The sequence below is a fragment of the Triplophysa dalaica genome, chromosome 25, assembly GCF_015846415.1.
Source record: "Triplophysa dalaica isolate WHDGS20190420 chromosome 25, ASM1584641v1, whole genome shotgun sequence".
Lineage (NCBI taxonomy): Eukaryota > Metazoa > Chordata > Actinopteri > Cypriniformes > Nemacheilidae > Triplophysa > Triplophysa dalaica.
The window spans coordinates 7,789,329-7,933,507 of NC_079566.1; the positions used below are offsets into that span (position 1 = coordinate 7,789,329).

General features: G+C 39.9%; 1 protein-coding gene across 6 annotated transcripts; it reads right to left on the bottom strand.

The window, feature by feature from the left end:
* Positions 1-8,584: 8,584 nt before the first annotated feature.
* Positions 8,585-105,687, bottom strand: trps1 (trichorhinophalangeal syndrome I). Of its 6 annotated transcripts, none has more exons than XM_056741271.1 (7): positions 105,271-105,687; positions 100,334-100,648; positions 79,085-79,938; positions 75,277-76,370; positions 67,939-68,560; positions 19,590-19,712; positions 8,585-12,171 (listed from the first exon to the last, which is right to left on the bottom strand). In XM_056741271.1, exons 2-7 carry the CDS (start codon positions 100,344-100,346, stop codon positions 11,032-11,034), a joined length of 3,846 nt encoding a protein of 1,281 aa, XP_056597249.1. In that variant the 5' UTR covers positions 100,347-100,648; positions 105,271-105,687; the 3' UTR covers positions 8,585-11,031. The 6 variants fall into 6 exon arrangements, with proteins under 6 accessions (XP_056597249.1, XP_056597253.1, XP_056597250.1 ...); XM_056741275.1 differs by lacking the exon at positions 105,271-105,687 and adding an exon at positions 104,431-105,260; XM_056741272.1 differs by lacking the exon at positions 105,271-105,687 and adding an exon at positions 104,160-105,260.
* Positions 105,688-144,179: the final 38,492 nt, after the last annotated feature.

Sequence of the window (144,179 nt, forward strand, 5' to 3'; positions counted from 1 at the left end):
TTGATTTTATTAGTTTACTAATAAATTGGACGGGGGAATTTTAACAAGCTTTATCCACGCCCACGTCAACCTGATTTTAATCGTCGGCATATTTGGTGTGGCAGACCAGTTACGCTTAACAGAAAACAATTAGGGGAAGAGACCGTCATGACAAAACCTGCTACACTATATTAACTCCTTATTTCCGTGCAGCCCCATGACTGCAAATACAATATGTCGTTTAATTACTTAATTACATAACAAATTGCCATTTACTCCAGAAATGGTTTCGTTGTGAAAAGACGTCCTGTGAAGGGACGAAGCATTGCAAGCAGATACATGTATTTGGGACAGTGTCTGCTCTTTTACAACCAGACCCCAGAATTGTCAGCATACTATTTATTAGCTGAGCTCACAAATGTCAAATCTATATACTGTGCACTGTCACTAGTGCTTACAAGTCGTTTTTCACTGGCGTGCTTATGGCCTCTGGAATCCCAGATAAACAGGTCATCATCGCATCCGGGCCGCTTCTTTCATCTCTGAGGTCAAAGAGCTTATTACCTCTCCGAGAGGTTAATAAATAACAGTACTCGGAACGAAGCAATAAATAAATAAATAAAAAGAAAAATACTGCCGCAGAATGTCTAGCCCCCACTCTCACAAAAAAAGTATGAATTGCTTTTTCTGCGCGTGACCTTCCGCAAAATTATTGCTGTCAGGGGCTAAGCGATAAACTCCAAATAGTTTTGTTTTGAAGAAAATCAAACCGTACATAAATTCTAAGCTGGCTACCTTTCAACAATGCATCGCCAGCTAGTGTTCCACCTCCAGCCTGGCTGTCTGACGCCTGTCATTCAGTGTCAGGGTGTCTGGGAGTTCAGGAGCCACACTCATAAATCATTAATGTCGGAGCCATGTGTCTGTTGTGTCGCGCTGAGTTGTCCCTGCCTCTGGGGGAAATATGGTCGCCGGTGACTCGTGATATTAGAGGAATCGGCATTCTTCATCACAAGACCCATAAAGATGTGACCGTCAGACCCCGCTCAACTTCATATGGGCAGTTATCTCCAAAATAATGAGGTGCTAATTAGAAAAAAGCAGACTGAACGGCAGGGTGGAGAAATGAGAGATCCACAGTGGAGAAATGAACTCAGGTTAATGGGACTCTTTTTGAAATACAGTACTTGTATGCACATCATACAGTAGATAATAACCTTAGGGAATGAAATGAAAATGTTTCAGAACAGGCTAATTTAATATATACAAAAACATCGCTGAACTTGTTGCTCTGCTTATGCTCATACTGTAGGTGATATTATTTCTGCTACTGATTTTATGAATTTGGTTAATATATATAAACCTCAGGCACTCCTGTCAAGCTGTCTGGATTCTGACAATGCAGTTTCAACGGAGTATGTATTTCAGAGTACATTAGTAAATCTCAGGCACCTATTTCTTTTGCTATGAAAAACAATACTAATCCCACATAAAATTTATAGTAATGAATTGAAATGTTACAGTTTGATATCTTCAATCAAACATTATGTTTGTTCCACTTAAGGTCACAAGCAAATACATTCACTATATCAAGCTTCTAAATCGAGTGATATTTACTAAAATTAGTTTTTTGAAGAACTTATTCTTGATGTGGCATTGCCAGATAAAGATAAAACATCTATGCAGTCTTTTACACAGACTTTTATTAAAGAAACTGTATCTTTCATCTCGATTTAGTGGTTGGGTACTATGGAGTGGTTCTGATAGCTGTATTTTAACATTCACAAACAATCATTTGACTATTTGATTGATGGAACCAGATATCTTATTACATTTAGACATTTCTTTACTGGAAATACAGACAGTCTCAGAAAAATAGCCATTTGTGACCCTGGACAACAAAACCAGTCTTATGGGTCAATTTATCGAAATTAAGATTTTTACATAATCTGAAAGATGAATAAATAAGATTAATATTGATGCATGAGTATTGTTAGAATAGGACAATATCTGGCTGAGATCCAACCGTTTAGAAATCTGAGAGTGCAAAAAATCAGAGTTGTTAATCACAGGCACTGTAGCAGGCCATCCACTCATAAAAATAAAGTTTTGATATATTTAAAGTAGGATTAAAAAATATATCCATGGAACATGATCTTTACTAAATATCCTTATGATTTTTGGCATAAAAGAAAAATCTATAGTTTTGACCAATACAATGTACTTTTGTCTTTTTCTATAAACGTTCCCCCTCTACTTAAGACTGGTTTTGTGATCCAGGGTTACATTTATAGTGAAGCGTATATATCGCTGCTGTCCTTCCGATACCAAAACTTGAACTCAGTACATTCAAGACTTGATAATAATAAAGCAAATTTGGCTGAATGCCCTTTGCCTTAAAACTGTGAAGTATTTTATGGTTTATTCCACTTTTATCTAACAGATCTGGTGTCATCTTATTCCAGCCCCAAATAGCTCACGTTTTGATAGTGCCAATAAAACTTAAACTATCTGAATAAAAAACATTGTTTATCTGGCGCCCAGGCTTTGAAATAACCTAGCAACGTTCAAAGTCTAGATTACAAAGTCATCTGTTTAGTTAAGCTTCAGGCATCAAATACAGCTGAACTAAGTTGTTTGTTTTTTTCCATTCCTCTTTTCACATATTTGGACACCCATCCCTGAGGTACACTACTCTAGCTTCTGTCATGCCCACCATCAATCTCAACACCGTGCCCCATCTGCCATCCCAGAGTTTCATTTAATGTCAGCAAGAGCTTGTGTCTGTCATAAACTCTCTACGTTGTTCCTATTGCGTTTCATAAAGTATTGTAATAATCATTTGTACAGTAACTCAGACTCATAGTGGATAACATATTTAATCCGCACGCATTTTTAAATACATTTTTTAGAATATGTCACAAATGAGGTGGGCTTCGGAAGGTTTGGGTCCTTCCTAGGTTTGGCTTTGCATCATTATTCTCAGTGTTTCATGTGACACACAGTAATGGGAACCGTTTAACCTGCAACAATCAATATGGGACCCCCTGTTGTTGCAGTTTTGACTGCTATGCACTTAGCTTGTTAAATATCATAAATAAAACATGTGGACAGCATTTCAAAACAAAAACAGCATTTTCCGACTCATCTAATGGGGATGTGAGCTTAAGAAAGGTTTTCTTGTCAATGTCACCGCTGGTGCTCTCTGGGGGGTTTAAAAAACTCTGTTCTTTGTACTGTATACGTATTGTGAAAAGTGCTACACAAATGTAATTCTAAAAGTAGTTTGTAAAGAGAATAAAATCTGTGACTTTACCTTATTTACCACCTTTAAGAAGTGAATAATGGTGTTTTACTGCAGGTCGAGGCAGCAGCTCTTGCTAATTTTTAAATTTTACAATTACGCAGTGACAGATTTACATTCATAAGACGTTTGACTAATTCCTGTTCATATTTATAGCATTCTGAACTACCTCTCAAAACTTGATGACATTAGCTAGCTAATCCTTTGTGAAGTATGTTGACGTAATGAGTACAAGCTGAACTAAATGAAGGGCACTGAATAAGGTGTAGGCCTACTGTGTATCAATGAACGCTGGCGGTTTGGAACGCCTGCGCAGCCATACAAAGTTCAGTCGAGTAGCCGTGTTTGGCCAAGATAAAAGCCTGTGAGCAGAGTACATAATCATCCAGTTATGATAAAGCCCATTGTGTACAATTGTCCATTGTGACTTAATTATAAAACGGCAGCAGATACAATATCTTTTCTTCACTTGAGGCACAACAGTGAAGCATCACAAAGTTATTTCTGCTTATCGGTGAATGGGACAGTGTCCTCACTGCTCTTTTGAAAGGTATGTTTTGACCGCATACAAACTCAGAAGAGCGCCAGAGCGGCATTACACTCTGTTGCGTAAGTGCACTTCAGTGATGTTGCTGGTTTAAGACAAGATTCATTTATTAATTGGGGTTCTGCATAAACTTTATGCTAGATAATTGCCCACTATCCAAACGTACTGCGAGTTAAGTGTCAAAATGTGCCGCATGGCTTAAACATTTTGCTCAGAACAATGAAATGCTCCAGAACACAGGGCAGAAATATTCATCTTTATACAAAGTCAAAGGAATAGCAAACGTTTCTGTCATCATCATCCTCATTCAAATGGGTTTGACTTAAATTTCTCTGTGAAACACAAAATAAGTCATTTATTGATGTACAATTTTCAGCCGGTTCCATGCAATAGCTTCAAAAGGATTCAAAAGATTCCATAACTTGTGTGCTCCGATCTCCATTCATTAAAACTGGAAAAAAACACCAGTACATTGAGGACGAGTAAATGCTTACAGATAATTCTAAAGGGGTCATTTGACGCAGCTAAATGATTATTATTTTTTGTTTTAGATGTAATACAATGTGTAAACACGATTTAAGGTTAAAAAACGCTGTATTTGCCGTGCATGTTTGTATCTCCTCTTTGCTCCGCCTCTCTGAAACGCACTGATATTTCACAAAGCTAATCTTTCTGAAAAGCGAGGTGTGCTATGATTGGCCAGTTCACTAGTGCGTAGTGATTGGACGAATACTGCACGGAAATGTAACACCTCATACCATATTTAGAAAATCAGGTTCTGAAGCAATTGTACTGACAGGTACGCCGACGTATACATTTTGGCGGTCTTAGTGAAATCGTGTTAAGAACTCAGGTAGGTCTGGGAGAGCATTCGCTTCTAGATAAAATATATCTTTTGTTCCGACACTTAAATTTTCGCAATTTACATGTATGGGCAACTTATAACACACCAAAGAAAAACACGTATTTCCAGCGAATCACCCCTTTAATATGTGCTATTCCTTTAACTTTGAAACTGTCTGGAAAACCAAACAAACACTAACTTTACAAATATGTCAATATAAAGATTTGATTCTGCTTAAATCACCCGAATCACTCGGGTCATATTTCTCCACCACAGATGACCCGAGTGCCATGTTGGACGACGATGTTTGATATTCAAGGAGTTTCCTCCATCTTTGACAGAATATTGTTTACATGCAAAGCCATCTCTTTTGGCTGATAGATAATCGAACTGTTCGCCAAGGGCATGGCACTGATGAAAACTAAGCAAGGGAAGGAAAATGCCTTAGCCTCAAATCAGCTCATGACTGCCATACACCAATCTAGATTTTTCTATCCAGTGCAGCAGTCATTAAATGAAGGCAAGTATAAAGGTGTCAACTAGTGGCAAGAAATGTGTATTAACAGAAACATGGGTACAGATATTCACCTTATTTGAGCGTTGTGTGCATGCCCAGGTGCCTTATGGCTGGTGTTCTCCTGAAAATCATTAGCTTTCGGCACATAAATCCTTTCATTTGAAAACAAATGATTTGTTACTGTAGGTCCATCTCACATACTGAGAATAACAGCAAAAGCATGATTCTATTTAACTTTAAGACCATGAATTTGCTGTAGTGTCCTTAAACTCATTTCTCATAGAGGAATAAAGGATTATATATGAAGATGAGTGTCTGAAATTTCTTTGCAGGCCTTTTCACCAGAGACTCATTCTTACAGTAGTATTGCTCCATGAGCACTGAGGTCATTCAAACCCACCAGCATCAAAGCCGCCCTGCCATCAAACCCCTGACTATGAAGCCACTTCAGTCTGAGTGGCAGTTACTCTGCCAGTATCCCATAGCTTGGAAAACGGACTAGCGGTGTGCAGAAAGGAGTCTTAAGAGGGTTGTCTTCAAAGACACTGTCCTATGTCGTGTCTCTTCAACATCTAGCTACTGTTCAAGAACACTGAGGTCAGAGACCTTTCCTCAAGGTTTGGATGGCCTCTGACATTCAGGTTGAGTAAAGAAGTACTGGGACCAAAACTAGGATGAGCATTAGGGAAACAGTGAGCACAAACAGTACAACATGGAACACACACTAACACACTCACGGTTTGATTCCAAGGAATAATTTGAAGTCACCGTCCAAGTCTGATGGCCTTTTGGACTAGCAAAACTCTGAATAAACCTGCCTCATGATGAAAAGTCAAGGCATTGGTAATTCATTTAAAAGAATATTTGGTAAAAGTGACAATCTAATTGCCAAACACATAACCTGGGTCCAAACTTAACAGCAAATGCAAATATTTTTTGGGCCAAATAACAAAGCACAAGACCTAACGTTGGTAACTTTACCTGGAGCCGCAATATAACAGCGATAGTCTGAAACTGTGAATTTTGATTAGCAAGAAACCCTGTTGCGGCTAAAATGAGAGGACAATATCAGTCAGCACATCGCTCAATACTAAACATATTGACAATACGATGTTTTGGTATGAACAATTAAAATACAGACAGTACTCTTTGAAGCAAGTGTACACATTTTACCTGAGAGGAAAAACAACCACGAACAGCTTAAATGTCGTTATAACAACAAATACATCCATCAGCTATTTTTAAATAAGGTTGTTTCGTACATGTTGGCTCATTCTGGGGTAATATCCCCACAGATAAGTCCAGTTTGGTGTTTGACTGGTTGGACCAATGTGCCTCGCGCTGCACAGATCACTAAATCACCTAGAGGCCTTGAATCGCTCTCCCGGGACATTTTTATGCAATAAGACAAATACATTCAAACAACATAGAAAAATACATAAATATACTAAAATACATAAATATACTAAAATACATAAAATTTAGAAAAATAAAACAAGATTAAATATATGTTCACATGCATTTATACGAATATACACACACAAACATACATACTATACAATCAAATAAGTACTACACCACAAAAGAGTCTTACAAGCGATTACAATTTAAGAGTTTCTTGTTCTCGCGGTATTGATTAGCATGAGCTGCGTGACGTCGAACACATATGGTGTCTAGGTAGGCTACAAACTTGACTTGAAAATGCATCTTCTAAAACTATATCATTATATTTCTTTACCCATATTTACGGGAAATAGAATTGGTGATTTGCATGAAATCATAATGTTGATATTAGGTGCTTTGTAAATCGTTTTTTCTTGAACTTGGGCGAGCTTCTGTAAATCGCACCTCAGGAATATCAAATGGTTGACCAGACGCATTCTGCTCGCCAAAGCTTCATTGAGTGAACCTGGGTGTTAAATATATAAATAACAAACAAATAGCCGCTAATTGTTACACTGTGAGAACTTTATAACATTTCATGAATAACATCATTTTAGTGTCTTTTACTGACAAAACAAATTCAAAAAGTAGATTAGCTTGACGAACATTCATACTTTTATTAGTAGATGTAGTGTTTAAAATATGACGTAACATTTTGACGCATTCGGTTCAGACTTAAATCAAACATTATTTGAGACTCTTCTGTTCAGCAAACTGTCCCTCACATATATCCAGTGACATTCTATTTATTTTCAGATAAGAAGTTAAATTGGGAATGTGAAACACGAACTTTACCTCACCTTAGCGTTTAGACTTGTAATAGCAAAGCTCCCCTTCACCACAGGTGATGCTTTCAAGAGTTTCAAGAGTCAAATTTACCCAGATTCTAACACTCTCAGCTGAAAGCTTCAGTTTTTATGTGCGAGTGATAAAAATGCTAGTCCGGTTTTACTCCAAATATCTGTCACACTCTAACTCCAAATGACCCCTTAACAAAGCACATGAATCTTTAAAAAAATCTGATATTCTTTCACCTACTTTGCGTCAGACCTCCATCTCACTTCTAAAAGTTGAACTTTTAACTTTCTGTACCATCCGATATGTAGTAAATGATGAATAGTGGCTGGCATGCTCTCCTTTGGCCCGGCCAAAGATCCGATGATGTAAGTGTTGATGCGTGCTGTGGGCTGATGCATTTATCCATGTGAAGTCCCAAATGCAATGTAGAGAAAGGGTCCTTCTTGCTGCTTGGTTTCAATCAATTATTTTCCTTGCACGAAGAAGAAAGTTTTGAGTTCTGCAACTTACTGTGTGATGTTATAGTACATTGAAATATGGCATTTTTCATCTAATGATCCCTTAAATGGAACACAAGACTAGACTTTTAGAGAAGATGCATATGCAAACTACGCATTGTAGCCACATCGAATCTTTGTTTTTATAAGTGCTAAAGACTGGCATCCTGCCTCTTACAGTCAACCTATCTTTACTGGCTGAATATAATGAGCCCTTAACCAACAGCTTTGTAGGACAAGAGAAAAACAACTGGACAGCGATCAATAGTAGTTTCACACAGCAATGTGAGAGGTCAGGGGTTTCATTTGGATTGTATGTCATGTGACTCTGTGAACGTACAATCATCCGACTTAAGTTCATCAAGCTTCAAAAGGTTAGATCTAGCTTTCCACATTGAACAGGATAATCGATAGACCCGGGTATGTTTAGAGTAGTGGTCACTCAAAGCATTCGAATTAGTGGATTGAAACAAATGAAATAAATTAACTTTGTTCAATAAAATTAAGCTACGGTGCAGTTGTGAACACGCAGGTTAATAGCAGGTTTCTGATTCAGTCATATACTTAAATAAATAGATAAAAATACAACTTTATTTGTTTTATGCTTTATAAGAAACATTCTGAAGACACAATAAGGGAAGATGCACACGGCAAATTGCTAAAATGTTTTATTTTATTAATTATCATTATTATTATCATTGTCATTATTATTATTCAAGTTTAGATGTAACAGACATCTTTGCCATCTTTGTTGAATCTTTTTTGCATGTAAAAACCTACCACACACGAAAACAAAGGAAACAAAAAATAGTTAAGGTGGCAGCTGAAAAAATCCTAAATCGTCATCTATGCACTTTAAATGCAGCAAGTGTAAAAACAATAACATTCTAAGAATAATGGTTAAAACATTTACATATTTATGCCCTTCGCAGTGACCTTGGCCAAACGAGCTTCCAGGCTCCATCAAATACTCCTTGTGTTTCAATATTGCTAAGACCTTCACAAAATAGGCAAGATCTCTTTCATTTATTAAAATGCAGTACCTGTACTTAGCATGCTAATAACACATTTCATCTTCCTTCCTTTGCAATAAACAGAGTAACTGAAGTGCAAGCATTAACATTTTCAAATTAAAATGAAAATTGCCATTAAGAGAAAGAAAATAATACAAAATTAAGAATTCCTTATGTTATTTAATACCTGACTGGATAAATGGTCTGGTGAAAAGCGACGATTTAAACAATATCAGTTATTTTTCAAGAGGCATTTGCAGTTAAGCAGCGTTGTAAGGCTAGTTTCAGAGAAACATACAGAAAGCAAATTGGAGACATTGAGCCTGAATCTCTCCCCGGTTTATATAAATAATGTCTGTATTAAATCAGGCCAGGTCCAACATATTGAACCTATGAAAGAAGCGTTTAGGACAAGTACAACAAAAATGCAGGCAAGGTTGCAAACGAAACCAGAATCTGCAAAGGGAGTCCAAATGATTTCTGTAAAAACATGTTTTTCTTTCCCAAACTGTTGACTTGATAAATAATGTCTGGAATTAGAGATTATTTCTGAGCTCATTATTATTTAAAAATAGACGTTTTTAAATTGTTTGGGTGGACGGTCGTCCACTCTAGATAATAATTCGCAAAAGAAGCATAAAGCAAAACACAGCTGGGTGAAACTAGACTATAAATAATAACGTTATGTCTCTTTGAGACAACTGCCATTGAAAGGCACCAGAAACACCTGAAATTATTTGATCAACACTACACTTTGAACACAAATTCAAAGGTGTTTCCAATTCCACTTCTGCCGAGCACAGAGAATGTTTTGGGAATTAGAGGTGTCATAAAATACATTTTGACTCACTGGATGCTATTTGTGTTTGTATTGTTGAGCTCTGGCTCTTAAAAATATCTAAATAAAGCACAGCCTGATTGGCTTCTCTTGAAGCATCAGAAGAGCAGAGAAACATACAGGAAGACGTCAGTCCAATACAACAAGCTACTTCATCAACTACGAAGCACAAATACATGAAACAGAAAGAGACAATGCTTGGAATGAATAGTGCCCTTTGGTGGCCAAAGATTAAAAAAAAACTTAGTTCTTTTGTTTAATGTCCCACCTTTGGAGGAAAGGAAATGTAACAGGAAATGTAATTTGATGTCTTACTGTTTTCGTGGAAAAAAAAAGAGTTTACTATAACATGTGTTGCTTCATTACGTTGTTTGCTACATTTGCGAATGTAAACGTTTTTCAGAGCCGAGCTCAGGGCCCTTATTCAGATGCAATGTTGCATATCAACATTTCATGTAGAAAATACTTTGTACAATATCAGGCACTGATAATATGATTACTATTAACAACCTAGAAAAACATATTTTTATTCCTTCCCAAACTTCTAGAGTAATAACAATTGCATCCCAGCAACTAAGGCAGCAGCTTAAAAGTTTTGATGACTCGAGTTACGAAATCCTACCTCTGAACCCAAACAAACAGGAAACCATAAGACATTTAGTATAATGTTAACTAGACAGAAAGACTTAACTAATGTTGTCTATTTCAGCCATACACATTCCCTGAGGATGCTGGATGTTTGTTTGAGGACGACGATCATTTATCCTGATGCCACAGTGACAGACGGCTGCCACGATTTTCCTACGTTGAGCCACACATGCAGAAACATCCTCATTGTTTTTCATCAGGTAAGAGAACTTTCCATGAATGTGTGAATACACACAACGAAAATGAAACAATCAAACAATAATTAAATTTGAGTAGATGTACCTTGCTTGCTGAACTGCCTTGTCGAAATTACTTATCTGGATTAAAGAAAATATATCTAGAGAGTAGCTACTTGTACCGATTTCTTCAAAAGCAGTTCAAAAGTTCTTAAATGAAACAGATTCTTGTTTGTGTGAGAGAGAGAGCTTCCACAGAAATGCTATGCTGATTGAAGTTCCTTACGTTGGTTGCTTAGGCACCATGATCCATCTTGGCACATTTTGAGCAAAAAGTTCAATGCATCCATGTCGTACATTGGTTTCTTATTGGGTTTCCTCACTGCTCTAGTTGTGCTAGGACTGCAAGTAAACTAGGCCATAAAGCTCATTGGTTGGAGGGGTTGCCGTTTGCCTCGGGTGCTGCCCGATGGAGGCCTCGCTGGATGTGTGTGGTGAAATCGTACTTATCAGTGCAAGGATGCAGGCAGATACTGCACTGGAATGGCCCACCATCGCCATGGCAACTCATGTGCAGAGCGTAGAGTACCTCGTCCATAAAGACGATGCCACAGTGGGCACATTTGCTGGAGAGATCATCCTGTGTGGCCTGATCCACCTTTTCCGGTTTGGCAACTTGCGAAGAAGAACTGTCCTCGTCGATGTCTTCTGGCTGTTCCATCTCCTGTTCTGAGACGGGCGAGGCACGTTTCTCACCCGTGGCTTTTTCCTTGGCAACGAGGGGCCCGTTGGGTGTCGGACTGGGTTTGGAATGTTTGATGGCCAAGTCGAGTGGAGTGTCGCTCTCGGGTCCAGCAGGGGGCGGTGGTGGAAAATGAGGCGGCAAAGTGAAGGCGGGGTAAGGCACAAAACTTTGGCACGGATTGGGTAGGCCGGCCACGTGGCCCAAGTAGTGGCCCGGGTTGCCTGGCACGGACATCTTGTATTTAGTCCAGAAACGCAACCAGTCCGCTTCGTTTTGCAGGTCGCTGTGGAGGAACGGAAGGCCAAAGAAAGGGTATTGATACTTTTCGATAGGGCTCCCGGGGGGCGAGTAACTGGCCTGCTTGGACGGACGCATGTACTTCTCGATCGGGCTGCCCCGCTCTGAGCCACCCTTACCGTCCCCGCTCTGGGGTACCGCACTTAGGCCGTTCCCCTCTGCCCCTCCATCTGCAGGGCTTTTGTGCATATGCAGGGGAGGCATACGCTTGTGGATCTCCAGCGTCTGGTTGACGAGGAAGGCGTGTGTGGATCGGGGACTAGGGTGACTTTTGGGGACAGAGGGACCGTAAGCTTCGTACTTGCCCAGCTGAACTTGAGCCTCGGCACGTGACCCATCAGATCCTGGCTCCTCAGTCCTTCTCTCTAAGGGGCTGCCATTGAGACGTTCCTCGCTGTTCACGCGCTGCTGCTTGGACCCCACCTGCTCAGACGGTACGGGGTCAGGGTTGAGGCGCTTGCGTGTCCGTCGACGGATGATCTGCTCACCGTTGTTTTGCTTGATAATGTTCAGCGGTCTGGGGGTCTGAAACAGAGACATGCAAATGTTCATTTCGTGCTAAATTAAAGTTGATACAATTCAACAATATAATAAAACTTTGAACCATGGTACAAATTGTGCTTTTACTTTTTAATTGTCAATGACCGTGATATAAAAAAGCCACGATCAGCAAAACTGTGTTAATTCTACATGTATGATAATATCGTAAATAATTCTTCACCCATTTTGCCACATGAAGTAAACATCTGATACTGTGACAGCCCTATAAGCAACACAAATGTTAAAACCATCAACACAAAAAAATAAGATTAAAAAACAGGCTTGCGCATTACCTACAGTAATACAATTTATGAAAGAGTAATCGTTCGTGGAGTCAAATGTGTTTTGTCATTTTCCTTTATGTTAAATATACTTCCTCCGTTCCCAGATTAATATGCAGAGGAAAGCAAGCCATTCGTAGCACGTCTTTCTGAAAAGTGTAAACAGCGGCGCTAACAAAACATTGCCCTGTTTGTTTGATCATCCTAACCAGCCAAACAGAGCAACACTGGCTCAACCAACAGTGTGAGTTTGACAGACCATATGAGATGAAGCATGTTTAAAAAACATTAAAACCATCAACGATTAAACGGTCAAGAAATGTTTTTGCATTTCTGAAATTCTGTATTGTGATGCTAGAAACGGAGTTCTTAAATGGATAGTTCACTCAACAATAAATGCAGAACACAAAATACGGTATTATAAGGTATAATAAGAATATAGGTAACCAAACAAGGGCGGTACCCATGGGTAGCGCCTTTGTTCGGTTACCAATGTAATATATAATAAAGTTGTATAAATAAAATAATAAGGTTGTTCCAGACCTGAATAAATTCAATGTTCTGCAAGAACACAAAGAAAGATATTTGGAAGAATGTTTGTAACCAACCAGTTTGTAGCCCCCACGATGGTAGCCAATGCTGCCTCACAAATGTTTGCTTTCCCACATTCTTCAAAATATCTTCTCTTGCATTCAGAAAAGCAAAGAAATGTATACTTTTGAAACAACTTGCAGACGAATACATGATTGCAGAATTGTATCGCTTTACAGAGAGGCTATGTCAAAAATATCAGATATGTGATGATTCTGCGCGAGAAGGACTGGTGGACTGTATATTTTTACTGGCTCATTAAAAGGTCTCTGATCTAATATTGTGATTCGAGTGTAATTATTCATCGCTTCTGGGACGGTGAGGACACACTCCTGTAATTATTCCAGTTATCATCATAATGTGCCATCAAAGACTATTAATTACAGCTTTATTTTCACTGCAGCAATGTAGCTTAGCTCAAATTCAGTGCTTGCACAAATATAAATCGGTGTTAACCACTACTTTTGATCCCTTTGTAGCTGTGATTTCCATAGACTACGTGTTAGAAGAAACACCAGTAAAAGGGGCTCTCAGACAAGATGTCAGAATGTGACAGAAATCAATGTCTGAAACTGTTATCAACAGTGCGACTTTATGAGAATAAGCCTGAGGTAACAATACTTTCCTTCTCGTTTCCATCACTGGCGTCCACGCTAAAATGGAAACTACTGTGGTTGGAGACATGTCAGATATGCATTTTCCTTTGGTGGCAGATCAGTTACAGAAGGGAAAGAAGTGCGTCTTTGCATTACATCACTACCCATTTATCAAGACTTGTCTGTAATCTATTTTTCTAGAATGCCTCTGGTCGACCTGCACGAGGGGGAAAGGCTTCAGTGAGGTGATGTATCTCATCTTGTCATCTGCTGTCCTGCCAGACACGATCTTCTCCGTACTCGCTGCACAGATCCCCACGATTGACCCAGAGATAATTGGGAGATGTTAAGCCACGCCCACCTCACCCCTGACCCCCCATACTCTAACAGCTCTGTTATGTGCATCTAACACCATTCTGTTTGTTGACTTTGAGCTGAAGACACATCAGGGGAATCGTCACGTGCGGTTGCCTTTGTAGCGCTCAAATCCACCGAGGTGTTCCCGGTGTAATGCAATCCCTCTCAGAGAAGACAGTACCGAATAAAAGGGGCTGCGTTTGAGGAAAATATTCTCTTGGACCCGTTTTTCCCTTTAAAGATGGAAAAATAATATATGCAAAAGTGAAGCGCCGACAAAGCTGCTCTATCCCAGCGTTTGGCTCTGTACCATATGTTTAAGTGGAAGAAATAAGAGCTGCATATTTTGAAGAATGTTTGGCCACTGGGGGACAGATTTAAATCTGAAACAAATCTTACGGTGCTGCCCGAGTTCAGTTAATGCCCTGTGATGGATGGTGTTAAAATGCAAGCTTTGGCTCTTTGGAACATGTCGGGCTTTCTGTCTGGAGAGAGCGAGTGGATCAAAATCAGACAAAAAGAAAGACTGCCCTCTACTGCCGGACTGTGACAGGCCTCACTGAACACTCCACGGAGTGAAGACTTCCTGCTTATCTGCCTTTATTTTAGAGGTGTTATGATGGGAAAGAAATGGTGCTTGATTTTCTAACACAGATATGAGCAATATAATTTCTGTTTTAAGGCTCAAACCAAAACACAGCATCAGTGTTAGGAAGCTGCTTTGAAACTACATAAAGTATTCACTATTAAACTGTATAGAATTTGCTCAATTCAAAGTCAGGATAATCTTGATATCTGATACACTACAAACTACTTCTCAAATATTTATGGATTTACTTACAGTAGATGGTTATTTATACATAATATAAATTATAAAGATTATTCCAATATGATGATCCTTACAGTAGAAATGTTAAAAAAAGTGATATTTGTTTTGCAGGCCAGCAAAGCAAACGCGTTTCACTCACACAAAATGTCACGTTTTTCTATGATCATGGGAACACTGTACAAGTAATTCTCTAATCTCAAATAATGTTTTACATTTAACCTTGAACGGAGGTTAAACAAATTAGAATGTATGCTCATTTATATGTCAGACTTGTATTAACAGCAGATCGTAAGATGCAAAATACTGTTTTGAAATATCCTAATGAAACGAGAGTGATGTGAAGACGGTTTCAGCGGCAACAACAAACTAGTTTGTTTTCCAAACTTAACTTCCGGTAGACCTCTGCAAAGAATCAATAACTGCAGAGTAGTTTTAATTCAATTTAACACAATAAATACACAATAAAATATGAATATAAATTTAATAGATAATGTATAGTATTATAAACCAACACAGAGCGGAAATGAAGTTTCGGGCCGATGCTCATTTGATTATGGCTTTGTTGTTGGAAAAAGTGGTGTGTTACTATAAAAACTAAATCAGTTTGTCATATACTATCACACTGTTGAAAATGTAGTTAGTTAGCAGCATTCATACTTGTAGTTTGTTAGTTCTTGGTTTTCTTGTTACAAAGAAAACTAGAACATAATTCTGTAGTGCATTTTGAACTAAACATTTTTTTTACAGCACATGAACTACAAACATTATTCTACAGGAAGTCTTTTTGTAAATCGCTACAATAGCCTTGAGGTGCCATAAAGTTACGGTCAAAAGTACTTAACTCTCAGTACTGCTGATCATTTACAAAACAACTGTCTCTTTACTTTTTTCCTCGCTCCGCAACCTTGAGCATCTCTGTTCATTTCACCTAATCTAGCTTTGATAGTCTATGCACCTTTGAGTAAAAGACATGCGGGTTGACTTCGTCTCGACGTTGCGGTCCTCGAATAAAAATCTCGCTGCCATTACGAGTTTCAAGCCTTTCTACCTATTCATCTTTTTTATTCAGCAAAGTGGTCAGAGTTCACGAGCTGACAGACGCTTTTGCAGAATGGTCCAAATACTCCGTCTGGAACCCAAATAAAAGATTCCATTGGCGAATGTGAAGGCGGCCGCCAGAGTTTTATGTCGGGCATTGATGCGCAGCTACGCGGATGTCGTGTCCTATTATTAGAAGATAAAATCCTAGCGACATTTATTATTGCAATGTGTTCTACCATGAGGGACCCAGACCTCCGTTTAGAGCGGTTTTATGAGGTGCTATTATGAAGTGATTTCTGTACGGCATATAAAAGTTTTTATTTAAAGTATAAAAATACTTTTGAAAGCTAACGGCCAGTCCGAGATTAAGGACAAAATCTTCAGCGCTACGTTAGCATGACATCACTTCTAAGGGTCATCCTGATATTTTATTAAACCAATGAACAAAACAACCATTAAGTCCGCACACATACACCACCCGCCTCCTCATTCTTCCCTCTCTCTCTCTCTGGAATTCAAGAATCAAACTGGCGGAGATGACTCAGCATTCAATAGCGAAAACCAAAAACAGAAACAACAGATGAACAAACGAATCCAGCAGCCAGTGTTTGGAAGGACCCTGAAGGCTAAAGTTTCTCAGCGTCGTGTTTATTAGCTTCTAGTGAAGTGTGACGTGTACACAACCTGATGGTCCACTGCAGAAGCTACTTTATGGAAAAAGAACACAGGGAAGAGCCAAACAATGCAAACACGCATGCCCAAAACATCATTTAGTGCTGGAATGTATGGGCAGAGTAATGTCAAAGAAGAGCGTTGAGCTTGAACTAACGAAATATGGAGATATGCTATTGCTGTTTTCTAGCAAAGCTGAAAAAATTTGTGTTGCAATTTAGTTTTTTCTTGTGCTGTATGTATTCCTTACTTGTACAAAAAACTAAAAATATATAGTAAATAACGTGCTTTAGCTTTTTGGTAATACCAACTGTACCCAGCAAGAATAAACTGTTCCTATGGTAACAGTCCTCATTAAACACCTAGCAAAAACAAACTCTTGAAATTTTAAAGCGGTAATACAAAAATGATCAAACCACTCTTGTGCTTAAATGAAACACTGATCAATTTGAGGCTTTTACATACTTGACAATCAACATGATTGAATGAGCCCTAAAGCTGATCTAACAACATCACACGTCTGTCGACAACGTCTACGCATGAATTATAATAGGACGTGAAGACAACGAAGCGAAATCTACCCAATAAACTGAGCAATTTAATAACCCAAGTATGCTTTATATATAATCAAATCAACTTTCACAAAATCCTTATTGTGTTCTCTATAAATAAGTGTGATTGGAACAAATCAGCTGCGGGATTAAAGAAGTACCAACAAACACCAATGGCTGCACAAAATAGGTTAAAATAAGTTTATGAGGTTTATAAGTGAGTTTATTTCTAAATTAGACAAACTATAATAACCATAAACCAGAAAAACCATAAAGCACATATTTAAAACAATAAAAACCTAGTTAAAAATATCTTCACCAAAAAGTTATTTAAGATCACAGCAATGCTGCTGAAATTGATATCGGCAGAAAAATCAGGTCAAACATCGTAACTATACAGCCAAGCCCTAGAAATAACAGAAGCCACTAGATGACACAGCATCCCGTTCCAAATCAAATTTCTCATCCCTGCGCCTTTAAATATCATCGTGATCTCTGTTGTAAAGCTGTCAAAAATGTGTCCTGTTTCCCTCAAAGTCACAGCCACCCCCCGCTGTTTCTCTGTCCCGGCAACACATGATAAAACTCCAACATAAATGTCAAAGTCAAAACAACTTACACCGCAAGGGAACTTATTTACTCCAGACAGTGTTTAATGTGGGGCAGTAAATGGAGCATAGAGTATTTCACAGGGCTGGGCTGTGAAGCGTCCATTGATTGCGGGCTCTCTGATGAAGCGGTGCGGACAGACATGCAGATGTGAGTGCCAGTACTGGGTACAGTCAGCACGACTCAGGACCACTTAAACCACCAGGTGGCATGGGCCCTGAAAGGACCTCTTGTGGTCCGAACGCTGTGTTGTCTGACTGCCTAACTCCAATCGACCACACTGATTCAGTTAGCTCCCTGTATTCTAGTCCGTGCCACCCAGGTACTGATAGCCTGGGGCCACTGAAGCGGATCCAACATCGCATATCAGAGCGAGGAAAAATAAAACTCTCCAGTCTGAGACTTGAACCAGATCTGAAGAAGTTTCATTAGAATGCAAAGATGGTAAAAGCATGGTTCATCCAAAAATTAAATTGGTCACCATTAAACCAGTATGTTTTTCTTTCTTGCAAACACAAAATGTTACGCATGATGTTCAGTTTGTTGATTTCCATATAATGAAAGTCAATGAAAGTGAATGGTGACTTGTCATATAGTGTTCATGTTGTAACTTTTATAATGCTTTTTGACTTTTTTTAGCTTGACGGCACCTAGTTACCATTCACATTCATTGTTTGGAAAAGAAAAGCATGATGGTGAGTAAACTGTTCCTTAAAGTCCAATAAGAGACTGCGTGCTCACACAATGCTCATCTTGTGTCTGGGGCATAATTCCTCACGTTGTTGAATCTGTTTACCCGCCATATTTATCCCGACATCGTTTCAAAATAAATAGTGGATCACGTTCAAGGTCACAAAGCAAGCTTTAGGTATAGCTACAGATGGCCGTAGAAGGAATTAAATTCAATTGGGAGAGCCAAGAACTGTGAAGCTATAAAGCAAATCAAATTAGGTCCAGAAATGATTTATATTTCTGCGTGGCTCATTGAAGTTCACGAGTTCTCCCAACAGACTAACATAACCCCAAAAATTATTTAAATAGGCACTGATCCCTGTATTTATAAATTTGATCCAGTGCTAACACTTGATTTAATATGTCTTTATAATTGTCAAACTGTTGAATAACTGTGTAAAAGTATGATCATTATTTTCTCACTTTCGTATCGTTCCACATGTGAGGGGTATTTGTGAACTACAAATTTTGAAAAACAAAATAATTTTTCCTGTTTTCCATAAAAAAACACAACATACATGGTGACTCCAAGGTGAGTAAATTATGAATTGTTCATTTTTTGGGTGAATTAGTGGGTTTTTTAGTGGGTTCACCCAAAAATGAAAACTATTTCATCATTTACTGGTCCCTAAACACCTGTGGCTTTCTTTCTTTCACAGAACACAAAAGAAGATATTTAAAAAAAAATGTTGATTACCAAAAAATATTGGCCCCCTTTGAGTTTCAATGTATGGCCACAAAACCCCTGAGACATTAGAATGACATGAGGGTGAATAAATGATGAGTTGTTTAATGAGTTGTTTATTTTTTGTGAAATATCCCTTCAAGGTTTGCCTGTGGCTGTTGTGCCCGTTTTAAGGTCAGGTGTTTGTGAGGACTGTGGGAAGTGGGGCACCCAGCTGGTGCGAAATGACTTCCATAGGGCCATAAGCTGGCTGCAGGGCTGACGAAGGCCAAAAGGGCTCTTCCCCTGGGGAACCTCCAGCATCCTCGCTTGACAGCATGGAAATGAAGCGGTCAAAGCGGAGCTGCTACACTGTCACCTCTACATTCATTTCAACTCTCAGATTCTGCGATTTCTGGGTGGGCTGGCGAGGCGTTCTCGCCGTCCCTCGCGATGTTGTTTTCATAGCTCCCTCCTTACCGAGTGCAGCTTCTGATACAGGCCACACGCGTTGCACACGTAGCCGCCGTTGGCATTCTTCCGCCACAGTGAGGTCTTGGTGGTCAGACAGTTGGCGCAGAAGACCCCCGAACCACGTCGTCTCTGAAATCATAAAAAACAGAGAAAGGAAGCCAAAGTTAGTAAAAAAATTTAAACGGGGATTCATGCTCAGCATTTAGTTTGAAGGCAACGTTCCTTCAATCATATTTCCGTGGATAAAAATTTCGAAGACCAAAAAATTTTTTAAAGGTATATTTCAGGCGAGAAACAAAATTTCCACGGAGCCGCGTCGAGCAGTTCTTTGATAGATGGATGTACTTTTTGGAGAATCAAAAAGTAGACGCCCGTTCACTCCCATTCTACGGCTTGAAAGCAAAATTATACGTGCTATTATAACTTCGACTGCATTATTATTCTAGAAGAAAGTCACATTCAGTTAGGATGCCTTGAGGTTGAGTAAAACCTGGGGAAATTTTGTTTTGCCTGTGAAATATCCGTTAAAGTGCACTTTTTAAAAAAGTTACAATGATGAAAAACTTCCATTTCCGTGCATTCGACTGGTGTATCTCTGCAAATAAAATCTGAAATAAATAAATAATCCAGATGAATAATTCAACCACCCGACCATTGCCCCTATTCCAAATGACAAGAACACTTAAATATACGACTGGATCTCAAAATATCTGGTAGCTTGAAATATGGCACTCTACTGTGAGAGGAGAGAAAATAAACCGAACCACGAAGAAAAAGAAGAGAGATATAGCTACATGAATCATCCACTGGGACAGACAGAACTACAAGTGTATCCCAAGAGTCACTCGGGGCACACTGGGACCGATTTAGATTACGGCCCCTGTAAAACTCATTTAGCCTTATAGAACGTATGCGATTCATTTAGCCCCAACTTCAGACGGCTTGTGTAGGGTCCCCATTTCTCCTGCCAGAAAAGTACAATGCTCCTAATTGTGCTCTAATACATTTAGAATGGAAAGCTTTCCGCCGACATAATTTTGGCTCGGCGTCCGGCGATCTTTTTTGGCAGGGGATCGGGCACTTGATTCATCGGGTGTTTCACAACGTATCAGTAAAAAAATTTGGGCCGCGGCCAGCTTCATATAGGGTACATTTTCCGTCCAGATGCGCCATTGGAGGGCCCTGCATCAGCTAAACTAATTATGATCTCACCTTCGTTGATGCCTGCTCACTCTACGATTCGACGTCGGCCATTAATCATAGATACCGAGAAAATGAATGTGTAAAGAGAATGGGGGAACGGTAGCCCGCACGGTCGTAAAGATAAAAAATGATGGCAATAATTTAATGAGATGGAGCAATGTTTTCCATGAGCCATCGGCAAATGCAAAGTCACTGTGACAACTGCCCTTTGTAGCCGGAGAGCATCGTTCTGATGTGTTCAGCATTTCAGTCCAGAAGCATTGCTGTGAGTAGGGGTTGGTGCATGTCCTTACAGTACAAATAAAATGGAAGATCACCTATCCTACACTGCAATCCCACAATACCTTGAGGCAAGATTATCTCAAAATCGAATTACGGATCATTTACGTCAGGGTCTGCGCTTTCCTAAAACACTAAATCGAGAACGTATATATTTTCTGATCTCAATGGGGTTTTAGAGGACCACATGCTAGTCCTGACAGTTCAGACGTGATTGATTGATTTATTCTTTCCTATCCCGTTCTAGCGTTACAAGCCAAACAGAGTGTCCGTCATCAGCTATGCGGTTTTCTCTCGCTGGCCTTCTGGGCTTCGGAGCCAAATCACTCACACGTGTTCACCGTGACTGGTCCACAGCCCCTCCAGCTCAGAACAGATGCGGGGAGTTAACACGTAAGACACAGAACCTACACAAAGTCTGGACACAACTGATCATTTGTCTTCTTGGTCACATCATTCATTTGTGCTGGGCCCCCAAAAATGTTTAGCTAACCTGAAAACATATATGTGGTTTTGTATACAGTGGGCTAAAAGTGGTCTTTGAAACCAAATCAATCAAAAACTAGAAGTAGAGGAGTTTGGACTCATGTCCACTGTCAACAGAGGCACTTATCAATGTTAGTCAGTTAATCTCTTACATTTTGTACGAGAGAAAAGAAATAAAGCATGAAAATCGAGTATTAAAGCTACTATGAAAAAAAATCTGACTTTTAAACATGTGGTGCTTACCACTAGGGGTTGAACGAACTAGTCGACTAGCCAACAATAAAGCTCTGACGTGACCTTTAAAGCTTGATGTCGACTAGTCGCGGGTCATGTAATTTTGACACTGTACCTTTAAGAAGAGGCTTTTTCAAGAGAGCTGCGCGCGGGATGTCATTCCCAACCGCTTCCGTGGGATTCTGTCAAACTCCTGGCAATAATATATGTTATCTTGTCCTGCTTCCGCACGCATCATTAACAGTGTGTCCTGTTTTCATCTGTAACATTCACGATTTGATCTGAAGCCGCAAAATCTCGCAGGTAAAGCCTAACGTTACATACATTTCAGTGCGCTGTGCCTCTGCATGCAGATCTTCATGCAGAAGATCGTCTACCACTACCCACTACCACCGTCGTCGTGCTTTAAAATGTGTTAGTTTGGTTTAGTTACTGCTGCTCTGGTGCAATAGATGAACAACAGTTCATTTGTATTTGGATACAATATTTTGAAAAGCTATTTTGCAGGAGTTCCGGCATTCTCCCGCAGCCCGCACGCAAACACGAGTGCCCACACATTAATTTCTTAGCTCTTAATTGATTTATTATTGACATCATCGACTAGTCGACATCAACGCGACTTTTATCACACAATCGTTCAACGCCTACTGTCCACTACTCCTAATGTGAATAAAAATCTACTTTGGTGTGCAAATGTAATGTTGGAATTACTTGGCAGTTTAACTGCAACATTACATGGTTTTAATCGATTGTATGAATAATAGTTTGACCTCCGCAGAAGTGATTCAAAAACCTCCTACTAAAGAAAACATCTGCTGTATGTCTTCTGACAGCGTTCCCTCACTGGAAACTTTAACATCAGATGTTTTCTCTAAAGTCTTCATTTTCCCAGAACTTGGACATATGTGGAATATTCCTCACATTAGGCAACCACGCTTTTGTCATAGTTTGAAAAATATTCTGATCAAACGCTCAAAAAACCTATTGTGTTCTCTGGTGTACTACATCATAGCGGGAGCATAATTCCGTAACACTATAAAACCAGCAACAACATTTACAACTCAGCAGGTAACTGTCAAAACTGATATGTCAGACACAAACTAGACACAGTTATTACAACAATCGCTTACAATGACATCCGTTCAGAAGGACTGAAACAAACCAAAACAAGCAAACCATGATGGGCACAAGCCATATTGTTTACATTTTAAGAGTAGGGCGGGGTCAAATGAGGTGGGAGTGGCAATAAGTCAGGTCTGGGAAGGGGGTGGGGTCATGGGTCTAGCGAGTTCAAATGTCAATTACACAGGAAAGCGAAGAAATAGCCTTCCTGTGTTCAACGGTGCACAATCCCAGACTTCCTTTTCAATTATCAACTGGGCTGTTCTGCCATCTGTAAAAACCAACGCTTACCTTGCCCTGCCACGTTGTGCTTTTTTATATCTTTCTCCCTTCGTTACATCTCATAAAAAGGACGAAAAAGAAAATACACTGCAGCTGCTCGCAGAAGGAAAAGGAGGGGAGAAGAACCAGAGAAAGCCTTGATTGTCTTTGTTTTCCCCAAGTGTGGGGCGATTTTTCTCGCCTGCCACGTCTGGCAGTGCTGTGAGGTGATGCATTGTTTTTTTTTCGTGAGCTGGAGGGGCCGCAGAGAGCCCGGGCCCTGTCTGTTTCCTGGCCTGCTCCAGTTTATCACTGTATCTGTTGCTATCTGGTATCCGTCACGGCCTAGGCTGGGTGCTATGCATTATCACGCAAACCGCTGTGATGGCGCTATCATTCCTTAAAACAACACTAATCATAATCATAAGAGAAAAGATGGCTACCTTTCAGGATGAAAAAATCCATTTCAGGATCACTTTTCTCCATACACAAAGCAGGGGGCTGTGACACAGGTATGCACACAGGTAGCAGGGTGGGTTAGGTGCTTGCAGTAAACAACAAAATGGTTTTGCTTGTTTGCATTATGGGCCGTGATGAATGACCTTGCCGAGTTCTGCCGGTGTAGCCTGTGCATGCTGTTTGCGTGTGATTGATTACGAATGCCCCGCGCCGGGTGCTCTGGGGAGTCGGGCTAATTCTGGTCTGGTGCGAGGAATCTGAAGTAATTAGAGGCAGGAACTAATTACATCTATTTATTTAACAAGCATGTTCCCACAATCCCATAAAGCTCTCCATTAAGAGCTTTTAATCCCAGGTGAAAGAGGCGGGGTTCAAGAGGCACGCCCTTCTGCTTCAAAAGGAAAATTCTGCCATCATTTACTCACCTTCTTGTCATTTCGAACCTGTTTGACTTTCTTTCTTCTGCAGGACACAAAATAAGATATTTTGAAAAATGTTGGTAAGAGAAATTGGTGGAGATGGTGGTCTAGTGGGCTAAACCACTGAACTGGTAAATCAAAGGTTGCTGGTTCGATCCCAGCAGCCACCACCAGTGTGTCCTTGAGCAAGACACTTTACTCCATGTTGCTCCAGGGGGATTGTCCCTGTAATAATTGCACTGAAAGTCGCTTTGGATAAAAGCATCTGCCAAATGACTAAATGTAAATGTAAATGTAAATGTAGAAAAGCACATCCCCCGTTCACTTATAATGTAACCAATGCAAGTGGATGGGGGGCTGTTATCAACTTTCTTCAAAATATCTTCTTTTGTGTTCTGCGGAAGAAATAAAGTCAAACAGGTTTGAAATGACGATAGAGCGAATAAACAATGGTAGAATTTTCCTTTTTAAGGTGAACTACTCCTTTAAACGCATTCCTGTAATCTACAGCTGCTCTTGAAGGTTGTACCATTTACAGGATCCACCTATTGTCAACTTTGGCCAATAAACAATGTGCTGTCTATAAGAAATGTCGGTTTAAGCTGTGAAAATAATTGCTTTCAGCACTGGGAGATTTTTTAGAGCCGGTCTGGAACGTCATTCTTGTTTTGGTGAGTTGGACAGCAAAATGACGTGTCTAAACGCAGACACGTTAGAATTTGACTCACTTGAAGACTGACATACATCATAGACACAATATGTGAAAATAAGGGCTAAATTAGGTGTTTGGCAAACCGTCTTGATGGGACTAAGAGAAAGAATTTCTAGCTTAAAGCGGCGATTTAGACGCAAAGCCACTGAAATGAAAATACATGTAATTCACTTAGGCAATCCGAAGGGTCTCTTATATTAAATAAACAATTATTTAATCAGCTGTGGGGAAATTAGGTGAACCCCTGCTGACAATTTCAATTTCACAAATCCTGCATCAACAATTCAAGGCTCGGGCGGTATCATCGCCATGCCGGAGGCACACATCTGGATGCAATTGCGGACATATCGAACCATCAAGTCTGATCTTAGGTTGAGGTTATACCGGGCTTACGCAAATCCAGCGTCTCTCGCTAAATTGAGGCCCTAATTGCATAATTCAGTTTGATAAATCAGGTCTAATATTTTCCTTGAAAGCTTCATTACTCCTACAACCTTAAGAGGAGAGCCTGGGAGGTCACAGTTCGGTGTAATATTCCAATATCACGTTCCTGACTCTTTACTTTGCTTTGCTTTTCGTGTCAGGATTGATGTTAAAGAAAACAGAAAGATATCATATTATCTAAAGCTCATCATAGAGATATATGGACACTTAATCAACCTTAAAAAGGCATATGGTACACGATATGTGTATGTGTAAAACTGCTTATAAACAACCCCCGTGTGATCTATTACACAACTAACCGTCAACCTTACATTCAACATTCTGAAATCTGGAACCTGCATGGGCATCTATCTACAATGTTAGATTCGACATGAGGGAAGAAACCGAGACAAACATCTTTCTGCGTCAACATGCCCCAGCTGACCGCTTCCCTCTGCCCAATTTTTCGGCAAAACCCTCATAGGAGCTGGGCTCCAGATTCTCCATTCAACGAGAGCCCTTCTGTTATCTCCATCCAAATCCCCTTCCTCTCTTTGTCCTGCCCTGCGTCGAGCCGCGGCACATCCCGCTGTTACACAAGACTATCTGAGCTCTTGGCATTCTCTCTGAATCAGATCGAATCAGAAGACATGATCAAAGACACGCAGGCCTCTGTGTGGAAGTGTGAAGCCATGATATCCATTTGCACTTGGAGGGCTTACGGTTGTAGTTGTGAGCGTAGCCTATTGTACTGAGGAAAAAAAAAATCAAAGGTCTCTGCTTTTTGTGCAAATAGAGGAAGGCTTTATGCGTTCTAGAATAATCTATTCCAAGGACCAAACAATGCTCGAGTCTCTCCTTACCGCTACAAAGCCATTAGGCCTTTTGACAGTATCGCTACACCCGTATCCCCTTATCTAGGTCTTCCTCAGATACGCGGTATCCTCTTCTGAGAAGCCGTTCCTGTCTTGGTGACAGGAGAGGAAGTCCGGATCCTCCGCGGCCGGCCTCTAAACATGTCATCCGTCACCTCTGTAAGGTCCTCTTCAATGCTGTTTGTGTCAGCTTGTCCTGGATGTCATAACACGGGGCCGGCTGACCCGAGACAATAGTAAAAGTGAGTGACAATGATGAGCAGGAAAGAGAGCTAAGAGTTCAGGCATGACTTCCCCGGCACACCTGCTCATGTGTCACAGAGGCCAGTGGGGTTATTGTCAGTCACACAACAGGCTCTGGGCAACCGGTGCCGTCTGATTTAGGAGCGGTTTCTTGCATTTAAATTAAACAACGATACAGAGTATTCAGATAAAGCTTTTCGAAGGTACAGTTCACCCCAAAATTAAAATGATTTCTTTAATGTAATTTCAAACCTGTTTAAATGCATTTCTACTTCAGAACACAAAAGAAGATATTATGAAGAATGTTGACAACCAAACATCACAGAACACCATTGACTTTCATTGTATAGACACAATACCACGGAGACATTTCTCAAAATAACTTCTTTTGTGTTTCACAGATGATAGGAACACATAAAGTAAGAAAAGAATGAGGGATGATAAATGGCATCATTTTTTTATGGTGAACCATCCCTTTACTGTGTATGTTAAATTTGACCGTCCATCGGGTCTCATGCCATTTAATAATCTGTACAATAATCCTATCTGACCGTTTTAAAAAAACAATAAAAAAACAATACGTACATGTCAAACTAGGTCATAAGCTTTAATGAGCACCAGACTTTTTGCCACCAGTTACAAGTTACAAGCCAATTAAATCGAGTTGAAAAACATACCGCAAGATAAATGGCGGATGATAAAAATGTGACAGTCGGATTCTTACACAATAGGATTTTAATTGTAAGGTCTTTCCAAATATTTTCGATCTTCAAGCCTAAGGCAAACAATCTGATTTAAAGATGAAAAAACGTAGCTTCCTCGAACTATATCAAATATAAACTGTGGGAACTGCCACCAGCGAAATTCTGGCACACTTTGCTTTAATAGTGTGTGCTTTAATATTAGGACACAAAAAGCTCCATTCACCTTGCCCTGGAGGGGAAACAAGGGCTAGGGCACAAAGACATCTAAGTGTGGGAGAGAGACAGCATATACTACATATCACTCGGCCATGAATGCAAGCCGCTCTATATACTAACAATGACAGTCTTTTTTCCACTCAGCTAGTGTTTCCCTGTTGTAAATTCCACAGGAGCCTGTTGAGGTAAGCTGTGGGCTGCTGTTCGTCTGTGGCTTCGCAATAAACAACAAGTTACGAGAATGTGAATGTAGCGAATCACCTCGGCTGAATACGAAAAGGTAAACCACACCGCGTGCGCCCACACAGAAGCATTCGCACCTAGCGAATAACATATAAACAAAACCTGAAGCTTTCCTGCCTTCCATTTACTGGCAATTAGGAAATCTAGAAAACACAACAAGAGCTTCAATTTCCTCTATCAAACGCTGAGCTTCAGAATAATTGTCCCAGTAACTGTGAAACCAATATTTTACTGTGCTCACAGAAAGTATCAGATTCACATAAACAACACTCATATGCTTTACCTCAGAGAAAAAACCTGGCTACTGAAACACAGAGAGATTTCGTTTGGTGTAGGCAGCCACTGAGTGGGATCAGATAAAACCGTGACATCGTTTTGCCTGATAAACACAGTCAGATCTGGTTGTGAAGGTTTGCTGGACCTAGATCAGAATTCAGGATGGGCGGCAGACATTAAGATAAATATAAAAGCGAGTTTTGGAAAACGATTATTTGGTTTTCTCTTAATGGAAGATGACTCTTTGGATGATGGAAAGTATTTTAATCAGATTTGACACATAATTTGTGCCTGTTCTCCAGATGTTCCCAGCTTTGTATTTAAATGGTCTTTTGATAGATTTCTATCATCGACCAGCCTATGTTATACAACAATGTTTAATAGGAAACATGTTAAATAAAAGAAAAATAAGACGTTTGCATAAGGAACCACATTTCTCTAATCGCATTATAATTACTGAAAACACTTTTATTCTCTCTTGGAAATCTTCACCTGAGTTTCAAAACTCTAAAGATGAAGCCCAAAAATACATACAGTGCATTTCATAACGGAAAGGTGGTTCATTAAATAAGGCCTATATTCACTTTCACAGTTTTGCAATTGTAAATAACTTATTTACAAAGTATAAACCAATGCAGTTATTGTGTAGGAGGGATATATATACTTATGCACATACAGACTACATCAAAAACGTTAGCATCGTTGTTTCAGTTTTTAACGTTACACAAGTTTATAACGTATGTAAGATTAAAAAATAAAAGAAGTTAAAATAAACACATTTGCGACCCTAATATATAAAGTTCTCTGAATGATCTCTGACAATGTATGCTGTGCCACCATCGCACCGAACCGTTCTAAGCACAGTCTGAAAGGGTTACGGTTATGTTTTCACGTGACACGACACGGAACGATCACAAACTGATCTCGGCCCGGAATTTTCAATACGGTTGTCTAACCGAGCTGAATCATGCTAATGTCTCTTGTGTTACATATAAAACATCTCGGCGGTGGAAAATTAAACCCTTTATGTACCGGCTGGCATGGATCTGCGCGGAGTGGAACGATTAAGCAACGAGAACGATTCGGCGGACGTTGGACAAGTGCTCTTCGTCTCCATCTGTCAATATCTCTTTCTGTGCCACTTAATGACTTTGACTCCAACAATGAGAATGAATGTCCAACCAACACAAAAGACATATACAGTAAAATTATCAAACTTAAATTTACTTGTAGCTGAAACATCAATTTTCGTATAGTTAAATGTTATATTGGCTACATAAACGGTGCAGATAAACGTTCTTAACTTCTCAAACCTGACAGGAAGTATTTTGCATCAAATAGACATCCGAGCGAAATGTGTTTCTCTCTCTGGTCATGAGAAATTTAGAAACCATAACACTGCACTGTAAAACTGCTAACAAAGTAAACGACTGAACAGCAGATATTTTTCACTATGCACAGAGTGACAGAAAAACAGAAGACAAACTCAAAGAGAAAGGGGTTACATATGAAAAAATGCTGTGGGAAGGCAACATCCCACACACCTAAAATTAGCAGGAACGTGACAAAATCCATGGGGCTCAAAACCCAGGCGAGATCCTCCATCATGTGGCCAGAAATCATTCAACCCCTCGGAGTACACAGGAAGGGACCATCAGCCAGATACTAACACTAATGAACCCTCCATGGAGCTTCCAGTGCCCATCAGCTCAAAGACTAAACATTGACACTAGACTCAGATAAAATGCTCCGGACTTGTTTCTTGACTGATACGATAAATGTGAACGTACGTTTCAGAAAAACTGAATAAACAAATATGTAAGAAATTTTACTTTTTTAATAATAAGAAGCAAAAGTGATTGACTACACACTGTGCATTTTTAATCATGGTCATTTTTGATCAAAATGAAATGATGGCACGCTGTTGCCTGCACATGGCGGCTGTGCAATGTACTTTCATAAAGCGTGCTTCAAAGTACAGACTGAGCAGATTCATGGGCTGTAATTGCCTAGCAACTCTGGACATGTGAGCTCTCCAAATTACCTCCTAAAGAGTGGACGACTTCTGAGCTAGTTGAGCAAATTTCATTGTGCTAAATTTGGATAATTGCTGGAATTTTCAGGGAGTTTGCACGCTAATGAATGGCACTTTGTTGTATTAAATCCAGGGCTAAACGAATGGAATATGGAAAAGACATATTGAGGGGCCAACACCTCCATCAGTCTGCAGGGAATGACTGGGGCTCACAAACCCAATCAGTCGTAATAAAGCTCTGATTGAGAGGGAGGTTCCCGGGAGTTTGATTGCACGGAGAAACAGAAGGACGCCAAACCGCCCTCAAAGACAGTTTCAACAGAGATGACGAAAAACAGCAATGTAATCAGATTCTTTATGCAATGAGATTAATACAACGCACTCACACATACTGTGTTACACAAAAACAACTTCAGACTACTGTCTAAATAAGAGATGAAAGAAGGAACAAGAAGTTTTTCTTAGACGGTCATGTTCACCTTGACCCTGATGGTCTGATGAGCTCTGCTCATTTCCCAACACTGGACTCCTTCCCCATCAATGAGCTAATCAGAGCGGGCAGGTCACACAGACCAGCGTCCGCCTTAAAGGCCAGCAAAGAAAAGAATCTATTTTAGGACACAATTCTGAGCCTCCATAGTGAAAAAAAGATTTTCTTTTCCTTTCAACCATTATGCTTTTACCGCAAAGCAATATTTAATTAAAAAGCTATAAATGGCATCAAATCGACAGTCTTTGAACAGGAAATAACTTGCAACAGAAAAATGTTTTTCAAGGCTGTCAACCAAATTTACAGAATAAATGTGAAATGCTGATTAATCACATACTGTATCAATATTTGCGAGAAAAAGCATCAAAGATTTTATGTTAATGTGGCAGATAAATAAAGCACTGAACAGTGGCTTTAGAAGTTAAACTGTTTATCTTACTTCAACAAAAGACTTTAAAAACAGACGCATTTTAAAATTGAGTTTTACTGGTATTTAATTGTATTAATATGTTTGAGAGGTGACCAAAAACAAGGCACAAGCTACATACAGGGAATTTCAAAGTTATACACTTTCAAAAGTTATGAAATATAAATTGTTAAAGAATGCATTTATAACCAGTATTGAACCATTTGTTTATATTTTAGTCAACCCTTGATGAGAGAGACAAGACATCGGAAAAATATCAGTCTATGCACAATTTTAAAGGAGAGAAAAATTCTTGCATTACGGATGTGACAAAAAATACACATTTTTTTGAGAGGCAACATACATTGTAGGATTTCTGTGAACTAAAATGTCCCAACCAGAAAAAATAATAATGAAGAAGGGATGGCTCTTTAAAGATCACAAAATAGTCATTTTCAGGTGCCTTTTTAAGAGAAATATGGAGCGTTATGGATTTGACAGTTCAATTTCCTGACAATAGAAAGACATCAAAAGGGTATTTAAACTAAACTGCTACAAATTGACATCTGACCTATCACTATCAGTTCAACATCAGTTTCTGCTTAAAACTCGACTTTTTCATCTTAAAGTGATAGCTCACCCAAAAATGAAAAGTCTGTCAACGTTTACTCACTCTCATGTCATTTTAAACCAGTATGAATTGCTTTCTTTTGGAGAACACAAAAAAAGACATTTGACGAATGTTTATCACTTTTTTGGTGATTTTTGTCGCTGTTGTTCGATTACCAACATTCATTAAAACATCTTATTTTGTGTACTGCAGAAGAAAGTCCAGGATTGAAAAGTACATTTTCATTTTTGGGTGAACTATCCCTTTAAGGTTGACATTTGCATGGCATTGCCCATATTTGAAATACTGTACCAAATGCAATGCCCTGCAAACTGTGCAGAAACCCCCTCAACACGCCATTCAAACCTACGGACATGATGAAACTCGCCGATTTATACAATTTTTCATCTCATAAACTGCATGCGTCTGACTGTTCCTCAAGATCCAGAGAGCTCTGTGTTTTTTAATGGGTGCAAGCAGTGCTGAGGTCCATTACCAATTCCATCTGGAAAAGTGTTGAAGTACAGGGCCCCCATCTGCCCTCGGGCAAATTGAATGACTAGCCTGTTTCCAATTTTCCCAAACTCTAATATCTAAAAGACACTAACATCCAACCTCTCTCTCGTATGGTGCAACCGGCCCTCATAATGACGAAACGACTCAGCAGTTTTTTCCGTGTGCCTATACCATTTTTCTCTTGACCTTTGCCGCTAGGCCATTGTTAATTACCCCTCCATCCGCTTAAATGTGCTGGTTTGTGGACATTTAATTAACACAGCTACTGTAAGTCCAATCTAAGGGCGTGGGCGCGTTTCGCCACAGGTCGATTTTAATGAAGTGTCGAAAGTCAAGCACATATATTCGAGAAAGGCGCATGTGTATGAGATCGGGCAGTATTACCATAGATGAGAGTCCTGACCCTCGTGAATTGCGTAAATGAGATCCAATATCTATTACACAAAATATTTTTTATGTTTTTAACTTTTAAAATTGGTGTCATAAACCTGGCGCTGAATAAACAAGATATTGACCTTTTGCCAAGTTAAAAAGCATAGATAAATCTTGCTCTTCCAATATTGCTGAGTGAACAAAGAGCCGGTGTGTAAATGATTGTCAAGTCTTGTGTAGCGTGATACAGAGTAACTCATTTCACTCAATCACTTAAACAGATTCATAAGATGTGACTTCTGCAGTCAGAGGAAGCCAGTGTGTATCATTAAGTGCCTCTTAGTGACAGAAACACTGGGGGCTGGGGGAACAGTCATTGTACGGTTGAACCAGTAGTGTGCACTCAAGGAAGCATTCAAGGGATACTCCATCCAAAAAATTACATTTTGTCATCACCCTTAAGTTGTTCCAAATCTGCATACATTTCTTTGTTCTGATGAACACAAAGAAAGATATTTGGAAAAATGTTAGCAACTGACATATCTGGTACATCTTTGATTTGGAAAGATTATTGTGTTTGATATTTTGAAGAATTTAGGAAAGCAAAAAGTTCTGGGGCACCTCCCAGAAATGAGTGTTGCTAACATTTTTCCAAATATCTTTCTTTGCAGACAGACCATGATTATCAATATTATTAAGAATATTTCCCACCATGAGATTTCAAAGTCATTGTTTGTTGTAAAGGAGACGAATCCTGACCAAACCATGTTTTTCTGCACTTACTCAGTATTGCAGCCATCCAAGGCAGAGGGGCATTACAGGAGATGGCCGTTCTGAAAGTATCACTCAGACCAAAACCCAGAGATGAGACAGCATCTGTGATCGATACACAAATTACAATTTGGTTCTTTTTCTCCCCTCTTGAACACACTCCTCGGGGACGGCGCGCTTATTGCATACATGGGCTGCGCTGGCGGGTTCACAACAAACAAGCACAGGCTTGATCGTGACCCGCCGTATGCCAGTGTCAGAGTGGATCGAAGTCTATCTAACGTGAGCAGGGATGAAAACAGCCATGTAGGGAAGCAGAGTACACAACTGTTCTCACTGAAGTGCTGAATCAAAAGAATTACAGGACTGTATTCCTGCTGTAATTACTGAATTGCATCGGGTGACTCTTGATTTGAGACTAGAAGAGTTGGGTTACTGATCTATTTCCGTAGGGTGTGTGAGGTGCTAGCGTGTGCCCCCCTCCCCCCGGGACCCCTGGGAACGCTAAATGTCATCTAAACCTGTAGTGTGATTCCTCTGATTGGTTTATCTAGAAAAAAGAATAGATTGTATATGAGGAATCTGCTGTTATAATAGAAATATGGTTCAATATGGTACTCATGTGTATTACTTTATAAAGCAGGTAAATTAATTTGGATTGATTCGCTTACACGTTGTATGATTTCTAATTCTAGACCTCTCAGGAATGAAACTATTGAATATAAAACTCACTGCTATCTTTAAGTGAAAACTGTTCTTTCATACAAGGGTACTATAGTTTCCAAAATGAGAAATATTAAATATTCCTGTTCATTAAAAGAAAAGAAAATATTGATTTAAAAATAATATAAAAAAATATTAATATTATGACATTTTCCCTTGGCAAGACGTTTGTCTTTTTATTAAAAATAGATAAAAAATAAACTAAAATATAAATAAAACATAATTAAACTAAAATTAACTTAAATTAACAAATTACAAAAGTACATAAAAATAACAAAAAATATTATTAAATTAACATGACAAATAATAGTTAATAACAATAAAAATACTTATATTTTTATAATTTAAAATGAATAAAACTATAATAAACAAATATATATAACTCTGCTTTGATGTAAATAAAAACTCATCATTGTTAACAACTATTTTAATATTAATGTGAAATAACAAAATAAATTTTCAAATATCTATTTAAATTTTTCTTGGGAAAAACTATAATATGAACATTTCCCCTGGCAATAAACTGAAAAGGTTAAAAAAGTTAAAGTTCAGGCAATAAAATGAAAACTAAAACATAAATAAAGAAAAACTTAACTTAAAATAAATTAAACGTAAATAGATAAGTGACAAAAGCACATAAAATAGCTAAGAATGTAACAAAAAAAAAGTATTTATCATTAATAAAAATGTTATAAATCAGCAACAACAACAAAACTTGAAAACATAAGTTTTAATAATAATTTAAAATAAAAAAAATGTTTGGAAGTGTTTCAATGTGGTTTAAATAGCCAGTAAAAGCACATCTGTGACCACAAATTCTTTGTGAATACTTTGAGTGATACGCCTTTATTTACCCTCATACTTAATTTTGTCTCATTCCTCTAGAGCCCCCCTTACTCATGCTAAAATCAATGTGTCACACAACTTCAGTGGATTATAACTTCATTTTGTGGACTCAATAGGCCCACCAAACTATCCTAAAAGCAAAAGTGACAAAATAGACTTGTACTATGCCCACTGAGATGTCCCAGGAAACGTTCCACTGAGCAATCTCTTGTTAGAGCCATCAACCTAAGTGGCTTACGTATATGAAGATCACTGGATTCTCTTCTCACAGATCGATACGACTGCTAAGTGTTGTTCCTTTACACGCTTTCTTAACCTAACACCTCTTTATTCCCTTTACGAAGTAAGCTCCATTTCAGAGATAATAAACCTGGCTGACACGTTGCGAGAATGCGTACTACGCAAAAGGTGTCGATCACAGAGTCAAAGGATCCAATCGGGACGCATGTCTCAGGTGCATTTCAGGTGTCATTGCGGCCGCTGTCACTGGTTAGACGTCGCGTGACATCAAGGTACTCGCGGGACCCAGTTCACCTTTGTAACAAGAGCCTGTCAAAATGCCAAACTCAATCGATAAAAGAGTGAAAGGTCAGCGTGGCTCCTCTGAGCTGTATTCAATACTTAATTACAAGTGCTGACCTGCTGGACGAATTTGAATGGGTTTTTAAAGCTAAGCTAGAGTAATGTCTCACACCTGAATAAGAATGACGCAGAACAAGCTGGTTTAAAGGGATATTTCACCCGAAAATGAAAGTTCTGTCATTATTTACTATCCAAATCATTATAAATGTCTTTGATCTGATGAACACAGAGAAAAATATTTGGAATAATGCTTATATCCAGACAGATTTTGTCCCCCATTGACTTCCATAGTTGGAAAAAGTACAATTGTAGTCAAAAGTGCCCCAGAACTGCTTGCTGTCCAACATTCTTCAAAATGTCTTCTTTGTGTTCAACACAAGGAAGTCATTTTTCCTACTATACAGGTCAATTGGGGCAAAATCTGTCTGGGTATAAGTATGCTTCCAAATCTTTCTCTGTGTTCATCAGAACAAAGAAATGTATACAGATTTGAAACAACTCAAAGGTGAGTAAATGATGACAGAATTTGAACTTTTGGGTGAAGTATCCCTTAAACAGTCCAAAGGATTTTCTAATTTTTTCGCCATTTATTAGTTGGATTCCTGTTATTTTGCTTGGCGTAAATGTGACTCTGGTGCATTTTAAATGGGCCTGCTGGACATTCTACTGTGAGCAATTACAAGCAGAAAGTTTGCCAGACTGGGTAACATAAGTAATCACTTTTTGGCTATCTGTTGACGCTTGGCATGTGTAAGAAGTACATAGAGGAAAATCTTGTCCTACAACATCGAGAAGTGAAAAGTGCCCCTTGGCTATCGGACTATCTTATAGATTTCTAATCACCATTCAGAATGCACATTTGTTACAGAGAGAAAAACAACCGCACATTGGTAAAACCTGAAATCTTCAGTACTGATGTCAGATCCGACAAAAGGCACGCCCCAGATTCAACAACAGACCACTCCAGAACATGGTTATGATGCACGAGCGCAAGCAAAAAACCTTAAAATCAATTTAGGAGTTCAAGAGGCTACTGACCATGCAAGAGAAGGGAATAGAAATGGATTTTCTCAAAGGTGGCCAACCTGACATTTGCCAGCAATGCGAAACTGTGAGTGAAAGAGTTGTGCTCTTAAAAGTGCCTCAGGAATACAAACACCTCTGAAAATGATGTCATCACTCACGTACCCTTATGTTCTTACAAGTTTGGCTTTCGTCTTTAACTTCTCATAAAAGACAGAAACACATCAACATTTTTTTACTGAATATTAACTGATAATCTTTCAAGATCTTTTCAATCAACTGGTTGATCCAGTTCACACAACCAGTCTGAATGATTCGATCCGGTTCTCAGGTTCAATTAACTGACTCAATGATCTGTCACAGAGGTTAACAGCTCACTGGAGAGGAGGATTTTGAGTATATATAACAATTGAAATTTTAGTCGGTTCCCCATTTAAAGCATTCATATGGCATCTAAAGACTGGAACTATAGTGTGTATAGACCACCTCAAAATTTCTCCCTTGGTGTTCCACGAAATAAAAAAGTTTCGAACAACTTAAATACAAATGCATGCTCTCTTTTAGACGAACTAACTTTTAGGTGTATTTATTGACAAAAATGCTATATAATAAACATAACCATGTCTTCATAGGTGTATAAAGACCTAACATAATGAAGCGTTATGATTTATTACCTTAGAATGAGCTATTTCTATGTACATACGCTGCAGGTCCCCTTACACAGAGTTCGTCATGTTATTTCTACAGTAGCCCCAAACGGACAAACCGATCAACAGAACATGTTCCGTAAATACATTTTCTCCTTCGGCAAAGAAGCGAAAACGTGACGAGATCTTAGTTCTGTGTCAGGGAGAGGGAAGAGGTGGAGTGAGCCGTTGGTTGGAAAAAAACTCACTGCTAGACGCTGCTAAATTTTATACACTGGACCTTAAATAGAGGGAAAAACTTTTACTTAACAACATCCTGAGTAAGATGTAAAAACGAATAGCAAATTAATAAATGAACAAACAAAAGAGTGAGGCAGTCTGGCAACGAACAACAGTCAATCCACTGTTTTATCCCCTCTGATATATTCAATATTCTTCATGAGAATGAAGAAGGTGCACAGGATGAGAAACCTCTCAAAAATGAGAGCTGAGGGTTGCAGTTGCACCAGTGCTATTTAAAAAGCATGGCATCACTGCGAGGGGGGCTTACCGGTCTCAGACATGGTAAAACCAGCCGATATTAATGTCCTATTCCTACACTCCCTACTCTGGGAAAACAACAGCGCTCATACAGCATACAAATGCACAGGAATGATGACAAATGATCTGCGAGCTGTGAGCTACGAGGGCATGGGCACATACGCGCTCAGTGTGGAGGTGAGAGAGTGCTGACGCAATAGGATCGGAGGTGATGCGCTTTTGTAAAAGGAAAGCTTTTATTTAACTAAAAATACAAATAGTTGAAGCAGTGTGTGGGCACACAGTCAGGCGCTCCAGACATTAGGGAGATGCTTTCTTCAGCGAGACGCAAGTTCCGGCTTTTCACTCCCCGTCTATCTATTTCCTGTGAGTCAGGCAAAAAACTGAACAAATAAAGTGAAATGAAGGCCATAGTTTAGTACAAGACGCTTTTTCCTGCTAAACTGAGACTTTACATTCAAAGCATACATACCTGCGGAACAAATTAAGAGACCATTCAACATATCTATTTTAAATCAGCATTTCTACATGTATTGTGTCCATTCCATTACAGTCCAGTGACTGTTGTATTTCAACAAAATCAAACCTCAGGAGTGACATAAAGCCATCCAACAGCAATGTAATAGACTGACAACATGACAAGACAAATGTAAAATGTGATCAAAATCGAGGTTTACATAAAGTATGTTAGAACTTTTCCTAAATACATTTAGAAATATTACTGTTGTATGCTTAAGTGAATATATTCTTTGCAATAATAGAGCATATTTTCTTTTATTTTGACCCGTTTCTCCTAACAATACAGAAACAACCAGACAGAAACAATTTGGAGAAATATTGTTCGCAGTTTACAGAATGTAACAAAAATGATTACTTTACCCCAACACATACCTATAAATAGTACAAAAAAAAAGATTTTGAAAAGGTCTCTTAAATTTTCCGAGGCTGTATCTTGCTTATTTATGCAATTATGACGTTCGGAATAGCAAAACACTGGCACATTGGTTAAAACAAAGACTTTAGAATAAACACAACCGTCTATAAATGTCTGGGGCAGCACACCTCACCTCCTCCATAATGACTCAGCGTTTCTGAGGCGGGGGAATCCCACACACAGCTTTCAATTACCTGTTTATTCTCATTTCCATTTTCCAATTCTGTAAAACTGCTAAACTACAATGATTCATTGCACATGTGCACGGAACAATTCACCCATACACACGTGCAATGAAACCTGTGAAACCATCTCTCCCTGGGTGGTTAAACAACACATGGCACTTTCCCCACGAGTGGGTCCAGCATTTGGTCGAGTACGAAGCATTAACGGATTAGCAGGTGTGTGTTTTCAAAAGCTTTAAACCCGCTAATTCCATGAAGCAATTCAAACACAGAATACTGAAGAGATGTGAAACCTTCAGAGAACATCAGAATGGAGATTGGTTTAAGCGGTACACCTCGCTTGAAAGAGTTGCAAATGCAGCTTGCTCGCATGAAAGATGATTGACAGCCAGACAGATACTTTCGCAAGCGGCACGCTAGTTAAATGCATCGTTTGGGACGATCATGAATCTGCATGGAAATCGCAGATTACCATGCTGATCACTCAAAGAAGCTGAAGCACATGTTGTGGAAAAATGCCAGTCGCGAGATCTGCCAGAGCGGGGAGCCGAGTTCCGCGGACCTCCAGGCGATGGATGGAGGGGGGTAGAGAGCTGAACAGTGGAGGGAATACAAGTGTGTTAAGAATCTTTTTTTATCAGTGGCTCCCAGCCAAATGGCAAAATAAAAGAGAAGGGTGGAGTTTTGAGCACATTTATGCAATCAAAAAAATGTGTCTGTGTAAGTGTGTAAGAGAGAGAGAGTTATGAACAGGCTTCAGTAAGGAAGAAAGGCTCTTTTCTCTCCTTGTCTGGAGACGGCATCTGAGACAGGAAATGAACACAAACCCTGAGTGAATCAGCCGGTTGCTCATGCCCACTCTCTGCTCTTCTGTTCCCACTAAAGAAGACAAGAACTCCGGTCCAAAATCGGGTGAGCTGTCTTATGGTCTTCTGCCTGAAAAATCAACTGTCTTCTATGACAGAAGACTATCTATCATAAAACCTCATGAAACGGGTTTGAAATCTGCAAAAGCCATGGGCCCTATTGACTACTAAGGAAACTACTAGGGTGTAGTCTATGATGCCCCAGAAAGATTCTGTTCCCCACATTCAAAACCAATGCCCAGATCCAGTTTGGTTAAAAACATTCTTCCAAATCTCTTTCTTTCTTTTTGGCAGAATAACAACATTTGGTTTGAAACACCATGGAGGTGAGTTAATTGACAGAAATTTCATTGTTTGGGTGAACTTCTCCTATAACTTAAGTTTAACTTAACTTAAGAACTATGTAGTTCATGTTAGTAAATGCAGTTACTGATGTTAGAGGGGGCCATTGCATGCATTCGGACATAATTACAATGTTAAATGTGCTGTCTTCTCTCAAATAACAAGTTGGACGTATGACGTAGTATTTCTGTGCTCGTAACATAAAAATCGGTTTTGTAACAACTTTTCATAGTCTCTTATTAGGCGATTCTCCCGGAAAAGCACGCCCTCTGCAAGGCGAAAGAAATAGCCCAGCCACTCATCAACTGACGATTAGCTGCGCTGCGTCAAGAAGATTGGCTGCGCTGTGGACCTTGCAGCTGAGGGGTGTGTGTTTATTTGCGTTGGCATTTCAGTGATCAATGTTATATGACCTGTGGATATAACGCTGGATTTGGAGATCTTTTGAAACTAATAGATGGTGTGTCCCAACGCTAAAAGATGCTGGACATGAACCGCACGTGGTAAGTCAAACTGAGTCATATATCTGTGTTTTGTTGCCAATGGGTCCACGTGCTTTGGTCTCACCCCCTCATCCCCCCCCCCCCGCAATCGTTGTATGTTGTCGGAAATAATCGTACAGCTGTATCTCTCTTTTATAAATGTGATCAAACTAAAGACTCTACAGATATTTGAAGGGTGCGATACTATTCTGTAAGTACTCAAGATTAACATGAGATATGCGGAAACAATCTGAGTTACAGCCACGTTAACAAATACAACGTTATTGTAAAACATTTCAGTCAATTTTTCACCATAACTCTGTCAGTCTGTGTGCTCCTCATTGTTTTATTCCCTGTCTCTTTCTCTCAACCAAGAACTCTCTCTCACAAATCTCTCTCGCTTACTCTCCTCAAGCGTTCCTGAACTGGACATGGTCCAGGATTGGTAATAAAGTACTAAGCAGAAGACAGGAAATACTGGAGAAGTCGAACAATGTTATGACAATGCTTATAACTTTTACAGTTGGGGCCCAGCTGCACATCTGCATAGCATCAGGCTCTCACCGGCCCAGACAAGAGGAAACCATTTTTACTCCTGGCATACAGCGCCTCCAAACAGATGTTATCACTTTTCCAATAGCCTTGTTTTGTTGTCTTTTTTCTTTAACAGAGAAATGAAGACAAACACGACACAAAACGTCCATTTTTCAAAAGAGGAAATGGGAGTTGTTGGCGTTTAGGAGGCTAGGTAGGGAGGGCGGCATGGGGAAACAGCAGGATAGATTAATAATAGTTACCGTAATTGATTTAGCATGAAGGAATCCGCTGCATTCTCCAGAGGGGAGTCAAGTCGCCTTACAGCACGGCCTCACAGGAAGACAGACTGTCGGAGGAGCGCAACATGCTAAGCGCATATAGAACATTGACGTGTCTCCATGCTCGAGAGCTACTCAAAAGCCTGTGAAATTACACTACTTGCCTCACAGGTAGCCACACGTGTGCTATGATATCAATGTTTTTGGACGTCTTTGACCACAAAGTGAACTAAGTAACAGTTTAATTAACTGAAGGCAAGACCTTCTGTTAAGCTGTCAATACTTGTTTCGACAACACATCCAAACGTACATTCTAATGCTTTCATTTTCACAATGTAGATTTGAAGTAATCAGGAAATAGCGAAGGCAAAAGTCCCAATGCAACAGGGAAATAAAAAACAGACCTCCAGGCTAACGCAGGTGTAACCTCCGGTTTTCTTAGGTCCCATGTGAACAACGCAGGCTTCCAACTTTCTGCAACTATTTGGAAACAAAGTTAATTGTTCACAATTGGACGGCAAAATACGGAAGTCTGCCTCAACTGGGGTATAGTTGTGCGTGTCTGCCCAAAAGTAAAGAAAAACAGCCTGGCTGTTGCCGTTATGCGATAATGAGCTTTTATTAACATAGCATGCCTAATCACAACCGACACCACGGGCCCGTTTAAGAATTCTGTTGATTGTTTTAGAATAGCACTTTTTCACTCCCCACGCAATGGTGGATTTGCTCCGAATTCCAATTTAATCACAACAGACCGACACTGCATTCCTATCGCTTTCCCCTCGTGTTTTATTTATCATTAAAAACAGATCAAGCTTAGAGTCACTGGGGATTGGAGTTAATTCTCTGTGTGCTGGCCCTTGCTCCGGTCTCGGCTGAACCTTCCAATGGACCAACGTGGGGAACGAGATCTAATTTATTCATTTATACAATAAACAATATTTATTTCCAAAACGCCACAGGGCATGCTGGGAAAGATGCTAGTCAAGCTTAGCCCAACTCAACTATCTGACCTCAATTTACAACAACTCAACAAAACAGTGCTAGCAGTGATGCCCACCTGCTTTTATCCTTGTTTTCCTCATTAAAATGTCACATAAATTCAGATATTTGGAAAACAACACATTCTGAAATTAGCAAAAACATTAACTATTCAATATAACATTGTTAAATTATTCATATAGAAAATTTTGTTTATGAATAAAATTTAATTTATATTATATTTTGTTTTATATATATTATATTACAAAAATGCTGTTGAAAACTTGAAAACTCAAAATGTCAGACCCAACTCAAAATTGGCGAATCAAATAAATTAAATGTATCTGAATACTGATGTACAGCAACTACTGTGCTTTTGTTAACTATGTTTCATCATTGGGAATTTTTAAAAAGCTCGACTTTTCCACAAATCCCACTGGGGTGGGGCCAAAAATAGGCTGATTTCACACACGGCGCCTTACACACACATGAACCACACAACAGTTTTATTCGGACGACAATTTTACAGCTCAATTTGTGAACAAGTGTTTCATTAGTAGAAAACAAAAAGCAGGCAGCCTCACTCAGTTTGCAAGGAACTGCAGCCAAATCAAAAATCGGGGTTAAGTTCTGCATTGCTGTCCAAAAAAAGAACAAAAAAAACCCCCAACAGAGATAAAATAGGAAGAGAAAGGAGGAGAGATACAGCTATAAAAGTAACAGTTTTAACAAAGAAAAATAGTTAAGACTTTAACTATTTTAACTTCTGAATGTATGTGTTACTTGCCCATGTCAATGTGATGCTTACTGTAGGTGTAGCTGTGCAGTTGATAAGGTATTCTAAGTGATCATTAGTGAATTGCTATGTGGTTGCTAGGCGATTATTTCCTTGACCAAATCAAAAGATCCTACCGTGAAGTCAATGATGAATCACAAAACAAATCCTGGTCTTCTCTGTTTTTATAGCCTTAAATCAAATGCAGATTTACAAACAAACCGAAACAATTCAGGCCGTGATCACAACCCGTCTCTGCGGTGATGCACATTAAAGTGGTTAGATTGGGACGCTCGAGCGCGAGTTCTGTCAGTTCACATGGATCTGGATGTGACGGCGTCCTGGTGGAACCCCTGTAAACTACACAGAACATGAAAGGGTGTCTAGGTGACAATGCGCAACTGTGTTATGTGCGCACAAACCTTCTTAGAAACCCCAGGAAGCATTCGCGCACTTATCAGTCTACGTTACCAGACTACTGCAAGAACTGCTTAAAACATCTGGTGACGAGTGAGCGGCATCTGTTTAACAAGAACCTCAGGAAATAAAAGCGAGTGTTAGTAAATGAAAGAGTGAAAGATCTGTAACCGAATCGGTGTGCGATAATTTCTGTTATGCGAGTTAGAACACAGAGAGAGAGCGCTAGCTAGCGAGTGAATGAGCGAGCGAGTCATTTTGTGGCCCCTGGTTTCTTAATAGAACAGTTCTTTTTCCCTGTCAGATTTCAAATTGGATAATGCTTCCCAACGTTTACTTCGACAGACTGGAAAAAGAAAAGGAAAATGGGACAAAAAGAGAAAAATGAAGAGGAAAAAGGAGGAAGAAAAGAAGTAGTATGTAAGCCTATTAGCTTCCACCCATCTGTGGGCCGTACATTACCCTCAGCTGCCCCGCAGGCACCACATCTACACACGGGAGCTCAAAGAGAAAAAAATGAGCCAGGCGGAACGGCAGAGCGCCAGCGTACAGTCTTTCCATTCAGCTTGGGCCTTCCGAATTTTCAGTCGGGGCTCGTACACACATGTATCATTTCTCTGCTGATTAGGAAAGAGGGATGGTTTCACATTGAAGAGTTTAAGTGCAACAGACTTCCAGCTGGAGAGCCGATAAGGGATGATATAAAAAATGCTGAAGCATGTATTTCCCTGCGTTTTAATCTTCTACTTCTTGTAATGTAACACTGGCTGTGGGGCTTTGCCTTGAAGCTTTTATTTAAAACACATGTTCCCGGTTTCCCTCTTAAATAAGCCTCCCTTATCTCCATCAATCTACAGACACTGGCTGATTCATGCAGAGCGTGGCAGGGGCCAGGTTTCACATTCATGCGTGAGTGTGTGGGTGAGCATTTGCGCTCACGTATTTATGCGTGTTTGTGTGCATATATGTACTCTATCTATCTGTCCATCCACCAATCTGTATCTATGTATACATTTATCTTTACTGTAAAAATTATTTGTCGAATGACGTTACCCAGCTAGTTAATTCAACTTAGAAATATTGGTTAATATAACAATTTTGCGTCAAATTCACTTAATAACTAATATTTTACTGTGAATTAACTGAAAATTTTAAGGCAGCCAGGTAACTTACTTTTTTAAGTTGATACAACAAATCCATTTTTACAGTGTACATGCATCTATATGTCCATCTATCTGTCCATCAGAATGTATCAAAAAATGAATAAATATATTTTTATACATTATAAAAAAGGACTGGGAGAATATGTGATCATATCTGGGACTCACAGCAAAGAATCTAAAATATAACAAGGCAACCTGAAAGTCTTCAGGAAAGAGAAGGAAAAAGAAAGAATCAAGCTCTAGGCAAGGAGTATAATTTCTGCTCTCTTCGTCAATTATTCATTTCTTCATTTTCCCTTCTGAACGTGTGAAGATGTTGCTGGAAAATGAAGGACAGAAAGAAAGCAAGAAAGAAAGAAACGAAGATTGTTATCTCACTCAGTTTAAGACCACCTTTGCTGAACAATGACTCACATCTAATACAATGCATTGTTCTGGTCATGAGTCACCAAAACTACATATCCACTGTACAGTCATAACGGAATCTTCCGGCACGGATGTTGTGTATTGCCTTAATAGTCAATCGTCATTCTGTAAATCAGAACATCATTCATAGGCTTTCACAATAAAATCTACTCAAGGGGCCCAATAATTTAAGATTTAAATAACATGTCAAATGCCTCCTCCGAAGAGACTGACAAGAGAGCATTCAAATCGGAAAATACAATTTTATATATTCTGCTCACGAGGCTCGACAAAAGCAGCATTTCACTTAAATACCTCACTTTAATGCCGCTGGGTTCACGAGAAAGAAAACTCATTGAGTATCGAATAAAAGGGATCAACCAGTCAAGATGCTTCATTCCGTAGCTTCCCACACCTAACAAAAGCATTGAGTTTGACAAAAATAAACACATCGATACATCGATTTGAACGTACGACTCCAGAACGTGAAGCGCTACAGTGGGCATTCTCATTTTGACAATGTTATGAGTGAATTTAAACACCTCCAGATCAGAGCGAGCGAAGAGAACAACCTCATCTGATTTCTGAGGGGAATGTAAACAGCGTTTTCAACAGCCTGCTCGGTCTGGTATCAATCAAGTTCAGGCTTTTCTGCGCTGATAAAATATGGCTGTAAGTTAATGTTGTGTGTGACAGTTGCGGTCAGAGTCTTCAGGGGGGAAAGATGGATAAGAAAAGAGAGACGGTAAAGAAGAGAGCAAGAAAGCAAGAAATAAACAGACAAGCCAAGTAAGATGTTTGCCAGTTAATTGGACACAGATAACAGAGAGAGCAAGAGCGAGCGAGAGAGAAAGAAAGAAGAGAGAGTGAGTAATGAAAGCAGGCTTAGTTTTGGCGATGCTCTTTGTGTCCACTTTGTGCCCAACACCACTGGCCTGATAATCCGCCCGTTGCCATGGCGCTGGCCTTGAGGACCGCCTTTATTTCCCTCCTGCAGAATTTACCGCTTCTCATAGACAAAGACGCACTTCTCTGTCCCTCACCATAATGATTCCTCGCTAGCAAGCATCGACGGCCGGTGATGTCGCTCGACCACGTGACGGAACACATCTTTACACTAAAAGCTCAGTGGTAAAACCAGTATTGAGAGTGTGGAATGAGGGAGGATACTGGGAAGGAAGGAAGTTGGTGTCAAGACAAAAGAGTGTTCATGAGTTTTATTTTGCTAATTTATCTTTTACTCGGTTTTCAATCCTGCATTTATTTTATATTTTCTCAATAGAGAGCTTGGAGAAAAATGCATTTCACTGCCACAAATTACTGCGGCACGCTCCTATTGATGTGCATTTGATAAGGAAAACCTTGAATCTTTAATGACCTTGTGAAAAGGTTTGACGAGTCAAGAGTTTTTCTATCTTGGGGTGAAAAATTGCCTATTTAAAATGGGCAAAAGCTTTTAGCTTTTACATCAGTCATCACCATGATTTGCTACTTGCTATTGCTGGTTACGTTGTAAATGTGTAAGATTTGTAGAAAAAGGTCAATCCAACATTCTTACCAACCACACTAGGAACACCACACAAAAGATCTGCAATACATCCATACAAGGTGGCTTCGCAAGGCATGATTCGGTAGTTTATCTTCTGATGCGGCACAAGTCTGTCCCCGAGGAGCAGAAAAGGCTCATGTTTGGTCTCTAAGGTGACCTGTGTTGCCCTACTCTCAAACAAGATCATAGATGAGCTGTTGGACTATGCCACGCTGGTCCTGGGTCTCATGGGGCAAAGTGGGCACATGCTAAACCAAGCACGAAACAGAAACTGAAGAGAAATATAAAACTAAGACTGTTTAATAACTTAAAGGGACAGTTCACCCTAAAATAAAAATTCTGTCATAATTTACTCACCTTCAAGTTGTTCCAAACCTGTATTAATTTCTTTGTTCTGTTGAACTCAAAAGAGGATATTCAGAAGAAACAGTTGTGGGCACTATTGACTACAAAGTAGTTTTTTCCCTACCTAGTTTTATCGGTTACAAACACCATGTTCAGCAGAACAACAGACGTTCAATTGTTGAGGGCGAGAAAATTATGACACAATTGCCATTTTTTTACAATTAGTACTCGTTGTCATTGAAAAACAGCAAAGTGAGTTTCTCTGTGTAAATGCCCTGAACCCTTTAAACGCCGCTTTAAAGTCCAGAAGGAGAATGAAACAATACGGTTATAAATAATAATAAACAGATCAATAAATAATGAACAAACATAACTCAGCAGATTCCCAACAGAGAACCAATTAATGATTTAGAAGTGTTGCTGTAGGAGCTAAATTTACTTGATATCTTAGTGGGGTTCAAAAATCTCAGACTTGAAAATCTAGGACTTCAAATCTAATTCAACCCTTTAAGTTGTGACCAATTTTAACATTTTGCTTAAAAAAAAAAAAACTATACTTCTCCATTAAGGTTGCTAATCCAATAAGCAAATGTATGAGAATCTGTGACCATGTCAACTCATTTTAAGGTCAGAAGACGCACACATGATGCTCTTTCGAAAATTCTCCAACAATGCTGGGATCGCATGGATCATCAGGTTTTGCACTAAATTGTGGAGTCCGAGTCCAAGTGCATGAGACATAGCACATATAATAAATACAATTATGCCTGCTTTTTCCATTGAACATTTTAATTGTTATGCAGATAATACAATTAAAGAGTATTGTATTTCTGCAGACTGACTCACTATAGAAAACCACACTGTACAATACTATATTAGGACACAAACACGATTCTGTTTTGTATGCCAGACACGAATGAATAATAAATTGCCGGCATCGTACCATGCCGGTCGAAAAATCTTTCATTAATGATGTACACCTTTCTTTCTTACCTATTTCTTTCTCCGTAGGCAGTAAATAACCTATGCTTTTCAAACACAAGCCGTCCAGGGAGGACATCTGGTTTACTCGAGTACCTAGAAATAGCAGAAATGGCCCCTGTGGTGTTGTGTGAGGATCCACAGGGCAGTGACACGGCTGCTAATCAATAGCAGTCACGAGGTTTAAAAAGGCTACGATTCACTTTGACCACAGAGTTCAGATAAAATGGAACCTTTTGTTTGCGATTTATCAGTGGAAGGCATGCGTCTGTGACCTGCAGTCACTGTTCTGGGCAGGAGGGGAGACGAGAGAGGGACATCTGTGGGGAGTTAGCACTGAGAGAAAAGGAGACGAGGATTAAGCCAAATTTCATTCAGGATGTGGTACTTTCTAGGCGATCTTTCTCCCTCTTGTGGAGGGCGAAGAACTTGAGGACTACACTTTATGTGATGAGAGACAGACAGGAAGTCATTTTAATTCAGAGTAACAACACGCTTTATTAGTGTCTGTAAAATGGCAGTTGTTTTGGAAAGCTTCTGGAGGTATTTTTCATTCGCGAAAGACAAAAGAGACAAAAGAGATAAAAACGCAGCTGGCAGGACGCCTGCCCGCACCGAGCCTTCTTTACTACAACAATGAAGTTAAAAATAAAAAAAAACAATGACCAGGAGGGGCCCAGCAAAACCGGACTTATTTTTTCCTGCCGGGTATGCCAGGGGTCCCATTAACTGCGAGCATCTTCGTAACACACAACTATTTAACACAAACAATCCCACATGAATGTAATAAATTACCTTGTATCGTAAAAATGTAACGTTCAGAAAAGAACCAGACAAGCAAGCTAAAAGAGCAAGCCGAAGTTCTCCTTGTGCAAAAAGTCTGCGGTAGTCCAGATCTATGGGCCAAGCTCAGCAAACACAGAGGAAGCTTAACATCTGTAGCCATGAACAACCTGTTTGTGAAAACACACAAATCCCTAATAAGGCCTCCATAAAAGTGAATATGAACACCATGTTTTCAAACTTTCAGTTTCCAAAGGGAGCCTGATCCAACAGTGAAGGAATGCTGAGAATTGTGCGCACATTTGTTCAGGAATGGCTTTTACAAGCTCTCGGAGAACTTCTGTTGGAGGGCATGAGTTCGTCTGCTGAACGTGTGGGACTCCCAAAGCTCTCTGCGACAAATGCGGTTCAGTGCCGCTAAAACCATTTGATATGCTTACCTGCGTGCATACAAAAGTAAATATGACAGATATTTTTTAAAAGCTAGTATTAATAAAAGTGCGCAACTTTACACAACTTTCACAACTAAAACCACCGTCTACCCTTCTCTTGTACAATAAAGGCAGGCTGACATTCTCTACCTCCGACGTTCCTTCAGTCCTCTAAGGTGAGGGCACATGTTCTGCTTGGTCAGCCATGGGTGTTGCCACGTCACCGATCGGACTGCCAGTGTCATGGATTTGAGGGTTTCTATGGCAGCGGTGGTTAATTCCCCAGGCTCTGCATGGTCTCTTTCCCATCAGCCTGACACACACTGTCTCCCTCTCTTTGGAAAAAAGCTTTGGCCAGGCCCTTAGCCAAAAGCCTTGGAGATAAGCTGCTAATAGGAAACAATCTACAGCTAATGCACACATTCCTCGGTGAAAGCATCTTTTAATAACAAAACATAGTGCTTCCCCTTTTCTGTCTCTTTCCTCTCTTCTCCTGTCTCCATGGCCCCTTTCTAAACAAAGCTGTGGAGCGAGATAGTGAAAGCATAGAGCTTGGCGATAATAAATGGATGATAAAAAATATTGCTCGAGAAGTTTCAGCTGTTTGACAATATTTGACATATATCTCCATATTTATGTTTTTGTACTGATATGGCTTAGAATATTTGGTTCTTACTCTTTTTTTTATCTTTACCATTATTTAAATGAAAGTCAATGCATATTTTCTAGTGTTTTACAGTAATTAACAACATAAATGACATTTAAACATAATATCACATTTTAAAGCACCATTACAATAATCAATAATAATAAAATTAGTGCTGTCAAATCGATTAATCGCAATTAATCAATTCCAAAATAAATCTTTATGTTTATATAATATAGTGTGTGTGGCGTGTATATATATATCTATATATATATATATATAATATAAATAAATAAACAAACATGCATGTATATATTTAAGAAAATTAGCAATTTATATTTTATTTGTACTAAATATAAATGTAATTTATATATAAATTCATATTTATGTTAGGGCTGTTTAATGTTAAATTTTGATTAATCGCATCTAGAATAAAAGTTTGTTTCCATAATAAATACTGTGGTTATTCATTTTGTGTTTATAAACACATACATGCTTATCTTTAAGAAAAAATTAAAATCAATAAATATTTATATATAATTTCAATTATACATAAATATAAATAAAAACATGTAAATATTTCCTGAACTTTTTTGCATGTATGTGTATGTGTTTATAACTACAAATTAATATCCACAGTACACAGACACTTGTATTATGTGTAAACAAACTATAAAATTCAGAATGCGATTAATCGTTTAACAGACCCGATTTATAAAAAAAAAATTTTTTAATATAAATTCACATGTATGTGTGTGCATTTAAACACAACACATGCACACATCTTTTATGGATTAGTAAATTTGAGAGGAATAAGTAAATCCATGTCATATTCATCCCATAAAATACACATTTTAATAAACTATCTATTCGGCGATTTTTGAATGATGACGCAAAAAAGCTATTCAGATTGAGTAGGGTAAGTGTGTGACGCTCACTTTCAAATGTCATTCACCCAACAGTAAGGCATATGGAGAGACGGCTGAGAGAAAAGGCACAGAGAAAGACAATCAGAGCATGCCGCTACCTGAAGAGAAATCAGAGTGTAAAAGCGTAGGTGTGGCCCTCTGGCCCAGAGGCTCCGAGTGATTAAATGATTAGAGAGGGAAATGAGTGAAGAACAAGCTGCCATCTGCAACAAAATGGGCAGAAAGTTAGGCCCCCGGCACGCACACACACACTTCACGCTGATTTGTTTGTTTGATGCCCTGCTACCGCTTTTTTCCTGCAGATACTGGGTGGTATCCCAGGAGCTCCGCCGCGCAGCGTGAGAACGAGCGGAAATAACACGCCTCGTGGAGTCCGAGCTAGAATGGCGAGATTTCCCTTATCTCCATCGCGATCAGTGATTCGGCTAACAGATGTGCCGACAAATATGAGTGAGAACGAGAAGAAAAGGTCCCGTAAGTCAGAGCCGGCCCGCTGTGGCTCCATCTTGCTGTGATTATAGCTGCAGTCATGTCTGACGTTGTAATTGCGACTGGCTGCGAGCTGTTTACGGGTATGGAATGGCACATATGGACTTGCCCCTTTCATTTTAGGGCTGCTGTACATTCTCCTGATTGTGTCTCCACCTCTCCGGCGCTCATTCCATCACTGACACCATTCGTGTAGCCGAGCCCTTGACGGACGACTGTGCTGTGGGAGAGCTGTTGCCTTGCAACACCTGTAAACAATCGGAATGTTTTCGTTTTGTTTATTCAAATCACTTGGAAAACGATTTGTAATCGAGGTCAAATCAGATCGTGTTTGCTGTGAACGTTTTGGGTGTGCTGTCAAATCGCTACACCTAAAATTGTATTAATTTGTATTAATAAATCACATATTTCTAGGTATTAGAGATAAAAAGCTGCATGAAAACTCAAAGAAAAAAATCAAGGAGAATAGTGAAAGAATGGTGAGGTAACTTAAAGCTCCGATCTCGACTTCTGTTAACAAACAAAATCGCAGGATCCTTCACATTTTTGCTTGATGGTACATTTCCCACTTAAGGCTGAAGTATAGTTCGCGAGGGACGCAAATTTCGTCATCAGAATAGTATACCACAGGCTTAAAGCGTACAAACTGCTTAAAATATAAATGAATAATCTTACTGTCGTGATTTCTTAGTGATAGTTTTGTTTGTAACCCCAAAAGTGTTTGCAGCTTTAAAATTGCACGATTATTATAGCCAAAACTATTTATGCTGACGATATCATACTGATATCCAATCATATCATATCACAAAACAATGAAATTTGAAATATATCAAACACCTGGAAAAGCCGTCACTGTTTTCACCTTTCAAAACAAATACCAAAGTAACAAAGTAAAAATAAACGATTTCCCTCCCTCACAATGGCTGCATTTATGTCTCTAAATGATGTAGAACAGCTAGCGTTAACGCTTATGCTAACATTATGTCACGCTCACCTCAAACGTCACCTGTGCTGAGTAACATGACAAACGAGACGGAATCATACAAACATTCCTCCAACCCTTTTCCAGCAAAGCGCACACCCTACCGAAAAGTTTACGTGCATTATAAATAAATGAGGCTCGTGTTCCGCTCTCGATTGTTTTTAATCAGAATTCCATCAAGCTAAATGCTTTGGGGTTTCTTTCGACCCTCCAATGGCCCAGAAGTCTATGCAGTATAAAGTGCCTATTCCCAGCCTGGAACAGTGCTTTCGCTGTCTGTCTCTCTGTGGATAAATCTCTTTGGTAAATAGCTCCAAGGCTCCACTAAGAAATATAGTATGGATCAAAGAAGCCATGTCTTCCTGTATAAAAAGCCCAGGCCACAAGCTTGCTTGTTTGTCTAAAACAATTAAGGTCGTTATGAGGGGGTTCCTGACAAATAGCTACCAGCTGATAGTGCTTTGCAAACTCTGGAGGAGGTCGGTGGGGTGTGCGTGGGGGGGACCGGGGGAAAAGACCCAGAGACAGGTTTCCAAATAAATGATTGGTCAGGGTCCAAAGCCCGTCTAATCTTGGACAATTGCTCCTTAATTATGGAAGGTGCTGCCAATTTGAACTGTCGAGAAAATCAGGATCACCGCGCATTCATCTCTCCCCTAAGTTCTGACTGGGTCTGGTCATTATTCGGGCGGATCTCGTTTTCACACATGGAACCAATATGCAAGCCAGATGTTGATTTGCAGTTGGGTACAGAGCACAACAACTCATCTACACGCAACGGCAGCCTCGCACCCTAGACAAGTGGCACAGGACAAGAGAAAGGAATAAAGGAGTGGGTAATTGATGAAAAAAGAAAATTCTGGTAAATCCACTGTCAGGTCAACGACTTTTGTCATGCATATTTAAAACAGATGTCTTATTGCAGTCGGCTGGCTCTGAATTTAGACCTCAGTGTTCAAACAAGCCAACCAACAGAGCTTTGGTCACCAAATCAAAAGCGCTTTTCACATAAACATTCAAATTATGCACTACGTTTTTTCAGCTCGCTCTGTTCTTCTCTTGGTCATAAATAGCTCAGATTCTGGTTTCAGGCCCCGCCTGCATTATTAGGGCCACCTGGCTGTTTTTGGCAAAGCTTAATGAGTAAACCGGGTCTTTTGAATGACACACCGCATATGCAATTGCTTCCTCATTATATGCAGATATGATCTTTGGTGACCTACTGCCAATCCAAATTTAGAGCTGTTCTTATTCTGAATGAGCTCAAGGTTTGAATAATGATCCGTGCACAATAGGCTGGTGGTGGAAAGGTTTTTCTTTTTCCAGTGATGACCACAGGCTGTGACACAAAATTAAAAGGGATACTTCACCCCAATCCTGTCATCATTTACTCACCTTCGAGTTGTTACAAATCTGTATAAATTCTTTGTTCTGATGAACACAGAGAAAGATATTTGGAAGAATTCTTATAACCAGACAGAATGTGACTCTCATGGTAGGAAAATTTTCTTTTTTTGTTCAGTTAAACACAAAAGAAGACATTTTGAAGAATGTAGGACAGCAAACCGTTTGGGTGTACTGTTTATTCCATTGTATTTTTTCCTACTATGGTAGTCAATGGGAGGCAATGAGCATTCTTCCAAATATCTTTCTCTGTGTTCATCAGAACACAGACATTTATAAAGATTTGGAACATCTGGTGAGCAAATGATGACCGAATTTTCATATTTGGGGAAGAAGACGGATGCCTTGCTGCCCATACAGTCAATAAACTTACAGCCCGCTTTTGTAAAATACAGTAAAAAGACTTATAAGGAAACTATTTATCTATTTATCGAAAAGACGTTTGAGCAATTTAAGTGATATCAATGCAGTTAGTAACCACAATGCCTATTTTTCCATTTCATCATTTTTAAGAGCTAGTGTTTAAAAACAATAAATGATACATTATTCATTAACTTCTATCAATGCATTTAAATACATTTTTTCTTTTCCCAAACTGCAAAACCAGTCCACCCTGTGATCGTTTTAGGACACAGCCATTATATCTGCACACCCCATCAGTAATCCATGTGGTTTTTCTTAGCACAACTGAGCCTACGTTAGACCAAAAACCATAGTCTGTGAGACGGCTCGCAGCATAAAAACCGGGTTTCTTATACAACATCTGATAAAACGTACTTGCGGTTGTCTTTCTGCACTCCCCTAAAATGGAATAAGAGAAAGTTGTTCAGAAACGCCCGTTATTGCTGCATTATTCAAGGTGGGAGATGATGAAACGTGATGGTGGGTTGGTTTACGGGGGTTCCTGCCATGGGAAACGAGTGGAATCAAGAGAGACGAGACGCAGATCCCCCACCCCACACACAACCCCACCCCTTCTGCCCGAAACCAGATGTTTGAACGCAGAGGGATATTCACATTTGACCATTTCATCCCCCTCCTCCTCAACCATCTTTACACATGATTTGAGTGTGCCCACAAGAAGGGCATAAAACAGAACAACAAACCCTTTGGAACACATCACGGGCACGTCATGAGCCCATTGAATTTAATGAGCGATTCATAATAAAAACAACAAATTACACAATTAAAGCATAAAAATAACTGCAGCTGAAATTCTGTCCCGAACAAATTACTCTTGTCAACGACATACTAGGCGTGCTTGTGTTTTGTATGGCGTCTACCAACCCGGATACCGTTACACCCTTTCATTTAAAATTTCACTTGGCCTCAAATGTAAATAACGTAATGGGGGTAGGGTCAGATTTGGGGAGGGGTGCCTGGCAAAGTTTTATTATCGCTGACATTTATTGTCAAGGTTTGGTGAATGAAAGCAGACGTGGGTGGTAAGAATGCAGGTTTCCGGCACGCCACTATTTAACAAGGTGATTCGGTGCAGCTGTGGATGGAACGTGCTGTCACATATGACAAACTTAAGACAAAGCATGTTTGGATGTGATTTTTCACTTAAATGACTCACCTAACATCAAAAGGTCTGTAAAACAATGTATGCATGAAAGCTTTACACATGTCTTCAATGGAATCCACGGATAATGTGTGTCACCTCAGAGTTTGTGTTGTCTCCAAATTGAGCTGTTATACACTTTGAATTGATATAATTTATACTTTTCATTGTAGACTTTATAATAAATATAAGTATGACTAATCTTGTATGCATACATTAGAGGATAATGTAAAGTAGACCACATGCTCGCTTTTGCCTTGATGCAAATGTTCCTTATTTAAATAAACAAAAAAACTAATTCACAAAATTCACACTTATGACACTTTTGAGTAAACTCAATTTAAATTTTTAGACAAAGAGGCAAATAAGTAGCATCATTGACTATAACGGAGGACATCTTTACACTATATAGTAAAGTCCCGCCAACAATTTTGACAACATTTACACAAACTAAGATTTTAAAAAGTATTCATTTGGAAAATATATTTTAAAGATTTTTGGTAACCGAACCACGGGAGTATCCATTGACTTCCATTGTATAGACGCAAAACCAATGCAAGAAGATGGAAACCGCTGTTGATCAAAATATCTTTTGTGTTCTGCTGAAGAAAGTCATACAGGTTTAAAATGACAAAATAATGAGTAAATGATGACAGAATTTTCATTTTTGGGTGAACTATCCCTTAAGGTCATTAAAGTTGGGCATGCGGTGTGTCTGTTACAGTTACTGTGTAAAAAAATAAGCCAAGAGACTGATCGTAACAAAAAGTTCAGTGTACTTGAATAAGTGCCATTCAGACTCGAGGTCGATAAATTAATCGGTCGTTGAAAAAGGTTAAAAACGCTGTGGAAATTCACATGCCGCATTGGAACGAACGCCTCTGAACAAATATGTTGAACGCAGCTGGCCGTGAGTGAAAGGACTTGCTTTAGGATGCTGGAGAGGGATGTAATCACGGCAGACAGACACATGAGTGAATTACCTCCGATTATGTCTTGCCTCCCCTTTAAACACAATCTGACCATTATGGGCCCATGGAACAGCAAACTTTGCTCACAACCTCGCCATCCTTTCCATTCTACCTCCTACCCAGGCCTGCCAAAACCCCAGGAACAGGGTGAACACATATACACACACACACTCTGCTCGCCCCTGCCTGGTCTGGTCTGGCGTGGCCGGCTGACTGCACAAGGGTGTCAGTTTGTTTCTGCAGCAGTCAAATTTCCCATCATTCCATAGACAAAAATAAACAGGGGCGTCCTGGAAGGCTCTTGAAACGGCTCAGTGTGTTCCGCCCCCTCAGACGGTGAGGTCATCTGAAGACTGTAGACAGCAGCAGGTAGTTACAACCCCCCTGCTCCCTTCCTCTTCTTGCCCATAAAATGTGGCACTCTGTTACAAAACTTGCCTGCAAGTTGCGGAGGAAGGTTTTCCACTTCCTGTCCAAACGCTAATACTACTAGCGAGGGCGTTCGAGAACACAAATCGACGGTGTCGAGGCAGAAACGCAGACGTGCGTCTTTTAAGGAAAAACAAACACGTTCACTGAGAACTGATATAAACAGAAAACAGAAATAATGGGACAGGAGTTTCAATATGTTCTGTGTTAGCAGACCATTCAACCAATTCAGTGGAACACACAAACATGCAGCCAGGGCCAACTGGAGGTGTGGAATGGTGTTATAACAGATTGTTGTTTGCTGGGTTGGAGGTCTTGTGACATTTCCAGAGAGCAGGTGAGAAGTGCATTATCGTCAGATCATTCATACACAAGCCTTCAATCCTAACCTTACTGCAACACTCTCTACAAAGGCAACATGAGCGATAAAAGCCCACCGCAACTATTACAAAAAATGAGAGCGCTGAAAATATGTTCACTGCAAAGTATAAAAAAAAAACTATATATATAAAAACATAGAACAAGCCACCGTTCAAAACTTTAGGACATTATTCATTCCGTTTTCATTCTTTTTTTTTTAAGAATAAAAAAATAGAATTATAGAAAAACTATTCTAATCAATAATGTTACGATGAGGTTTATGTTGTGACTGGAGAAAACTGAAACGAATCAAAGTTATGTCATTTTGGTGTCTTTAAAGGGGATTTGCAACCGTGTTTCAAGCATTCTGACCTCTTTACAATGTAAAACATGCCGTCTTCTCATGTTTGACTTGGTCAACTTGTCAATTAACGAGTTGGATGTATGACGTAGTATTCCTGTGCTGGATACATTCCCCCAGCGTTCATATAGGTTTCGCAAAGTTTTTTTCAAACACGAAAATCCGTTTCATTACAACTTTTCTTAGTCTCTTATTGGACAATTTTCCAAGAAAAGCATGCCCACACGTCAACCCGCGAGAGCCAGATGAAGGAGCACACCCTCGCATTAACCGATGAGAGCGGGAGAAGGACCATGCGCACACGTCAACCAGCTGGAGCAAGAGAGAGAGAGCACTGCGTTCGGGAAATTCAAGCCGGACAAGTGAAACTGAGTCATATGTCTGTGTTTTGTTTGCAATGGGTGCTCAAATGCTTTATTTCCGAGATTCGAGATGAAAAAATACATTTCAGTCAAATTATCCTAAACATTTGAAAGGTTGTCTTCAACTCTAGCATACATGTGTCTTATGCTGCGACATAGCTAAAATTCAGAAAACAAACTGTTGTTAAATATATATATATATTTTTTTTAAAGCTGCCATAACACACTGCCAATCTCACTTTAATCTTGAGTACCTATAGAGAAGAATTTAATTCTTCATATCTTCGAAGAATATTTGGTTTGATCACATTTATAAAAGATAGATTCAGCTGTGCGATTATTTCTGGAAAAATACGACGACCTGGGGGTGTGCGCGGGGAGGAACTAAATCACAAGCACACAATAGCCTGCCCTACAACATTGCATTATCCCTGCATAACTATTGATTCACTATAAGTTTGTGTTGTTTATGCACATATGCGCTGATTGCCAACCAAACACAGACATATGACTTAGTTTGACTTACTGAGTCAACTGCTGTTACTGCTGTTCAAGTATGGCACCTCTTAAATCTGGGACCGCTCCATCTATCAGTTCATACTATCTGCAAATTCAGCGTTATATCCACCATTTATACAACATTCATCACTGAAATGCAGTGAACAAAAAAAAACACACCTATACTTTACTATGGCAAGAGTAACAAGCTGCACCTGCAGGCCCACCGCGCAGCCAATCTTGATGGTTAGCGGGTCTCGCTCGTCAGTTGGCAGAATCTTTTTGTTGTTTTTCCATGCTTGTCCGGGAGAATTGCCCAATAAAAGGAATAGGATCCCTGTAACGAAAACCTTCTGAAACAAGTTGGAGCGCTGGGGGGAGTGAATCAAGCACAGAAATACTACGTCAAATGTCCAACTCATATTTTTGACAAGTTGACCATGTAAAGCATAAGATGCCTGCATGTTTAACATTGTAAAGAAGTCAGAATGCATTAAACACTGTTGCATCCCCCCTTTAATATTTATAATAAAAAAATGTATTTATTTTTGCCCTCTCACAATAAGACACATATGCAGTTTACTGGCCACACAACCAATATAAATAATAAAAATATTAATCCATTCCCCCAAAAAACAAAGAATCAGACAGAAGACCAATGCCATTTAACTCATCTTAGAAAAATATTATCTTTGTTTCTTGTGCCACTGAGGTCTGTAGGCACAGCTTGTTCCCGGTCTGTGATTATTCTCCTCTGGCCAGTATATTTCCAATGGGGACTGTCAATCCATTGCAGCTCTGATCTACTCAGCACTGTCCAATGAGGAAATTATCTTTTAACCGGCAGTGCCGCTGATGCAGCTAAAAGAATGTTCAAATAATGAGATGCCAGGAAGAATCTGTGATTAGCACTCACTGATCTATATAAGCCATTACTTATTATCACCAAAGGAAAATAACCTCGGCCTACTTTCGGACACTCGAGTAGACATCCTGAAAGGGCAACCTACCCATAATCCTGCCAAGCTTCCATTCCGCATTAACAACTGGGCAACAGAGCTCCGCCATGAAGTCAGGACACTGTGCTGTATTGGAAATTGCATTGTGTATTTCAAGAATATGTATGAGCGGTAAGAAAGAAAGAATCTAAATTAATTTCAACTGGACAGACTAGAGACAGAAACACAAACAACACAAGTGTGCTGGAAACGTATTCTCTGAGGCAACATTAAATTGCAACCTCTCATGTGCCCTCTAGCTGCTACCTAACAATTCTGTGGTATTAAATACTGCGATCTGTGTGCCAGGCTGGTCTGGAGATTCTCCTGTATCTTGTGGTATGTTCTCTAAATGGACAAATGAAAAAAACACATGTTCTGGCTACCCACGCTGAAGCCCAGATGTACACTGCCAAGAGTGCAAGAGGTCATCGGGGAGGGTAGGTACTGCCGGACATTTCCTGGGTGAAGGGGTGAGATTACAACCCATATAAATGTCATCAGAAATTACAGACATATGATTCTGGTGATCAGCAAAAACGCAAAGTCATCTTCTCCTATTTTCTTCCTTCAACAGGAAACACAGTCGCTGCTCTGGTGGAATCACATCTGTGTAATATTCCGCCTCAGCTTTGGCTACACAGTCTTACAAAAGGAGATGGAAAAGAGAAAAAGAAAAGGCTATAAAAAATTGAAACGCATTAAGAAAAAATACCAATGGTAATTCAATACATAGGATTCCCGGGAACATACAGTGCGGCTTATCAAAGCAGCTGTCACTGAATATAATTTGAGGCAGCGGGTGGAAATGTAAACGATGGCAAACCTAATGAATTTCATTTCAGGCCTGCCCAAAGTAGACGTACTGTTTATCACAACTCTGTCTCCTCGTAATGACTCATTTACGCTGTTTGCGCTCACTCACACTTTTCAAGCCGGAGAACCATGCGTAGTAAATTGAGTGGCGTGGTATAATAAGTTGAGGTATGTTTGTAACATAATAAAAGCACAAATGGGGAACATAATACTCTGTAGAGCTAAACAAAACATACAAAAAATACAGGTGCTTATTATTATATATTATATATACTTATATATTATTTACTCACCCTCAAGTTGTTTCAAATCTGAATTTCTTTGTTGTTATGTACACAGAGAAAGATATTGAAGGAATGCTTGTTACCAAACTGTTTTTGGTAACCACTGACTAAAACTAAACTAAACTAAAAAGTAAACTAAAAGTGCCCCGGGAACTGTCTGCTTTCCTACATTCTTCAAAATATCTTATTTTGTGTTCAACACAACAAAGAAAGTTGGTAATGCTTTCCTTAAAGCCTTTAGGTTTAATGCATTATTAAGGTTCATTAAATGGTATGATGCATTATTATTGTTCAAAATGTGTGTTGAATTAAATTAATTGTTGTTATAAAGAATATTAAACGAAAATTATAATGCGTGAAAATGTAACAATGAATTGATAAGTGCTATAATGTATAAACTGTAGTTACAATTATTCATGAGACATTATGAAGGGCATAACATAGCTTTCCTGTAGCTCAGTGGTAAGAGCATTGCGTTAACAATGCAAGGTTGTGGGTTCGATCCCAGGGGGTTCGAATCTTTCCTCTCCCCCAAAGGTTGAGGAAAGGTTGTAAAAAAACCTGTTAGTGTAATTGTTAAAGAAAACCTTTTGTGCACAATACAGATGTATTGGTCCTGACCTCCCTCTCCCCACATGTCTCTTTACACATTCTGAACTGCATTACATTAACTGTAAAGTTCAAATACAACTTTCACAACTGAACTACACATAACCTGACACACTCAATCATTTATTTGACACCCTTAGTATCATTATATATGTATATACAGAGAGAGCGTGAGAGAGGTACAGTACAGATCCAGGAGAACCAAACAAAATGATCCATACTAAAACTAAGACATCAAGTTCATTACAATCCTCTGCCCTCTACACAATGTAAAGTGCTCCTCTGCTTAACTACAATCCCGCTTTGACACTTAGCAGGTCATCGAGTATTCAGAGGCATGTGGATGCACCCTGCTTGGGGAAATGAATTGCTGGTTCTTTTGGTTTGTGCACATGTTTATATCTGAGCTCTCAGCAGTGCAGGTGCTGAAAGACCTGTCTTGGAGAATGAATTGTATTTTTGGGGATCGGCGAGGGAGGATCATCTCACGTGGTGGGGTTGTTAAACCTCGGGGGCTGAAGACAGTATGTCTGGCAAGGGGGCTGAGATAGGCGACACTTCTGAATGTTCACTACTGCTTTTGCACGAAACAGCCATCATAGAAAGTCCTTACCTCACAGAAATACGGTAAGGGAGAGGAACCATCTGTCTGACAATTGGTACATCTAACCATGGGCGCTGTAAAGGGGTGGAAGGTTAGGACGATTCTAAGAGCCCAGGCTGATTAAGGGCCCAGAAGAGCAGACTCCCTTTTTATTTTCCTATTATCCCTGCATCTAACTCTCCTGACTCGTGCCACTTTGACTTCAAAGCTCTCCAGACCCAACACTGCCACCTAACTTTATGTGACTCGATGAACCGATCTTAACTCCAGCATATTTATTTATTTTGCCCAATTTTGTCAATGCATTTTATACTTAGTCTGTCTTTGCAACTGGCCTGAATGAGAGTCTGCAGGTGTGCTGTGTACCCGTGCCGTCTCAGAACTCTTAAAGCCCGGCACCCGACACTCCCCGATTCAGCACACTAATAAGTAAGCAAGCCGTCTCTAAATCAAAGCTAATCAGTAGTTAGCCAGACTTTCCCTTTTCTTTGCACCGTTCCCTCTCCCGCGGACAATCCGTCAGGAATATTAAACATGCACCAAGTGCCTGCCTGAACTTATTTGAACTGCAGCCCAAGGGAGACTGTGGGACGGGTTCAAAACATGTAAAAAAAAAAAAAGTGAAAGGGAGGGAGTCAAATCTGAATGTCACCTTCCTCAAAGGCTCGGCTAATCCGACACTGCGTACAAATTAAACGGCAGATTGTATTAGTTAAGGAACAAAAAGGGTCTCCTGTCTCTTTGATGTGGGCCAGGCGGCGCTGGACGCTGGAATCCACAGCCGGGCCTGGTGTCAGATTGGGATCAAACGCAGCCAGACTCACATCTAAATAGAAATCTGGAATGGAAAGCGCATAGAGGAGGGAAAGTGTTGCAGGGAAGGTGACCACACATGAAGACCAAAAGTTTGCTTCACACATACGCCCATACTCTCTCTATCTCTCTCACACACACACAAGCAGATTACAAGCCATGCACAAGACTTTTAGGGTTCCTGCAAAAAACAAGAACTACATTTTTTAGTATTAAAATGCTAGTACAATTTTTCATTTGATGATTATTAGCAATGTGGCTTCTAGCACAACTTTCTAGCTCTGTAAAGCTAGTGTGTGTATATTTTTCATTTAATGTCAAAACACTTTTATCCCAGCAGAGACAATCATAAGTAAGAATTCTGGGAAATAGTTATTATTATTAAAATATTAGAAATGTATTCATTAGTAATTATGATTTAGCTTTCTTTCAAATTATATATATATATATATATATATATATATATAGAGAAATATGAAAACATGTATAAAAACATAATATATATAAACCTCTCTGCCACATGGGATAGCAAAATAACATTTTGTAATAAATACATGAATAATTCGTATTAAATACAAAATGATATGTATAGATATTAAACACATAATTTAAAACGGGTTATTTCATTTTATTTAAAGTAGCTCCTTATTTCCAATGCCTTTTGGCATAATGCCATAATAGTTTATTTTGATAAAAAAAGTTTTTCAAATCAATTTATTTTGGTTTTAGTTTTTCAATATCTAGTATTCTTAATCTGCTGGCTCCTTTGCAAAAACAATAAATGAAAGTAAAGGAAAGTTAGCCCAAGGCAGACCAAATCAAAAACTGTTTTTGAGATCTTCACGCAACATTAGCATCCAGTGCAATTCAATGCTTTTCTCACTACAAAGTCGGCGGGTTAAATTTGGAAGTGTAACCAGGAACGAATCCCACTTGGAAACCACCGCAAAAAAATACAATTGTGGGAGTAAGTTCAGTGTGATCTACACGTTTGTGTCTCAAGGCTTAATAACATAATAACAACAGGACTATCTTTACCGATACTAATGTGCAACAAGAAGCAACATAAAAGCATAACCACATGATTAAACTTCACACACAAAACACACATCCCTTTACTCCAGGGGTTGTGTAACCCAGTGCAAAACACGCAGCGGGAATATCAAACTGGTGCAATTAACGTGACCCTCAACTGGCATGAGGTCAACTGCAAAAAAACGGCGTCCCTTTTGAACATAACCCCAAACAATGATCGTAAGGCTAGGGTGCAGCCACAGTGCCCCGGGAGGGGGGTTAATTGCTGACCGCTGGAAAGGCTGGGGACGGCGCCAGTGGGCAGTGCAGGAGAACTTTGGACCGGTGGTAATGAGCTCTGACATTAGGCGACGCTGGAGACGCCAGCGGTTCAAACCCTGCCGCAGCAAAAGAACGCCTCTCTATAGACACGCTGCATCTTTAAGAATGGTAGCTGATTGTAAACGCTATGCTGGCCTCTTAAAGGCATAGTTCACCCATAAATACATTTCTGAAAAACATTTATTCACCCTCATGTGGAACACAAAAGAAGATATTTCGAGAAATATCTCGTTTTGTGCCCATATAATGGAAGTCAATGGAATCCCAAATTGTTTGCTCACCAACATTCATCAAAATATCTTCCTTTGCTTTGATATACCTTGAAGACAATGCTTTGTGCATTTCATAACATGCACAAGTCTGTAATCAGTCCAATGACACATACAGCTACGATCCAAAAGTAAAGCCGGCATTATTGCTTAGTGTTTATTCCTCAGTGATTCATCTATGAGGGAAAATGATGCTCTGGAATCACAGTCGATATTATAATCATTGGAGTAACTGAGCACCTCAATGATTCATAATTGGCTAAAAGCAAAAAACCTTCGTCTTCCTCTGATACATCTCTAGCTTCTCATTTTAAAGACGATTTAAATTATGACACAAGTCTCATTTCACTGGGCAGTCTAAGGTGAGGTCAAAAGTACATGTGGTAAATTCAAAATAATTTGAGCCCCGGTTGTGTTAACTGAGTCACATAGTGGCAGGCTACAAAAAGATGATATCATTTCAAGAGTTGGAACAACAATCAGAACTGTATTTTACAAACTGTAGAGTTTATAAGATTTCAAATGTTTAGATTTGTATTTCTACTTTGTAGCGGTGCGAATATAAAACAGGAACTGTACGAAATGGGAATGTCAGTCCTTTCTCTTCAGCATTTCTAAATGTGTTTCACATAAGACAGCAGGCCACATTTTACGTCACTAAATAGGTATCTAATATCAAATGTCCAACAAAAAGGAAGAGTGCCATAAAAGACGTTGAAAGTAACCCAAAACAAACAGCTCTCAGGTTTCCAAGGCACCTCCAAAGCCAAGCCCCTCCTTCTCAGTTAATCAGTTGTTCATGCCACGGCTGCAGCAAATCCCTAATTCACTCGAATCGAATCGAATCAATCTCGAAGTCGGAGTGCTGAAACAGGTTTGTGTGTTTGGCTCCAGACAGGGTTCTTCAGGTTCTTTAGTAAAGGACCCCTCCCTGACTGAGCCTGGTTTCATAATAAGACAGATGACTCACACGCCAAGTCATGGTAACTCAAAAAATATTGTGACGGACTTCAGAGCCCTTCAGAGTCCTATTAAGCCTAAGCAGTCCCAAAAAATGTTCTGATTCAACATTTCCTGAAGGGTAAAGCGAGGCCTCCACCTCCACACCCCGAAGCTTTCACACACTCGCCGACACGCCCAGCCTAATGACTTAACCACCGACCGTGCCACGCCCGACCTTCTCTCCTGCCAACCATTTTCCAGAGTGGAGCAAGCGAGCGCCAGGGACGTACTGCTTTTCAGACCGATTCCCGTCGCCTTTCCTCAAAACAAAAAACAAAAACCTTTTCTTTTGAGCCAAGGAGTTACATCAGACAGTGATTCTTTTTGGACGGGAGACGCACAGGAAGCAACGATTCCCAGCAGGGGCGCCTGCTGCTCAGAACTCGTTGTTGAAGGGCCCGACTTTAAACGTAGTCAAACACGGAGGCTAGAAGGCGGAAATTATGTCAGAGTTGCAGGAGAGTAGCTCCTTCCCCCCGCTGTCAGCCAGCGTGGAGATCAAAGAGGAATGGCGAGCTTTCACGCACGCATAAATATACAGAACATGTCGCCGAGCTGTTGAATCCACATTAATGTATATACAATGGTTCGACCTTGGGTTTTCACAAAGTCATTTAAACGCAGTCCAATTCTGCTCGAAATGTCAGGCGGTGAATATATTACATAAAAGAACCTTTACTGAACACGTGTTTTTAGTAGCTGTGAATCTTTAAGCAGTCCCTGCCTGTCATATTTCTCCTGCTCACCTTTAAAAAAAAGCCTAAAATAGCCCTGATCGGTAGTCATATAACGCGCAGTTAATACATAATATATCCTGGTTTTTATACAAACAAAACACATGCTTTCGTGCAGTTTAAGCTACTGTATCGGATTCACCATGTTATTGGATTGATGTGCCTGACGGAGACAGTGGCATATGGCAAAAGCCGAGGGCAGGAAACTCAGATGTATTGCTACACAGATAAGAGGCATACACACATTCATTACGCACAGGTCTTTGTGTTATGCTCAACATAAACATGCATATCAAGGCATGTCTTCATCTTCTGACATTTACGCAAAAGGAAATAGACAAGACGGGATTTGCGTATCCTGAAGGAAAAATCGATGCTCGCAAGACAGCCAAAATAGTGGGGACCAATCACAATTCAGTATGCACATAGCTGTATTAACGCAGACCAATTAGTACGATGACATTATATTAGCAGGTTGCATTTTTGAAAACGAGAGCTGCAATACATTAGTTTTTAGTTAATAATAAACAAAAATCAGTTATAGGATAAGTATATAAAATATGTAAGTATATAAAATTGTGTGTAAACGGTTAGCATATACACCACTTTGAAGGATGTTAATAACACTTGTCCAACGCTGGCCCAGAAAAGCATCCTGTTTCTGTTTTTAACACTTAACAAACGTATGAACAAATCACAACCAAGCGAACATGTTTTAACCGATTAAAAATGTTTAACTAATATCTTTAAAATGTAATTACAAATAGAAGCAATACAAAATTTACCCGCAAGTGCTTCTGGACCAGTGTTTATTACTAATGAAGTGGTCTATAATAATGATTTAAATGGTGTTGTGTACGATGTAACAGAAAATGTCAGTTTACATCATATAACTTCCCAAAGAAAGAGACCTGCAATTTCAAACAGTGATTGCCGTATGAAGCAAAAAGTTTCAGATGGCAGCTTTATCCTTACATTAAAGAGCATTTTTACATACAAAAGTTACAATTCCTTTCAAAATAAATCTAAAGCTGCATTAAGGTACATGATTTTAGCTCTGACTTTGGCCCCAATTTGCAGTGGGTACAAGTCGGTGTTAGTTTTAATCATTCTGCAGATTTTGGGCATGTGGACTTGACAGATTTCACAGAAAACCACGTAGTGTGTGATGGCTACAGATTTTGATTTTTACCCTCAGGCTGTTCAGAACGGCACTGGTAGTGTGCAATCCTCAGTCATTTACTGTGTGATGCCCAGTTTTTCTGAAGCCAAATTCGACAAGTGGGTGCCTTCGGATTTTAAATCTAATCCAGCCTTTGGACTGAACAGATCTTAGAACAAGATTGATGGAGTCTATGTAAGCGGTTGAATTAACTGCAAGTGTTCAATATGATCCTTAACACAAAATAAAGTATATCAATACAGTTCTCCCTTGCAAGGACATTAATGGCTAATTCACTCTGCACCAAAAACACCAAAAAAAGCAGAATCTTTTAAACATTCCCAAATTGATTTAGAATGCTGAGAAACATTACCGCCATTGTTAAACTGTCCGAACAAACACCAAGAGGCTTTACCACTCTGATCCATCCATGAAGTTGGAATTTGTTGAAACGGTGAACTGGCTTTCATAAATAAAGTAACAAGATCTCTTATGTAAGCTATTTACATGAAACATCACACCAGGTCAGATAAGGTAGAGAGAAGATGGCCGAACTCATGGAAACACGGTCAAACATTGATGTGTTCACTGTGCTGTGAACTCTTTGTGAACAGCACACACAGTATGGATCCAACTCCATGTCACAGTAAATAGGTTCGGGTCTGGTTTGAGGTCTTGTTACATTATTTATTGATGCGCCCTCGTAGTTCCTATAACATCTTCCCTTCAGTCTGCTACCCTAAAGCTCAGAGCAGGTATACGTTCCAGTTTCGCTTTGTTTGTCTCTCTGTGTTGAGGACCGAGATGGCTCTGTTGTTGTGTCTGCAGCTCTCTGGGTAACTACCTCAATTCGTTTGGCAGGGCTTCCAGTGTTACACGGAGCCGCTGTGGGTCCCTGCACATACTGACTTCATTAAAACTCAAGTAAGGATGATCACACACAGACAGACACTCGCACAAACAACCTAAGCTCGGGGGATGAACAAAGATACCATACGAGCAGACGGCTCAGGATGACGGGCAGGGAGAGGCAACTGATAACTCTTGGCAGTCGTGAACAGCACTTCTCCGTCTTAAAGGTGCTGTAAATGATGCTTTTATGGAACCCGCTTCAGGAAATATCCTTATTACCTGCCACATCTCACCGAATTCGGTTGGAGGCAGGAGATTTTGAGGCTGTCTGCCTGTCTGTTATTTTGCACGTTTTCAAAATGACACATTTTTGGGAAGAAATAACTCTTAAAAAAATATTTTTTCAATTCAAGCATCGTATTCAGCTTCAGTGCTGGTTGGCAGCCGAGTAAAAATTGGCTAGCCTCACTATTTACAACCTCTCCGTCTCTGACGACAATGCTCTTAAGGATAAAGCGTTATTAGGGCGGGCCTTGGAAGACGGGGGAGTGGCCAATTTCGTTAAAGTTACGAATTCACTTTCAGCACCTTTAAACTCCAGCTATTGTGTTCCTGTTTGTAAAACTTCATTATCTGAAAAATAAAACATGTGCAACGCTTACAATTAAAAGTACCAAAGCCCATTTCTTACCCGTAAAAGCGACTGGGACTCTTCCTTGGCACTCTTGCCCTCTGTAGAGGATGGGTACTGCCCAGTTTTCTCTCCGCCGCTTGGTGGCGTACCAGGAAGGTAACTTTTCGCATTCGCACTTAGGCTGTACAGCAGCCCCGATGAGTCCCTAAGCATGGCCGCCCCCTTCTGCTGCTGGTCTTTGACCCCGGCACCCACTGCGTTCAGCAAACCCAGCGTTGCCTGAGGGAACGGGGCCGGGCTGCCTCTCAGAATCTCCCCTGCACGCTCTTTAGGAACCCAGACAAGACTCTGCACATGCTGCTCCCCACCTCGGACTCCACCGCCTAGAGCATCAACCCAGGCCTTCTCTTTCTCGTCCTGGGTCTCGCTCTTCATGCCTTCTAAGCCCGGCGGCGGCTCGGCTCTGCTGGCCTCCGGAGGCACCAGGCTATAGAGTTTCAGATCACCTTTGCTCTCCTCTTTGATGCGGAGGGTTGAAGGGGCAGAACAGCCGTTGGCAGGAGCGGAGGCGGGGTCAACGGAGTCCTTGCAGTGGGCGGAGTTGAAGTGGTCCAGCAGTGCTGTGGTGTCTGTGGCAGTGAAGCTACAATGGCGGCAACGGCAGCAGCCGTGAACCCTCCTGCAAACACAAAGAAGACGAGTCATTTATTTTGCATTCATCGCGGAGCCATTCAGTGTGCAAGTAGTAGCACATAACACTTGTTTTACCTATTACCCTGGCGTTTGTCTTCTAAGGTGCCATCTACGACATTGTTTCCAACCTTTTTTGTCTTATGTACCCCCACAGCCTCATCACTGAGCCTCAAGTACCCCTTTATCAAAACAAACCAGCAATGCGTTCCTTTTAAAGCAAAAATGCACACCTCCCTGATGTCCTTACACACTATATGTGCACATATATCCTGCAATGATTGTCAAACACACAAATGAACACAATTTATCTGGTCTTCTTTCCACAACCAGGAAAAATCTACGAAGATAAGTTATTTTAATCTATTGATGCCAAGCAATATTTTGGGTTTTATAGATTTAACAAAGCAAAACCGAAGTACACCCTTGGGTACAAGTACTACAGGCTGAAATCATTGATGTAAGAGACAAAAGTCTAATCCGCATTTTAAGCATACTCAATATGTCCTTATCTGACATCTCACTCCCCCCTTAACTTGGTCTAAATCTCTTTAATATTCCATAATTACAGCTTTGTCCGATATTTTCATTTGCATAATGGCTCTTTGTTCTTCTCCGAACAAAAAAGAAAGTAAAACCATTTTAAATTATTGCAAACCAACTGAATGTGATTTTGCCCCGAAGAAAACCAATGATTTCCCATAAGCGTGTACTTCCTGTTTGAAATCGAACAGTGTCCGACAAAGTGACAAAGTGTACAGGGTAAGAGTGCCCCGACCCAAAGACAATGTTTATTTTACACGCATGGCTAGATGTGCTTGGACAATGGCCATTCATTGATGGCTTTTGCTTTTTAACTGTACGTCAGCTGAGTATTTACATTCCGTGAGAGGTTACAAAATCAAAAAAGTCCTTTGAGCTTCAAGTTCATGGGCAAATTAAGCAAATACCCTGCATTAATATCATATGTAAATAAACATCACAGAACAAGACAAAACAATATAGTAATATACAAATGCAGATAATTTAGATATTGTTTATGAGTTCATAATTTCTCAAATAATCTCACTAAAAGCATAACAGATGCTGAATTAGCTGCAAAATGCCAAAAAAGTCTCCTTGATTTTGTTTTGTTAATGTAGATCAGTTTAATAAATGGTAAAAAATCATGCAATTACCAACATGTTAAGTGAAATATCAGAACAATTTATAACATTTTAAGATTAAAAGCTACTATCATTGCGCTTACAAGAGAATTCAATAAATATAATTTAGAAAAAATTAAATCAACAAGAAAAAGTAGATACATGTCTGTTGTCCAGTAAACAGCCCCTTGCAACCACTGAGTCTTAAACCAAGATGGATAAAAAGAAAGAGAAGTTAAAAAGAGAGAGAAGGCAAAAGAGAGCAAAACAGTCAGATGCCATCTCTGCCCTTTCGGCACTTTCAGCGCTTTTCATCATTGCTGCTGCATGACTTTCCCAGCATGCAGTGCTGTAATTTGTTCCGCTTCAGTACACGGAGACAGGCGCAGATCAAACACTGGTGCATTCCAGCAACCGGTGTGCTGTGACAAGGTGTACAATCCAATGCATTCTCCCCTGATTACCAACAACACAATCTCGAAACAAACCCAACATATATACACATAGAAAGACATTTAAAGTGTAGGTGAGACTCGTTTAAAGAAAAGTTTGCACCTTATAGAAATAAACAGAGTGACAAGCATATAACCTTTGGTTAAGTTGTTTTCTGAAGACTAAACGTTACCGTAAGTGACAGGCACACAGATACATCCAATTACCATAAATCTGTAACAGATAAAAACTAGCTACTTCAATGACCCACGAACTCGAGAACAACTGCTTTCCAACAAAGCACGGTCTGCTTCCAACACAAATCATCTTCTTTGGTCACTGACATGGAGTCTAAATATGTTTGTTAAGCCCATTAACCCAGAACTGATCTTCTGGAATGAGCTTCCGCAGTTCACAGGTTTAAGATTCAGTTTTTAATAGAGAAGCTGACACTTTAAGCCTGTTTTAGTCGTATACTGATAAATATACAAACATAAAAATGAGCAAAATAAACTTGACAATTAACATTAGTTAATGCACAATGAACTAACATGAACCCTGGAATTAGCTAACATTAACAAACACATAAATAGATGCTGAAAAATAGTTAATGTTAGATAATGCACTTAATATAACTAATATTAACAAATACAATCTCATTGCAAAGTGTGACCACGTTTTAATCTCACAAGTTGCATTGCCCACAATTGAAAAAAAAACGTTTGCTTTATAATAAAATGTAAATTGACATTGGAAACAGATAATTTGAGAGTTTATAAACTAATGTAGCCTATTTTATGCCAGGCAACGCTTCTTATTTTCTTCTGCAAAAATGTTTAGGGAAAAACTTTAAAAATGTTTTCTATCTGGCTTATCCGACATCATTTTTTTTTTATTATGAAAATAATAATTATTATAGTTTATATATAAAACTATACTGGTCTAAAGCAATTAATTTGTGACAGAACACCATAAAAATATTCTAAGTTAAGTTTTAAGTAGAATCAACATAATAAACATCATATAAATAAACCTTGGCGCATATAAGTGAATAAATAGGGCAATCATGATGGTTTTCTCAAATTCATTTTAGTTCAAATGTTTTATGACAACTTTCATAATTTGATTTAAAAAAACAATGATCTCGAAAAAAATCTATTAAAAAACAAAACTACTAAAAGAGATATGGTAAATGTTTCCAAGACTGTTAAAGAACAGTCTAAAAAAGTAACCTCTAAAAAAAGAAAGTTTAGTTTTAATAGAAATTACCTGAATCTTGCAATCACACTCATTTAATCATGTGGTCTTATTAAATAAAACAAGTCAACAAATGATCTTGTGTCAACATTCATCTGCAGGCCTATATGAGCATCATGTAATCACAAACCATCGTATGCGTTTTTGTGTGCAAGTGCTTGTAACGACCAAATCTCAACGTTACCTACCCTGCGACGCTATAATTTCCTCTACGCTTTTAATTGAATTGCAATCACAGACTCTTGACTAAATTCTCTTACTTCTCTCCTACTTCATTTTGCAAAGCATCCAAACAGCATCATCGAAAACACTTGAAATCACGTATGACATAAATGAGAAGCAATATCGATGTCAATAACACAACAGAGTGGCAGTAATATGCGCTTGTGAAAATGAAAAGCCCTTTAGCTATGCACCAACACACCCGCTCAATATCTCCATTTTACGGGACACGGAGCTCCCTGAATCACATCGGCAACCAACCCAATCCCCATGACATCACACAGGAAATGGAAAATTGGGAACAGCGCAGCCTGTCGCTTGCCTGGCTGCCTTTCTCAAGGGACCGAGAGGTGACAGTAGAAAAAGATGAAGAAAATCGCAACGGGAGAGTGAAAGTGAGTCCGTCAGCTGTTTCGGTCTCTAAAATGGGTGATGGGAGTTTGCAAACTAGGAGCCCAGTTAGCAGCATCAGCTGGAGACGGGAGGATCCTGGGAGATGTTCAAGACTGCGCCATATGATGACATTGTGACTACGGCTCATGTTTCTCCTCTTTACAAAAATAGGCATTTACAAAACAACCTTAGCATGAACCCTTTTGGGAAAAATCTGATCTTATGCATTGCTATCCACCGCACACTACATCCAAGCTTTTTGTACTGTGTATGTGCCCTTAAGGTTGAAGTGTGTCATTTCTGGGCCACTAATGGCACCAAACAAAATTGCATTTCTTGCCCGGCTGGGTCAGACAAAACAACACGAGCCAAATAAATGGTGCAAGTTTAAAGCAAGCCTGCCTGTTTATTCTGAGCAATGAGAGACGGTGGGGTTGGGTGTGAGGGGAGAACCTGTTTAAAAACAGTTATTATGTTTGCAATTCTTTCACAAAAATGACACTCTTTAGCCTTAATAGCAAGTCGACTGACTGAATAAAAATAAAACAAAGTGCATAAGAAGCATCTACGCAGGTCTATTCTCGCTACTACAGCTCCTGCACGTAAAAAGGTCTCTTCTTCCAGAGCGGAGGGCAGCGCGAAATATTGAGTTTGCTGTGGATCGGGTGGGCATGAGGTGTGGGAGGCTACGGCATCGATATCAGGTTTCGCATTCGTGGTGGGTGGGTTGCTGTTTTGGGACTAGAGGGCAGGATTTTGCTCATAAATCTACACTATAGCGAGGTATTCAGGAGAGACATACTGGAAATATTATGTATCAGCGATTCGACAGACCACACAATCGTTCGCACGCATACATGGAGGTCGCCGAGCGCTTCCACACAACCACACGATGAAACTGGATACCATGACACAGATGTTCATACAATAACATGGAAGACACATGCATGCGGTAGCGTACATGCTAAAATCTAGTCTGGTTCAAGCGTACGTATGCGATATTCTCATGTTGCCCATAAAGCCGGTGAGCAAAATATATAAGTTAAAAAACAAAATGACATACGAAGTCTTTCTCTCACACACACACATCTGAGCTAAGAAGCAGGGGGTCTCCAGGGAGAACAGACAGGTCTGATTTCGTCTCTCTCCTCGCTGGGTTCCAGGCTGTGGGCTCTGAATACAAACACTGCCTTATTCAGAAGGGCCGCACGCACAAGCTGGAAACAGTCGGCCTGGCTCTGCTCCACATCCACCTGAAACAACCAGCCCCGGGCAGCTGAATCACGATGGACGTCACTCACGGCTCGAAACACACAAGAAACCTTCACACATGATCCTTACGGGACAGGTGCGTGTGTGAGGCCTAGAAATCTCTCGTTTCCTGACGTACGCGCCAATTTGAGAAATTTCGCCAGGATCTTTGACAAGTTAGACTGGGTCATTTATCCCTGGAGTGCGTGCAAACCTGTGCGAATGCAGAAAGACTGTTAACAAATAAAAAGACCATCTGATACATCTACTATGAATTACCAAGGCAAGATCATAAAAAAATGCTAGAACTGAATGTATTATGAGGACTGGTTCCAATAACAGTTCTGGAAAGAAAAATAGACGATGTGCGCATCACGGCCACCTTAAACATTGCTGTTGTCATGGCGATCTGAAGGTCTCTTATTTCCTGCAATTAAACAGTCTGTGTAAACGTACCTTTTCAAAGTTTATGTGCCACATCTGTGTGGCTTTCGCTGTTAAAATTTTTAAAATGTACATATCACATGATACACAATACAGCTAAACACAAGGCACTGGTTTACAACAGATGAAGTCTGGATAATTCCTAAATGGCAAAAATGAGAAAAAAAATTATATTTAATTCAGATTCATTATGACTATTCTCTCCTCTGAAATTGTAATGATTTGATTGTTGAGTGTAATGAATGGAATAGGATGTTTTTGTCCAATCGCTGCCTATTATTTCCTCCTCTAAGAAAAAAAAGTATGAATTAGATTTAAAGAACCAGAGATCTTCAAAAAAATAAAAATATGTGGGTGAACTACTTTTTCTCTTAAGAGGAAATATATTTTAAACTTTACATCTAAAGTTTTTTTCAGGTGAAAAAATAAATATAAAAAAATTAACTTTAAATATACTATTAATTAGATTGAATCTTCTAACTGCGAAAACTAAAAACAGATTCTATGCCTTAAATTCACTTCTCCGTAAACTTCCTAGCAATGCACTATTTTTAATATCCAACAAAAAAATGAATGTATTGTACATCCTATGCTCCAAAATAATTTCGGGCCTTTTTGGCATTCATCTGATTGTTTTTCATGTAAACACAAGTAGTAAAATGCAGGGAAAAATGTTGGCACATAATACAGCACAATACAGTATATTCTAATGTCAACCATATGTGGAATTGAGGTGGCTTGGTGTATTTACACAACACGTATATTAGATTTAGCAAAGTGCCTTTCTGTTCTTCTTCTACCGTGCCAAACTCAAGCGGACATATGGATTTCGGTGGTGCAGTAAGCTAATTTTTATCAATAAATTCAAAACAGCACATGTAGACATGTCTATAAACTCTGGCAGAAAATGGAGAGTAATTGAGATCTTATGTGAAGGTAAAGCACAGCCATCTCGTCTGCATTGACAGTATACACCACACAGCTGGTTAAAACAGTATATTCTGGAGAGGTGTAGCTGATTCCCGCATGAACACACAAACACACACACAAACGGACATATGCATGCACACACACACACACACACACACACTCAAACAAACAAACACACACACACACACACAATACACTCACTTGTGCACCTGGCCGCAAGGCAAGCTAAATCAAAACCAAAGGGGAACCACTATAGGAAAAGATACTCCCTGACGTTTAGCATTTTCAGTTTATTCAGCTGTGTTGCTTGACTTCAAGTAAGGTGCAAAAAGGAAAACCTGTAACCTATCAGTATGAGAGGAAAACTGCTAGCACAGAAACTGTTTTTTTGCAACTCGGAAATACAAGCTTGCTGGTTATAACAACAGCTGCTTTCACTGTCCAGTAAGACGATAATAGTTAAATAAATAAATACAATAAAAGCGTATAAAATGTGAAAAAATATGCATATAAATATCAGACCTTACAAAATAAATAGAATAATTGATATAATGTAATGTATTCCTCTAAATAATTATTAATACTGCTAAATAAGTTACAAACTAAATAGAAAAACTTCATGTAGTATTACCTGTAGTGACGAAAGATCTCCTCCTCCACTTCGGTAAAGAAATGGCACTTAGTGCAGGCGTACTCTCCAGGTTGGTCTCGCCCCGGCCCAACCCCTCCATCCCCTGATCCCTCCACCTCTGGTTTGACATCCAGTAAGTTGTGTGGGACATGGGCGCTGTCATAGTGCAACAGAAGCAAGTCAATGTCAGTTGAGGTGAATGGGCACTGGTCACACAAGTGGGTGACGGACGCTCTGGGGGCCGGTGGGGACGGGGACGCGTTCCCCCCGGCTGTTAGCTGCAGCAGCAGAAGAGCGCAGTGCGAGCACGTGCTCTTACGGCAAGCGAAGGGATAGGAGATCTCCCCCAGGTGCTTCTCGGGAGTGCAAAGCCCACGTGGGCAGAAGGGGCAATGCTTGATGGTGCACTTGTGAATGCTGTGGGCTCGCTGATAGTGATGTAGGAGCGGAGCCACGACGATCACATCCGGACCGTGAGTCATCGAGTAACGGAAGTCACAGAACTGGCAGTTGTAACTTGTCACCACCGTTTCTGGATCGCCCGCTCCACCGGTCTTTCCGCTCTGGTGTTCCTTTTTCCGCAGATGGGAGTCTCCCACTTTTTTGTCCGTGTCTCCCGGACTGTCCACCCTGACGGCCCCCTGACCGTGTTTTTTCTCGTAGTGCTCCAGAAGTGTGGAGCTGCTGACGGCTTCGCAACTAAAGCTGCAGTACTTGCACCAGTAATACGCCGCTGGGGTGTCACCTCCCGTATGGGTGGGGGAGTCTGACGCCCTGATTGGCACAGAGTATCCGGCCACAGTGTCATCCTCCGCCCTCACTGCCACCCGATCTGTCCACTTCCCTTGCTCGTCCGTTCCTATGCGTGGCATGCCGTTCCCCTTCCTCTCAGAGGACCTCTCCTCCGGGCTGGGGTTGGATGGAGGGGGACTCTTCATCTTGTTAGGGTGGGTGGCCAGGAAATGCTGCTCTAGGTCCACCGAGGAGCTTCCCATGTAGGTGAAATTACAGAACTTACAGCGGAAGTACTTGGTGTTGCCTTGACAGTCCTGCGTCTTCCTCCCGATTCCGATGAAGGTACCTGCTAACGTCACCTGTGAACGGAGCACGGGGGAGGGAGGGGGCAGAGGGAATGGAAGACAAAGAGAGGAAACAAGATCAAAAAGAGAAAAAAGAACAATCATCTGTGAATTGCAGAGAAATAGAGGTCTGATTTTGTAAAATGACAACAGACTTTCAATAACCCTCAAAAAAGAGGCAGCGGTTATCATCACCACACAAAGGATAATCACATTTTCTGCCTTTATTACATTTCAGTGCTGAGATTTCAAAAAGCAGACAGGGAACATGTGAAACCTGTTGAGAAGTCTAGAAAGCAACCATGCAGGGAAAAACACGTCTTTACAGATTAATTATATCCAGGCATTGAGAATACAGAACACAATAGCTTTGCTTCTGAATATAAAAATAGTACCACGACAAGATGAAAATAATGGAAACGATATAACAAAGAATTTCAATAGCACACAAACTATCCGGCTAAAAATCACTTTAAATGGTTCATTTAACAAAACACAAACCCTACATAGAGCAGGGTCTACGACTAACACTTGCCTTTACTAACAATAACTGTGACTGGTTTTGACAGCAACAAAAGTTTTTCAGCCGCTTGGCAAAAAGTTAATTTTGAGCTCTGCATGCAAACCCAAGATCTACGACTTAACAGCGTGCATTAGACAACTAGCCTAAAGACAAAAGCTTGGCATATGGAATATTTAGCTGGCAGTGACAGAGACAGGAGAAAGCGAAAGAAAGAGAGAGAGAGGTCCTGGGCTGCATACGCACTGGGGGAAATTCAACGTCATGCACCAGACAAAACAGTCAAGGAATGTCACACAGTGTAGACAGCCCTTCTCCCCCGAGCACCCCCTGAGCTGTATGTTCAAGCAATGATTAAATAAACACCCGCTGCTCAACGTCACACACGCCTGACTGTAATTCTACACATGCATATTATAGATACAAAGTGGACTAATTTGAAGTCTCAGCTGGTTGCTCTGAATCATCTGTCGGAGATACTGCATTTAAGATGAGTGCACTTATCCCACAGACGATGAAAGCTGCCTCTTAATACAGTTTTCCAAATTTATAACAGGGTAAAAACTCGAATTGCCGTAACCAATATTATCATCTCTTCTACAGTAGAAAAACAGAAATAGAAAATTCAAGCCAAAGATCTGCGGAGTATATTAGAGCTTACAATATTGAAGAAAAATTTGATTTGAAAACTATTAAAATATTTATAACTGAAAATGATGCACACGTTTCATATGTGTTTTATATTTTTTTGTGATATTGATAATTAAAAACCTAAAACTTTGACTATAACTTTTTAAGTGTTAAAATTATTTAGTTTTTGCAAACCTTTGTGATATGCATATTTCGATATGCAGGTTTACAAATAATGATAATTATTTAAAAATATATTTCATTTTTGCATTATAGTATTAACATTTTTAAATAAGTATTAAAAATAAATTGACACTAAAAAAATTATAATAAACTATAAAAAAAGAGTATTAAAACATTTGTGTAGAAAATGATATCCTTTATATGTTTTTTTATTTTGTTTGACATATGTAGATTTATAAGTAAGCTTTAAAAAAAAAAAAATTAAGAAAGACAGACAATTCCTCACTTGATAGACAGACTGATAGATCTATAGATAGAACAACATATGCTGAAAGAAACACAAGCAGGCACTGTTTCACAAGGGCACTGATGAAAGCCATTACCTCCAGCTGGTAAAACGGTCAAAAATCGCTCCTGCTCTGGCTAAAAACTAAAAGTTTCCAAATGTGGCTCATTTAGGAAAAAACTTAAATACTCCATTCAAACTGTAAACATGACATTGTTAAGGTGAAGAGTGAAAGCGTGCTGAAAGTTGGGCAGATAAATGACTATGACATCTGTTCATTACCCATCATTTAAAATAAATCGACTCCTGTGTTTTCACTGGCTCCCCTCGTCGGCTTCCCTACGCTTTTCTCCCTCCTCTTACATTGGGAAAATGAGAAATAGCAGTCGACAATATTACCGCATGGAAAATTCCACTAGGGACGAATTCTGAATAGAATCATTATTCAAACTTTTTCCCCCAAGAATTTGTACGGTATTACGACAATTTGCAGACATGCTGATGTTGAATTGAAAAGATTGCAGTCGGTGTTATTAAAAGAAAAAAATCAGGGACGCTAAGCTGTGCCGACTGCTCAACACATGCGCTGTTCTTTTGATTGAGTACATGCACATGTGCAGAGCAGGTAACTGTTCACAATGGTCTATTTAAACATGATCCGCTGAAGCGAGACCATCGATAAATCAGCCAAAAGTCACAAAACAAAGCCAGATACAGTGCGCTAGCATGATCCAGACTAATTTTTTAGTTTGTTTGTTATAAATCAGAAATCACCTTGGTGACATTACAAACGTTGCTTGCGTTTCGATCTCAACTGAGCAGTTTGATTGCTTATTCATGACGTTATTTGCAAACACACGCATGAACAAATACGGATACAGAAAGCGCTTGTCAAATTTCGACATTAATTCAGCCGATGTTCATTAGTGTGCGTGTTTGTGTGTGTGAGCGTGACTTTGCATGCGTCACATTCAGTAACCCACGTTTTGTGGTTTTGCTTCTGTGACATAAATTTCAGTTTCACATCTGCATGCACGCTTTTTTTAAGACCTAATGACCCATGAGCCCGACTGCGTGTCTGGGCGGGACTTGAGGCTGGTTCGTAATTACCTGTACGTCATAGGTGCCATTGAGCACGGAAGACCTGGGCGACCCTGCTTCTGCCACAAAGCCGCTCTGAGCTGATTGCCCAAGGAGCCGAGCCGAGTCTTTGGCCTGCGATTGGGCGGCGAACTGCACCATGTTATGAAGGGCGAGGATCTTATTGTCCAGCTCAGTGTCCTGTCGCGTCCGGTTGTGCAGGCCCAGGTGGTACTTACGAAAGTGTTTGATTAGGTCCGTGGGGTCGTTGCCATAGTAACCGTACCCACAGATGTTGCACTTAAAGTCCTGGAGCTTGGGTGAGGTGGGTGGAGGAGCTCCAGTCTCGGCTCCAAGCGGGCTAGAGGCCTCCTCCACTCCCCCTATGGGCCTTTGGGGATGAAGCGTAACGGGAGGGACATTGGAACCCTCTAGACTCGCTCCATGAGGGCTGACAGAGCCCATCAATGCCTGTGGGCTGTGGTCGAAGTCCTTCTCTTCTCCATTGCTGGTGCAGCCCTGTACGATAACGCAGCCTAACCGGGCGGTGGACCTCAGGCCATTCCGGTCGTTCTCGCAGTCTTCAGCCTCAATCTGCAGCGGGTCCCCTTTTTCTTCTGGATCAGAGTGCATTGGGGAAGCAGTGAAGTCTAGCAGCCTGGTCTCGGCTGCCTGCTTGTGGCTGGAGAAATCGGGCCTGTCTGGTTTGATGGGGCCAGGGGACGACGGCTCCTCACGCTCCTCGTTTACCGACCCGTCGGGCTCAGAAGCCTGGCTCTCGCCGTTTCCGGTTTCCGGGCCCGTGGCCTCGGCCGCCACGGCCTCTCCGTCCTCTTCCTCGCCGCCGAAGCTTCTCAAAGGGGGATTCTTTTTCCGCACCATATCTGGAACCCAACAGAGAAGACGACCAATGTTAGTAACGCATCATTACTCAAACAACACGCGCACTGCCTGCTCACATGTTAAAAACATTTCTGGACCCCACGGCACCCATTTGGCTCATAAAAGCAACTCTATAAATGCCTCTGGATTGTCTTTGATTCTCAAAAATCATTTTCAGAAGATGAACAGCCTTAGAAACAGGTCTAATCTTCGAGCTCGATCCATAAACAGCAACGAGGTTCTAATATCAGTGACTGTGTCGGCGCCAGGCCTTTGTTGATGATATTTTAATGAATACAATCTGTGTGCTTGTGTAACTGATGTGGCTTATGCATACACATTTTAATCAGTTAGCAAAATCAAAGATGATGGGGAGAGAGAAAAAAATGTGGGATTTATAAAGTGATTCATGGTGAAAGATTTCCATCAGTGCTCAATGAGGTCATGAGTGTTTGTTCACATCAGACAGAGAAACTAAAATCGCACTTAAAATACCCTATTATCCAGACTCTGCCTCATCATAAACTTCATAAAGAAAACTTATAGACATAATCAATAGATTAATGGCTAAACATTAAAGAGGTCATATGGCGCGAACATGTGTTTTTCTGTGTCTTTGGTGTGTTACAAGTTGCCCAGATCTGCATGAAACGCCTCGTGTAACCACACCCTCTCAAATCTACGTGAGTTTGTGGTATGAGTTGACTAAGACCGCACAAATTTATACGCAAGTGAGGTGGGCGTACCTGTCAGTAATATTGTTTTGGCATCTGATGTTCCAAATATGGTAAGAGGCATTACATTTCCAGTATAGCACACCTCACTTTTCAGAGCAATAAGCTTTGTTAAAAATCAATGTGTTTTAGAGAGGTGGGGAAAAGAGGAGATACAAACAAGCACGGTTTGTGGAAAATACAGCAATTTGAACCTTAAATCGTGCTTAAACATTGCATTACATCTAATACAAACGATAATATTTGTTCAAGTCGTGTCATTTGACCCCTTTAAGATGCAACTGTGTCTATTTGAATATAGTTTGGGGACTCTTAAAAAGCAGAAAGTCCTAGCTTAAATAACATCAGAGGAACAAGAAATACGATTCAGAAGTGATTAAAAAAAAAATAATTTTTGAACTGGGCAAAAATGTGTAATGTTATTTCTATTACAGGCAGCTATGGTTTCTCATGATCTAGTCTAACAAAACAGGGCAGTGTCTTATTCTGACAGACCATTCAGACCAATTTCCTCACTTTTGCAAAATGAATGCATATTAAATAAAGCCATTCATGCTTTGCAAAGTCGCCACGCCTTAACCAGAGCAAAGTTAATAAAAGCCTACAGAAAATCTGATCTAAACCACCACCTCACGATTCGTTCCAACGCCCCGGCATATCACCCACGGACAAATCTAAGACATCACAACATCTAAACAAACAAGGGCGAAGAGAAATACACATCCGATTATGTCTTTTTCAAGCCCCAAACAGCACTTTGCAAAAAAAGAATTCAAATATCACCAACAAGCTTGACTGACCACAAAGATGTGATGGCTGGCGGGATTTTTTGAAAGTCTACATCAGCATCATTACAGTGTTGCATTGAGTAAAGCAAACACAGATTACGCAGACTTAATGTTTAATGACATGATCTAAAAATGACCATATGAAAATGACACCAATTCCCATCTATTGTATGAAAAGTGAATGGGTGCCAGTTATCAACATTCTTCAGAATATGATCTTTTGTGTTCTGCTGAAGAAGAAAAATATACAGGTTTGAAATAACAAGAGGGTGAGAAAATGATGACATTCTTTTCACTTTAAGGGCCCGAGCAAGATAATAACTTAATAAATATTCTGTTGAGCTCAACAGTGGACAAAATAACTTCTACCAACTATTTTAGGGAAAAAAAGTACAGCAAGGTATCAGGAATATCTTATCAAACATAACATTATAGTGTGTCAAACTTTAATACCCGATATACTACACAATTACATTAAAACTTCAGGAGAAACAGTGAGACATTACCATTCCACTCCACCACTAAAAAGTATTTTATAACTCCCAGGCATTTGCTGCTCTCATGCAGCAGTCAATTCAAATCACTAGCTCCGTTTCCACCTGCACAATTCCTCTTCCATATTAAACTGCTCCACTTCTGCTCTTGTGCCTACTTACTTAATAAAGTATAATATGCTTTCTGAAGACGACAGTACGATCAATTTTCTTAATTAAAAAATGTGGTGAGGGGGTAAATCGACAGCAGCCTGAACGTAGAGAAGATCAGGTCTGTCCCTCGGGCACTCTGCAAAACTGCACCTTTAATGACAAAAGTCAGAATTCAATCGTTGGGCACACATGATGAGCTTTGATTTGCGCACGTGACTACAATGAGCTTGAAAAGATGCTTCAGAGCGCTTGTAAGAGTGTAAACCAAGTTGGTAAATGTTGGACCAACTGATGCCATGCGATTTAAAATTATTATATATTTTGACTTTTTTATAAGAGATGAAAATCTACCTGTTGACAGGCATTTCGTCATAGTGACGGAAATTGTCTGAGATGCAACTTCCTGCAATGATGTTGAACTGACAAGAAACAAGCATTGTATTTAACAAACATACAAGAAATCAACATTTTTGTGTCCAAACAAAAAATTTTCATTGACATTGTGTGTGCAAGATTGATTTATTATCAGTTATTAATATTCAGGCTTTAAATCACAACATTAAATTCACCCTGGTAGCAGAAAAATAAACAAACCAAAATACTTCTACAACTGTTGATGACTGCTGAGCTTTCAATGCACGGATCCTGTGTGGCCCGGGCAATATGTAAGAAATTAAAGACGGATAAACTTCCCGAAACGGCTCGATATATGCAAACACTTCTATTCTACGAATATATTATGATATCACGACAATCCATAATGAAGTACAAATGAAAACCAGTGTGGTCCGTGACAGGGACTCGGCATCGGTCTAAATGAATACAAAAACCAAAACATCACACAGTGAAAGACAACACTGGCCGGCTTCCTTTTGGCCCAGCTCTATGGAATCAAAAGGCCCGGCCGCATACACACGGAGTCTCATTTCTGAAGGGGCAATGTGACTCCAAATATGTCATTTTCATTGTCAAACTCATTTACGAGATCGTGTTTCAAACAAAACAAATGGAGGGGATTTCCTACGCGAGCTTGTTCCAATCCGGTCATCTGAATTTTTAGTGTTGGATTTATCTCACAGCCGGAAGACACCAGGCCGTGGGTCCACGGGTTCCAGACGATGTCCAGGTGGCTAAAGTTTAACCCTGCAGGGCTTTTAGCGTTGTGTTGGAAATAAATCTAAGAGTTTACATCCAAATGCCTTTGTGTTTTTGCAGCATTTATTCATTGTGTGGATTCATTCAAGTTGATTTGATTAAGAGTGTCTGTGGAAGTTAATAGTGAGGTGTTGCATAGTTAAAGATTGGAATTTAATGCGTCTCTTTAAACACACCCATACATACAAAGACACGCTGGAAAGATAAATAAAATCCCATCCTTTCTCATGTCATTTCTGCATTGTTCAATAAGATGATTCAGTTTGTCTGGATATATGGCAGAGGTGAAGTGTGCTTTATAAAGCCTGCGTTAATTTAAACTACCAGATTTTCTAAACCTGAAGCTTTGAATGCAAAGGTTAAAAGGAATTGCCCTTTCAAAACGTTTTTATGAAGTTATTTTTTGTGGACCGAAAGGAGATAATTTTGAAGGATCTTCTAACAACAGTATAAAATTCAAAAGTCCTTTTTTGTTGATAACAATGCTCTTCTTTAACACTTCAGATTAAAAAAAACTGAATCAATCTTATTTATTATACTTTTTCTTCCTGACATGTGATTCACTTTCAGCTTTTTCACTGATTCAATTTAGCTATTTGCTCACAATTGAGTTGGAGAGTTCTTACTGACACACTATCCAGTTGTGGTAGTTCACAATTAACTTTTCTCTTGAGAAGGTTTCTCACCCGAAGCAGTTGCATGACTTAAAGATCGACCTAAAATGAAAATTCTGTCATCATTTACTCAATCTCAGATTGTTCCAAAGCTTTTTGTGGTCTGCTAATCACAAAGAAAGATATTTGGAAGAATGTCAGTAACCAAACAGATCTCATCCCTCATTTACTGCTATAGGGAAAGAAATCCTATGAGAGTCAATGGGGGATGAGATCTGTTTGGTTACTGACATTCTTATAAATATCTTTCTTTGTGTTTAGCAGAATAAAAAATAAATATCATTTGGAACTATCTGCGAATGTGTAAATGATGACAGAATTTTCATTTTTGGGTGAACTATCTCAGACTGAAGTCAAATGTTGGCCTCTTTTTATAATGCTTTTTGATTGCATTGCATCTTTAAGACACAGTCACTATGAACTATCTTTAAATTAAAATAGCTTCATAAACCTTTTTCAATATGCTGGTGCCATAACTTATCTATAACTTTTATACAACAATAACTAACAATCCCAACCTATAAAACATAGTTTAACAAAAATATTTCATTTTCCATATAAAAAACAGTTTAACAAGCTAAGTTGAGTCAACATCCCACAGACTACAAAAACGCTATGCTTTAGTTACAACTAAATTGTAAAAACCAACCACTACTCAAGCTGTTTTATTATGCTCCCGGACTTGCGTCCCATCTCAATCTTTCTTGGTAAATCTAGCTGTAATCCCTTCTACCTCACAGTCTCAGGAGGATCAGATGAGAGCGGGGATTCACATACACACAGCTGGAAGACCCCATGGAGCGCTGCAGTCCGGGTCACTACGAGCTCTCCACCCAGAGAGTCTGTTTATTAAAAATACATTACCCGAACCGCCCTTCATAATTCAAGCCTGCGCTTTCAATCCGCTGGGGGTGAATCTGAGCAAAGTCTTAAATATCAGCTCCTATACACACCCACATGCTGACGCTTGCTTGTATAAATACTACCACACTTGCAGGAGCACATGCACCCCGCTGATCAGCCAGCCGGAATATTGAGTTCCCGAGATCTGAAATGATGGGACTTATTTTGCCTCCATTATTTACAGGCTTTGCAAATTAAAGCAACAGAGAAAAAAGGAAAGAAAATGTACGCTGTAATTGCTTTGTCATGCCTAGAAAACAAGTGCAGAAAAAGTCATTTGTATCTGACTATTATGCTACAAATGTTCAACTATTTTAGCTCGCGGGTTCTCAGGAGTTGTCAATATTCAGTTTTCTGGAGCTATAAACCTATTAAGAATTAGATCCTAAAGAAAGGAATGAAAAAATGTCACTTTAAAATAAAACAGGCCTATCTTTCCACCTTAACAATAGTATATTCACCAGCACACATGGCAATTAGCCACGACTCGAATCCGTCAAGCATACCATGTGTGTGCGGTCACGTCTAAGAGCATAAAAGCCTTCCCCCAGCAATCCCACCTTGCGCCGCCCCCTTTATTATTCCTCAATGTCACTGCCGCAGACTTCTGTGGCAAGAAAGGACTCGAAGGACCCCGATTCGTCTTCCAGTGGAGTTGAATCTCGTTTGTAACATTAGGAATAAGTCACATCACTGTCTGCAGAGCAGTTTCAAGCATGTGGATGGTCTATGGAAAACACATATGCGAGATGCTAGATATACGGAGAGCAATTAATGATCATTAAAGCGAAATGTCAAGAGGAGGAAGTGGACCATGAGTCAGTCCTCCTCCCCTCCCGACATCTCCCACATCCAACCTTCTCCAAATTGACTGATACACAAACTCCCATACATGTACCATGTAGCTGGGGGTCACGTTAATCTGACCTCTGTCTAAACTATGGCAAAGCAATAATTGCTTCTAAACAAGATAACTAGTCAATTGCATCAAAGTGTCGTTTTTTCTTCAGTAGTGGCGGGATGTTTCCAGTACCCTAAAACCAAATATGTAGATTTTCTTGCCTTATAATCAGGAGAAAAAGATTAAAAACAAAAAATGTTATTAATCTTTCTGTTTAATACAATTGAATTAACTTAATTTGCGCTGCAGCAGGTTCATCCTCCAATTTGCAAAAATTCTCCCATGTGATCTATAACAGCCGATGTAGCACAAAGACATTCCCATAGAAACAGAGAGAAAGAAAAGCCTCTCGCTAAATGAGAAAGTGACTGAGGATGCAACAGGCAGTGAGGGACGGCAGTGCTGCTGCTCTGTGTTCACAGAAACAGAAAATACAACAGCCATCAGGTCCCTTACTGAATGCCAACATACACATGCATTTTAATTAGAACAAACTAACAAAAAATGTGTGAATAAATACAAAGAAAGAGAGGAAGAGAGAGAAAAGGGAGAGGCCTGTAGTTCTTATTTTGCTTTGCCCTAATATTTACTTGCATAAAAAGACTCCTATTGTTCCCCTCCCCCAAAAAATCGAATAATTACAAAATTTGAAAGTTATTTTTAGCAGCTGATTTGTTAAAGGCAGGATAACATGCTAAGTCATGCATTCGGACTTCTTTACGCTGTTGAACATGCTGGCTTCTCAAGATTAACATGGTGAACTTGTTAAAAAAAACGAGTTAGACGTGTTATGTAGTATTTCTGTGCTTGATACACTCCCCCAGCCAAGTTTTTATAAGTTTGTATCCCTGTTTTCGAACAGGGATCCTATTCCATTATTGGGCAATTCTCCCTGAAAAGCATGCCCACGGCAAAGCGAAAGGAATAGCCCATCCATCCACACACCAACCAACGAGCGATAGGAAGACCCGCTTATCAAGATTGGCTGCGCTGTGCCAAGACTGGCTGCGCTGTGGGCCTACAGCTGCAGCTCGTTACTCTTGCAATAGTGAGAGAAGTTGAGGTGTGTTTGTTTGTTCGCAGCATTTCAGTGATGAATGTTATGTAAACGGTTGATATAACCCTGGATCTGGATACTACATTCATCCCATAAAATTGCCATAAGATTGCCAGAGTGTATTCTGTGTGAACACAAACGCATCCCGGAAATATCCGAAAAGTGATTCAGGAAAGGGGACCTAGTAACATTAATGGGATCAGTCTCGGAATGCGCCCTGTGTGAACAAAAGGCAGAAACAATGTCGTAAAGGCTGTATACTGACGACACGCATCAGAAATAAATAGTATTTAATTTGCCTATGAAAACAAATATAGCAAATATTAAGCAAGTAATTAATGTTTTACTAAAAAATACTACTCATCTTTAGCTACATCATTGATAAATGCAAGAGTCATAGTCACCAAATTTACGGCATGAGATTGTTTTCTCAACAAAAACATTGTAAACAATATAAACATGATAATCATGTACCGACCTATGGGTTGGTTGCACCGACAAGGATTAGGCTTAAATCTAGATTAAATCAAGGTTTATTTAATAATTATGTTTCACCAAACTGTAAACCTTGTTTAAAAATAATCAGGTTAATATTTAAGATATCATTTGATCCAGGTTAAAATTTTACAGTAAACCTAGATTAAATTGAATTCTGTTGTTCAATTATTTAAAATTTTGATTTATCTCTATTATCTTTAAACTTGCTACTGAGGTTTAAATAATAAAAAAACACATGTCTATAATAAAATGTGCAGGAAAATGATCAGAAACAGTTATATAAGCCTCATGTCATACTTTAGTGATGTGGTTATTGTAAATAAAAATGAAGATAAATAAAACCGCTGTGAAGCGTCAAATTCAAGTTGACCTGCTTTCTTATCCAATAGATTCAAGCACAACGTCTGTGATTAAACAGAACAGGAGGGAGGTGTATTTTAGCGCTATTGTGGGTTCCCTGTCTAAATTCTGGTCCAGTCCCGAACAGGCTCACCTCAGCCGAAACAAATTTATAAACTTATATTTTGTACATAATATTACTGAAAAAGTATTATACAGTGCCTGTTGTATAGAAATTAGGCTATGCTGCACAATACTGGCAAATTTTTATTTGCAGCGTTCCTTATATTTTTCATTAAGGCTCTGTAAATTTGCACCGAACAAGCCAGAACAATTTGATTAACTTGTTTTCATTTGACATTTAATATGCATCTTATATTTAGCATATGTATCTCGTTGGGATAATAAAAAAATATATATAAATAAAAAGCTTGTTTTAAAACTGACGTCTTTTTCATTTGAAAAAAAAACAAGAAAATGTTATGCTACAGAATAATAACCAAAAAAGAGAGATAATTTAGGCTTATTTGGCACTAAATAAAGGAAGGCGGTAATAATGACAAGTTCTGCTATTTAGCCACCTAAATTCACCACAAGGATCAGCCCAATTTTCATGACAAAAAAATGCACTTAACATTATATTTTAGGATATTATGCCACTTGTCTTTAGGGGATCTTCACAGGATGAGTGTGAACACACGCACAGATTCCAGAAAATCACAGGCAGTGTGAATGAACAAAATCTAACGATCCCGGGACAAATTCCTGGACACATTTTCCATGTATTTTCCAGGATCTCTGTATGAAAAGGGCTTAAGTCATTTGGTTGTGTATTGTTGGCAATCGGTGCGTATGTGCACAATGTAAACAACACGAAGGGATAATGCGAAGATGTATTGTGTGCTCATGCTGTAGTTCCGTCCCCCTGCCTGCCTCCATCAGTTCGTCTTTTCTTGAAATAATCGTACAGATGTATCTCTCTTTTATAAATGTGATCAAAGTAAATACTCTTCGAAGATACAACGTATGCAATATTACTGTATAGATGATTATGAAAGTGGTAGAAACTACGTGTGTTATCCCATCTTTAAGGCAAGAATATATTTTGGTACATTTAACTATGATACCTTAAAAAAAAAAGATCACAAAAGTCTCAATTTGACGTTGTTCAATAGGGGTAAAACGATAGCTAAGCTCACGATTCGATTTGATTCCATAATGGGTTCATGATTACGATTCACGATATTAGTAAACATTTTAAAATATGAAACTGACACTGAAATGTCCGTTAAAAAAGAAATTTTTGGTTAAATAATTGATAACATTGAAGGTTTATTTGAACCAACTGCATGTAAACTAATAAAAATAGAATTGATCTGTCAATGAAAAATAAAATGAATTTTAAGCTAAAAATATTTTATAAAAAAATATTGCCATAGCTCTACGATACATATCCTTATAGCTCTACATTACATATGTTACATTTCTTTATATTGCTATACTTCAATTTGGTTACCCACTACTGTTCAATGGTTTTTGTGCGATTTAAAAGGTTGTAAAATCTAAAAACATAGGGACAAACACAGCAATGGTCTAAGTCAAGAGGCAGTTTCACCTTCTGGTCACAATGGACCTGGGGCTCATCCCTACAGTTTCACCCTCAACAGATAGGGATTATTCATTTACCAATGATTGTATACACCACATTTCAGTTTTTGGCTACATAAAGGATGGTGCATTCCTTGGTACTTCTGGTCAAACTGTAAATACAATACATTTCTGCAGATAGCACAAAAATGAAGGTTATCTCCATGGCAACCACATCCCTTTTGATTATTTTATCTTTTCAGGTTCTCTTAAGCAGCTAGTCAACAAGAGGAAGAAAAATCAAGAGACATATTCCGCACTGAAGAGTTGAACATCACACAAGAAAGTGCAAAATATAAAGAAGCTCTCGCAAGAGATTCAAGCTTTAATGTAAACTAAAAGTGAGGAGACATCTTTAGAGATCGAAATAAATCAACAGGCCTGCCAGAAGACAGGGCTTTCTTCACAGGGTGCTTGAGTGTGTGTGTGTGTGCGCGCATGTGTGTGTGGAACAGAATACTAATCTCCTCCCATCCACAAAGTGAGAGGAAGACAAAAAAAAAAACATGCAGACACTGCCACTGCAACACTAAGGGCTTTGAAGGAGTTGTGGGCTGCCAAAATCTGTCACAGTACAGATGTCCGGGAACACCAATCTGTCCTATGCCCAATATTCCACTCACTTTGAAATATCAGCGTGCAGGAAAAATGACGAATCAGAGCAAAGAGATCTTGTAGAGAAGAATATGGTGCTCCACCTTCTCATTAAAACTCCAAGGAGAGAGCCAGGCTATAAGGCTCCTGAGCTCCAAGGGAAGAAAAACAAAGATGAAGTTGAAGACTGATGCATTTCAGGTAGCAAATTATGTCAGGAAGCCAGTGGTGTGTACTGTACCGAATCGATACCGAATCCTAAGTGAAAAAAAAGATATAAAAATACAAATTCTGTCATCATTTACTCCCCATTTTGTCATTTCAAACCTGTATGACTTTCTACCTTCCACAGAAGATATTTTGAAGAATGTAGGTGAACAAACAACATTGCTACCCTTACACTTCTATTGTATGGACACAAAACCAATGCAAGTCAAAGGGTTCGATTAAAAAAACATTCCTCAAACTTCTTTTGTGTTCTGCATTAGAAAGTAAATCACACAGGTTTGATATGACAAGAGGGAGTACAATGACAGAACTTTCACTTTTTGGTGAACTTTCCCTATAAAGCTTACAAAAAGGCTGTACCTCTTTATGCCCATATATCCTTATCATTTCCATCGCATTACACGCAAGCTTTGAAGTTCTCAGACCTGCAAGTCATAATTTCATTCTTGTGCTTTTTCGTTGGAGCCATCATGCCTAAAAACATCAAATAGTGAAGTAGGCGATGTAGCAGCAGATGCTAAACCCGCAATAACTCATAATCAACTCTCTGACAGGAAGTCCCCTCACCTTTAGCCATATGCTGTTTCACTATGAGAGGGGGACAGAGCGAGTGTGTGTGTGAAGAACAGAGGAGGGGTTGGCATGTCAAAAATAAAGAGCTTTTCCCATAATTCTCTTCTCCCCCTTTTCTCCTTCCATGAGGAGCCTTGTGAAAGGGTGATGGGCTCAATGAGAAGGGCCCGTGACTAAGTGCCTCTCTGACTTTTTTCGTTCTTACGTGGCATGTCAACGGTACACAATGCGACCAACACAACTCCCCCCTCATGTTTATGCATGAGAAGTCATTCACATCAAAGAGGCAACACCAAAAACTGTTGCCTGTGGCAATGCTAGTCGTTTTAAACCCCCCATCCTCCACCGCTATGTTTCTTTCTTAATCATCAGACATCTAACCGTAGATGGTGTTTAACTGTGGCACTTGTCCAAACCACACATGTCATAACTTAATATTAAACGTTTGACACAATTGCGATGTCTTTAATAGTGATATACAACTCCTACTTGCCTCCTTTGAATTGTTGTAAAGCCCGCAATCTGACTCGCATTTACAATTTTCAAGTCACGTGCAACCTCACAATCGGCTTGTTCACAACTACCTGCTTCAGTTTCAAGACTCAAAAGCTTCTGGGCAGTGTCGAAATCACACCAGAACAGAGAAAGAACTTTCTGGCACCCTTTTCCCAACCCCTATCCTGTGCACAATCAGCCTTCCAGTCAGGGATCGGGGAGGGGGTGGTGCGAGGCCCCCATCTGAATGACCTGGTCTCTGTGCACTCAATCAGCGTACGCTAGAACCGGAGACAACAGAGAACAACTGCTTCCCTTAAGCTTCCTGTGATCACAGGCCCCGAGCTGCCAGAGAGGGGCAGGGATCACGCGCTCTAGAGAGAACTGCAGATAACAGGCTTCCGCCAATGCCGTCGTGTGAGAGAGCGAGTGTGAGCGTATCAAGAGAGAGAGAGAGGAAAGACTTGCAGATGGGAAGAAAGACCTTTTGGAAGCTGAGGGACTTGAGGAACGGCTGCAGAAGTTTTAAAAGTTTTGGAAATGATTCTTTGAATCTCACAATTTCAAAATTCGATTGCTAAAAATCAAAAGCGAACCAATTATATTTTGTATTCAGAAGGTAAATGCCTATTTGCATTGATATGTCATGACAAATAAACCTCTTTCACTCCTAATTCTCATTAGTAGTATGCAAAAGAAATCTTGTTCTTTTTACTCTAATGCTGGAAAAGGGGATTCATATAAAAAGTTAGGTGTTAATTCATCAAATTATTTTCATGGCATTGCCATTACACAGATTTCTTTGTTATACTATTACTCTAATGAGAGTCACCATTGTGAACAGACATGAACTGGAAGCAAAACATCCAGTCAGACTATAATAATAGTGCTTAAATAGTGCATAATGCAAACAATCTGAAAAACAAACTTAATTTTCTTTGGCCAAAATAAACTTGGACGCAAGATTCCTCTAGTCTAGATAACCCTGAAATGTCAAGTAATTAAAGGGGAATTCGATATTTAAATACAACATATAACTGCAGCTCATGCATGTGATGAGATACTTCAAGCAGTGCTAGAGTCCGCATCTAAAAATATATGTGTTAAGCAACAGGAAAAGCCAGACGTGATTGTTCATTGCACAACGTGCTACACAGCGGCTGATGAGAAATCATTTCTGCTTGGGTTCCTCTGTACTCCGCTTTTCACACTCCTCTGTTTATGGACTAGCAGAAACACCTCCTGCTCTGTGATGTCGTTCAACATTCCCAAGAAGGACCTGCAGACAGTTAAATCTGCCCTGCAGGCAAAACAATAGCTTTAATTTCCTTCTCTGCGCTTCTTCTGAGGTTTTTACGAGCTGACATCCCCCCGATGTCCAACCCAGTAGGAAACGGCCAAACGCAGCCCACCAACATGGAGTCCATCTTAGAGATAAGACGTGTAAAGACAAGCTGGTATGATGATTGAATGTTCAACAATAGGAGACGTGATGGAAAGTTCGAAATAAAGTTGATTTTAATCCTTTCCTGCAATTACATTTTTTTACTATTCAAAGCAAGCCGTTGCAGCTACAGTACGAAACCGACAGTAAACCACAGCCTGAGATGCATTTCCCCTCTGAAAAAAAAAGCACAAAATGTTGCGACACATCTCAGGCTTCTCTACAGATGCTCAACCATCACATTACGTGTCTCTATTCATTAATTTTTTTTTGATTTTCTACAAAAAAAAGCTGTGATACTCTTTAAATCAATAAAAAAATGTATATGGAATACTAACATATCTACGATTAGTAATTTTAATAATTATTCACACTAAATGAATGCATTCAAATGACAGACCTAAAAAAACATCAGATACCGGAGACAGTTTAATCACACGCCCTTAACAAATAGCATTATGTTAAGTGTGCAACACCAATGAGGAACCTTAAAAGTAAAGTTCACCCAAAAATGAAAATGTGTTTATTATATTAAAAAAGTGCATTTAGTTACCCTCATGTAATTTCAAACCTGGATGACTTTCTTTCTTCCACAAAACATAGAAGATATTTTGAAGAATGTTGGTAACCAAACCACATAGGCCCACATTGATTTCCATTGTATGGACACAAAACCACTGAAACTTTTCTCAAAATGTCAAAATGTTGTGTTTCTCAGAAGAAAGAGTCATATCGTCGCTGTCTTTCCAAAACCTCAGATGTCCAAATACACTGATTTTCAGGAAATGGAAAAAAAAACACTGTACTTTTTAATGATTAAATAGTAATGTCTTGCCAAAATTAACAAAATTGACTTTTAATACTTTTTATTGGTTCGATATTTGCTAAACCCAGTGGCAAACATTGAGGGGGACTCCAATAATGATTTATGGCCCAATAATAAAATCACCATATGTAGAGATACAAGATTTTAGAAGACAACTTCTAAGGAAGCAGAGGAAAGCCACTGTGAGAAAACCTGGTTAGTACCTTCACATTCAACCACTTGGGGCAGATCATAGTGATAAGTAAACGTTATGTAAAGTTTGTGATGCTTGTCACTACCCTCCCTGTATCTCCTGAAATTTTGCATATACTCTAATCATGCACGGAAGTGCTTGCTAAATATAGCAATAGGGCTTTAAATCAAGGCGAAGGTTGGGCCTTTGAACACATGCAGCTCAAAAACAGCCCTTTGTCAAAGACTTTATACACTGGCAATATTCTATATTAGTTAGCCTGCTACTTGCTCCCCCCTTGACAGATGTAGACAAACTAGGTTACCTAAGACACCTTTTCCTGCCTAGGCAAATCAATTGTAGCTAGATCATCGTTGCCAAGACTAAAAAAGACTAACATTCTCTACTGTGTGTACAATGTGAAAAATAAAGTAGGAAATATGATGTGCAGTATTTTTTATGCGCAGGGAAGCAGTTCAAACACACTGGTTGTACAAGATTCCTCTATTTGCTTAGTATTATTATTCTCCTTTCAAACACTATATAGCCCTGGGACTGATTAGTCATCAGAGCTTAGATAGAATCAAACCGCACCCTCGGATATCATCTCTGATCCTTATGCAAAGATCTACCTGCCCGTCCCTCTTATCACTCCAACATGTTCCCCTGTCTTATTCTTCACATTATACGCTTTCTGAAGCAGAACAAATGTTCACTCTACGCTTGTATTACGTACAGTTGTTTCTCTAATCTTTGCTTATTATTAGTGTGAAAACGAACCGCAACGTCTCGTAAAAACAAATCGGAAGCAGCATTTCTCTGAAGGGCCAAAAATGCCTGCATTAAACTCAAACGTCACCTCATTTGGCCTCTTGCGCTATTTGGACTATTAGAAGAGCAGCTGAAGTAAGCTGAGGACAGAGATGGAACCCGGCCCCATAAACTTTGATACCTCAGACAGTGAAGTCACCGCTATCTATAACACAAACTGTCCATCACGATGCCTGAGAAGCGGGCCAGATATCACCGGACTCGTTGATCATGCTCCACACACTCCTGGGGTTTGAGCAGCACGTGTGAAAGACTATAGAGTCAATGCTGGGTGCTTGTAAACCCTGCCTCGAATGTGGGCTGTGGCTTTGACTCGGAGGCTGTGAAATGCTCCCTATCAGCAATACTTATCTGAGAGAAAAGGTCAGGTAATGATGCCTGTGTGCCCAGCCTGCGTTTGGGTAATTGTTCACCTATATATAATAGAATATAACATGTAAAGGCTAGTGCATATAAGTGCATGTGAGTGCATGTTAGTGTCTGTTTGCTTTTTTTTGCTACTGTACAATAACCCTCACTTTGAGAAGAGGATTCAGGTACGGCTCACCCACTAAACATCAACGATATAGACGGATCGGATTGTGACGCCTACAGGAGCGCCAGGTCATCCACTCAACAGCCTTGACACGCACATGTATGGCATAGATAAACTGTATAGAAAATGTAAGTGCCGCTTGGAGTTAAGGAGGTGACACAGAGTGCTGCATTTAATTTTACATCAGGATCCAGAAAATATCAAATAATGTACAAATGATGTTAAAAAATCTTTTGATTTCCGATTTGAAACCAAAAGATGCAAAAACAAGTGCCCTGCACTGTATCTAAGTTTAGGGTAGCAGCACGCAGGTGGTGTGGGCGACGAGAAGAAACTTAGCGTTGTATTGTTTTTACATTCTTTCCGTCCTGGTGTCACTGGCTCGGTCCTCTGCCGTCCAACTGTCCACTTAAATCTTCTCCCCGTGCTGCAATTGGCAGAGCCCAGCCGAAGGAGCTCTAAAAGTCCTTTGGCTCCAGCTCGGCGTGGCCTGACCGCCTCCAAGTCAAGCAGCCCCGACGTATAAATAAGAACAATATCAGATAAGTCTTGCAGGAAGCCTATAAACATTTACATTCTCTTTCAAGTGCTGTTTATGGATATTTTATCTCCTATCTGGAAGTTAAGGACAGGGTAAAAAAAAGCCTGGGACCTGAGGCGGAATCCGAAGCGAGTGGTGAATCAAAAAGGCAGCAGGCCCTGACAGCGACCCAGGTCCATTGACCATAATAGGTGTTGAGAGTGGCGGCCTCCACAGATGAGGAACCAGCTCTCGGGTCTGTTCCTCGGCCCTGCCAGAAGAGTTATGGGCCGGTGCGGGTAGCGACGGGGAGGGGAGGGATGCCTGGTAAGCTACTAATTCTATATCTTCCCCTGACAAAGATGAAGTGCAGCCAGCAGGGTTCAGGCAGGGAGAGAGCTAGCGGGACTCTGGATGTTGTGTTTAACAGAGTGGACCAACTCCTGCCTGTCTGTCCTCCAGGCTGATGCCTATCTTAGGCCGAGGTCAGAAAGATCCGACCACAAACATCTAGCGGCTAGATTGTAAGCCTGAGAGATATTCAAACTATTTCGTGTTTACTTTCAAGTCTGCATTTATTTCCTCTAAAGTTTATAATAAAGCCCATATCCAAGCCTACGTGGAATTTATGACCATAAAACTTCTACACAATGAGAATGTCTGTCATTCACAAAGTATACAAACTCCACCCCTTGACTGTTTGTTTATTCAATATTTTGGCTAATTCGGCTACGCTAAACTTCATTAAAAACATTTTAATGCTCCACTAGTCAGCCCTTAAAGAAGATCAAGTCTGGCCTGCTCGCAAGGTCTAAACTTTACTTCAGACCGAACGAGGCAAATCAGAGCCCAGAGGGCAGCGGTACACAACAACCCTGCCACTCTGGATGCCCTCACCTTTCCCACAACATGAAACCAAGACAAGCTCCCACATTCACCTGAACGCATCTAATCTGCAAATTAATGCCGCTCTAACAGCGAGGTGCATCCATGCCTGACATGACACCTTTTGTCTCCTCCTGTGTTGTGACAACACTTACATTTGTAAACTGCCCCGCTTGTAGAGGATAAACATCTGATAGCCACAAGAGAAGGGGGCTGGGCAGTGTAACAAGCCTCTGGGACTTCCTCTAAACAAATGGAGAGATCTTTTGAAGGCTCCTGTTTGTGTTTGCCAAAGACACGGCCAGGACACTAGGCTCCTGTCAATGGCCTCCGGCTGCTATTCAAGTAGGTTAAATCTGCCCACCGGGGCTTCAATACAGGGTCCTAAGAGAGAGAACTGCTAATGTTGAAGTCTAGAGGTAATGCAAGTAATACAAGTGGCATGGAATGATTCATGACAGTTGACTACGCCTATACGTTTAGTCAACCCTCAGACTAGTCAGAAAATATGAAAATATGTTGATTTGCATCTAACACTCAACCCTAAGTCCAGTCTACACCACAGCAGTTACGCTACACAACTGCACAAGGTAGAATCTGGGCTCTGAACCAAAAGTGTAATATTGCTGTGCATTGACGCTGTGCAGACATCACTCAATGTGTGAACAATGTGGTCAGGAGCACTCTGTCAAAGCTGCTCATTGGATTGGAAATTACTTTAAAAAAAGAGAACTGCGTGGTGAAGAAAAACAGCAGATTAATCATGCTGTTAGCGATGAAGATGAAGACGTTGATTAATGCAGTTTGGCTTTTTAAACAAACAACTCCTGAGTGTGTGGTGCGCTCGGCATTACCCTTTAATTTCGAGAGGGTTGACTGCAGAAGTTTTGTTTTTGCAGCTTCGCAGCAGCCCTCGACCCCTTTTTCTTGACCCCCTTTCTCCCCCTCCGACACCATATGAAGCACAGCCTCTGTGAAAAAAACAACAGGCCTGCACTCAACCGTTCCCTCCGTTTTTAACACCGATGGAATAAATTGCTTCCTTATTGTGCTTTCCGCCAACGGTCCGGGATCATTTTTGTGCTCTCGATCTAATTAGATTAGCTTGGTGCTCGTTCGGGGTTACTGCAAGAAGGCACCGCGCGATAGAAAGAGGATCGGGCTAATTGGAAGGCGGATGCGGGTGGATCCTCGCTGTTCGCCAGGAGGCTCGCTAGTTTTTCCGGCTCGGCCCACTCTCATTACCGCCATTTTGCGCTTGTCTCCAACGTCAGATTTTTGAATTCTTACGGTAAGAGAGTCAAACTACAGAGAGAGCAAGAGTCTAATTAAGCCCGCTCACGACTGACACCTCTCTGTCCACAGGGGCTCGGTTGTTGTTTATTTAGCAGGGCCTGAAACACATGCAGATGTGGACCCTCCGTTGCAGTGTGCAGCCGCTTCAGGCACTGAATTCCACTTTTAAAAAATAACTGCACAGTCAAACTCTTCGAGAACTCATATATATGTAGCAAAGTTTCTCGCACCTGCAAAAGCGAGTGTTTTTCTTTGTGACGTGACATCGCTCAAATGCAACAACAGCAGGTTCTCCCAAAAAAAATATGGAGGTTTAAGCACAGCACGGCTGATTAAAGTATCGCTGCGTCAACTGCTGAAAGATTTCTATATGCGCTGCAAACCCAGAAACGGTGGAGCCCGAGTGATCAGACTTTTAAATGAACATTATGAAAACATTTGGCCGTCTGCCTCTCTCTGCACGCTGGCACACCATACATCACGCAGGCACCTACTGGAGAACTATGCAGGCCGCTAAAATTCCCCCTCTATAACTCAACGAAATTATACAAAGCATGGTAGAAGTAATAAGCATAAGCCCTAACTCACAACATAAATCCGTGTTTATACCCAAAAACGGGCATTGCAAGTCAAAGAGATGTCCAGCGTATAACAGCTGAACCTATAAGGATATTATACGTTCGAATGCAATTAAGCGCAAGTCATCATTCTGAAAATATATTTTGTAAAACGTGCACCGTGCAAGCTGCTTAATGTGTAATGTACCTAAATCACAGAACCATCATTAGGCCTAAATAACTCAAGAAATCACATTTATGGGTTTAGTCTGGGCCGTACGCACGGTTTCAGAGCAAATAGATTTATATTTAGCAGAATGGGGCGGGTACGAATGAATACGGGGTCTTTAAAGACTGGCGCGGTCTCATGCAAACAGTGGAGATTAAAGCTAAATAAACTGAATAAAGTCACATCTGAGAAGTGAAGACTAAACTAACATTACAACTGCTGGGTAAATATTAATACAACACAGCTGAGAATCCCAATACCTCCTAAATTATTTTCAAGAACACAAAATAATTATAAAAAAAGATGTTCACTAATTTATTCAGATTTATTTTGACAAACAAAACAAAAAGGTTTTCCATGTTCTACTTTAAAATGTAAAAAAGACACCGCACAAATACAAATAAAAAATATTAAGCAGACGGACAAATGCTCTACAGCCCAGTAAGCCCCAGCAGGAGCCCTTGGACCCCTCAGGTGACCCTTGACCTAGAAGCCTGTGTCTGAGTTCTGAGTTTAAGATCTGTGGGGTTAATCTTGCCATTCAGTCTCACCCTCCCCATCTGATCCTACAAGACCTACCAAAATCCATCAAGCCCCAAAACAATTTGCCATCCCTGTGCGGTGTGTGTTCGCACAAGCAGGTTTTCTCCTAAAAACCAGCCTGGAGAAGACGGCATATGTTAAACATTACGCAAATCTGCTGAAACGGCAAGGCACGCGAGAGAAACCTCCAGTGTGGCAGTGTTCACAGAGGCAGGATCTCTAATCACAGCTTGTTACAGGTCGTTTATTATATATATCTGCATGTGAGAAAACAGTCGGCTGTGACACACTCACATTACCTCATTTAAGAACAACTACTGTTCACAACATGGGCCACAAAGAATGCGGCCCTTCTTAAACCTTCAGATTACTGCATTTCTGCGATCGCTTCAAGAGCTCATGAGTAAAGACTGAAACTCACGCTTTACAGAGTCGGCAAGCCATCTAAAGTCAAAACATTAAATGAGAAGCAGTGCTAGAGATGTTTCTCAACATTTAATGTCTGCAAACTGCATAATGATTATGGGAATTAAGGATGTAATTAAAAAACAAGCAGCATAAACCAAACTATAAAGCAAACAAGCCAACTAATGCAGACACAAAACCTCCGCAAAACTGAAACATACAAAAAAGTAAAGAAAAACTAACTGTTTATGTGGGCTCACCAACAAACATTAAAAAGTTAAACATATATATAGCACAAATAGACAACAATTATAAAACCACATCCATATTCATCAAATTCTTATCAACATCGCAGACCAACCTCCATCAAGTGAGTCTGTCAAATCCAGCATTGTGGAATCACTGTGGCTGAGAAAAATACCAGACCACAACATCACCTGGTACACAAATGTGTAACTTGAAAAAAAGCCCCACAGAGTAGAAAAATAAGACTGCTTGTGTGGCCTCTCTTCTTACCCCAGAGAAAACCACAAATACTCGAAAAAAAAAAGTAGAGGAAAAGAAAGTCAGTAAATTCTACTGTTCCACGTAATAAACGGCAAAGCAGGGGATGACGGCCTTACAGAAGATCAAAGCGGGTTAACAGCTTGAGCTATCTAGCTGTCTAGATTACTGCTCGGAACTACAGGAAGAGCGGGTTAAAAGTTACCATAAATAAAGTTTAAAATGCTAGATGGCCCTAACACAACACCGTCAAAACCTGAAACCATCTCAAAGGAAGCGTTTCACAAAAGCAAAGACCCTCGCCGTTAATCACACGTATAAGTTTGGCAGACGTGCTACGCTGACTTGCGTCTGAATGAAAAACACAACGCAATAGTCCCTGCATTTTATTCAGCGCACAATCGCACACATACGTACCTCTGTTAAGCATTGGGTTATAGCATTATCACACTCAGTTCCAACAGGGAGGCAGATAACAGTTGGAAAGGTATCCAAAGGCGCTTCCCTGAGGAGTCCTTTTCCTCTGAGGTACCCTTTATTCCACATCCATTCTGGCCTAGGAATCATTCCATTTTCTCCTGCGGCGTTCACAGAGTTTATTAGCCTTGCGTCGTCTTCATACGTGCCGTTTATGAAGCGTACCGTCCTGTACTTCCTCTTCTCAGAAGACCTCACAGGTGCAGATGATCCTGGGTGCGAAGGGTGACCACACCACACGGCTCTTCGTGATCACTGCAAAAAAAACAGAAGCGCAGTTCAGAGATGAGAAAGTTCTCAGTCTAAACAGCTCTGCGCAGTAAAAGTCAGCGCTCACTTTTACGACAGGAAATCAAGCATAAAACCTCAATGACAATCGGGACAACATTTGCTGCAAATATTAGCTAAAAAAAACATCTTTCAAGTAAAAGAGTTTCCTTCAAAAACAATACAAGAGAAAGGAGTCATTACCGCAGGATCTAACGTAAGACCTGGAATCTTGGAAAAAAATCAAACGCCGTAAGAGCAACATGAACACCGCAATACACATACAAAGAGCCGGGAGATATCCTGTCATGTACTCAGTTGGTCTAACAACAGGTTTCATGAATGGGAGCTCTGACAGTACTGGCCCTCTGGCCGACCAAATTGGAAACAGGAAAACAAACATTCACAAGGAAAAGCCCACCTCCCCCACACCAACCATTTCTTCTATCCGTTCTATTCGACCTGTCTCAGGTTAGCAATAGTCAACTTCACCAGACCACACAGATGGAGAACGTTCAGCCACCATGAGGTGGAAAAGAAAAAATAGACAAATAAAGAAAAACGAAAACCTGTTTGCGAGGTAAGAGAACACACACCGCGACAGTAAGGGAAAGAGAGAAAGAAAAGAAGGCTAAACTGACTCATCAACGTTCCAGAGGGGCCGGCGCGAGGAGCTCGCAGGAGGAACGGCGGACGGACTAAACTGGGCACGGTCAGACTGGAAAGGAAGTGGGCAACTGCTGGAGGATTTGACATGAAAACTTTCAGATAGTAGCAAAAGAATAACAGAGCGAGAAGGATGGAGCTATTAAACTGACAAGAGCGATGTTCATTTAAATAAATATGTACCGATTTACTAATTCAGTTTGGACAGAGACAAACTTATCCGACACGTATTAAAAGCTAATCTAACATCACAGTCTCAACACATCCAACCAGAAAGTTTTATGGCACACATTCCTACACAAGCACCATCTATTTTTGTTCATGAGTAAGAATGAAGATTCAGGGGAACTTTTTTCATTTCTTGCAGTGCAACCTACAGTACCCCTCTACTGGGAATACGGAGAGTTTTCAGTCACCACCAAACTTTACCAGATGTAAAACCACTAAATTATTACACGCCACATAATTAGCCTAACAAGTGATGTCAAACTGCTTTGACAGAGTCAGAGTGGTAACCTAAACTGTTGCTTATCTGTGGGAGTTGTCAAATAGACTTCACGGAAGAGTTGTGTGTGCTAGTCAAGGTTTGAGAGTTATAAGAAAATTAAAACCTTACTTCTCAAATCATATTACTAATAAATGCAACAGAAGCTGAAGCTGTAATTCATTACAGGATTAAAGAGCTTGCTGTGACACAACGGGTCAAAGGTCTGTGTTTTATTCCCAGAGAGACAGACAGGGTGTGAGAAAAAAAAAGAAGAAATGCTTACGTTTCGAGCACTTCATTCATATAGCATCCAAGGTGACCTCTTACTTTATAATCAGGACAATATTGTTTAAGTTTTCACAATATACATACTAAACTACACATCCGGAGCGGCATATCAACGTCTTTTAGTCTCTTCTAAAACAACCAAAAACAGAATGAAAAGCACACGAGACAAAAAAGCAACCGCTGTGATCTGTGGCTTTTTAATTCCAGAAAAAAAATATGGAGAAAAAAAATTATATTTGTGTGCAAGCTAAATCGAATATGTAATAAAAGCTTTTAAGGTTTCAAATTATCAAGGGCAGTCTCTCTATAAACGTTGGCATTTCATCAGGCAGTTACAAAAAACTAAGTTTCTTGTCTCTATATTTCTAACCACCAGTGAAAGTCTCGGCACCAAAAAACAAGAAGGAATTTCTATAAAGTCATTCATTTGTCATTTAAAAACAAGAGCAGCGACGAAGGTTTGAAGTCTGTTGCTTGCTCACACGGACGATAAAATATACTGAAAGAAATGTTTTCTATTTAAAGATTCAGATGAATGAAAAGTTTTGACCATGTGACTTTTTAAAAACAATTTAGATTGTTTTCGTTACTCTTAAAATCAGTTTATGAAAGCTTGTATTAACTTTGGAGTAATACACAAGTTACTTACGCAGCCGTTAACACAAAAAGCAAATAAGCGTTTCAATCAACAAAAGAGAACAAAAAAAACTGATTCTGTAGTAGTCAAACTAATTATATTTCCTTACAAGCAAACACCTGGATTTAGTATGCTAGCGTGATTCATTCTCTATCACTGTCACTAAAAAGTCCTCTACAATTTATTTTCTCTACATGCCCTTTATTCAACGGCACCAACGCCACATGAATCTGCCGCAGGGACACAAGTGGCGAATCTCAAAGCGGCAAGAAGTTAGCCCAAAAGAAGTTGTGCAAACTCAGAAGCCACGAAGAACAAATGGAAGACCCCCACTGCTGCTTTCTCCCTCCACCGAGGCCCAAATTCATTTGTCAGCCGTAAAGTTCTTGACTATACAGCTCTGATCTATTGCTTCTCTCCAAAGGGCTCACAGATGTGGAGTCATTTACATTTCAAATACACCTCAAGCTTTTCAATCACTTCAAACGCGCCTTATCAGACAACTCATGTGGATCTTATTCTTCTGTTTAGACTGAGAACTGAATCTGGTAAACTGCTGAATGAATAGCTAGAACGGATTCGAATATATGAATGTTTACGACGCACAAGGAATTAAATAATATTCCAAGCAGATGGGGGGGAATTTTTTCTTCTGCTGTCTAGATTAAGTTATGTTTTACAACTTTTTGGGTGTACAAAAAAAGTAAATAAACGCATGTCTTTAAAGACCAAAATCTGCACAAAAACATTATTGTGATTATGACTGCAAACCTGATGGTGAGAGAGATTATGTTCTCTGTTGACTGTATCTGAAACTCTGTTTACAGTTGTGAGTTTCTGTTCTGTTTTCTAAATGATGAGCCACATTTGCTCGCACGGGCTTTGTCATTAAGAAACTTTTACCGATAAAAAAACGAATGCTTTCAGAAGAAGAGGGAACATATCATTTCCAGACCGCCCGAATGTGGCAGGTTTCAGAGTTTACAGGAAACATCGCAACTCATCTACTGGAACCAACATGGGATTGTGTATCGCAACAATCAGATGCAGGTTCCGCCTCAGTACAGCACATTTAAGTGAAGTGTGGGTGAATTTTATCTGATAGTTTTAAGATAAATACTTGTTTCCGCCCACTTAAACTTACCAATAACATTGTAAGGTGAAAGTGATTGTAAAACCAAATTAACTGGCAACCTTACCACAGATGCAGAACTGTGAAACTTTGCAAAAAACGGTAACAACTTAAAATCCAAACAGGACAGAACTATTCACATACACAGCTTCCTATATATATATAACACAGGCATATAAATAACATTAAAAAGCAGATAAATACTTTAACACAAGTCATGTTTGTACACAAAAAAAGATATAAATAAAAAAACTGGGTATGAAAGTTGACAGGAAGTAGGAATTGTAACCTTTAAAGTCTTCAAGTCCATATTTAGAGTTCTTTAAATGCCTTTACATTCTGTGCTAAAGCTTTTTGGAAAGTGATAAGCTCCATCACGCCACTTTAGTCACGCCACAAGAAACTTTGTGAACTACAGCCCCCACAAACACCTAAGTGCGAAAGTTTTCCAAACAGTTGGTAAAACAAATACAGTTTTCTTCAGTCCTTTACTAAACAACATTCAAACACTCGCGCAAACCGAGAAAGTGCTATTCGTACATTCAGAATCAACTCATTACCGCTATTCATAAACTTTCCCTCAGAAAGTCTCAATCGCCTCGAAGAAACGTTCAAACGATGAAATCTTTTCGCGAACTGCCATCGAATCAAACCGCAAAACAGCGATAAAAGGTCTTCAGAGTATCATGTAAACAACCTGCGACTCTTTGTATGTGGAAAATGAAGTGTAACGTTCAGCACGTTGCTATGCCTACGCGTTTTCTTATCGCACATCAGTTACGGAAAGTTTTCGAAGTTTGTGTGGAAAGCGCCGTACACTTTTAGCATCATTTACGCAAAAACAGTAGCCTACACACGAAGGAAACTTCATATTATGAACCGTATGTCGGCTTCATAACTACTGCCACGACTGGGTTTCCCACAAACAACGCAAACAAACACGATGCGACTTTAAAATCCACCTTAATACAGAATTCACAGCGTCAGTGACACAGACAGAAAACCGCATTTCTACATTCTGGATATTAGCTTGCGCAAAACGCATTGCAAAACGCAACGAAATGACTTTCGCGAAAATGGGAAGGAAAAGTAATCCAAAAACCTCGTGTTTTTTCTCTCCGTGTCTCTGAATGTGACCGCACTACTGGGAGCTAACAAGTCGCCAATTTCAATATCCAATTCTGCCTCAAAACCCAAATGCCACGCCGAAATCCGAGGAGCCAGCTCTTATTTTCATTGCAAAGTAGCGCTCAACTGATTCATCAAATCCCTTAGCGCTTCTCAACATTACATAACATTCACCCCCTAAAAGCCATCAGCATTCAGGAACTACTGCTAAAATTCACATCTCTCGCTCTTCTGCCGTGATCGCAATGCTCATTGATTCGCTTTCGCCTTACCTGTTGATTAAATAGCAATAGTCTTTGCAGTCTGAAAGATGGTGGAGCTTTGGCGTGAGCCATGAAGCGTCTTTGTGTTGTTTGTTTGTTGATCTCGGGGAATGATTTCTTTTTACAGGGATGTAAGATTGCGAACTGCTCCTGTACACGTGAAATCTTGGGTGACTGTGTTTAATAGTAAAAACGCCTGAGTCTGGGCTAGAAAAAAGGAGGTTGGATTTTGCAGTGGTCTCAGTTCTTTATCAGAAATGTTATCGCTTGTCAGGACCTCAGACTCCAACCATTACGTCAGTTTCAAGACACCAACACTATTAATATCAAGAAGCCCTTGCGGAGGAAAGCGCCACCCTAGAGCGCGCTCTCTTAAAGGGACAGTGACTGCTTAAAAAAGCTCCAGCGCCACCGTGCAACTTCACCGTAGACGTCTGAAGGGACACATTGCGATAAGTCGTCCACAGTATAGGTGAGAATGTTGATCTTTTTGACAATTTAATAAACATCTCAAAAGCGTTTTAGTACAAAGGAATGAAGAAGTAGTGAAACTAAATAAGTGGAATGATCATTTGTTGCACTCCATAAACATTTAATATACGAGTGAAGGCAAAAAATTTAAATAGATAATAAACCAAAAGTAGATATTTTTTATATCCCAATTTAATGTAATGTTATGTCCTATCCGTGTTTAAATTAGCACACAATATAATTGTGTGAGTATAATACAATCTATAACTGAAAGGACATAACTAGGCTATAAACACGAATATGTATTAATGTGTATATACCCATAACATAGAATATGTAATATTTCAAAATTTTCAAATGGGTCTTGGTGCCTTACTTGTACTGACGGCATCTAACTATGCATTTTAAATGTTCTTCTTTTCTCGTCCATGACAAACCATAAATCCAACCGTCCATAATTACAAGTCCTGTCTACAATAACAAGATGATTCAGGATGAACCAACCACTTGTTGTCAAACACACACATTCCAAACAAAAGACAAAACACTTCTGAAAAAACAGCAGCATTCTGTCCGAAAGATTCTCCATCATTATTGTTTTTACTGTATTTTGTTTAGTATTTTATTTATTTATCATTTTAAAAATATACATAGTACACAACATCTATTATTAAGGTTTAGTAACACCAATTTGGGATCACTAAAACATATGCCTGATTTGTGGATTTAAGAGATCAAATACTTATGAATTCTGGAGTAGTTGGATTAGAAAAAAAATACATAAACATGAAATTAAATTCCCTGCCTTACAGAGCGATTATTTAGTTTATTTATTAGTTATGTTTTGTTTGTTATTTTTTTACTTTCTTAACAAGTGGATTTTTATTTCATTCAAATGAATGAAAAGTAAATTTAGAGGTGAGTAAATTATGTACCTTTATTTTAAATATTATGTATGAATTGTTTTATTTGGACTATTTTATGTAATTTTATTTACTATTTAAATATAATACAAAATATTTCTACTCTACACTAGCTAATTAAATGTTAAAAAGCAAATTCAGTCAACATAAATGTATTTATTTAGATTTTGCTCTTAACATTTCATTGTTGTTTCCTTGACATTAACACAAACTTTTTCATTTCTTTTTCATTTCTTTTAATTTGCTCACAGCAGTAACTGTGGGTCTGCCACATTTGAAGACAGATCCAGGATGGTCGACCCCCTGATTCACAATCTATATATAAAAAACATCCACTTGCTAGATATGCTCACCAAATCCTTAGTTATGTTGCATGTTTCGATGAGTCAGAGAATACTCACACACCGCTAAAATTCACTCAGACTCAATGTAAACATGCATATTTTGGGGACTTTATATGTGGTCCCTGTAACCTCTAACCAGCATGAGGGACTGATAGAAGCTACTTAGAGTTGAAACCTGAGGTTGTTTATTTCTTGTACAGATATCATGCCACAAGGTGGACGTCACAGAAATATTTTTAGTGCTGGTGGTTACATTCTTTTAAACTTATTACATACTGCAGAAGTTGGCTCCAACTGTCCCCTATCTCAGCATGATACTGTTGCAGTATAGCCTTTCCTCTATCCATGCTAACAGCCAGACTCATCATGTGTGTATTTAGAATATCTCACGCACAGGAGATCGCCCTCCGTTAAGCCACCGACCGCCTCCTGCAGTATGGATTTTACAATGAAACATACAGCTATACTCTCTGTATTCATATTCACAGCTTTTAAGAATGACGACATCGACTGTATCCAACAGTAGGCACATCTGAAGATGATTTAGGCACTGTACTGACTTTCGTATTTCACTTAAAACACTAATCCAAGTAAAGTGCAGAAATAGCCAAACTTCAGTCTTTCGGATCTAGTGACTGTTTTTGCATGTTACTAAACGTTATGTGCTTAGTGCCAGCGTATTTACGTTTGTCTCTTTTTTGTATTGGATAATAATTATAGTATTCGTCTGCTTATAGCATTTTTAAAGAAAGATATATTAAGTAAGCTTTTTTTTTTTAAGTATTACCTGTTCAGGTTTTTATAATGAATTTAGCAATCAATGCTTTTTAAATTTCTCATCAATTTCTTGTAAAACTTGTTTGATAACATCTAAAAAATGTTTTTCTTATTGGGGGTCAAAAATATCTGTACCAGATTAAAAAATAGAATAAATTATTGTAAATTATGAATTCAACTTTTCTTGACAATACTGAGATCAGGTATACATTGTTGTTTTTCATATTTTAGACCACTAAAAAAAATCTAATCAAAAATATTTTTATTTATGTACATCACAATCCCTAAATCTGGGGGATAGAATCCCATATGTGGCACAAATGTGATTCATAAACGGGCAGTTTTCAATTTTAACGTTCAGCTCAACCATGGAGCGTAAATGGAATTTGCAGAGTGTAACTTCTGAATAAAAGGGAAATTTGAATGGGAAGAACAGCTCAAGGTGATTCTTTCACATTACTGTTTCACTCAAAGGAGCAAAATAAGCGATTCATGGAAGGCCGGAATAAAAACAATTTTATACTCGAGCACAACATTTCTGCATGAATAAATACACTATTGTCTGCACTCACACAAAAACAAAAATAAAAGATGAGCAATAGACACTTTTGCAGTATCAAGGCTGCTGCTTGCGTCACTAGAGCTTTTTTTCTATTGGTAAAGCCGGTCTGATTCAAATGAGCTTAGCAGAGAGTTAACCATGTGGACATTTAAACTATTCATATAGAGGAAAAACGAAACCCCCGAAGACCCTCCACCATCGCAAGACTAGACAGAGAAAAACAACCGAGAAGAAAAAAAATTGACAGGAGTATTTTTACATATAAGTATTTATTGTGTGTGAACACAAATTTAATCACAAGCAAATAATGAGGAAAGTTCAAAGGTTAGCATTCTTACAAATAAAAGACATAAGTAATAAAATGAAGTGTATGCAACTTTATTTTTTAAATCATTATGACATTTTAAACAAATGAGGAAAGCACGTATAAATATATTTTCAGGTAAGCATGTTATAATTTTAATGTGATTTCTATGCAGAAGAAATTCTTAGTGGAATATAGTCACATTTAAGTTAGTGGTGTGGCTTTCATTTAAGAATCCAGCTCTCCTCACAATGTAAGATAGCAAAGCCTTTTAAAATTAAGGCATAATTATAGTTTAAGTGCCAGTGGAGTGTCAGCTTCTCAGGCAAGCCTTTGCATTAAATTACTAAACATTATTATTATTAATATTAAATAAATGAGTAATCAATTATTCTAGGTTTTCCATACTGATCAACCATTTCAAACAAACTGTATTTTAAAGCTGGGTCTAACATTAGCAAAAATGAGCTAATCCTCCCCTTTAGAAAGTGAGAAAGAGAGAAAGTCTGTAATATTCCTTTAAGAGGGGTTCTCCCTTAAGTGGCCTTTCTCCCCACTGCTTTCGCTTCATGATCCTAAAGTACCATCCATATTACTGGCAGGTCTGCGTGGCTTCACTCTGGTGGTTCTTCTTTCAAATATGTCCTAATGTAAACCTACGTGACTTCAACCGTTTTCAATGTGCACTGAAGTGCTCTCTCTCCCTATTTCTTTATTTCTGTCTCTTTCTACCCACAAAACTTCACCAGTGAAGGTACCTTCCTTAAATACACTCACACACACACTTGCACGCACGTACACACACTGTGTCTTGCATAGAGAATAACAGAGGATACTAATGGATTCCGCAGCACTTTAAGTGATGAAAAGTGGCAGTGCATTGAAGGTTCATTCCAGCTGGAAAGAAGATGAGCAAGACTTCAAAAGAAAGCACTAATATAAATATTCCAAGAGCTTTAGATCTATAACGGATTGGGTACTATGGAACACATCAGGTTATCACCAATCTCTGCACATGAAGGTTTTAAACGCCATATCTCTTTGATTGGCTAGCAGCTCTAGGGGTTCTATAATGTTATTGAGCCATGTACGTCTGCCCAGCAATGGATGCTGGCAGGGCGCCTTATCCGATACAATCTGTGACAGCCGTCTTATCTATATCTTATCTATATACACAGTGCACGGTACACTTACAGCTTATACGATTTCATCTCGATCATTTGAAATGTGGTTTTGATAAAAATGCATTGGGAGATATAGGAAAAAGCTTTATTTTATTTCAGATCAAATGTTAAATATGTTATAAAAGATTATATTTATTCTTCATTCACGATTTTTTCCACTTTCCACGGCTCAGATGCTATTTATAAATATAAAACATAAATGTATATAATTGTTTTATTTTTTATGTAATAATATAATTTCCCCTCTCCCCTCTCTAAGGTGGCACATTTCTCAATCAGTGCATGACATTTCTCTACAGAAGCTGGTTGAAGCACATTCCCCAGATATTAGACAATAAAAATCCCAGTTCCTGTCTTTAGTATTGTGGGTCATTATTTCTGTGCCCTGTTCGTCTATATACCGTGCCGCTTTAGCAAACACCCCATCATCCCGTTGAGCAATAACGTCCTCATTTGCAGACTGTAGAAAGCCCGCTGCTTTAGTACTGGCTCTGTTTGTTCTGCCTGTAAGAAAAATGACTAAAAAGTGTGAAAAAAATGTGTTTACAGTAAACTTTTTTCTGCACACCAATGAAGCAAGCGACTGGTTAAGCTGCAGGTGACTCATCATATTTCAGCGTGCTAATGGTCCAGACATCCAGCCAGATGCATTTATCACACACGCTGCACCCTCCCTTTAATCATGTAAGACGACAATAAATTACACGTTCATACAACGGCAACAGATTAAATAAAATGTATTAGCCGAGGAATGTGTTTGAGTGAATTAATCTTGCCCTCTTTTAAACTGTTGCTGATTTGATGTAATTTTGGAAATGATTTACATTAAATACAGAATACTGTATGCAAGGAAATTAAAACTTAGATGACAGAGAGAGAGACTGCAAAAAAAATAAGGTGAGGCACCATACAGGGCGATTCAGTCAAGGACAGCACTGGCAGATTGATTTTTGGCAAGCTACCAATAATAATAAACCAGTATGTGCACAGTGCTGCATTCATTGAACTACTGATTCTGAATAACTTGAAAAAACATCACATCCATCAGCTTATCAGATACCTGTTCTGGGTTATGTATTGTATTTTCTCCTGATAAAATGATGAGGGGGAAGGAAAGACACCAAGAGGCGGAATACTGTAATGACATCTGACTGTGATGAGACATGAAAATGCAACTGAGAGTCTGAGTCATTTCCTTCTGGTCATTGTGGTGATCGTCATACTTAAACATGGATTTCTTTCAATAATTGCTTCCTGTTTATGTATCTGTCTCATACCGTCCAGCAGTAAGGGCTAGTCGACGGAGGAAGTTGTCTCATTTAATCAAAGGTTTGAGTCAAAGATTATGTTTTCTTGTTTTGAGGACCCAGTTAAGAAATGTTTTATTATTGTTATTGTTCTTAATAAGAATAATATTTAATTATCATTAATAATAACAATATTATTCTTAACATTATTATTATAATTATTAATTTAATATTAATATAGTTAATATTAATATAATTAGTCATATTGTTATTATTATTACTAATATTATTAATAATTATAATTTTAAATATTTTTATTATATTATTATTAATATTTTTATTTAAAAGCTGTAAATTCTACTACTCAAATTAATTAATGTATTGGGTAGTGAACAGTCAAAAAGTAGATAATAATTGTTAAAACAATAGTTTGATCTTTTAATTGTTTATCAATACACACGTTCATCATTTATGGTATTTGCATTCATGTGACATTCAAAACGTTAAAAATAACATAAAACTACCCTGAGAAAGATTTATTACAGCAGAAAGTGAAACAACTACCTCCTGCCTCCCCCAAATGCTGTTGGGTGAGACAAACATAAGAAAGAGAGGGAGACGGAGCAGAAGTCGTGTCCAGTCTTAAAATCTCCACAACAGGATAGAATTTAGGCAGACGCCCTCTGCTTAGCAAAGCATCAATATCTTTGGCAACACGTTCTGTCCGTGCTGAATCGTTTCCACCGCATGATCATCACAGCACATAACGTGCCGTTAGAATCTCGATTGTCTACGCAGCCACACGTCTGCACTAATGTAGAAAATATGCTTTTAGCTGCCGGCTGTACAGGATGGAGCCGAGAAGGGAACTGGAGGGTTGTCTTAAGTAGCTGCCAGGCCAGCAATGCGGGTCCCTTTCCAACAGTAACCGAGTTACAGAGGTGATCTGGGACAACTGATACGCCCTTTGATAATTCTCAGCATTATGGGCCATTTCCCACTCCAATTGCTCTCTGTGAGTGAGAAGAGAGGAGACTTTTATGCCAAACAAAGATGGAAGAGGAAAGCGAAGGGTTTTATAGACAGACATTTTTAAGTTATTAGTTTAAGGAAATATGTTTTTCTTTGAAGTCTAAAATTATAAAAAAAAACTTTAACCAATTATATAAAAAGTCTTTAACCACCATTCTGGTCAAATAAACAAGTCATGAATTTTTTTTCAATCAGTATCAAAACCCCCAAATTGTCCATATGTCCGGACATGCATTTGTGTTCGACAATGTACACAAATGTGCTGTTTGATGTTAAAAAAAATCTGCATATCTGATTCAAACTTCTCAATGTTCAAAGTCAAAGATACTAATTTTCTCTATTTGTTTTTATGTAAACAAAAGGTTTACAAATAATTTGAATCAAATTTCCAGAGATGCATTTCAGTTGCAAAATGTCTCAGTTATATTTTCATTCTAGAAATATATTTTATGCTACACACAATATAAGGGCAAAAAAACAAAGCTGTCCACCCTGTGCCACATCTTCCCCTTTGATTTCCCTCTATCGCCCTCTTTCTAAACCTTTGTGTTATAAAAGTCACTGGGGAATTTGCTGACAACAACCAAAATGTATATTTGTCCGAAAATGACTTTTCTGCTACTGAACACACAGATTCGATTTCATCACTAGTAAAAAAAACCTGCAAACGCAGATCAGGCAAAACAAACCGGATCTGTCTGGGAAAAAAAGTGCATGGCCCAAACAACAGCACTTACTCTATCCGCAGCTTTCTATCACCTGTGAACATTTTCCTTTCTTTCTGGAGAGATTATCAACCCTCTGATCAAACGACAAGCTATTGCACATATTCTTCATTGGAGTGATTTGGCTGGGTTTTTAGCAGGACAACTTTTAGCAAGACAGCTCCCTCTCTGTCTTGTTTTTCGGGCTTTATCACCTGCTTTATTTCTCCTTCCCATTTCATTTGATTGAAAGTATCGGTTGTCTATGAACCCTCATGATTTACTCCCGACTGCTAACCCCAATCTACTTTTTGCGTAACCCGTTATTGGCTGAACCCCACCGGCCAGGTGATTGATTTGTGCGATAGCCTACCCGGTCAGCGCTCTCAGTTTTAACTCTCCTCTCAATGGCCAGAGATTTCCCTGGGGCCAGTTTTTGACTCTCTGGCTTGCCGCTTGAATATCTCTCATTGCTGTAATTGAAACAGGTTTTCTTGGCCTGCCTCCATTAAATTATGTCTGAGTGAATTTTCTTTGTTCTTTGATCCTTGCAATTAGCTCCAGGACTTCATGTCCTGTCAAGAGGTGGAGAGAATGATTTGATATCTCTCTCTGCCTTCGTGCAAGCCTCCGTCGGTCTGGGCCATTTTTTATCTCAACTTGCGCTTGCATCATTCTCTCTGCGGTTTGAAAAGCAATGAGAAAGAAACTAAACATGGCCCCATTTTCCAGGCAGGGCGATTGAAAGAAACATCATCTTTATTCTGACTGGATGGTATCCAGCATCAATCACAAGGCACGTTCAAGAAACTGCTATCATCAGTGTTATATAATGAACCACCCGAGCGGCCCATCGCAGTGATGAGAGAGATTCGTTTTTCTGGACGTTGTGTACCGCAATACAGGAACCATGGTTTGAGCACTGAACATATGCCATGGGTCTGCTGGCAGACATCAAAAAGACAATGTAATCTCTCGGAGAAAAAGAACTTGCGGAAACGTCTCCTGCACAGCTGTAGAGGGTGGGCGTGCGGCCAAGCGAAATATGCGGACCTGCCAAAGTGAATTACGCCCATGAAACAGGGGATTGTCTCCGCTGGTCCCGTTTGTTACTTGGTCAGAACATAATTGATTTGAGGGGGAGAACCTGATTGTTTCGAAAAAGACTCACATCCGAAATGAATCACAAATTTACCATTTCATGGGGTGACGTGTCCCACGTCGTGGAGTCCATGTAATGTTTGTGATAAGGTACGTTTCACATACTGATGTTTTTGTAGCGTAAGTGATCTTGAAAAATACTTGAGGTTGGTTGCCAGAGCTCCAAAACTTTTAGCACATCCAAAAGCACATCTTTTCTTGATGTATGGGCGTTTTCTGGGGCGATGTGTACAGGCGGCTGCCAGACAGGCCATTCGCTCTGAGGAAGCGGCGCATCTGACAAACCCCACTGACTTATCTCCGCCATGGCTCTTCCCCTCCCTTCAAAACACTGCAGATGGATTTTCTGTTTTAAGAGCTGTGGTCACAGCAAGGCAATGCAGGCACGCAGAGCTCGGCCGCCAGTCACGTCTCCGAGCGGGGACGGCCCTGCTCGCAAACACTCTCCGTCTTTCGAGACCCTTCTGGAAAACTGTACATGCCTAATTAAATAGAACAGAGGGAGGAGATGGCAAAACCTCATCAAACGCGGGCCGTTCAAAGTTGGGGAACAAGTATTAAAATGCAAAAGACCAGAGCGAGGTGGGTATGTCCGCACATGAAATGAGAAGAGAAAATAACAACGGCAATGAAAAAAACGGGCGATATTTGTTTTCCATAAACGCGGAGACTTCTTCGCACGCCCGCCGGTCACAGCCGTAGCTATTCCCAGCTAATGTCTTTTACAGCGTGCTTCTCACTGGCCCGTTTGAACCTGCATTGTTATGGGCTGGCAGGCCGCAGGCTTCATGAGAAAGCAGGGGAGCCCTGGGCCGACTGATGTCTCTGTGGTCAGCCTGTCTGACCGTGACGTTCTCTTTTTTTAGATTTATGACTGGGCTGACTCAAACTTGGCGCGCGACGATAACCCGCAACTTTCCAGCCAGAGGCGACAGAGCTGACCACTACAACGTCGGTCAGTCACAACAGACCCAATGGTAGTCATTCAGCGTCCTACTGGTGTACTCAACACAGTCAGTGTTGTAATAATAACAGCCCGACTATTTGCTCAGGACTGGAGGATGATAAAGTTATAAAGGTCCCCGAATGAATTTTTTATGCACTTATAGTTGTCGTCAACGTTCTTTCAGCGGCGCGCTGTAAACTCACTCATCTTGGAAAGATGAGCTTTGTTTGCTTTATGTACAAGAACACTGAGCGTAGAAACTGAAGCCACAACACAAATAACTCATTATAATCTTCAGAACACTATGATTCAAATTCTGGAATGCATAACCTTGATGTGACTCTCAAATCACCAAAATACATCACTGTTCTTCACAGAAATCAAAGTTAACTCTTCACACACAAAGGAAGTTGTCCGCGATACCCAAAAGACCAATGCAAACTTGTTTCTAAACATCACATTTTGCACTATACAATTTTGAGCAAAAGTAACCTCTGATTCAAATTTTAAGCTTCAACGATTCATTAAATTGACACTAATAGAAGCAAACAATCTGTATGTGGTATTAATAAGACAGATCTTTGAAATTTGACAGGTATGTGATTGTGCCTGCAAAAAACATTCCTTATCATCCATATCCCTGATTAACAAGACTTCTCTGGGCTTGTTTGGAAACTCATCTTGCGGTGAAATGGATTATGAATAGCCCTGATCTACATTCAGCATGTGAAGAATGAGTGTTCAGGTCTGGTTACCGGTGAAAGTAATGAACTGTACATACCAGCGGTGCAGGAGGGTGCCCCAGGGAAACTTTCACGGAGGGATGGGTTGCAGAAAAAAGCCGATGACAGCGTTTCACTGAGGAAAATATGCTTGTTGATTGCAAAATAATCCAGAGCAGATGAAGCGGCAAATTTTCAACTCCTTTAGCATTTATCAAACACAAAGCAATGTGTTTTAAGCCTTTCTGCCGTCCCACACACCCCCAATGCTCTAGCAGGGGGATTCACCGGCAGTTATGAGCCACATTAGATCAGTCCAAAAACTTTTAAGCAACACAACTGCCAGTTTCAATAAGTTTTTTTCAACATTTTTAACATTTTTGTTCACGGAAATGATTATTGGGTTACACTCTAGAGAAGCGTTAAAAAGTCACAAAGATACAAGATACGAAGAAGCATTAAAGAAGGCACAATGTGAACAGTAATGCACTGCCTGTTTACAGTGTCCATTACACAACCCGACTGTCTAATATCCATAGCCTGAAACACGCTTTGCTTAAAGTCATTAATATCCACATCAGGTTCATGTCATCTTTTATCATTTCAGCTACCAGGGGATCAATAGCCCCAACTAAACAGTCTGTGAACTTGAGTGACTGTGGACTTAGATAAATGAATGAATCAATAACAAACAAGATATCGATCTTCCAAACCGCTTATGATTCAGTCCACATCCCAGAGCCCATTTTGAATGACTTATGAATCAGTACAGCAAGTTACTCTGTCATGACTGAACAATCTAAATTATAAATTTACAGTACAGCATGTAATAAGACAACTTCGTATCGAAGTGTACACCCCAAACATATGTATTGAAATAAGTTTTCTTCACAGGCATGATGTGTACTGCATTCCCTCTTTCATACAAATCAATAAACTCCATTGGAATAAAAGGAAGTAAAGTATGAGCTGCTGTTACGTTATCAAGTTTTATATAAATATGGCATTTAAAGTGAATCATATATCAGGTATGAGGAGTTTCCTGTCAACGGAAGGTGGTTTAAATTTGTGCATTAAAGTTTGTTCATGCACACTACGACAATAAGCACTTTAAAATCACACCACATTTCCCTGCAAGCTGTCCTTTTCAGCAGGGCCTGTACCACAACATTTTGATATGAATTAAAGGATCAGTGTTTGTTAGATTAAGGAGGATCAATTGATTGAAATGCAATATAATATACATTACTATGTCTTCAGAAGTGTATGAGAATTTTTTACGTTATATTGAGCTATTTCTATCTATCTACACAGCGGGTCTCCTTACAAGGAATTTGCCATGTTGTTCCTTCAGTAGCCCTAAACGGACAAACTGCTCTACAGAGCACATTTCGTAAATACGCTACGAATTGCAGCCGTTGGTTGCAATTCGAACCTCACCACAAGATGCCGCTCAAGTTCACCGACTGGTCCTTTGAACATAACTAATTTCTAACCTCTTTTAGTTTGCTTCAAGATTTAAAAATACAAAATATGTTTTTTTCTTGGTGAGCCAACATCTATAAATCATAACAGTCTATCAAAAACAATGAATTGGGTTTATGTTTAGTGTTTTTGACAGAATCTACAGAATCTTGTGAACAGCTTTTAAAAGAACATGTCCTAACCAAAACAGACAGGATATCAACTGAGAGTTGATGACTTGAAGAATAATATAACACGGGTATGTGCTGTAAGACGAAGTGGTTCAGAAATGTGCAAGGTAAGTTTCAGGTCACGGATAAATAAAATATGATTTAAAGCATTTTTCTGGAATGCAAAAACAACGGGAAAAGAGCTATTTTGCATTAGCTTCACGTTAACAAGTTGGCACAAAAATTATGCTTAAGTACGTGCTTGAACACATTGTTATTAAAATTCACATCCGAGGTGTGAATGTGTGTGATTTATGTCTCAGAACAAAACGTGATAGTCTCTTCAAGTTATAATCAAAAATCTTCATTTCCTCTAAAATCACAAACTGCTTTTCTAAAAATGAAATTCTAGAGGGAACTCGTGGCTCTAAAATGCTGATTCTCTTCCAGGCCTAGAAACTGAATAGCACATTATTAATATTTACTGGCATAATGGCAGAAAGCTTTTTAACAGATACACTGACTGATGAACAAAAAAATGTTATAAAAACTTACACAATATGACACACCATCTGATTGGCCCCAAATGTAGAGAGTTTACCCAGATAGTTTCATACCTCATTCTAAAATATCAAAAGACAATTCATCTGTCCATCAGCCTTCACCAAAAGCTGCTTTGCATTATAAACCAGGTTTGTTGTATTTACAGATAAACATATTCTCATCCTTTGAGCTAAATTGCTTCTTTTCATCTTCAGATGTATATGTATATTTCAGGGCTGACGCTGATGAATGGTTAGGCGAGGCATCTGTAACTCACGGGAGCGCATGGCTTCCTAACTGGGCCTCCTCATAGGAAATTCCAACAAGGTCCACGAACTGTCATTAAGTTCATCCATCTCTGCCCATTCGCTGCGACCCGCCATCACAAACACTCACGACAACAATGCCAATGCGGTTATGCCATAAAACCGGGAAAAACAAGAGAGATGAAGAAAGGGAGGGAGAGCGAGAGAGATAGAAAAAAGGCAAAGCGGGCCTCGAATTACAGGCCCTGAGCTAAACTGATTGTGCTTAGATCTAAAGGGAGCTTGAGGCCAAACTTCATCTTTAACTTATTATGTATCCAAATGGAAAACCACAACTCAGAATGCCAACGTTGTGCACTGACATTTGCTTCTGTCTTTATTTACATTCTAACTTTGACGCAGAAAAAGAAATCTTTTCGCAGGCGATCCGCTTCACCGCATACAGTTTAAACGTAAAGAGCTGAGCTCCAGAAATCAATAACAGCCATTTATAAAATAACTAAAGTACAGTTTTACAGCGAGTTTGGCATTTGCTATGAACACAACATCATAACCGATTCATTTTTTTCATATCTTGATCAATATGAGGAATTTTAGATAAAGCATCTCAAATCTAACTTCAGAGGCTTTTGAGATCTTAAAACCAAAACTGTTATATTCAGCAAATGTAACTTGAAACTATGCCATTTTCCTCTCTAAAATAATAACATTTCAAAGCATTGCCTTCGTATGTAGGAGAAAAGGTTCTGGATGTACTGTAACTGCAATGCAATAAGAGAGAGAGAGCGCAAGAGAGTACAGTGCAGTATAAAATGCTTTTGGATATTTGATTACAGTTTTCAAATATGCATGGAGCCCATTTACCTATTCACCACCTAATAGAGAAAGCGCAGAACTCATCCTCTGCTATAATAACTGCCTGTGAGGAGACGAACTTAATGAAACACTGAGAGATCCACAGGCAGAGACTCACTTTGCCTCAACATTTCCTGCCGAAGCCTAATGAGTCTATTCTGCCCATCGAACTCTTATAATTGTATGGATAAAACAAAAATGATAAAGTGTGTATTTTATGTCTTGCACCCTGTATAAGACAGAACTGGCTTTTATTAAAGAACAGATCTATATTGAAACTGTGTGTGTATGGGATGTCGTTTGTTCGGGTTGTAAGTTTAAAATACACTATTCATCCACACTCACGATTCTCTAGTGTAATAATTCTTGGGTATGAGCGAAAATATTATGTGTGTAATGGGGGGTGACATTTTAGCGAAAAATCTAAATTAATTTCTTTTTAACAACCAATAGAATGAGATCATATGCTAGTGAGCCAAAATGAAAAGTGAATGCTTCTCATACATTTAAGCACTATATTCTGTCAAGCAACTGTTTTTTACATTACAGTTACACATTTTAGGTTACTCAAAGTGCATTCAAGTTATACATTTGATCATCATATGTGTGCTTTTGCACTTCTAATGCAGTGTTAAACCAATTGAGCTGCAGGAAATACAAATGTGATTGTGTAGCATTTTGTTTGTCAGTTGTTTATTAATTTAAGTCACCTGCCACATGATTTCTTAAAGGGACAGTACAACCGAAATGACAAATTCTGTCATCGTTTATGTACCTTCATGTCTCTCCATGACTCTTTCTTCTGAGATATTTTAGGAAATGGTTTTGTGTCCATACACCGGAAGTTAATAGGGGCCAGTGTTATTTAGTTACCACTGTTCTTCAAGATATCTTCTTTTGACTTATCCAGAAGAAATGTAATATAATATAAATAGCTTAAAATAAGACACAATTTCAAAGACCACATTCAGTTTTCTTTCTGAATTTACTATTTACATGTGTGTTTGGGTAAAAGCATCATATTGTTTAAATCTGTGAACTACTAACTATTTTCTTTCCAAAATTCAGATAAGAATATTGTTTCTATTTGCATGTATTTGCAGAGAATGAAAACTGGAGAAAAAGGTCAAAATAACATAAATATGCTCTGTATGTTATCAGACCTCAAATACTGCAAAGAAAACTAGTTAATATTCACTTTCAAGCAATACAACAATAATATTTGTACATGTATTTAAGAAACGTTCAAAAAATATAATAATTATGACAACCTTGATTTTTATCAGTTTTCATGCATCTCTTTCATGCAGTTTTCATGCATGTCAGTCTTTTACATTGCTGTACATATAACTTCTAAGGTTTGATTTTGTTGAAATTCAACAGACACTGGACTGTAATGGCCACAAAATATCTAGAAATTGTAAACTTTCCCTTTAAATCATGGTATATGTGTGATAAATGGAAAGTGTGCCCTATTATTTCACTTAATTGTTGGCATTTGTCACCCTTACTGCATCATATGTACCAGAGAGGTACTCTTGCTAATCTTGCTAATGTGTGCCCAAACCACAACTGAGGTGTGCTCTCGCTAAAGCTCATGAGGTAATTTTGACTCCCGAATAGCACAGAAAGAGATTTATTCCTTCTTTTGCAGCTAAACTCTTTCCAACACAGAGCAACACTGAGCCGAGCTGGATTAACCCGTGTCGGAAAGTGTGAAGTCATTAGGAAATGCCCAGTTTTCTCAGCTAATGACAGGGGGAGTAAACGCTAGCGGTTTCTGAGCTCACACAGGGGTTCACTTTCTCTCAGACTCAAGCTTCTTTCGCCAAACAAAACAACACTGCTGTGTGAGACAAGACGCGCTGAGTGCCGTCCATCCATCCTAAGAACTCATTTGGAGCGGAAAGTCTAATTCTGTCCGAATTATTTTGGGCCTCATATTTATGCAAATTGCGCTGAGTTCATGCTATGTCAAAAAGAGCGGCACATGTGAAATATGGTCACCAGACAGGCCTGCTTGTCCACGAAACCGTTTCCTGTCAGCGCTGAGGTTATGGGTAAGCATGTATTAAAAGAACACAATACAGTCAGTGTTTGATTTTTTTCAGTAGGCTTTTGATCTGTGAATAAACATTTACACTGTCAACCAATTGCACGTCATTGACCGCTTGGTAGGAGGCCGCACTGGGTTCAATATTTGTAAGTGTTTGTGCTCTTTACAGACAAAGATACAGAGTGAAAGTATTTCTCTGAATGAGGAACACGAAAGAAGATATTTTGAGAAACGTTTCAGTGGTTTTGTCTCAGTACAATGAAAATCAATGGGGTCAATGTTGTTTGGTTACCAACGTTCTTCAAAATATGAACTATCCCAAAACACAATCCTTATTTTTCGCCCGTCTACAATGTCTACATTATATATAGCCACATGCTTGAAGGACATCTGCTAACATGACAGATCAAACAGGACAGACCCTGATGTAATATCTTCCGACCTCTGTTGTGTAGCGACACAAAAATTTATGACACCAAAATCCTGTCAATCAGTCAGTCAGCCCATGATAAATGACTCAAGATACTTCACAAACCTGAGACATGACAAGAAATTTGTTTAGCCAGCATTCAGATTCAACATCCCCTCCAGCATCCATTCTCTACTGCTAACCACACGTGGCATCTCCACAGGCCTGCATTAAAGCGTAATCGTGCCACAGACGTTCTGTATTGATGGAGGCTCGGTGTGTTCGCAGGTAGAGGGCGGCTTAGGTTGATGTGTCTCTCATTACTCAAAGCCCCGTGCTGGATCTCTGATGTGACTGATCGTCGCTCTTCATGCCACTCAGAATAAGTGTGAGGAGAATGAGAAACGAGGAGAATTGCTGAGAACTCTCAGCGAGAGAGGGGAGATGACAGATCCTTCATCGTCATGCACGGGCACCTCATTCACCTGCGACACTATATGTACAGAAAGCAGAGTGCTGTTTATGGTTTGAAACAGAATCTGAGCTTTACGTTTCTGCTTTGAAACATTCAAATGTGTTACACAAACTAGGTTGAAATTATTGTTTGTGGTAATCAGCAGATTTATTGAAACGGGAAAGAAGTGTACACGCTCTATATCTGACACATGATGTAAGGGTCAGAGTTCGATTGACCTTAAGTGTGACTATGCTTATTTAGAGAAGACTTTTCCTCCACTCAGCATCTCTCAACACCACTGTGTTGCTTACTGTATTTTAACCCTCTGATGCATGAACATGATGAACATTTCGAGGGCCTACCTCTCTAAAATGAATAGCTATCTATATATAAATGTATTTAAACAGAATAAATTGTTTGATATTATAAAGACAACATATGAATTATCCCCCCAATGAGAAACACTAGAAAAGATAGAAAGATAGAAAGATACAAAATAAATATGAACAATTCTGAAAAATATGTATGTAGCAAGAAAGAAGAGACAAAACACTTAGAAAGAAATGAGAACATTTATAAATGGAATAGTAATATGTTTAGTAGACTTTAACAATATATGCATAGTCCTATTTTCTCCGAAATGTTATGGTAAGATGATGGCCCGGGTGTTCCTGGAACCCAATTTGAAACCCACTGCCCCAAGAACTATTTTGGACAACATTACAAAAATGCAATTTCTTTCAAACGGTGCACTTTACAGGGCTATAGAAGGTTTCAAAGCAACAATATAAACGTTACTGCGCGCTTTTGTGGCCCAAATTTAACTTCCCTGTCACTGCAGATTATTTCTGAAAACAAGCAAAAGAAATTACAAGTAAATTACATTAGCTAGCAAGTTAAAAGTAGAGTATGCCTAGCCGGTATTATTTTGGGTTACCAGTGGAAGAACCGTTACGTGGCTAAAATTGAATGCTACAAAGCTACTCTACACAACAAAAATTGTTTATTCAAGACAAATATTATACTTTTTTTTACATAAATTAATATGAATTAACCACTGGCCATACTGATGAACAAACATAGATCGGAAGTTAACTTTGGATTGTTCATAATACAAAAAAATCATCAATTACAATATAGTGCATTCGGAAATCTATATTAATTCTCTGTGTGTATTTCCTTTTAACTTGTATGTTTTGCTAATTAAAACATTTGCATGCTCCATGGACACATAAGCGCTTTATATAAATCAAAGAAATTAAATGTGAAGTAAACCTGTGTAGTACAAGAGAAATTTATGCAGCACGCAAATCAAATATCTTCATAAGGAGATTAATCAACCAGATTAGAATAAGATGAATCACCTCACTCAAATGCATTCATCCCTTAAAAATCTTTACATTTATTTCCTCTAAAAATGCATCTACGAAACCAATGAAGTTATAACGAAAACAAAAATTACATTATTGACAGGCACCAAAGCAGAGACTCGAGGATAAAAGTCATATCTGAACATCAAATAATTTGTCAGTCCTGATATGCATGTTTCCCCTGCCTGTCCTAATTAAATAAAATAATTAGATATTACTAACAAATGTAGTAGTCGCTAATTAGACTTTCCATTAGTGCATAATGGGTGCATCAGAGTAACCTTTAAAAGCATAGTAATTGCTTCAAATCACCTGCCACATTTCTCCTCTGTCACAGCTATTATCTCTTGTAAGTAGTGTCACAGGATGTCAATTTGAGTGTCAATCCAAAGCCTAGTGGGAGGAAACTGTTGTATGTTTCTTTTATATATATTGATAAGTAGAGAAATCTGCAACAACCCCACGATATTTAAAATTTACAAACATTGACATATTTGGCTCGGTGTCCATAATGGATGAAAAAGATCTTTATGTTATTATTAATAAAACTAATGCTTAATTTAATAAATAATTGTATTATTAAATATTCATGATAATTCACACGTATAATTACATAATACGACCTAAAATTCTGCCATCATTTATTCACCCTCATGCCTTTCAGAACCCGTATATGAATCTTGTTCTGTAAAAGATATTTGAAGAGTTTTGTGTACATCCAGTGTAAGTCATTGGTGGTCAATGTTGTTTGGTTGCAATCTTTGGCAATCTTCAGGTTTGAAATGACATGAGGATGAGTAAATTATTATTACATTTTTTAGCGGTGGACTATCCCTTTGACATAGTGTTGTGTATATATAGCTATTATATATACAGCTAAAATAGTGCTACAGTATGTATCTCATGGAGAGTTTCTGCATATCTCGTGTAAATCTTGAGAACAGAAAAGTATTGTTTGTTCCCTTCAAATATCTGTAGAGTCTTTATTTTGATCACATTTATAAAAGACATATACTGCAGTATGATTATTTCCGAAAACATTCAACGCATGCGTGGAGGAGGGCGGAACTAAAGCACGTGCAAACACATTTCAAACAAAACACAGACATATGACTCAGTTTCACTTCAAGCACGTAGTTCATGTCCTGCATCTTTTAGTGCTGGGTCCGCTCCATCCATCAGTTTCAAACAATCTCCAAATCCAGCTTTATATCCACCGTTTATATAACATCCATCACTGAAATGCCTTGCACAAAAAAACACACACCCCTCACTATCGCAAGAGTAACAAGCCGCAGCTGCAGGTCCACAGCGCAGCCAATTTCACAGCGTGACGTGTACAAACCGGAAGTAGGGTAAATGCTATTTTTACATCTCCCAGTAAACCATGAATAAATCGGACAACATATGCTACATTTGTTTTTGGTAATTAAAATGACTGCCTGTGACATAAAAAGCTGAATGAATTGCTATGGCAGCAGTGCGGCCGAAAAGTGTTTTCCCCATTTTGTGAAATAGGCGTATCTTGACGCAGTGTAGCCAATCTTGATGGTAAGCAGCTCTCACTCGTCGGTTGATGTGTGAGCGGGCTATTTCTTTCGCCTTGCTGTGGGCGGGCTTTTCCGGGAGAATCGCCCAATAAGGGATTAAGAAAAGTTGTTAAGTAACGTTTTTTCATAAAAAAATAAATTTCCGATGAAACCTTGGGAAAGTGTATCGAGCACAGAAATACTATGTCATACGTCCAACTAAATTTTTGACAAGTTGACCATGTCAAGCATGAGATGCCAGGTGTGTTTAACATTGTAAAGAAGTCAGAATGCATGAAACACCGTTGCATGTCCCCTTTAATAGAAAATCATTATTTTAACCAGCATTATAACAGCTATCATGAAATCTATAAAGAAATCCTATTCTTATTTCAGGAATAAAATACGGAACTGTACAGTTTTTATCTATTTTCTCAATATGTAATCCTGCAACTGATATAATGACAGAATACTATAACAATATAATTCCTGAAGGATGAAGAGATTAATGAATGCAGTTAGTTCTCGAGGAGCAGAATTTTATTCATCCTAAAATAAAGAGTTCCCTTGATTTCATTGGAGGGAATCACACGTGTCCTCTGCACTCAATGAGTCGGCAAATCACAGTCACAGTGATTACTTCTCATCCCATCTCAAAAGACTGCTGCGCAGCATCCGTAATCTCATCAATGCTTAAGCACGCTCTTTATCAAGTCTATTAGACAAGTGTGACGCGGCCTCACTAAGGAAACATTTTGATAAAATTCCATTTAGCACACAGCCAAGATTTTAATAAGTATGAGTCATACTGATGATACAATAACAGAGATGTGTAATGAGTATTCAATAAAAGTTAGGGGGTAAAAGATGAACACAAACTGTTGTAGTTTCAAACTTGTATGATGTTTTTATACCATGGAAGAGAACAGGTCACAATATACACAACTCTTATATCGATAAAAAAGCAACCTCTTGTTAAAGGATAGTTTACCCCAAAATTAAATACAAATTCTGTCATTTATTCACCCTTGTGTTGTTCAAAACCTGTATGTGACTCTTTCTTTGGTGGAACACAAAAGACGGTATTCAGAGAAATGTCTCAGTGGTTTGTATGAAGTCAATGGAGGGTTGTTTGGTTACCAACACTCTTCCAAATATCTTCTTTTGTGTTTCGCAAGAAAGAAAGTCATGGGGGTTTGGAATGACATGAGGTTGAGTAAAAAACTCCTGTAAAATGACTGCAACTCAAGAAAAAACCTCACGACAACTCATTAACTGTTTTGCTAACAAGCCTAAACTACAAATGTTTGTAATCGCTCTCATAAATGACAACAGTACTATCCCCTCCATACAAACTATTCATGAGAAAAGCATCCCGTACACTCTTTGGTTTGTGAGGTACATCCAGACGCATCCATCCGTTTATTTCAAGTACGCTGCTGCATAGCTATAAATCCTCTTCTAAAGATTTAGACCCTGAAAGAGCTCCGTGCTAATGCAGTACACAATCCATTATAACAACTCACCCATCAGCCGCTAATTGGAATTATACAACACACCCTCTCCCCCGTCCCACCTCGGCCTCTCACGTGTAGGTTGCAACAAATTATGTTCATCCCTTGACGTAGTCCTCTGACACAGGGTACAAAGCTCCACTGTATTCCATTTACTCATTAAATAATACTCTTGAATTTCTGGCAACAATGTTAAAAGCTTGATATTTTTCAGATAATGAGCTTTCTAACCTTTGCCAGTTTTCTAAAGTCCCAGTAAATTAAATTAGAGAAGTTTGGGCACAGCCAACGTTTGTCACGTCTTGTGCTCGAACTCATCGTTTTTTTAGATGCTCAGGTGGGAACACAAAAAAGAGACTTCTGATGTACTTTAAAGGGTTCATACGGTGAGAATACGTGTTTTTCTTTGTCTTTGGTGTGTTGTAAGTTGCCTGTGCATGTATTAGACACGTAAAACTGCGAAAATGACAAAAGATGCATTCTATTTAAAAGAAGATGCTCATCCAGACCTGAAACGCCTCTTGTAAACACACCCCCACAAATTTATGTCAGTTTGTGGTATGATTTGACTAACACCGCCCAAATGTATACGCAAGTAAAGTTGTACCTGTCAGTACAATTGCTTTGGAACCTGATGTTCCAAATATGGTAAGGGGCGTTACATTTCTGTCACACGCTTGCGGTTTTTGACCAATCACTACTCAATGGTTAACTGGCCAATCATAGCACACCTCGCTTTTCAGAGTGGTGAGCTTTGTGAAAAATCTGCGCATTTCAGAGATACGGGGCAAAGAGGAGATGCAAACATGCAAAAATACTGCGTTTATGAACCTTAAATCATGTATACACATTACATAACATCTAAAACAAATGATAATATTCGTTTTAGCCGTGTCATATGACTCCTTTAAAGTATACCGATATCAACATTTTACACATGCTTTACTGGCATCCTAACACAGTTTGCTGATCTTAAAGAAAACGCTTGCAGCAATCTTTGTCAGGGAGAATCTTTTGTCAAAATCCATTCAGGGTTAATATTAGAAACACGAAATTGACACACATCAGATATAAAAGTCAGAAAGACAGCACATGCTGATGTAAACTTGCTTAAAGTCATGCTAGTAATGGGAAATTATGTAATTTACCAGGTTCACATCTGGCTTTCAGATGTTTTTTTCTGCCATCCCAAATCTTTTTCTGGAAAATGTACTTTTTATTTTGAAATATCTGGAACTATTTGTCATCAAATTGATATTGTTTCTCAATTTTGCATTTGTAAAGAAAAGAAATGTATTTACATTAATGCACTTATGCAAGCCAATTGCATTTAAAGGGTTTAAAGTAGAAGAGTCTATTATAGTAATAATAATCTCATCATTTATTCAACCTCATGTCATTCCGACACTAAATGTCTTTCTTTCTAATGCAGAACACAACAGAAGATATTTTTAATCCCAACAGCATTTGCTCCCATTCACTTCCACAAAACCAATGAGATCTTTCTAAAAATATCTTCTTTTGTGTTCCACATAAGAAAGAGTCATACATGGTTTATACGACTTGAAGACCAAAGGAGTTCACTTCAAAATTTGCCCCCATTGATCTTCCATAGTAGTAATAAAAAAACTATGGAAAGTGAATGGGGGCAAATTTTGAAGTGAACTTTAAATAAAGGATGATAGAACTATCCCTTTAATTCTTTATTAAAATGTTGTAATTTGAGCGTCAAGAACAAAAAGCAGCTAGGTGAAGCTCAAAAAATACATCAAAAATAAAAAAATGTCTCATTCTAACATTAGGAACATTTAAGCATTCCATACATACTGTCAACAAGTGTAATTTTATGTTTATTTGCTGCCCGTCAGGTTTCTATCGTAACTGCAAAATATCCCTAGAAACAAAAAATTGTCCAAAAGTGTTATTTCCCCAAGCCAGGTCATTCAACACTGAGTTTTTATACACAGTCATGACTGGCGAGTGAATGTGCTCTCTGCAATCCTAATCCAGGTTGTTCACATATCGAACAAGTTCTGTCTTCAGTGCAAATCAAACATAGTCGGTGTGAGGCAGAAAGCAGCCTGCATGAGTACAATCCCTGCTGGAGACCTGTACTCGCTTTCATCCTCAACACATTTAATGAAATATGGAAGTGCTGGATGTCTCGAGGGGGCGGCCGGGTGAAGTTAGAACCCAGAGTTCCTCTTAAAAGTGTCTTTTCCTCTTTCTCAGTTTCTCACTTTATATCTGTCTGAGAATATAGGTTTCTGTCTGTCTGCCTGCCCGCCGTCTGTCTCTCTCCTCAAGTTATGAATTTATCATGGCCCTGGTTGCAAAGAAACAGCTTTGATCTCCTCTGTGTTACACGTCTATGCTTTTCACCATCATAATGGCTAATCCCACGGAGACCTACGAAATGTGAGGACTTGCTGCAGCCTGAGGTCCAAATGGAACAGGCCGCACTGCTGAACCAAATCACCCAAGGTTCAACATTCCTTTCAACTCTCCTTCACTAGATTAGAAACCGCCATGTTTTTATATCAAGATGTCACCCACCGATGATGTGGGTCCAATCGGAGCCGTGATTGCTGTCTGTTGGCATCTCATTGATGCCCAATGCCAGACCTGTCAATTATTGATATGCTTTGAGATCGAGAAAGAAGCTACCATACACAACAAAACATCTGTTGTGGTGCAACTGAGAGAATTCAATATGAGGACAGCAGACATTTCAACCAGATTTAAATTTAAATCAGAATATTGCATTCAGAAACACTTACAGGTGCATGATTCCCAAAACAGGACGTTTTATTCTCCATCGGATTGGATCAGAATGTAGCACGTTTGAAACACATTTTGAAATCATTTTCAGAAATTAGAGCATTTATTCATTTCCATCGTGATCCCAGGCATCTGGCAATGCCCAGTTAGGTAAAGCGTGGACATGAGTTCAAGCACTCTAAATGTGACCCTGAAGGGCCACGGGTGATTTTACACATGTGTGAACACAAAGAGACATTTCGGGGAAATGTGAAGCTTCAGTAACTCTGCAAAAAAAGCTAGTTCCCTTTCTGTCGGTCTCTCGACGTTGTGTCGAGAACGACAGATGGGGTTCGCCCTTGAGAACCAATCAACTCTGACTACTATAGAAAAGGCCAATGAAATTTGGCGAATGCAATTTGCATGCCGGGCTCCGCCCCCGGAAATCCGGTATAAAAGGAGGCCGGCGTGCAGCATTCACTTACCTTTTGTTCTTCAGAGCCATCGCTCATGAGTACAACTCAGGATTCAATCCTCTACAACTACACGCTGGTGCTACGACGTGTTACAGCGGATCGTCCCTTCCTGCAGCGACCTTCCCCTGGGCGTCTCGGCGGTTCCGGAGGTGTTAGAGATTTTTTCTAAAAGTCCTTTTCAGGACTGACTGAGCATTCTCCAGCGCGGCATGTCCCGCTGTTCTCTTGGGTGCGGCACCCTCATTGAGGAGGGGGATGGACACGATCGCTGCATTAGGTGTCTGGGCGTCCAGCACACTGAAGCAGCGTTCGTTGACACATCTGCCTGCACTGCGGGCAGATTGTCATTCAGAAGTTGCGGTCACGGGTGGCTGTCTTCCTACGGGAACCAGCCACCATTTCGTCTGCTACCCGGGCTGTGACATCTGTGGCTACGGCCCCGATGACCACCCACGTTAGCAGCGTTAGTGATACGGGGAACTCTGCGAACGTAAACCCGCCAGCCAAGTGCTCACGGGCCGATCGCACCCCGATTCGCTCTTCTGAACGTTCCCCAACCGGCGGTGGCATACCGTCCGGATCCTCACGCACACACTCGGAAACGATGTGTGACGTAGATGAGATGTCGCTCGCAGCATCGGAGGGAGACTGGCATCCGACTCTGCCGAATCCAAACTCCACCCCCAGCGGTCGAGTTCAGGAGGAAGCAGAAGTGATGTCATCCGTGCTAACCCGGGGATGCGTGGTTCCCGAGGTCGGTGCGCGGTGCAAACCGCGCCCACCCCGGGTGCCATGTTTTTCCCGGAGGTGCATGAGGAGCTGTGTAAAACTTGGAACGCTCCACTCACGGACCGTTCCAGTGAAACCAGCTCCGGCTCCCTTACTTCCCTCGATGGTGAGGCAGCCAAGGACTGCGTCGAGATCCCCCGGGTGGAACGTCCGCCTGCGGTGCACCTGTGCCGCGGACGGCTACCACCTGGGGGGGGATCGACCACTCCTACCGTCCAAAACACGTAAGACTTCGGCATCACTGGTGTCGAAAGCTTGCGATGTTGCGGGCCAGGCTGCCTCCTCTCTCTATGCCTTGGCCATCCTGCAGGTCCGCCAGGCCAGGGCGTTGAGAGGGCTCCACGAGGGTAAGGCCGACCCGGGTATAATGCAGGATCTCCGTGCCACCGCTGACAGCGCTCTACGGGCGACTAAGGCGGCGGCACGGGCCCTGGGTCGGACGATGTCCACGGTAGTGGTCCAGGAGAGACACCCCCGGCTATACCTTGTGCAGAAGAGTGACAGCAAGGAAGTCCGCTTTCTTGATGCACTCATCTCGCAGGGTGGGTTGTTGGTAACACCGTCGAGGACTGCGCTCAGCAGTTTTTTGACGGCGAAGCAGACAGTGGCAATTAACCACATTTTTTTTTCACGCCGCGACTCGGCCGCCTACAGGCCTCCGAGATCTCACGTGACGTCTGCTTCCCTGCAACCCAGGACCCTTTCGGCATCGGCTCCGGTTCCTGTGCCCCCACAGGCGGCACCCCGGAAGCAGAGGTCGAGGGGGAAACCTACACCCCGTCAGCAACCTCCTCGCGAGAAGGGACACTGACGGGAAGACCCCAGGGAGAACAACATCGGGCCCGAACCTTCACAGCCACGGCTCTGATCGGTCGGTACGGGACGACTCCTGCCTCGTCACCAAAGCCGGGCCCTTGTTAGGGCTTGGCGCCCACTTACTCACTGAGTTTTCTGTTCTCCCCGGGTTTACTTGCAGCCGATCGCACACTCCACTGGACTGTGCTCGGCGAACCGACCTCACACCCTGGCGAGGCGTGAGGTCGTACACATACGACAGCCGTCACCACTCTCAAACCGACAGTGCGTGCCGTTGTCCCGCCAGGCAGGTAAGCAGGCGGAGCAAAAACCTTCCCTCCGGGGACTCCCCGCGACATGGTTAGCTCCGCCAGCCGACGAACCACCCCCCGTGGGAATGATGAAGCAGACCGTCCCCTTGGTCACCCTGTCACAGTCCCTGGGAGCTCGAGAGCTGCCCACACTGTCTCGCTGGCTAATGAGGGCGGTCCGTCTTGGTTACTCGATCCAGTTCGCCAGAGACTCACCCAAGTTTCGGGGCATCATCTCTCCCTCTGTCAGAGGCAGGGACGCCTCCGTACTTCGGGTAGAGGTCACCACCCTTCTGGCAAAACAGGCATCGAGTTCGTCCCTCAAAACCAAGATGTTCAGTGGGTCACCACCCGCACTTCATCGTTCCCAAGAAAGACGGCGGGTTGCCCCCAAAGGCTGCGTACCCTGAACAGAGCACCTTCACAAGCTGCCATTCAGGGTGCTCACACAGAGGCGCGTCCTGACATCTATGAGGTGTCAGGATTGGTTCGTGGCAATCGACCTGAAGGACGCTTACTTTCATGTCTCGATCCTCCTCGACACCGGCCGTTCCCACGGTTCGCGTGCGAGAGGCGGGCATATCAGTACAGAGTCCTCCCTTTCGGTCTGTCCCTGACCGCCCTTTCTCCCTGAGAGGAGGAAGGCGAGCGGGTACTAAACTATCTCAGCGACTGGCCTATCTTGGCACACTCGCGAGATCTGTTATGTACACAAAGGGACCTGGTGCTCCGGCACCTAGGTCGATTGGGACTCCAGGTCAACCAAGAGAGGGGCAAGCTCTCCCCAGTGCAGAGCGTCCTCTTTCTCGGTATGGAACTCAACTCTGTCACCATGTCGGCACACCTGTCCGCAGTTGTGCCCAACCAGTGTTGAACTGTCTGAAATGAACATTTTAGGCAGACAGCGGTCCCCCTGAAACAATTCAGAGGCTCCTGGGACACATGGCGTCCTCGCGGGCTAATACCCCTCGAGTTGATGCACATGACACCGCTCCAACACTGGTTTCAGAGTCGAGTTCCGAGGAGAGCGTGGCACACCGGCAGCAGGCGCATGGTGATGCCGCCCTGCTGCCGACGCACCATAACCCCTAGTCTTTATGACTTTTTCGACGGACTCAGGTCCCTCTGAGCAGGTTATGAGGCAGGTCGTGGTGACGACTGAAGTCTCCCTGCAGGGGTGCGGTGTAGTGTGCAACGGGCACGCAGGTGGGGTGTTGGACGAACCCCCGCCTGCGCTGGCATATCAATTGCCAAGAGTTGTGGGCTATGCTACTTGCACTGAGCAGGCTACGGCCTCTCGTGCGAGACATACACGTGCTGTTCCGAGGACAGCACTATAGCTGTAGCGAATACAGATCGTCAGGGTGGCGTTCGCACACAGCAGCTAAACACAACTTGCTCGACGCCTCCTCCGGTGGAGTCAACAGGTGACTCGTTCCCTGCAGGCCACACACCCCGGGCAAACTGAACTAGACAGCCGACGTGCTTTCTCGCCAGTTTATGCCTCGTGGAGAGTGGCGACTCCACCCCCGTGCAGTCCAGCTCATTTGGAGGCTGTTCGGGTAGGCCCAGGTAAAACCTGTTCACCTCCCGTAACACCACCATTTGCCCGCTTGATAGTCCCTGCCCTCGGCACGGATATCCTTGCGCACAGCTGGCCGCGGGATGGGCGGAAGCACACCTTCCCCCCCCAGGAGCCTTCTTGTACAGACTCTGTGCAAGGTCAGGGAGCAGGAGCACCAAGTGTTATTGGTTACACCACACCGGTCTAACCGCACTTGGCCTCAGAGCCGATGCTCTGGATAGCGACTCCCCCTGAACCATTCCCCTGACAGAGGACCTGCTCTCTCAGGGGAAGGACACGTTCTGGCATCCCAGATCAGACCTCTGGAACACCCATGTCTGGTCTCTAGACGGGACGAGAAGATCCTAAGATGGCTACTCCCCCTATACGGCTGAGACCATCACCCAGGCTAGGGCCCCATCTACTAGGCGGTTACACGCCTCTAGACGGTGCCTCTTCTCGTCCTGGTGTCTTTCTCAACGAGAAAGACCCACTGAGGTGCTTGATCAGGATTGTGTTCCCCTCCTCACGAGACTGGAGACTAACATCTCCCTTCCACACTGAAAGTGTATGTAGTCGCTATTGCCACTCATCACGACTCAGTCGGTGGAAAGTTTCTAGGGCAACACGACCTGGTCACCAGGTTCCTAAGCAGCGAGAGGGCGGAATCCGCCTCATCTCCGCTCCATACCCTCTTGGGACCCTAAGTGGTCCTGGGGAGCCTCAGGGCCCCCCAAAGAGCCCCTCGGAGGTTCCGATCTTCCTCATAGAGTAAGACGGCCCTCCTGACGGCGCTCACTTCCTTCAAGAGGGTAGGGGACCACCGAGCATCCTCCGTGTCCCTGGATTGCCTTAAACTCGGCCCTGGAAACTCTCACGTTATCTTGAGACCCAGGCCCGGATGCGTGCCCAAGAAGTTCCCACTACTCCCTCCGGGGCCAAGTGGTGAACTTGCAGGCGCTCCCCATAGGGGAGGAAGACCCAACCCGATTAGTGTTGTGTCCAGTACGTACTGGACCGCACGCAGAGCTCTGAAGCTCTGACCAGCTCCGTGTCTGTTGGAGGACAGCAGAAGGGGAAGGCTGTCTCCAAACAGAGGCTGGCGCACTGGGTCGTGGACGCCGTTACGACGGCATTCCGATCTCAGAATCTCCCATGCCCATTGGCAGTGAGGGCTCACTCCACACGGAGTTTAGCCACCTCCTGGACACTGGCAGAAGCGCCTCTCTAGCAGACATCTGTAGAGCTGCGGGTTGGGCTATGCCCAAACACCTTCGCAAGGGTTAACAACCTTCGCGTAAACCCGGTGTCAGCCCACGTCCTGCGTGGCGACATGTAGGACTGGCATCCGGGGGGGCGTATGCCTGCGAAAGCACCTTTCCACCCTCTAACAGGTTGGGTCAGTGTGCTATTTACCTTTTCTTCTTACCCGAACACATCGCTAAGAAACTGGTACCTCACCAGCCTCCCTTCTTACCCAGACACTGGTTAAGAATAGGCATTCCATCCATCACCAAACAAGCACCCCCTGGGGGCTGGCTGGGCAGAGCAGCCTTCCCCCTTAGGCCGGGAAACCATGTGAGCTATCACAGATAGCTCTAACCGGACCTAGTGCTACCGGACGTCTGTAACACCCCCTCCGTGGGCTGTTCCGTCTGATGTATCCTCATGAGAATGGTTCCCACTCCTGGTAACCCATGAGCTTCCCCAGGTGGGCCTCCACCTCGCGGTTAACTACTCAGTCCGCACGTTCCATGCGTTCTCCTCCAAGGACGAGACCATACCTATATCCACCATATTCCTCCCCACGGGTAGGAGGTGGCCTCTGTAGCGCTTCTCTGATTAAGAGTCGCGCTTACCCGGTGTAAACTGATCTGGACGGCCTCTCGCCTATAGAGAGCTAAGGCCCCGTCCGTGAAAGTTACCGGTCAGGGCTGTACCCATCTTTCTCCAAGAAAGCTCTGGAACCCCCCGACCACCACACTGGAAGGTTACAGTCTCACGAAAGCTTCGAGATGACACGCCCAGGCTTGTTACCGTCGCTTCGCTAGAGATTGTGACGCGATACAGCGTTGTGGCGTTTTCCATAGGCAACCCCATCTGTCGTTCTCGACACAACGTCGAGAGACCGACAGAAAGGGAACGTCTTGGTTACGTATGTAACCTCAGTTCCCTGATGGAGGGAACGAGACGTTGTGTCCCTTATGCCACGAACACGTATCGTATTCTGCTGCAGTTTGAGAGGTCTCAGGCTCTTCAGAACAAAGGTAAGTGAATGCTGCACGCCGGCCTCCTTTTATACCGGATTTCCGGGGGCGGAGCCCGGCATGCAAATTGCATTCGCCAAATTTCATTGGCCTTTTCTATAGTAGTCAGAGTTGATTGGTTCTCAAGGGCGAACCCCATCTGTCGTTCTCGACACAACGTCTCGTTCCCTCCATCAGGGAACTGAGGTTACATACGTAACCAAGACGTTACTAAAAAAACTTAGATTTTGGTATACTAACATCAATTCGATTGAAGAATTTTAATAGCATGTTGCAATAGATCTGGGTCACATTTTAACATATAGGTGGATGGATCTCTTTAGGAACCTCATAAGGGTTTCAACCATGTGCATTGTTTTCTGTGGAATAATTTTCGAATAATTTTCATCATTAATTATTAGTTTCATCATAAAACAATGTGTGTGGTTATAATGGCCAGGAATCATAGATTGAGAAACAGACTGAATTTATCCCTTATCTTCACTTATGTGACTGTGCTGTCATCTGGTAATATGGATAGTTCATCATTTACTCATACTCATGTCATTTCAAACCTGTATGACTATCTTTCTTCTGTGGAATTGGTATTTTAAAGAACGTCGGTAACCAAACAACACTGACCCTTATTGACTTACATTGTACGAACACAAAAGACAAAAGAGACATTTTTTTCAAAATATCTAATATAAGTTTTAAATGACACAAGGGTGTATAAAGGACACATTTTTTTATTTTGGTGTGAACTATCCCTTTAAAGTGTGAATAAATATTGACAGAATTTTCATTTCAAATAACCTATTACTTAAAGCAACAAGCTGCGACATATTTTTTATCTTAAATTGCTCTGCTGTGCAATGAAAATCCTGTGGGGTCTAAGAGTCATTTTTCATAAGATCTCTCGCATAATGTAATATTTGCTTTAAACAGGCATATCTTACAAATGTAGCGCAGCCAAAACACAGTATGAGAAACAGTTTTGTCGAAGCTACTTTGCAACAGTATAGTCTCAAAGGTATAAACTCATTATAGATTAAAGTAGACAAAAAGCAGACAAAATACATTACAAAGCAACTACTAACTAAAAACTACTAACAAAAGATGCAAACCACATTAAAACTTGAACAGAATATCTTTTTAAAATATATATAAAAATACACCAGGGAATGTATTTTTTTACAGTCGGAACAGTATTGATCGAAGTAGCAACAAACGTATGCTAACTTTATATTGAAGCTAAAGTCTATTAAAACAGCTTACTTTTGTCAGGGTAGCGAAAAAGTACTTATATTAGTAGCAATGTAACTTTTGTTGCATTTCTGAGAGGAAAGAAGAAGAACAGGAACACATTACAGATCCCCAAACAACTGTGATTGATCTGATATCACAGAAACATCACAGCACATTCATTTTAAACCTACATCTGCTGTCTGCCAGTCACCACCAAGATGGCAAAATTCTGCCAGCTATTGTGGTGTAGCAATTTTTCATTTGTTGCCTGCTTGAATGCCATGAATTCTATGATCATGGAAGAAAGTTTCCTCATATTTCCATATATCAATCAAATTGGCAAATCATCATTTGCTTATTGGTTCACAGTGTATTGTGTAACCAGCAGATTATGCACTGCATTAGCAGAGCTACAGAACTGCCTTTGTAATAAGAATTTCCACTAAATTGGTTTCACATGCATCTGAAATCACTAGGAAGATGATTGATGGTGTTGGCCGTGGCACAAATAGAACATTTTCAGCCATTTTCTCAAATTAAAGCGATCCTCGGAGACACTGAAGCAATGTCTGCGAGACGACTTTTTCCTCTTTGGTGTGATTATGCAGAGCACCGATTGTCAGAAGTCAGACAAACACATAAGCAAAGGTGTCAAGCCAAAGCAACCCGGGGCCAATAACTCAAATCATGAATGAAAGGAAACTCTGCTGTACAAAAGGAAAGTAGATGTCATGTTAGCAATTGTATTCGAAGTGCTATTGAACGTTGGCTGAAGGAGTTATTGGTGTGCAACTACTGTACTATCACCATAAGTAGCGATTCAGTGTGGAGGACAAGCATGACAGACAGCTTCAACACAGACCCTGCCTTGAGCTCAAGACTCCACAGCGAGAACAAGTCTGAAGCCAGCAGATGACGAGACATAAATAAAAAAAAATGAAGAAGTGTGGAGTGAGAGAAGTTTAATCAAAGCGGTGGAGGAGTGGAGGGCCTATCAGCAGCATGGCACGTTTATGGACCAGCATCCTTTTAGCCTAGTAACACCGTACTGACAGATACTGACCCTTTGTACTGTGACGACATATCTAGAAAGTCACTGATAGCTCATGAAAGAAGAGATGAGAAAAGAAGATGAGATAAGAGATGCGATGGGGAAAGAGATGAGAAGAGATGGCAAAAACTGAGAATAGAGAGATGAGAAAGGAGACGATGAGATGAGAGAAGCAAGGCTGTTACAGTTTACTGAAATCAAAAAAGCCATATAAAATACAAAAATAATTCAATTAAATTAAAAAACGCTGTAAAAAAAACTAATATTCCGACCATGAAGGCTCTAGAAAAAAATGACTTTTTTGTAAAGTAAAATTTCATAAAAAAATGTTAGGGCTGTCAGACGATTAATCACGTTTAATTGCATCCAGAATAAAAGATATTGTTAGCTTAGTATATACCTGTGTACTGTGTGAATTTTTTATATATCAAAACAAAAACATACACATACATGTATAGGAAATATTTAGACTTATTTATTTGTATTTACCAATAATTGAAATTATATATAAACACTTAGTAATTAATTAATATATTCATTAAATTATTATTTCTTAAATATATACATATATGCGCGTGTTTGTAAATACACAATTTATATGCACATTACACAGACATATATTTAAACATAAACCTTTATTCTGGATGGGATTTGACAGCCCTACAAAATATGTGAAAATTCTATAAAATATATTTTTACATTAATACATTATTTACATTAACAAAAGCAAAAAAAACACATAACAATAAAAACATACAAGAATTTTCTTTAAATCAAAACTCAGTAGAAAATAATAAGAACAGATGTATCTTCATTCAACCTATGTCTTTCATAAAAAGGAACAAGGCCAGAGTGGTAAAGTGGGTGATAAGTGGAAAGGACTGATAGAACATCATTTGTTCATCTCACTGAAGTCTTCACAGGTTCCATAGTATCACAAAGAACATACAGTAGAAATAGTTTGATCTCATTTAGTCCTAAGTGGAAAAGACTTTGGAGTGCTTTCAGCTGCCAGGCTGAACGTCTGAAGTCTGTACCTACTTTCACCACATTTACATCCACCAAGGTTTGTCCCTTTAAGGTTGCATTTGATTTTATGAACGCTCTGAATGTGCCTTTCAACCCGTGAAGGCAAATAAGACCAAAATGAGACAAAATGGAAACTGGTCTTGATACTTTAAAGATTTTTCTCTCCGACTCAAAGTATAATATTTTCATTTGGTTTTCTCAGAGACAGTTAGAGACAGATTGGTGTTGAAGACCTCTGCCTACCTCCCTTGAAAAGGAGGGATACATTTTAAATAAGTCATGCGTTAAATTTAGGCAGTTTTAGAGTCGCTGAGAAATGAAGATGACTCGCTCGGTCAGTTCGCTCTTAGATTTAAGCGAAAGCTTCATTCGTGAAAAGAGGCGAGATGAAATGTATCCTGAATAGTTTCCCTATCAGGAGGCCCATCCTATTGGTGGCCCAACACCAATTTATCTCTTATAATTTGGGATACCCAGACAGACACGAATCACATCTATCGATGTCCGTAATGCTCAGATAAAGCTATATATTCACATCATATAGCATTCCCAACTCTTAAAGCTTTAAGTTTTGTTTATGTATATGGCAAGTCTTTTTAAGAACGTTAGGAAAATTCTATAACATGGCCATGCCGATGTTTTTCATATTATTTAAAATGTGTTTACTTCTTATATTATTATTGCATTATATTTATTTTTCATGTTTATTTTGTTCATTTAAATGTTCTATGGTGTCTTTACTTTCTTTAGGCAAAAATGTGCTAAAAATACATGGAAAAATTGTATATTTCCTAGACAATAAAGTGGCATGTTGCAAAAGTAACATGTAGAACCCACCAACATTATTATGATATTGCACATAAATGTGCTTAACAATGTTGCGGCATGATTATGAAAAGCACTTTAAAAATCAAAAGGACTGGCAGCAGGGAAGGAAAAACAGTCAATTTCACGATAGACAAAGATCCAAAGACTTTTGACACTAGTACAACTGTAATAAAATGTAAGTGATGCATGTGTTGCGACATATGAATCACCAACACCGAAAGACGCTTCTTGAGACCAGATGGTGTAGTTACAGCATCTTCTTACTGTAACAGCTCACTGGGTCTCGTTCACCAGCCGAACTCTGACCCCGTGGTCACACCACAAATACAGTAGGTCCCTATGGGAATCTCTATGTAAATCTCAGTAAAAAAGGCTGAGACCCCGCAAGGCCCTTTTCCTATTCAACTTAGATGGCAGCTGTCACATCATAGCACGAACTCTATATATCATTCATGAACTTTCACAGGGAAAAAAACGAGCGTCCATTAAAGACATGTGCGTCAGCTCTTTCATCTGCCATTCACCTTTTCTGATGTAAAAAATGCAGATCAACCTCTGCATTTAAACCTCCGCTGCCACAGGGAAAATAAGAGAATTGATATTCGGTTAAAGCCGTGTGTTTTTCTCCTGTCACTGGTGACCGTTCCATCCAAAAGAACTGATGAGAAAATGTTTCTGTCAATACTTCAACCTCCAATCATCTGTGATCTCTCAGGCATGGAGTTTTCCATGCTGTTACCTCCCTTACCTGCCTCACACTAAATCTCCTATCCCAGAAAAAATTCAGCTATAGGATTGCTTGCGTCTTGTCTTTCTCTCCCTTTTAGTTCTTATAAAAGTACACCAAAGTCCAAAGGCCACAATCCTTTCATTTCACCTTTACGTGGACAACAACAACATTTCTAAACATCTCAATATGCCAAAGACACACACTCCAACGTTAATGAAATTACTCCACGTCTTATTTACTGGAAAGACTTTTATGGAAAATGAAAGCGTATAGACAACACGTCTCACCATTCAGCACACATTGGCAAGCGATTATGGTTTTCATTAACGTACGTGATCGCATTTCATCAACGTCTGTCCACTGTAATGTAAGAAAGAAAGAGGTCTCATTATTACAGTGTTTTGGAGCCCTGAAGCATATCTTTTCCTCACAGAACGTGAACTCAATCAGCTTACAATTGATGAGATACTGTAGATGAAGGCCTCCAGCTGGCTAACCGGCGCACAGTCTATGGAAAGTTCCAGCCAATCCGTGACCGCTTTCTTTGAACTCTCGTAATGAGGTTATTTATCAGACTTCCATCGTTCATGTAACAGACTGTGAAAGGGGTTGTGCGAAATATGGTGGGAGATGAAATATCTCCACCAAACCATTGATGGGAGAGACGTCGAACAGCTTCCCTAAAGTGAGTGTGACAGTTGATAACCACCGATGCCCAAATTTTTATTTTGGACAACTGTAATACAGTATTATTCTACAATTCATGATGGGTCGTAGAAACAGACACAACGTGATAAACCCAACAAGTGATACTTTAGGGTCTTCCATGTAAAGATGCATTTGAGCTGTAACCAGCGGTGACAGTGAACTTTCAATTTTAGTGGCGGTGCGCTTGATCGGATGCCCTACCACGATGAAATCCAATTTGGTTTAAATCCCCCTCCAATAGTTTTATACTAAACATCAACTATGTTCTGAATTTCACAATGTTCCTGGTTGGGACAGAGTGTTAACGCCAAGACATAACTTCAAAGACAAAAATCGTTATACTGTACACCCAGTGGATCGATCACATTATTAAACAGTCAGCTTAAAAGGTCATCATCTGAAAATCTCAGTTGGACTGACACACATTAAGAACTTTCTTGCTGGTTTGTGCAAATGTCCAACTACAGATTCACATCAGATTTACAGTGAATTAAACTGCTTTATTTAAAGATCAAAAAACAACAAAAAGTGATGAATTCTTTTCAGGTTATGTGTATATTTTAGCTGTACACAGATGGTTGTGATGTCTACTGTTTACAATGATATCTTCTTTCTAAAAATATTTTTTTAAAAACTTATTGATATTTTAACATATTTTAGAATAATAGTAAACTATAAAAAATATAGAATAACACAATTCTAAATATAGGGATTATGTTTTGACTAAAAGCATCCTAAAATAAATAAAAACTATTTTAATCTACAGGAGCATCTTTATAGTGGACACATTTTTTTCTTCATTTTTTGTCAATTCTAAAAAAATTACGTTTTAAATAAAATGTACGTGAAATTTTGGTAATGTGAACCCAATTGCTTATTGTACTGTGGAAAAACTCCCAAATGTGCATAACATTTTTTTCACAAATATGTTAACATGAATAAACTTGATCTTAAATGTAACTTCTTGTTGACAAATTCTTAAAAAAAAATTAAGAAAAATTTGGCTTTGTCTTGTTGCTGAGTTTAGATTAAGGAATCCCTCATTTCAAAAAGAAAACAGTTTTAAACGTCTGATTTTACTTATTTTTTACATGTTACTTGATGCTATTTTCTTTATACTATTCAAATATGTCATCACAATAACATTTAAAAAAGGCATGATAAAGGTAAAGGTTGGACATAAAAACAGCGTTGATGCAAATCAGGCCATTGTTAATAAATGTGTTGTGTCCCAATGCTGCTGTTTGCTTACTTCACAGGTCCAAAAATCAGAAATAGACACAACAAAGAGAATTAAATTCTCTCAGAACACGACCTTCTCAAGTGAGACTATGAAGGTCATGAAAACTCAAGACACAAAATCCTCCGCAGAAGGGACAGTATTGCCCTCACTGTAGACAAGAGGACTGAAAAAGAGAGAAAACATGGTTTAGATGTTCTTTGAGGTTTCTGGGAAACGCGATAGGGCTGGCAAACATGCTCCCGAGAAGCAACCCCCCTCAAACTGGGCCGAACAAAGCAGAGGAGCCTCACAGCAGTACTGCACATCTACAACGTCTACTGCATTCAGATGACTTCCTCTATTCTCAGCTCAAAAAAAACTTATCTCTGCTGTTGTTTTGCTTATTTTCTGCACTGATATTCCTCAAACATTCTGGTCGGAACTTGTTGTTTTGGTCAGAGTTTGCTAATCCTACGTGTGCAAATTCTGTAATTCACTCAGGCTAAACCACTCTTTCCAGTCTTTCATGCACCTGTACTTAAACTGAACTTAGATTTAACATTATTATCTTTCTATTTAACCAGAAGGTGCACTGTGTCAACTGCACAGCTGCTGTGCACAGAAATGCACATCTGCTCTTTTCAATTCAGCTTTGTTTTCCTGAAACAACACTCTCCCTGTTAAAACGTTGCCAGTTTTTGGGTTTGATTCATAGGGAACATACTGATAAAATGTATACCTTGAATCCACTGACACTTTGGATAAAAGCCTCTGTCGAATGCAATAACATAAAAACTAAAAAAGAACTTAAACAAACATACACTGTCTCATAATAACAAAATAACTTGTCTATTATCATATTCAGAGTAAAATTAACTCAAGCAACAATTAAAGACCAGACTAACACTCAAGTGGATTGGACACAACCCTGAAGTTAGACACTTATCACAATACGAATAAATCTACAATTCTTTCCCGATTCCCTCACTGTCACTAGACAACAGAGCCTCCATTTTTGTAACTCATCAATCAAACCGATGGCCTTCCCCACAAAGTGTATTAAAACCAAGCGCACTAAAGCTGAATTGAAAGTCTATTAAAATGGGGAATCCTGCAGCGTTTACAGACAGCTGAAGAAGGAGCCCCTCCTATAGTGTCCATAATTAAAGAGCAGGTAATGCCGCCATGCATTCTGGGAGGTTTCTGGCATTCAGGCGCACTGGCTGTTTGATGTTTACTAGTACTGTCTCTCCAAGCTGAATTCTCATCTTTATTCATGGCCATTCTTGTTCCTCTTGTCACATTGAGAAACATCATTTCAGCTAATTCTTTTCATACAGAAAAACCTGGTCGCTGGTGTCCAAACATATTTCCCCTCCTCTCGCATTTGACCAGCACTGCAGAAACCTGATGCATAACATCTTAATCTTATAGTTTCTTGCTCGGTGGATCTTACAAAAGATACAGATCTCCCTGCAAAGTCTTTAAATACTTGCTAGCATTCTCACAGCTAAATGATCCGGCAGTTTTTTTTTTCAGGGGAAAATTGTATCCACTGGTTATGGTTGTTTGAGAATATGAAGTTGCATTGAAGCCTGCTTGCTGTTACTCAAAGAACAATACAGTTACTGTACTAAATACTCATTATGCTTAATCTTTAAATTTCTTTTTTTTAATAGCTTAAGCAAACAAAATCATGGAAAGCTGTATATGTGTTCCTTTCTTCACTGTAAAAAATTGCTGGGTTTTTTATAATCCAACATTGAGTCAGAAAGGGTCAAACCCAACCGCTGGGTTATAAATTAACCTATGCTGGGTTGCTTCAGCCCAAATTGCTGTGTTGTTTTAATCCATTTTTGGGTCAAATATAAACATTTTCTGGGTTAATTTAACCAAACGGCTAGGTTTGTCCTGTTTTGACACAATAATGGATGGTAAAAACAGCATGTTAAGAGTGTAAACAAGTGTTTTTAAAACATTGGGTCAATATCCATTGGGTCAAAAGTGACAAACCCAACTGTTGGGTTAAAAATGAACATGTGCTGGATTGTTTTAACCCATTGTTTGGTCCAATATAAAACATTTTAGGTTAATTAACCCAACGACTAGGTTTGTCCCTTTTTGAGCAAATGCTGGGTAAAAAAATTAAGA

Excerpts from the sequence above, each read along its gene's own strand:
- trps1 (XM_056741271.1), bottom strand. Across the intron at positions 76,371-79,084 it reads ATGGCACCTATGACGTACAG|GTGACGTTAGCAGGTACCTT; the intron begins GTAATTACGAAC and ends CTCCGTTCACAG. Across the intron at positions 19,713-67,938 it reads AGTCCCAGTCGCTTTTACGG|AGACGACGTGGTTCGGGGGT; the intron begins GTAAGAAATGGG and ends TTATGATTTCAG.